General features: G+C 50.0%; 1 protein-coding gene and 1 pseudogene across 2 annotated transcripts; one reads left to right on the forward strand and one right to left on the reverse strand.

The window, feature by feature from the left end:
* The first annotated feature begins 11,947 nt into the window (after positions 1-11,947).
* Positions 11,948-12,296, forward strand: LOC140425878 (large ribosomal subunit protein eL37 pseudogene; annotated as a pseudogene).
* Positions 12,297-13,516: 1,220 nt separating this feature from the next.
* LOC140425597 (transmembrane protein 158) lies at positions 13,517-89,136 on the reverse strand. Of its 2 annotated transcripts, none has more exons than XM_072510078.1 (2): positions 88,284-89,136; positions 13,517-14,038 (listed from the first exon to the last, which is right to left on the reverse strand). In XM_072510078.1, exon 1 carries the CDS (start codon positions 89,057-89,059, stop codon positions 88,286-88,288), a length of 774 nt encoding a protein of 257 aa, XP_072366179.1. In that variant the 5' UTR covers positions 89,060-89,136; the 3' UTR covers positions 13,517-14,038; positions 88,284-88,285. The 2 variants fall into 2 exon arrangements, with proteins under 2 accessions (XP_072366179.1, XP_072366180.1); XM_072510079.1 differs by lacking the exon at positions 13,517-14,038 and adding an exon at positions 35,528-37,623.
* Positions 89,137-144,179: the final 55,043 nt, after the last annotated feature.

Below are 144,179 nucleotides of genomic sequence, written 5' to 3' on the forward strand. Positions count from 1 at the left end.
AAAAAAAAAAAAAATAATTTTTAAAGTGGGCAACTGGGGTGGGGTGGTGGAGGTGGGTGGGAGAACATTTCCTCTCCTCTTGACCCACAGGGAGTGCTGGAAAAGGCTTTTGTGGGGGCAGGGACTCCTGCATCCCATTCCCTGCCTGGTTCCCCAACTCCTGCAAAAGCCACACAGTAGCAGTGAATTTTAAATCAGGCTCCCAATTACAAGGCAGGGGAACTAATTTGCAAGGCTGCGGTAGGGGGTGGGAAGCCGGGGTGCATGTCTAAGTGGACTCCTGTGCTATGAGAATGTATGAATAATGTGTGTCACAATATTCTGCCTAGTCAACATCTGCCTAAATTGAAATCCAATCTTTCTGTTGCGACGTAATTAAAAAGCTTTGTTTCATATAGTTCTTTTCAAATTCTTGTGCCTTGAGATGCTCCACATCCTGGGAGGGGAAGCAAGGCCCTGTCCAAAGGGGAGCACCTCTGCCTGTGCAGTACTCTCTCAGTGCTTCACTGAAGAGTCACCTTGACTTACACGTTCAGCTCTTGTAATCGGTCCTTCTGTCTCAGAATTGAAACCACTGTCACTGAGTCAATGTAACAGGTAAACAGGGCACCACCTTGGGAGCAAATTGATCAAATTTAACATTCAAGGCACAAATTGTTCCCATTCAGACGAGCGAATAGTGGTTCCTTTCTTTTGACTCTTGTATTTGATGACAGCACAGTAACCGTGTTGTGTTTGGTGCTGGTGAAGAGTGACGAGCAACCTCCCAGTGTTAGAATGAGTCGAAGGAACACATTGTAAGCAGGGCTCTGTGCGTGATGGGCTGTGCCTGGGATACACAACGTGACGAGCATCAACTACTGGTGAAGGACCATCAACTCTGAGAAAGTTGACGTGCTACCGTGCTACCAGGGCAGCAGGGTAGCACACGTGGCTAGCACTGTGGCTTCACAGCGCCAGGGTCCCAGGTTCGATTCCCCGCTGGGTCACTGTCTGTGCGGAGTCTACACGTTCTCCCCGTGTCTGCGTGGGTTTCCTCCGGGTGCTCCGGTTTACTCCCACAGTCCAAAGATGTGCAGGTTAGGTGGATTGGCCATGATAAATTGCCCTTCGTGTCCAAAAAGGTTAGGAGGGGTTATTGGGTTACGGGGATAGAGTGGAAGTGAGGGTTTAAGTGGGTCGGTGCAGACTCGATGGGCCAAATGGCCTCCTTCTGCACTGTATGTTCTATGTATCTATGTACGTATAAAATGCTGTTTGGTCTGCCTGAAACTTGTTGGTCTTCCAGTGCAAAGAGCTGAGGGGCTTGTTGTCAGAGGTTAGAGTGATCTGGTGATTGGTGATAAAGGGAAATGGATGAGGTAACATTAAAAAGGAATAAATGCACAAAGTGTACTCCCGGATAGACTTCTTTGTCCTGGGAAGGGCGCTGATCCCGAAGTTGGTAGGAACGGAGTATTCGGCTATAGCCATTTCAGATCATGCCCCACATTGGGTAGATCTGGAAGTAGGAGAGGAAAAGGGACAGGCCCCACTCTGGAGATTAGATATGGGACTGTTGGCGGACGAGGGGGTATGTGTAAGGGTGAGGGGATGTATTGAAAGGTACCTAGAGATTAATGATGACGGAGAGGTCCAGGTGGGAGTGGTCTGGGAGGCGCTGAAGGCGGTGGTTAGAGGGGAGCTGATCTCCATAAGGGCCCATAAGGGGAAACAAGAGGGTAAAGAAAGGGAGAGATTGCTGAGGGAGATTTTGAGGGTGGATAGGCAATATGCGGAGGCTCCAGATGAAGGGCTATACAGGGAAAGACGGAGATTGCACACGGACTTTGACTTGTTGACCACGGGTAAGGCGGAGGCACAATGGAGGAAGGCACAGGGAGTGCAGTATGAATATGGAGAGAAGGCGAGCCGGCTGCTGGCCCAACAACTTAGGAAGAGGGGGGCGGCGAGAGAGATCGGAGGGGTTAGAGACCAGGAGGGAAAGATGGAACGGGGAGCAGAGAGGGTGAACGGGGTGTTTAAGGTATTTTACGAGAGGCTATATAAGGCTCAACCCCCGGAAGGGAAAGAGGGAATGATGCGTTTCCTAGACCAGCTGGAGTTCCCGAAGGTTGAGGAAAAGGAGATGACAGGACTGGGAGCGCAGATTGAGGTGGAGGAGGTGGTAAAAGGAATTGGGAACATGCAGGGAGGGAAGGCCCCGGGACCAGATGGGTTCCCGGTGGAGTTCTATAGGAAATACGTGGACCTGCTGGCCCCACTTCTGACGAGAACCTTTAATGAGGCTAGGGAAAGGGGGACACTACCCCCGACGATGTCGGAGGCGACGATATCGCTGATCCTGAAAAGAGACAAAGACCCGTGCAGTGCGGGTCATACAGGCCTATCTCCCTCTTGAACGTAGATGCCAAGCTTTTGGCCAAGGTGATGGCGACGAGGATAGAGGACTGTGTCCCTGGGGTGGTGCATGATGATCAAACGGGGTTTGTTAAAGGGAGGCAATTGAATGCTAATATACGGAGGCTGCTGGGGGTGATGATGATGCCCCCACCGGAGGGGGAGGCGGAGATACTGGTGGCGATGGATGCAGAGAAAGCATTTGATAGAGTGGAGTGGGACTACCTGTGGGAAGTACTGAGGAGATTTGGATTTGGAGATGGGTTCATTAGATGGGTTCAGCTCCTGTACAGGGCCCCGGTGGCAAGTGTGATTACAAATAGGCAACGATCTGACCACTTCCGACTATATAGGGGTACAAGACAGGGATGTCCCCTGTCCCCGTTACTGTTTGCGTTGGCAATTGAGCCACTGGCCATAGCGCTGAGGGGCTCTAGGAAGTGGAGGGGGGTACATAGAGGAGGAGAAGAGCATCGGGTGTCATTGTACGCGGATGATTTGTTGTTGTATGTCGCGGACCCAGTGGAGGGGATGCCTGAGATCATGCAGACACTCAGGGAGCTTGGAGAATTTTCAGGATATAAATTGAATATGGGGAAGAGTGAACTGTTTGTGATGCACCCCGGGGAACAGGGCAGGGGAATAGACGAGGTTTCTTTTTGTGTTCCAGTGCCTCCCTGTACTGATTACAAAGGCCTTTTTTAAGAAGGTGGACAAGAGTATTATGAGCTTTGTGTGGGCTGGAAAGACCCCAAGAGTAAAGAGGGGGTTCCTGCAGCGCAGTAGGGACAGAGGGGGACTGGCACTGCTGAGCCTAAGTGATTATTATTGGGCCGCCAACGTGTCAATGATATGTAAGTGGATGAGGGAAGGGGAAGGAGCGGCGTGGAAAAGACTGGAGATGGCGTCCTGTAGGGGAACTAGTCTAAAAGCACTGGCGACGGCGCCGTTACCATTCTCCCCGAAAAAATACACCACAAACCCAGTGGTGGTGGCAACTCTGAAAATTTGGGGGCAGTGGAGACGACATAAGGGAGTGACGGGTGCCTCAGTGTGGTCCCCGATAAGGAACAACCATAGGTTCGTCCCGGGAAGGATAGATGGGGGATTTAAATCTTGGCAGCGAGCAGGAATTGCAAAATTGAAGGACTTGTTCTTAGACGGGACGTTCGCGAGTCTGGGAGCACTGACAGAAAAATATGGGCTGCCACCTGGGAATGCATTTCGCTATATGCAAGTGAGGGCATTTGTGAGGCAACAGGTGAGGGAATTTCCGGCGCAAGAGATCCAGGACAGAGTGATTTCGGGGGCATGGGTAGGTGATGGTAGGGTGTCAGATATATATAGGGAAATGAGAGACGAGGGGGAGGCGATGGTAGAGGAGCTGAAGGGAAAATGGGAGGAGGAGCTGGGGGAAGAGATTGAGGAGGGGCTGTGGGCAGATGCCCTAAGTAGGGTAAACTCTTCGTCCTCGTGTGCCAGGCTCAGCCTGATACAATTCAAGGTTCTACACAGGGCGCATATGACTGGAGCAAGGCTGAGTAGATTTTTTGGAGTGGAGGATAGGTGCGGGAGATGCGCGGGAAGCTCGGCGAACCACACCCACATGTTTTGGTCATGTCCGGTATTGCATGGGTTCTGGGTGGGTGTGGCAAAAGTGATTTCAAAGGTGGTGGGGGTCCGGGTCGAACCAGGCTAGGGGTTGGCTATATTTGGGGTTGCAGATGAGCCAGGAGTGCAGGAGGCGAGAGAGGCCGATGTTTTGGCCTTTGCGTCCCTAGTAGCCCGGCGAAGGATTCTACTTATGTGGAAAGAAGCTAAGCCCCCGGGCGTGGAGGCCTGGATCAATGACATGGCAGGGTTCATAAAATTGGAGCAGATAAAGTACGCACTAAGAGGTTCGGCTCAAGGGTTCACCAGGCGGTGGCAACCGTTCCTCGACTATCTCGCAGAGCGATAAGGGAAAATAGGAAAGGTAGCAGCAGCAACCCAGGGGGGAGGGGGGGTGGGGGTGGGGGGGGGGGGGGGGGCTCATTTGGGTCCTCAGGGGTTTTATGTGTGTGTTTATATATTAGTTATTTATATTAGATTTTACGAAGTTACTATCTTAGTTATTATTTCTATTGTTTCTTATTTTGTTGTTGGTAGTTGCCGTTAGTTAGCATATTATTATTTTTTTTTTAAACGATCAATGGATATATTATTACAAAGTTGTAAAATGGGAAAATTTTGTTTGATCGAAAAACTTTAATAAAATATAATTAGTTTAAAAAAAAGGAATAAATGTACTTTCCTGGACTTTGGACATCCGTTTAAGATACAAAAAATTCAAATTCAATATAATTAGTCTTCCAAAATATATCTCTTGTCTTTGAATGGCACATCTGAATGGATATGGGGATAGTGCAGGAAGATGGGGTTGAGGTAGAAGTTCAACCATCATCTAGTTAAATGGTGGAGCAGGCTTGAGGGGCCAAATGGCCTACTTCAGTTCCTATGTTCCAGCATTGATAGATGACTGTCAGCCATGGGTTATGAAGATGTGGATACGTTAGCATTGTGATTATGTTGCTGGGATAGTAATCCAGAAGCCTGGACTAATGATCAGAAAGTTTCAATTAAAAATCTGGAATTTGTAATGCCCACCATGAAACTGCCGGCTTGTCATTAAAAATCCTTCCGGTTCACTCGAGTCCGAGAAATCTGCCACCTTTTCCCGGTCTGGCCCAGATGTGAATCCAGATGCACTGCACTGTGGTTGATTGTTAACTTCCCTCGAAATGGCCATGCCAGCTTCTCAGTTGTCATTCACTCCCTCCACCACCGAGGCACAGTGGCAGCAGTGTGTACCATCTAGAGGCTGCACCATGGCAACTCGCCAAGGCTCCTTCTCCAGCACCCTCTAAACCTGTGACTTCCACTTCCTAGAAGGGCAGAAGGTGGGTGGAAATGCCACCACTCGCAAATTCCTCTCCAAGCTGCCAACCATCCTGACTTGGAGCTATATCTTGCTCCTTCACTGTTGCTGGGTCAAAACCCTTCCAAACAGTGCTGTAGGTGCACTTGGAGCACATGGACTACAGCGGCACAATCAGGCGGCTCACCACCACCTTCTCAAGGGCAATTAGGGATGGGTAATGATGCACGATCAATGACCACTAAAGCGAGGTTCTAGTCTAGGCTTTAATAAGCAAGATGTTTCCCCCAGCAGCTCAGGTACAGAATGAAGGCTGCTGGGGCGGAACAGGCTCTTATACCCCGCCTAGCAGGGCGGAGCTACCATACATCCTAACCAATAGAAAGCATACAGTTTCCACCAATGGTGCTCCAGCCTATCAGGTACCGTAATACCTATAATACCACATTCACCCCCTGTTAAAAAAGAGTCCGGCGGGGGTGGTGGCCTGATACTACAAACATGGCAACGTGATAGAATTAGTTATGGAGGTGCCGTAATACCTCCGTACAGTGTTTTGTAACTATTTACAATTCTGATAGCTACGTACATTTGATGATTTACATTTAGAGTTTACAGTTTACAATTTAAAATGGAGCAATCCGTTTACGTTTACAGTCTACAATTTAAAATGAAGCAATCAGTCGATCGGGGGCCCAGGTCGTCTTCTGTGATCATCGGAGCTTCGACGGTGACTCCGGTGGAGGCGCGGGCGTCTGTGACTCCGGGAGCGTGGCCTCGGTCTCTGTGGCAGCTTCGACACCCCTAGACTGCGCTGGTGGGGAAAACGGTTGACCTGGGAAGGGAGCGCCTGCGGGGAGCGTCGGTGGGTGGGGGGGCCTAGACTGGGCCGGCGGAAGGACTGATCCTTCTGTAAGGTGCCCCGGTGGAGGGGAGGGTGGGACTGGTGGCTGGGGTGTGCGTGGGGTTCCGGTGGGCGGCAGGTCTCGTACGGAGATCGTATCTTGTCGGCCGTCGGGGTACGCCACGTAGACGTACTGGGGGTTAGCATGGAGCAGATGGACCCTCTCGAACAACGGGTCCGACTTGTGTGCCCGCACGTGTTTTCGGAGCAGGATGGGTCCGGGTGCTGCCAGCCAGGTCGGGAGCGAGGTCCCAGAGGAGGACTTCCTGGGGAAGACAAGGAGACGTTCATGAGGTGTCTGGTTGGTGGTCGTACAAAGCAGTGACCGGATGGACTGGAGGGCATCTGGGAGGACTTCCTGCCAGCGGGAGACTGGGAGGCTCCTGGACCATAGGGCCAGTAGGACGGTCTTCCAGACCGTTCAGTTCTCCCTCTCTACCTGTCCGTTACCCCGGGGGTTGTAACTGGTCGTCCTGCTCGAGGCGATGCCCTTGCTGAGCAGGAATTGACGCAGTTCGTCGCTCATAAAGACGGACCCCCTATCATTGTGTATGTAAGCGGGGAACCCGAACAGTGCAAAGATGCTATGGAGAGCCTTGATGATGGTGGTTGCGGTCATGTCGGGGCAGGGGATGGCGAATGGGAACCGGGAGTACTCATCAATCACGTTCAGGAAGTACGTGTTGCGGTCGGTGGAGGGGAGGGGGTCTTTGAAGTCCATGCTGAGACGTTCAAAGGGACGGGAAGCCTTTATCAGGTGCGCTTTCTCTGGTCGGTAGAAGTGCGGTTTGCACTCCGCGCAGATTTGGCAATCCCTGGTGGCAGTTCTGATCTCCTCGATGGAGTACGGCAGGTTGCGGGTCTTGACAAAATGGAAAAAGCGAGTGACTCCTGGGTGGCAGAAGTCCTCATGGAGGGCCCGGAGGCGGTCCTCTTGTGCGGTGGCACATGTGCCGTGGTACAGGGTGTCAGGAGGCTCATTTATCTTCCCAGGATGATACAAGATCTCGTAGTTGTAGGCGGAGAGTTCGATCCTCCACCGCAAGATCTTGTCGTTTTTATCTTGCCCCGCTGTGCATTATCAAACATGAAAGCAACCGACCGTTGGTCCGTGAGGAGAGTGAATCTCCTGCCGTCCAGGTAATGCCTCCAATGTCGCACAGCTTCTACTATGGCCTGGGCCTCCTTTTCGACTGAGGAGTGGTGGATTTCGGAAGCATGGAGGGTACGAGAGAAGAAGGCCACCAGTCTGCCCGCTTGGTTGAGGGTGGCCGCCAGAGCTACGTCAGACGCATCGCTCTCGACCTGGAATGGGAGGGACTCATCGATGGCATGCATTGTGGCCTTTGCAATGTCTGCTTTGATGCGGCTGAAGGCCTGGCGGGCCTCTATCGACAGGGGAAAAGCTGTGGATTGTATCAGGGGACGGGCCTTGTCCGCATAGTTGGGGACCCACTGGGCGTAGTAGCTGAAAAACCCGAGGCAACGCTTCAGGGCCTTGGAGCAGTGAGGGAGGGGGAACCCCATAAGGGGACGCATGCGTTCAGGGTCGGGGCCTATAACTCCATTTCGCACTACGTAGCCGAGGATGGCTAGGTGGTCGGTGCTAAACATGCATTTATCCTTGTTATACGTAAGGTTAAGGACTTTTGCTGTCTGGTGGAATTTTCGGAGGTTGGTGTCGTGGTCCTGCTGGTCGTGGCCGCAGATGGTGACATTATCGAGATACGGGAATGTTACCCGTAAACCGTACCGGTCAACCATTCGGTCCATCTTGCGCTGGAAGACCGAGACCCCGTTGGTGACACCGAAGGGAACCCTTAAGAAGTGGTAGAGCCGCCCATCTGCCTCGAAGGCAGTGTATTTGTGGTCACTAGTGCGGATGGGGAGCTGGTGGTAGGCGGACTTGAGATCCACCGTGGAGAAGACCTTATAATGCGTGGTCCTGTTTACCAGGTCAGACATGCGGGGGTGAGGGTACGCGTCCAGCTGCGTAAACCTGTTGATGGTCTGACTGTAGTCGATGACCATCCTATGCTTCTCCCCGGTCTTTACCACCACTACTTGAGCTCTCCAGGGGCTGTTACTGGCTTCAATGACCCCTTCCCTCAGTAGCCTTTGGCCCTCTGACCTAATAAAGATCCGGCCCTGGGAACTGTACCGTCTGCTCCTGGTGGCGACGGGTTTGCAATCCGGGGTGAGGTTCGCAAACAGGGAAGGCGGGTCGACCTTGAGGGTCGCGAGAGCCGCCGAATTTGAAGGTTAGACTTTGGAGGTTACACTGTAAGTCTAAACCCAGGAGTGTAGTCGCGCAGAGGTGGGGAAGGACGTAGAGACGGAAATTTCTGAACTCCCTTCCATGGACTGTGAGGTTTTCTACACAAAACCCCTTTATCTCCACTGAATGTGAACCAGAGGCCAGGGAGATTTTTTGATTAATGGGGTGGATGAGGAGAGAACAGCGCCTTACTGTGTCAGGGTGTATGAAGCTCTCCGTGCTCCCAGAGTCGATTAGGCAGGACGTCTCGTGCCCGTTGATGAATACGGTCGTTGTAGCAGTTGAGAGTGTTCGAGGCCGGGCCTGATCCAGGGTCACCGAGGCTAATCGCAGCAGTTGAGAGTTCTCTTCGGGCAGTGCGTGGTCAGCCGAGCTGGGGTCCTGGGGGTTCATCCAAGATGGCGTCTCCCATTGGTCGCACATTGGGCATAGAATGGCGGCGCCCATCCCTCCAACGTGGCGTCCGTGGAACAAGATGGCGGCGACCGCTGGCCGCACGGGGACCGTGGAGATGTTTGTGGTTGCAGTCTGCATCCGCCGCCGGAGACCGCGGCAACCACACGGGCCTGACATACCCCCATGAAATGGCCCTTTTTGCCGCATCCCTTGCAGGTGGACGCACGGGCCGGGTAGCGCTGGCGGGGGTGCTTGGCCTGCCCGCAAAAGTAGCAGTGGGGCCCCCCGGGGTTGCCAGGCCGCCTTGCAGCGCAGGCCTGTGAGGGGATGGGGGAAGTCTCGGTGTCGGCCGCGGAGAGGTTCCACGCTGCCCAGGGGGCTGCCGCGCGGTCGGGAATGTAAGCGCGGGCGTTTCGGGAGGCCACGTCCAGGGAGCGCGCAAGGGCCCGTGCCTCCCTGAGACCCAGAGTGTCGTTTTCTAACAGTCGCTGGTGGATTTGTGAGGATAGCATACCTGCCACGAAAGCGTCCCGGACTAAGAGTTCAGTGTGTTCGCTCACCGAAACCTGCGGGCAGCTGCAGCTTCTCCCCAACACCAGGCGTGCGCGGTAGAATTCCTCCAGTGATTCCCCAGGGGTTTTTCGCCTTGTTGCAAGCAGGTGCCGGGCGTAGACCTGGTTTACCCGGCAAATATAGTGTCCTTTTAGCAGCTCTATTGCTGCATCAAAGTCTTCCGCTTCCTCGATGAGGGTGTAAATCTCCGGGCTCACCTTTGAGTGCAGGACTTGCAGTTTCTGCTCTCCCGTGGGTGTGTTTTCGGCCGTCCCGAGATATCCTTTAAAACACGCCAGCCAGTGCTTGAAGATTGACGCTGAGTTCGCCGTGTGGGGGCTGAGTTCGCCGCGTGGGGGCTGAGTTGCAGACACTCCGGCTTGATTCGGAGCTCCATCCTTTCTTCTTAAAAACTAGCTTATTAAATTGATGCGCGATCAATGACCACTAAAGCGAGATTGTAGTCTTACTGAAGGCTTTAATAAGCTAGATGTCTCCCCCAGCAGCTCAGGTACAGAATGAAGGCTGCTGGGGCTCTTATACCCCGCCTAGCAGGGCGGAGCTACCTATAATACCACAGGTAACAAATGTTAGCCTTGCCGGTGAACCCACGCATCCCATGAATGGATAACTAATGATACCGAGAGACATCAGCTGCACCACCACCAGGCCGCTTCAGTCAGAAGTGTTTATGGATTTCTCAATGTAACTGGACATCATGTGAAAATCAGTGTAAATCCCCAAGAATTTAATCTTCCAGCTTGAGTGGGCAGGGCTGTGTTCATGAGCTTTAAAGAGTTTCAAAGAACAAAGAAAATTACAGCCAGGAACAGGCCCTTCGGCCCTCCAGGCCTGCACCGACCATGCTGCCCATCTGAACTAAAGCTCCCTACCCTTCCGGGGACCATATCCCATCCTACTCATGTATTTGTCAAGGTGCCCCTTAAAAGTCACTATCGGCCCGGCTTCCACCACCTCCCCGACAGCAAGTTCCAGGCTCCCACCACCCTCTGTGTAAAAAGCCTGCCTCGTACATCTCCTTTAAACCCTGCCCCTCGTGCCTTAAACCTATGCCCCCTAGTAATTGACTCTTCCGCCCTGGATAAAAGCTTCTGACTATCCACTTTGTCCATGCCCGTCTATCAGGTCAGCCCTCAACCTCCGTCGTTCCAGTGAGAACAAACCAAGTTTCTCCAATCTCTCCTCATAGCTAATGCCCTCCATACCTGACAAGCAGAGTTCCTCAATGCAGGAATATATCGGGGTGCCATTTTCCAATCTCCCGACCCCCCCCCCCCTCGTCGTTGCGACCTCCTGATGCCCCCCCCCCTCCCAACACCCCAACTCCCCTGTTGGGAGGTTCTCGAGCCCCCCTGCACCCCACGACATACCTGCAGGGCACCCCTGGGTCCAATCCCCAGCTTGCACCCGGGCGGCACTGCCAGGGTGCCTTGGTTGTCCTGCCAGTGTGTCAGGCTGGCATCAGCGATGCCGAGGTGCCAACCTGGCCAGAGGCTGACCACCCGGGGACATCCGATTCCCTCAGAGAGCCCCCCCCCCCGCAAGTGCCAGTACCCCTGGTCCCCGTTTGTGGGGATCAGTACTAAGCAGTGCTCAGCTGAGGTGTCCTCGGTGAGGCTGATAGATGCTGGGTGGCCATTCTATATGGCGTCAGCACGGCTAAGTGCGTTTTTGAACTCAGTTAACCATGCGAGAGAGGGTGTGGGATCCAGATCACGATGTTGCAATGACATGTATATAGTCAGGTTAGTGAATTATTACATCTCTGTGTGATTCAAACACTAGAAGGCACCACCACTTCTCTGTATTTAAGTCAGACCCTGAGGGAATTCTGGGAGTAGCATAAGGAGAAAGCATGGTGATAGCATTTAGGTTAGATTAGACAGAGTTAACATGAGGTTAGATCATAGTGTAGTTAGTGACTGTTTAGATTATTGAGTACTGCTAGACAGATCAATATTACTTAATTATTAACTGTAGCTCAGTGTGCGAACTTAATTCAATCAATAGTTTTATAATAAATTAGTTTTGTTTCAATCTTTTGATTGGTGGATTCTTTGTCAACAACACGTCGGATCATTCTGGAAGAAAAGACAAAGCACACAACATATTACCACAACAGTTAATATAACAGATGTCTCACGAGATCTGGATAGACTCCTGCAGGAGGCCTCTCCAGGGATCTACCAGCCGTGTCCCGTCCCGATCCCGGCGGGCCGTGGCCGGAAAATCATACCCATAATTCTATACAGTCGCATTGCAGCGAAAGAAATTCTGCAGATTCCAAGGACGTTTCCCCTTGTCCTTGGGGAGGTTGCAGTTCCTTTCTTCAGCCCTTGAAGGAAGCCAGCACATGACAGTAACTTGAATTGCAGGTGCTTCCGACTCCTACTCATCATTGATGGTAAATAGCCACATCAGACTTGCCTCTGGTACAGATTTTGAAGTATTCCTTTTTAGGGTTGCTGCTTTTCACACTATGTCAGATGATTTTGCAGCAAAGACAAATGGCTTTTCTGCTGAAGTATACAAAGTGAAAATAATGAAGGGAACATCGTCATTTGGCAAGAGGAGAAACAAGACCCGCACTCTTTGCCAGCGATCTGGGGCTAAAGCATTTCCCCTGCAGAAATCAACCTGTGGTAAATGTGCCTACCCTGCCAAGAGGAAGAGGAGGTATAACTGGAATGCTAAGGGCCAAAAGAAGGAACACAACAGGCCGTATGAGGCACCTGAAGGTGGCACATCGCCGATTCTGGAATGGATTCCATGAAGGGACCACCCCGACGCCCAGATGTTCCGCAATGGCTTCCTCCAGCACTGCGTAAACTACCAGTGCACCTGCGCAACAAATGTACCTCTCCTGTCTCGGAGAAAATCTGCGGTGACAGACCCCTGGTGGCCGCAGTGCAGTACTGAGGGAGTGCCGCCCTGTTGGCGGTGCAGTCTTTTGGATGAGATGCTAAATCGAGAACCCGGCTGCCCTCTCTGGTGGACGTTAACGATCCCGGGGTGAATTCTCCGCCGACGGGATTCTCCATTCTGCAGGCAACGCATCCCCGTCCCCGGGTCTCCCATCAGAGTGCGGTGGCCACAATGGGAAACCATTGGGTTTTCCCCAGTGTCCCAGTCAATATTTATCCCTCAATCAACATCACTTAAACCAGGTTCTCTGATCATTATAACATTAGTTTTGTTTCAATCTTTTGATTGGTGGATTCTTTGTCAACGGGAGCTTCCTGTGCACAAAATGGCTGCCAGATTTCCTACATTACAGCAGTGACTGCACCTCAAAGCATTTGATTGGCTGAAAAGGGCTTTGAGATGTTCTGTGGTCATGAAAGGTGCTACATAAATGCAAATCTTTGCTTTTTAAAACACGTGGTGGGACTGTCTTGTGGTGGCCCCGAAAGCAATGGCTCCCAAAGTCTTTTTGTCTGTCGGCCACTTAGGTGTGGGGGCAAAAGACTCCGCAGACCACCTAGTGGTCTGTTCTGCTGTCACGTAAAGGAAACTGCCAATATTTCTCTGCTTTTCTGCTTTTAAAGGTAATAAATTTAGGTGAATTGTAAAACAAATTAAATATCGTAAGTAAATTATTCATTCCTGACAGAAACAAAAGTACAGATATTTTCACATGAATACTCCGAGAGATGTTTATTTGAAACATTCTTTTACTTGTTATAAAATTGTCACAATAATCCTCTTCTGGAAGGCAGATATTTACATTGTGCCGGTCATGTCACGGGGCGAGTAATCCAGAGGCTAATGCTGTGGGGTTAAGGGTTCAAATCCCACCAAAGCAGCTGGTAAGAATGAAGAAATCTGGAAGATAAAGCTAATCTCGGTAATGGTGACCCTGACAACTCTCTTACAAACACGAGGGGGTTTAATTTGAACAGCCCTGATTTCGCCTCTCGCCACCCGTCTGTAAGGATCTTGATTTTGACTTCCCCCTTAATAGGTGGTGGCGTATCTCCCAACCTCTCATTTCTGGTGCCATCCAGCCAATGACCATCCCCCCCCCCCCCCTCCCCCACTCGCCCCCTGTCCCCACAAACTCCCAACAGGATTAACTCAGAGGGTTAGTTTATTTGCACACACTGAAAACACCGAGCGGGGATGGATGGGGGGGGGGGGAGCGGTTGCCATGTAGCCCCTTGTTCATTCATACAACAGCAGAGGGTTACAGGAAAGAGGGAGTTTACAGGGCAAAGATCACAGAGAAAACAGTGATTGCTTCATGTCAGTCCAGAGTCCAGACAGAATCCAAGTCCAATGCTATATTCCTTCACAGAGGTCGACAGAAGCTTCACTTTTCCGGCAGAGTTGACGACCGCGATGAGATAGGCGGGCGGAGATGAATCAGCCTTGTTGGCGCTGGTCCAGGAGTTCAGCGGCTCCAAAGTGTGTGTGTCTCCCTGTGACTGGGTCCCTGAGGTTGTTCATGTTCCAACCATGTTCCAACGTTCCTTCGTACTGGCTGACGATTCGGCGCCAGTGGACCAGGCGCAGCTTATGAAATGTCGGTGGCCTTTGTAGAGTTCCCTTTGAATTTGGCCTCTGCTGCCTACAGAGACAAAGGGGAGTCAGTTCATGCAAAACTGCCACATTAGCTCCCATTGTTTCAGGGTCACGGACAGACATAGATTCAGCCATTTTAAAAAGGGTCTTTATCCAGCTTTTAAAGTTATATAATATAACAATATTTAGCGTACGTATAATTATAAAAAAACATAGAATGTGAGGTCTCAGCACCATGATAAATGATTGATTATTGTAAAAACCCAATTGATTCACTCATGTCCCTTCAGGGAAGGAAATCTGCCGTCCTTACCCGGCCTGGCCTACATGTGACTCCAGACCCACAGCAATGTGGTTGACTCTTAACTGTCCTCTGAAATGGCCCCGCAAACCACTCCGTCCAAGGGCAATTAGGAATGGGTAACAAATTATAGCTTTGCTAGCGATGCCCACAACCCATGAAAGAATATTTAGGAATCTATATTCAGCGGACAAAATCAGCCGCATTTGTATCATCTGGTGGAATGTCTTCTCCCCCCGTGTATCTCTCAAATCATTCCAATGGCAGGTGAAAATCCAGAGAATCAATAATGAACCCTTTGTCCTCAACAGTGGACCGGGCGGCTTAATGAGTGGATGGTAATTGTGCCTCTGATGAGCTCATGGAGGACCCTAGACTTCATCTCTTTGAGAAATCCTGACCTTCATCTAAAAATCCAATTATCTAATGCAAACTGCTTTAGCAAAGCAGAAATCAGCAGCATGATACAGTGCAAATGTCAAATTCTACTCTGAAATGGAGCCCTCCCTCTATCAATAGTGAGAGATGAATTTCAATGCTGGACTGTCAAGGAACTCGAAAACTTGTTGTCTTCTGTTGTTCATTGGCAATTGCTACGACGTACTGCACCGACAGTGCTTCCCAAACCTTTGCCCGGTGCGATGCCATTTTAGTGCCTCGGTCCTTTTGTGACCCCGAGCATGACAGTTCTTTTTTTTCTCTTCCTTTTTAAATAAATTTAGAGTACCCAATTATTTCTCTTTTCCAATGAAGGGGCAGTTTAGCGTGGCCAATCCACCTAACCTGCACATCTTTGGGTTGCGGGGGCGAAACCCACGCAGACACGGGGAGAATGTGCAAACTCCACATGGACAGTGACCCAGGGCCGGGATTTGAACCCGGGTCCTCAGCGCCTTCCCCCCCTCCCCCTTCCTTCATTGTTATTGCCTTTTGAGGAGAGGTTGGACAGGCAAGACTTGTATCTGATGGAGTTTAGTAAAGTAAGAGGAAACTTGAAAACATTTAAGACCCTGAGGGGGGCGGGGGGAGGGGCAGCACGGTGGCACAGCGGTTAGCACTGCTGCCTCACAGTGCCAGGGACCTGAATTGAATTCCGGCCTTTGGTGACTGTGTGGAGTTTGCACGTTCTCCCCACGTCTGCGTGGGTTGCCTCCGGGTTGTCCGGTTTCCTCCCACGATGTGCAGGTTAAGTGGATTGGCCACGCAAAATTGCCCCTTGTTTAAAAAAACAAAAAATCCTGAGGGGTATTGACAGAGTGGACATGGAGCGGCTCTTTCCTCTTGTGGGACAATCGAGAACTAGGGACCACTGTTTAAAAATAAGGGGTCACCCATTTAAGACAGAGCGGAGGAGAATGTTTTTCTCTGCGGGTACAGAGTCTCTGTAACTCTCCCCCCAAAAGGTGGTGGATGCAGAGTCTTTGATATTTTTAAGGCAAAGTTAGATAGATTCCTGATCGATAACAGGCTGACATTCTATTAAGGATAGGTGGGAATGTGGAGATCTGGTTAAAGTAAGATCAGTCATGATCTTATCTTATTGCTGTTCCTGGGCCCACTTTACCTTGTGCTACTTCCCTTCCTGCTTCCAAAGGCCTCTGAAAGCCCATGTCCTTGTGCTGTCAATCTCCCGCCACCATGACCCCCCCCCCCCAATCCCAATACTCCTCAAAACTTCCAACACACACCAATGACAGACACTAAGAGTGGGAGAGATTCTTGTTCAGCCATGTGATGGAAAGAACATTGGAGCCTCTAACATCACTATCCATAGCTCCAAACGACAACATGCGTGTTAAAGAGTATGTTGCCACAGCAACTCGGGCTGCCTGAGTGGTACTGTGACACAACCACCACCACATTAAGTACCTAAAGATGGTGGACATGATGTGGAGATGTCAGCGCTGGACTGGGGTGGGGCACAGTAGGAAGTCTTACAACACCAGATTAAAGTCCAACAGGTTTATTTGGAATCACTAGCTTTTGGTAGCCTCTAACCAACAGTCCCATGAGGCAGCAGGGACAGGACATTATCTGCGTTCTATTTTCAATCAAGAGCGATAGATTTCACACAGCCCCTCACAGAAGTATCACTTTTCCATCTCCAGGTGCACCTTCTCAGTTAACTTCAATCAATTGTCTTCCTTCAGTAGCTCTATTTCCCTAAGCAGTTGCTCCAGCTGATGATTGACATCTGTCTATAGATTTTAACAGAAAGAATATTCAAACCTGTGAGAATCAGCGGCTGTCGTCTCCATGCAAAAGTACCTCATCTCATTTCTGGCACATGACAGTCTGCACTGCAATTTTGAGGTTTATAAATAAAGATTGAGGGGGGGGGGGAAGCAAAACATCTTCCTGTTTTGTCCAACCTTTCAGTCCTCTTGATATTCAGCTTTGGCAAAAAACAAAGCAGTTATATTTTGCACATGTCAACTTTATAACGAGTCAGGGCAGCACGGTGGCGCAGTGGGTTAGCCCTGCTGCCTCACGGCGCCGAGGTCCCGGGTTCGATCCCGGCTCTGGGTCACTGTCCGCGTGGAGTTTGCACATTCGCCCCGTGTCTGCGTGGGTTTCGCCCCCACAGCCCAAAGATGTGCAGGGTAGGTGGATTGGCCACGCTAAATTGCCCCTTAATTGGAAAAAAAGAATTGGCTACTCTAAATTTATTTTAAAAAACTTTATAACGAGTCACAAAAAGTGCATTTGCTTCTAGCTGTGCATCATGTTTCACCGCAATGACCCAATTTGAGAGGGGTCGAGCATGGGATGAGATTCTACCCGATGCCAACTCCCACACAAATCACGGGAACAAAGTTTTGAAAACATTTTTAAAAACAAATTTACCCAATTATTTTCTTCTCCAATTAAGGGGCAATTTGCTGCAGAGGTCCCAGGCTCTGACCTTGGGTTTGATGGAGTGGACAATTCCGTTTTGCTATTCTGATCTGTCAGAGGATGTTGTGGCTCCTGTTGTTTCCAGTGCCGATCTCCTTTCCTACTACAACCTTGGCTGGATTTCCCGTTCCTGAGTCTAAGTGCTGATGCCAACGGAGGATCCGTGGAGTTTCACGTTGGAAAACTCGGCACCACACCCGCACCGATTCCGCTACTGGTGAGGGGCTAGCACCGGCTCCGTGTGGAACACCCGCAGAACACACAAAGAAACGGTGGGGGACACGCGCAGGGCTGACAAGCTGCAGCCACTCGTAGACACACACATTGACTGTGTCCGAAAAGGTGGCCCTGGTTGTGCTGGACCGCGTCCCCATCCACCCCAACCCCACAGCCCACGTCTTGGCCACCCTCCAATACTCCCACAGCCCTGGCAGAAGCCCCCCCCAGCCAGTGGCACTAATGTCGGCAAAGGATGGTGGTGCTGGACACTGTCCGTACGGTCTGTCTCTCTCTCCGCAGCCACCACGTCAGGTTCACGACTGTTGAGAGCACAGGTGGACCGCGCCGTCGGGAACCCTGCCCATCGGAGGCGGAGCATCACAGGTGGGCCCGGTAATGAGATGCGAACGTGGTTGCAACTGCGGGAGCTGTGCATCATAATGACGCCGTTTTGGAGGGGGTGGTGGTGCATCGCGATTCGGCGTCAAACCGCCGCCTGTCTCGATTTCGGCGTCGGGAGTTATTCTCCGCCCGTTTGCCGTTTCCGATTTTTGGCATCGGCGACAGAGAATCCCGCCCACTGTGTCTAATTTCACCCGCTCCAATGAATTCCTGCTGCCATCTTTAGCTGGTAGCACTGATCCCCCATCGCTCTCCTAGCCCACCTTGTGTTTGCGATTAGAATTACCACCATTTGATGACCTCGCAAAAAGGAAATGTGATCCAGCCCTATTAATTAGCTAAACTGGTGCATTGCTTTCTGATTGGTAATTCACATAACCTTGTTAAACCCGCACTGAAAATAGGAAATGTTAGCTGGATAAGACTCAGATATGTGCCCTTAACCTCAGAACTGACCTTGGTGGAATTACTGACAATCTGTCGAGAGTTGGTTTGCTATGAACAGCGCTGATAATGGGTTATTGTGTTGGGTTTTATTGTGCAAGAAAATATGTTGAGTTAATTTTATGGAGTAAATGTTCCCAGCGCGAGGTTTTGTACAATGGATGTGCATCTCTTCAAATTGTGTACAGCAATAGTTTCTCAGTCTGGCTAGGGAATTGTGTGGGAATGCATGGCTAAACGTCTCTGTTTAGATTCCCAATGTAAGCTTGCGGCCTGCATTGGGAACTCTAAATTCCAGGACAAACCCATTGTATAAATGAGTCATTTTGCATTCGCTCATTGCAAAATCTCACGTTGTGCATGTCCCAACTGAACGAGCAAGAGTCTATCATCAGCAAGTCATAAACCATTCTTTGGAAAGAACACATCATTGCTTCCTCACCTTTGGAACCAACCCTGGATTAGCAAAGGTCGAGATTGACAGCACCTCCCGAGCTCCAGACACAACCACTCCTTTGACAGGTACACAGAAAGTATTCAATTCCACAAACACCCACTCATGTCAAATTATCCCAGCTGTATACGTAATTCCTTTATTCATGCTGAACTGTGCACGTACTATATGAAACAGATGGAACGCGTTTAAAGTTTCTGAGGAGGCTGTGGAAGTTTTGCTACCATTTTGGCCACTTAAGGCCTGGCTTTTGCCTTCATGTGGTGTCCAATGATGTGAGTAACCCTTGATCCACCTGCTCTGCGTGGTCTCCAAGGCGCCTGGTTTAGGGTTAGTGCTTCTCGGGCCCTCCTCGCTGGGGTTTAAGTGATGTTTCCTCGGAGGGCTAGCCTTGCTGGAGTGGCAACTGGCCGTGGGTGGGAGCGGGTAAATTCACAGGGTCAGCACAGGTGGCAGCTGCAAGGTCCCAGAGTGGGGTCCCCTGAAACGCCAGGCTGCATGGGCAGTGGGTGGACTCTGACACGAGGGCAAGTGGACCCTGTCACAAAGGGGACAAAGATTGCAGTCACACTGATCTCCCACCCTCAGGCTGCGAAGTGCAGGGTCACCAGCTTCCGGTACTTGGGGGCACTGGTGGCGGGAGAGTGGGGGCGATTACACAGCTTGGTGGGGAGGATCATTGCTGCCCTACAGAGGTGGCACAGCCTCCCGCTAATGCTCGCGGGTCGAGTTCCGTCGGTTCGAATGAATATACTGCCTAGATTCCCATTCCAGTTCCAGTGCTTCTCAGTATTTCTGTCCAAATCATCTTTTCAAGAGGTAGGCCGGCTTATTGCAGGATTTATCTGAGTGGGCAAGATACAAATGTACAGCATGTAAAGAGTTAATGTCATGTTAATCTTAGCCACCAGAGGGAGCTATGGGACAGTACTATAAATTGCACTGGCTCTGAAGCTAAGGGGAGGAGATTAGACTGGAACTGACAAAGATAAGGTTCATAGTGTATTGCGGAGTTAGTTAAGATATAATAGTTATAGTTAGTAGAAGGAGATAGTGATAGTGTAGTTTAATTCTTACATATATGTTTGCTATTCAGGATAAGTGTCGAACTCAAATTTAGTAGTGTTAATAAAATTAGTTTAGTTCTTCATAAGAGCTTTGTGCATCTTTGTGATCACTACACCTTCATCCTGGAAACCCCTCACAAAGATCAGCAAGGTCCCGAGGATTCGAAGGGGGTGCTTCAGAGGGAGGAACAGGCGAGGAGGTCTCACGCTGCCAAATCTATGTTACTATTGGGCGGCTAACACGGAGAAGGTGTTGGGATGGTACGGGCACCTGGGGGCCCTCTGGGTAAGGATGGGATTGGAGTCAGTTAGGGAGACGAGCTTGGGAGCGTTGTTAATGGCGACACTCCCGGTGTCGCCGATGAAATATTCAACAAATCCTGTGGTGGTGGCCATGCTAACAACATGGAGGCAGCTCTGCCAACATTTTGAATTGGGGGCAGCTTCGCAGCTGGCTCCTATCCGTGTTAATCACTTATTCAAGCCGGCAAGGCTGTATAACACATTTAGTGCTTGGACGGAGAGAGGGTTGGAGAAGGTGGCAGATCTATTTTTGGCGGGGCGGTTCGCGAGCTTGGAGGAGTTAAAGGAGAAACATGGGCTTTTGGCCACAGGCTGATTTCGATACCTTCAGTTGAGGAGCTGGGTTAAGCAGTTTTTTTCATGACTTTTCTGATGGTTCAGCCACCCACCTTGTTGGAACGGATTTTATCCTGTGCAGGATTGGTGCACAGGAGCGTGTAGCGGGGGAGGAGTTGAAGGGACGGAGGCAAAATGGATGGAGGAGTTGGGGCCGATACTAGAAGAAGGGGTGTGGCGTGAGGTGTCGAGGGGGGTGAATGCGATAACATCTTGCCTGTGGCTGAGCCTTATTCAGCTAAAGGCAGTTTTTCAAACTCGCCTCACTAAAGCGAGGAAGAGCCGCTTATTTGAAGGGACATAAAATAGGCGTTGTTCAAGAGAGCCCGCACATCACACGCACATGTTCCGGTCTGGTCGTGCCCCAGGCAGGTGGAGATTTGGGGGTCCTTTTTTGGCACCATGCCGGCGATCCTGAAGTGGAGGTGAAGCCCTGCCCCCTGGTGGCGATTTTTGGGGTCTCCAAAGTGCCGGAACTGCGGATGGGAGCAGTGGCTGGCGCCCTGACCTTTGCTTCATTAGTGGCCCAGAGGCGTATCTTATTGGGCTGGACGATGGCGGCAACGTTAACGGTTTTGGTGCGGCTCGGTGGTTGATGGGGTTTGTGCGCCTTGAGAAGATCAAATACACCTTGAGAGTGTAAATTGAGGGGTCTTATCGAAGATGGCGTCCGTTCATGGTGCATTTCAAAGTATTGGTCACTGCTAAAGTTTAAGAGGGGAGAGGGACTTAGGTTGCTCGGTTGGGGCGGGAGGAGGGGGCAGGAGGTGAGAGCCTTTGTAGCAAGTATTTACTGATGGAATCTTGTTGCAGAATGTTTGTCATGGTTCACGTCTTTGATATTCTTTTGTATGTAATGTTAAAAATTTAATTAAAATCATTTCCAAAAGAAAATGTTGAGTGCAATTTGGAGGCTTGAAATAAATCAGGTGAGCCTCACCTGCCACAGGAGGAAGCCCCTTTCCTAATAGCATGCCTGACCCTTCCTTGACGAGTTGATTATGCCCATTGAGTCAGTAGTGTACGACATGGTTCTGCCACTAGTGAACCTTAAAAGTCAGTCGCTGTGGCGCAATTGGCCAGCGTGTTCGGCTGTTAACTGAAAGGTTGGTGGTTCGAGTCCATCCAGGGCAGATCTTTTAAAGTTCCCTTTAAGGGACTGCCCCTTTAATTTGCCCCTCAGTTTATTTGATTTAGTTTACTTGGTTATTTATGTTGATCAAAATAGTTGGAAGCTGAGCCCCCAAGCATTGAACTCCATGGTTTACACTCGCCTCTCGACGAGGCCGTCTGCCCGTGCAGGGGTACAGGATGTCGCGCAAGTGCTAGGGAAGCCCACTGTTACCCCCCTACCACCCTCCCCCCCCCCCCCACCCACCGATTGCTGAGATGAAGTAATTCCGGGGTGAGCGACTCAGGGGCAGGTCACCATGAGGGCAGCGTGACACTCGCGCAAACACATTTTTTTTTTCGAAATGGCTGAAGGAACGGCCATTTTGTTTCTTGCCGGCAGCAGCGGTGGGATTCTCGCCAGTTTTGTCGCCGAGACCAACACTGGGAAAATATATTGGAAAATGCCGCCCATTCTACGCGGTCTTTTGTTTCTCATTCTGTGGAGCTCCTGCAGGCTGGTTTTCCCGTTCATACACTCCTGTTGTCAGTGACCACTCTGTGCGGTTGGTGTGGCACAGCGGCTGCTTGAGTGGGAGTCAGAGCCCTGCAGGGAGCCTGTTTGGAGGCAAGGCAAAGTGGCCACAAGTAGCCTCACCGTGACCCCGGCCTTCTTAACTTTAGCAGCCTGACAATGTCCGACAGAAGCTCGAAGCCGAGAGGAAGGCAGTGTCTGGTTTCCGTCTCACTAATTGGTGATGTAGCCAAGCGTAAGTAACTTGTCTCAAACAGTTCTGCGTTCCACCGCAGTGAAAACAGAAAAAGCCAGGAATGCCCGTCGGGCTTGGCCACGCCTGTGGAGAGAGGAACGGAGTTAAGGTCGCAGGATGACCTCATGTCACATCACACCGGCCTCCTGGTCCAATTAAGGGTGACGGGTTGCAGCCTGATACGGCTGGCCCAGTCTGAAACCTCAGCAGTGCCACAGGAAGAGGTTGGCGTTGCTGAGGACGGTAAGAGACCTCAGAGTCACCTCACAATGGTGGTACCCTTGCAGGTTTGTGAAAATTAGAGGGCGCGATTTAATGGCCTCATCATGCTTGAACTGGTGATGCGACAAGGCTCTCACGAGATTCACGAAATTCGAAACAAAGAACAAAGAAAAGTACAGCACAGGAACAGGCCCTTCGGCCCTCCACACCTGCGCCGAACATGCTGCCCGACTAAACTACAATCTTCTACACTTCCGGGGTCCGTGTCCCTCTATTTCCATCCTATTCATGTATTTGTCAAGATGCCCCTTAAACGCCACTATCGTCCCTGCTTCCACCACCCACTCCGGCAGCGAGTTCCAGGCAACCATCACCCTCTGTGTAAAAAACCTATCTCGTACATCTCCTCTAAACCTTGCCCCTCGCACCTCAAACCTATGCCCCCTAGTAATTGACCCCTCTACCCTGGGAAAAAGTCTCTGACTATCCACTCTGACTATGCCCCTCAAAATTTTGTAGACCTCTATCAAGTCACCCCTCCTTTGTTTTAAATTTAGAGTACTCAGTTAATTTTTTCCAATTAAGGGGCAATTTAGCGTGGCCAATCCACCTATCTTTATCTTCAGGTTATTACCCAATTCTGCATTCCAGACCCTAACCACTCGCTGCCGGTTTGTCCTCCTGCTTCTTTCGCCAGTCACCTCTAATCAGTTCTTGATCTCGTTGCCAACGGGAACACTTTCTCCCCGTCTACTCTGTCCAGGTGATTTTGAACAGCTCCATCAAATCTCCTCTGAATCTTCACTTCTCCAAAGAAACAGTCCCAGCTTCTCCAATCTGCCCATGTGGCTGAGGTTCCTCATTCCTGGAACCACTCTCGTGAATCTGTTCTTCAGCCTTTCTTAAGTCTTCACATTCTTCCTAAAGTGTTTTTTTTTTAATTTGTTCATGGGACGAAGGCCTCGCAGGCTCGACCAGCATTTATTACCCATCCCTAATTGCCCTTGAGGGGGCAATTAAGAGTCAGCCACATTGCTGTGAATCTGAAGTCACATGTAGGCCAGACCAGGTAAGGACGGCGGATTTCCTTCCCTAAAGGACATCAGTGAACCAGATGGGTTTTTACGACAATCGAAATGGTTTCATGGTCACCAATAGACTTTTAATTCCAGATTTTTGTTGAATTCAAATTTCACCATCTGCAGTGACAAGATTTGAACCTGGGTCCCCAGAGCATTACTCTGGGTCTCTGGTTTACTAGCCCAGTGACAATACCACTACGCCACCGCCTCCCCGTGGAGTCCCGAATTAGACCCAATACTCTAGTTGAGGTTGAATCAGTGTTTTATATCAGTTTACCATCATTCCGTCCTTGAAATGAAATGAAATGAAAATCGCTTATTGTCACAAGTAGGCTTCAAATGAAGTTACTGTGAAAAGCCCCTAGTCGCCACATTCCGGCGCCTGTTCGGGGAGGCTGTTACGGGAATCGAACCGTGCTGCTGGCCTGCCTTGGTCTGCTTTCAAAGCCAGCGATTTAGCCCAGTGTGCTAAACCAGCCCCTTTTGAGCTCTTGTTTATAAAGTCCGGTTTCCATTTGATTTGTTAATTGTTTTTACAATGTGTTCAGCACTGGGGCAGCTCTTTTCTCAAACAGAACCTACTACAAGTGTAGGGCCCTTACTTTAATGTTTTAAAAAATAGAATTTACCCAATAAGGAACAATGCCCGCACCCACTCACAGCAACCAGCATTTATATAGCAACTTTGACACAGTAAAACTTCCCAAAGTGCTTTGCAGTGGCGCCATCCAACACAGTATCTCATGGAGCCATATTAAGGAGATATAAGGTGAGGTGACCAAAAGCTTGGGCAAAGAGTTAGATTTTAAGGAGCACCTTAAAGAAGGAGAGTGAGGTGGAAAGACAGCAGTTGAGGAGGGGAGGGGAGGTGGGATTTTCAGAGCTCTGGGTCCAGGCAGCTGACGGCATGGTCACCAAGGGTGGAGCAATGAAAATCGTCATGTGTAGAGGCCGGAATCGCAGGAGCGCAGATACCTCGGAGGGTTGAGGGACTGGAGGTGATTACAGAGATGGGAAGGGGAGGGGCCGAGGCCTTGGAGGGATTTGAGATCCAGGATGAAAAGTTTAAAATCAGGGTTGCCTCAACTGGAGGCAATGTAGGTCATCGAGCACGAGGGTGGGGGGGTGGGGGATGGGCAAACAGAAGTCGTCCCGAGTTAAGGTTGGGCAGCTGAGTTTTGGATGACCAGTTTAAGGAGGGTGGCAGATGAATGGCCAGACAGGAGTGTGTTGGAAAAAACAAGTCTGGATGCAACAAAGGTGTGGATGAGGCTTTCAACAGGTAGGGAGGAGAAGAGCGAGGTTAAGGAGGGGGAAATGGCTTTGCCAAGTTGTCCGGCCTCTGCAGCCTCTGCTTTCACAGCCAAAATGGCTGAGCAATGCAAGCGAGACTATTGGCAAAGGTTTGCAGTGATTTACGTGATAGTAGGTGAGCAGCCCTTTAAAGAACGCTCAGACTGGCCGTTCCTCGCCATGTACCATTTGCAATTTTTGATTCACGATGTAGCAGCAGCAATACTGGCTGCACGGTGGCACAGTGGTTAGCACTGCTGCCTCACAGCGATGGGGACCCCGGTTCGATTTCGGCCTTGGGTGACTGTCTGTGTGGAGTTTGCACGTTCTCCCAGTGTCTGCCTGGGTTTCCTCCGGGTGTTCCGGCTTCCTCCCACAGTCCAAAGATGTGCAGGTTAGATAGACCGGCCATGCTAAATTGCCCCTTAGTGTCCAGGGATATGCAGGTTAGGTAGGTTACAGGGTTACGAGGATGGGGTGGGAAGAGCGGTGGAGTGGACCTGGGTAGAGAGCTCTTTTGGAGGGTTAATGCAGAGGCTGAATGGCCACCTTCTACACTCTAGGGATTTTCTGGATTCTATGAAAAATGGTCTAATTGCACCACTTTCAAAGATATCTCTTTGTTCTGTAGCCATCTGGGATGGCCACTACCCGATTACAAAATGGACACTTTGCAAAGATTGCAGGGAAAATGGACAATACTGAGAAAGCAAGCAGGTGCAGGGTTTGTCTGTTGATTGGAGCCGCAGCTCCCAGACAAGACCGAAACTGCAAAGCCCTTACCACACTAATGGGCCATGTCCGGGGACAAAAGAGTAACATTTAAATAAACGATATCAAGGCAGACACCCCGGCGCCAGAGGAGACCAGAACAAAGCAGGCCAACGGCCACCTAGGACACGCCCAGCCATCAGGGCACCCACCCCTTTATTGGTGGAAATCGATAGGAACGATTGAGAAACGGCCCAATTAATTGGGGCCAAGTTCAAAGCCCGCCCAAAAGCGCGCAAAGCCCCTTTTGGGTATAAGAAGAATCCCCCAAGAAAGAATCGCTCTCTTGCGGCCCCAGCTCTCACCGAGGAGAGACCTGCCCAACAGCAACATCAGAACAAGTAAGTCCAAGGTCAACGCACGCTACCAGACAGACGCTCCCAGCTGTTATTCCGTACCAATCCGACCCCAGCAGCCTCAGAACCGGACAACGGCCATTGTTCCTCTGACTGAGTGGGCGCCCGAAGCTAAGTATAGGCTTTAGCAGTAGTGATAGTTTAGTCTGTAGAGTTTTGTGCATGTGTATATTTGACTGTGTGTATAAATAAATGAGCATTGAGTTTGAACTTACTAACTGGTGTATCGAGTCTTTGATCAGTATTCGGGTTTGAACCTTGTGGCGGTATCGAGAGATACCTGGCGACTCTAGAGCAAAACGTAATTAGAATTAAGGAAGGCGACCATATAGGCCGCCATCTTCAGAGCCAAATTAAGAGAAACACAATTAGCAGCAGTTCCTTGCATATTTCCAATGGGATGAGGGCTGACTAATTCAAGGTGTCCTAAAAAACTGCAACAGATTGAGATGCCTCTGGCTGAAAGATGACCATTTCCTCCCCCTCTCTCCCCCCTCAATATTTTCTTCTGCCCCTGTACAATCAAACTCACACTAAGAGAAATGGGGTGGAAGGGTACTGGCCTTGAAATGTGTTCCCAACTTGTTGGGAACTTGTGCTGGTAAAATGTACCTTTATAATCTAAAATGCCTCCAGGTGTTTAAGCTGTCTGGTTTTGGAAATTAGAATTGATTGCAAGAGGTTTTGTCCTAGACAATAACAGCTTGATCCGACATGGACATTAGGGATTGCTGCCGCAACACTTCACATTTCAGGCAAGGTTCAATTGTACACCGATCACGCAGGGAGAGCCAATTTAAGTTGTAGACAATGGGTTATTGTGGGATTTGGTTAATGAGCGAGCCAGCATATTGGCGGGCGATCGTTCCAGATTTGTTTCTGCTGTCGCGGGATCTAGAACACAGGATCACAGTGCCAGGGTAAGGGGGCGACCATTCAGGGCTGAGATGAGGAGAAATTTCTTCCCTCCGCGGGCTGTGAATCTTCAGAATCCTCCGCCCCAAAGGGTTGTGAATGCTCCACCATTGAATACGTTTCAGACTCTGACAGATTCTTGGTCTCGCAGAGAATTGAGGGATATGGGGAGCAGGCAGGAAAATGGAGTTGAAGTCGAAGATCCAGCCACGATCATGCTGAATGGTGGAACAGGCTCAATGGGCTGAGTGGTCCAACCCCCCTCATATTTCTTATGTACGTGTAGGCCCCTCCCGATGTCATTTCCTGGTGCAAAGTCCTGTTCCAGAGCAGAATGACATTTTTTTCTCTCTCAGTAAGTAAAGTGCAATGCTTGCAATGGATATTCGTTGGGGGCATTTTGAAGGCAAAACATATTTATTAATGGTTGTTTTGCAATACAGACCTTGATTATCGCTGAAAAAAGAAACATGCTGTTGAAGCTTTTCTACTTGCACGCATCAGGACAAAACCGTGAGAAGACCAAACCTCAAAGGGAAGAGCAGTTTACACTTCATGAGAAAAGGTGTTGATTGGTTGGCAAGTGGACTCTGATTGGTTGAGATGTTGCCATGGAGGATGCACCAGGAAAGAGTTATCCCCAAGCCCAGGCATGTAGACTTTCATTTAACTGTTAAGAATAATTGTTGTCTAGTGTTGTTTCCCTTTGAAATGTGGCATTCTTGTGGTTCTGTCTTGATGAGTACAAGACAAAAATCTTTGACAGTATATCACTTTTCTCAGTAATAAGATGTTGGAGTTCAGTGCGAATTCTTTTGAGGTAGGATATTGCATTCAGAAGTGACAGGAGTACACAAAGGACCTATTTGAGGGTATCATTTTTCAGGCCGTAGCATTAGCCTTTATTGCAAGAGAAGATGGACTGTAAAAGTAGGGAAGTCTTGTTACAACTGCACAGGCCTTAGCTGAGACCACATCTGGAGTTCTGTGTAACGTTTTGGTCCCCTTGTTTAGGAGGGATGTTTCATGCGTTGGAGGCAATGTTATATTCAATTGTTCGGCGTTTGATTGCAGGTGTCTGTTGACCGCACATTGTGTGCTGGTGGTCAGGCCCTTGGCGTAGTTACAGAGAGACATAAAGCAAACAGAAAGTATGCGAAGGCAGACATTTAAAATTTAAAAAAAATAAATTTAGAGTACCCAATTCATTTTTTCCAATTAATGGGCAATTTAGCGTGTCCAATCCACCTACCCTGCACATCTTTGGGTTGTGGGGGCGAAACCCACGCAAACACGGGGAGAATGTGCAAACTCCACACGGACAGTGACCCAGAGCCGGGATCGAACCTGGGACCTCGGCGCCGTGAGGCAGCAGGGCTAACCCATTGCGCCACCGTGCTGGAAGGCAGACATTTTAACAAAGAATTGACGTTTGCACATTGAAACTGTGGTCATCTCTGCCTATCTCAGAGGCACAAATAGGCAGTAGGCAGTTCAATAGGCAGTTCAGAGAAGGTTCACTCGATTGATTCCTGGGATGAAGAGGTTTGTCTTATGAGGAAATGTTGAGCAGGTACTCATTGGATTGTAAATAAATGTGAGGTAGTTTATTGAGACAGATGAGATTCTGGGGAAACCTGACAGCATAGATGCCGAGAGGATGTTTTCTCAATTGGAGGAAATCTAGACCTCGGGGCCACAACTTCAAAACAAGGGGTCTTCCATTTATGAGGTGATGGGAGGAATTTCTCTCTCTGAAGGTCATTGATCTATGACATTCTCTAACCCAGAAAGCGGTAGAGGCTCATGGGTCATTGAATATTCAAGGCTGAATTGGACAGATTTTTGATCAACAAGGGAGTCAAACGTTGCGGGGGGGACTGGGGGGGGGGACGACAGGCAGGAAAGTGGCCACATCAGGTCAGCCATGATGCGATTGAATAGCGGAGCTGGTGCGAGGGGCCAGTCGGCCTACGTCTGCTCCTGTTTCTTAAGTTCTTGTGTTAGAGTGCCTCCGATGCCTGACCCGAAATTGGGATGAACCGTTTTTCAGACATGAGGGGCAGCCACCTAAACTTGACATTTGGTCACTGTGGTGTTCTTCGTGTTGCTCATTTCAGGATGGTTGGCGTAGTGTTCACAAAGACCACAAGATAGCTTGACTTTAAACAAAGCTGTAAATGTATTAACACTACTAATTTAGATTGGACGCTTACTTCTAAATAATACACAGTTGATTTTTAACATATAAACTGCACTCATCTACAACTGATCTTAATACTGGCATAAACTATGATCTGCTCTCACTCACACTATCTATACTTCTGACTGTCTCTAGCTAACGCCTGGACTACTCTCACCCACAAGGCTTAGCATCAATGCCTTATATACCTGTATCTGTAGCTCACTCTAGTAGCTACTCTAGACATTTCATTAACCCTTGCAGTTCTTACAGTTATGATAATACCACAGTCACCTCTGTAGGCTAATGAGGGCTGGCATTCTCTTTAGCAAGGAGTTCCAATTAATTAAATTAAAAAGGGCGCTCCTCCATTAGTATGCAACGTGCAAGTGATCACTACAAAGTGGCTAGGTGGGTAAATTATAAGTTCTCTGATTGCTCATCACTGATCTCATCCTCAGCCAATCCACCTTTGTTTGAAGAAGAACAAGGTCCAAGGTCTGGTTGCTGGGAGACTGTAGTTGCTCACTGTTAGACATGCCCTCACTGGGGCCTCACGAGCTGCCCAGGTAATGCCGTCAACATGTATACAAGCCTCAAGAAGCGATGTTAGGGGAATTTTCCTACTCCCAGTGCAGTGCCCACGGGCAGTATTCATTTTGAGAATACGAGCATGCATTTCTCATGGAGATTATGGGCGCCATTTAATGAAAAAAAGTATCCTGTTTTGGACACGAATAACGGGGTGTTTCTCAATGCCTGCTCAATGCAGTGCCAAGATCGACCTCACTATCAGAGGGGGCTTTGTTTTTGTTCTGGGTCTCGACGAGGAACACCTCGCCGAGGCCGCACTTACCTCACTTCCTGTACTGCCGCGCTCAGCTTCCTGCTTTTTAAATACTGTGGCTATAAAAGCAGGTTCGGGGCTGGGAATCCTGCGATGAGTAACTCATCTCCTGACTCCTCAAAGCCTGTCCAGCATCTACAAGGCACAAGTCAGGAGTGTGATGGAATACTCTCCACTTGCCTGGATGAGTGCAAATGGTGCACTAACGAGGAAAGGAAACTTCCGGATCCAAATTGTTTCTCGTTGCCCTGGTTACGGCAACTGGCAATGTTTAGGGAAGCAGGATCTAAGCGGCAGTCCATAAAGAGACTGAAAATGTCCAATTGGGAGGAGCTTGACCAAAGGACAACGGGACCAATTTGGGCCTCTGCTGTCCGGCCTAGATGCGATTCCACCCCATCTCCCCCGCCCCCCCCCCCCCATTCCCCCCCCCCCCCCCCCCCCACACCCGCCCACACCTAGCAAGCTACTCAGTTTACAGGAAATTCATCATCTCTAGAAACCTCTTCAATTCTCTTCCTGAAGGAGGTCCTAACCCATAGCGCCACAACGTCCACCATTGGTAGGGTATGAAGGCCAGTCCCGAATCTACCCCAGGCACAATGGGGATTGAATCATGTACAGTTGGCACCGACCTGACCCACACTGGTTATCTAGCCCATGATAATGACATTGGATGAAAAACTTTTGATTTGATTTTGTTCAAAGTGCTATATAAATATAAGGTATTGGCATCCCATTTGGAGGGATTTGAAAAGGAGGATATCCAATCTGATTCAACCACAGTGGCTTTGATTAGAGCTGTTTATGTGGCTATGTTACAACATCCAATTGTTTCAAAGTGATGAGAGCCTCAGTCAACAATCCTATAATTAGGGGACTACGTTGAGTGAGGTCAGTCAGAGTTTAATTGCATTTCAGGCTGCTAGCCTGTCTGGCTGATTCTTTTTTTCCTCAATGCGTTTCTTAAGTTCTTTCTTAAGTTATAGACTTCGGGAATCTTGAGGACAAAATCCCGAGGACGCCATCGTTCTGCAGAGGGGAGACAGCAAGACTTATACCCACCATGATGTCCTGGCGCTAACCCAAGTGTAAGTGGCGAGACTAGATATTTAGCAAGACCCACAAGTTACAGAAATACATAGAAATTATTACATGGAAACAGACCGTTTGACTTACCCTCCTCATAGTCCTACCTGTTCCCATATCCTTTCATTGCTCTTCTCCTGCGACTGTCTATTTAAGCTATTCTCAAATGTTAACAGCATTGCTGATTTAATCATGACAGCAACACCGACTTACATTCACATAGCGCCTGTAATGTACCAAAATGTCCCTAGGCTCTTCACTGCAGCGGCATCAAACAAAACTGCGACGCTTTATTCTTTCATGGGATGTGGGCTTCGCTGGCAAGGCTGGAATCTGTTGCCCATCCCCGACTGACCTTGGGAAGGTGGTGGTGAGTGATGGATCTGTATTTTGTTGTTTTTTTTTTTTTGTAGTATGAATTTAGAGCACCCAATTCATTTTTTCCAATTAAGGGGCAATTTAGTGTGGGAAATCCACCTACCCTGCACACCTTTGCGTTGTGGGGACTGCAGTGATCTCTATATGTACATGTACACAAGGGGTTAATGTGTAATCAGTAGCACCACATGATCACTAGAGGGCCGGACCAACAGGGGTATAAAAGGCAACCACATTGGGTCTCTCTCTCTCTTGGGCGCACTGTGACCAGAGCAATAGCAGACTAGTTCAGATGGCCAGTGGAGTTACGTATAGTTACTGTAGTTAGATCTTGTTAACCTTATCACTAGCATAAAAGTGAAAAGAACTCATGCAATTATTGTTGTAGTTACTCAATAACCCTTTTGTTACAACTGGACGAGTTTGAATCTTCTGCATCGAGATTCAGAAGACCTCATCACTAACCAAGGTTTGAGTAGCACATGTTACCTACCACACAGGTAACAAAACAGGGACAAAACCCGCGCAAACATGGGGAGAATGTGCAGACTCTACACGGACAGTGACCCAGAGCCTGGAAACTTGGCGCCGTGAGGCATCAGGGCTAACCACTGCGCCACCATGCTTCCCTTTGTTAATATATTTATGTGTCGCCGCACTATATTAGTCTTACAGAACTTGAGACTGAGCTTCTTGAGTGAAGTCAAGTATAGCTTTATTTATGTCAGTTTCAAAGTCTACTAATCAAGTCAAATTTTATGCGAATACAGAATCTAGAGAGTTGTTTGTCTAATGCAGATACAGATGGTTGAGTTGACTTCAAAATACAATTCAGTTCATGGTAATCTCTTCCGATCAAAATGCACAATACAAAAATGAAACAAAAGGAAATAGCTGTTTGCAAAGCAAAGTAGGAATAGGTTTCAAAGGTTAGGTTAAAGATGAATTCAGAGAGAGAGAGATGAGAGATGATTTTGGAGAGAGCAAAAAAGGTCCTTTCCCTTTCTCATAAGGAAATCATAATCTTTTTAGGTTCTGTCCCCTTTCTGACTGTGATTGGGGTAAAATAATTATAATTCATCTAATTGACCAAAATGTCTGTCAATCAAGTTTTAAGAGATAATATGGCATGGGAAAACTTCTCCATGTTTCTATAATATGGCGTGATCGAACCACCTGTTTCCCACCATGTTTTCTAAAACTGGGATGTTTGCCCAGTAATGATAACAATGAGTCTATTCTGAACGTGGATAGTCAGTTTGAATACTGACTTCCTTATCAGATCTTTTCCCATGCTCTCAGCATTCTCTGCTGTCATGATGGCTAATATATGATTTTTAATAGTATAATGTCACTAAATCATTTCTTCTCTAAAAGTAGGTTTCTATCAATGCGCCCCCTTGACAAACTCGCAAGGCCATTTCAGAGGGCAGTTTAGAGCCAACCACACAGTTTGGGGTCTGGAGTCACATATAGGCCAGACCTTTCCTTTGCTAAAGGGTATCAGTGAACCAGATGGGTGGTGTGGTTCGCCCCCCAACTGATGATAAGTTTCATGCTCAACATTGCTGAAACTCACTTTCTATCCCAGACTAGAACATACAATGCTGAAGGAGACATTCGGCCCATCGAGTCTGCACCGACCCACTTAAACTCTCACTTCCACCCAATCCCCGTAACCCAATAACCCCTCCTAACAAAGGGCAATTTAGCATGTCCAATCCACCTAACCTGCACATCTTTGGACTGTGGGAGGAAACCGGAGCCCCCGGAGGAAACCCACGCAGACACGGGGAGAACGTGCAGACTCTGCACAGACAGTGACCCAAGCCGGGTATCGAACCTGGGATCCTGACGCTGGGAAGCCACAGTGCTAACCACTGTGCTACTGTGCCTGCCAATTAATTGAGTTTGTGTTCCACCAGCTGCAGTGGTGGTGGGATTTGAATCTGTGTCTCCAGAGCCTGGGCCTTTGGATTCCTAGTCAAGCGACATTAAGACTACACCGCCAACTCCCCATATTAGGGGGATTGTAGGTCAGTGAGCATTGGGTGGGCTGGTTAGAATGTGGACACCAGCTCACTACTTGCATTTCACAAACTCATAAACATAAAATTAAATGCTCCTGCTCTCTGTCTTATATTTAATCCTGGATCCACATCCCATCAATCTAGGCCTTCAAGCAGCTTATCGTCCGAACAGCTCGTCCAATCATCCCGTTGTGATATTTTAAATAATGACTGATCTAAAATATACATATTACTCTTGAATCCAGGATGATCAAATAACCAATAGTCTTCTTGTTGAAAGATTAACTATTTAATGAGTAATAAACTAATACAGTGAGTCCTTTTACTCCGTACTAAACTAACAATAAAGAATTAAAGTACAATACAGATAACTATCTAACCATACACTATTATAACAAACTAGCTCTAACTTCTCTCACTCTAGCTATTCTATATCTTGCTTCTTCACTGTCCTGAATCACATCATCATCATCTGACTTAGAAAAGGCTGGAAACCAGTTCTTATAGTATCTGACTGTGAGCCATCTAGTGTTGAAATGACTGTACTACATTTACATACATTGATCATGTATATTGATATCTGAATATCACCATACCCGTAATCTTCTCTATCCCACTGAAAACAATCCCACTGTTCCCAGGCTTTTATGTAACATAAATTGAACACAATTTCTGTTTAACTCCACAGATGCTGCCTGTCTTGTTGAGTATTTCTGATCTGAATGTTCTGCTAATGGAAATACAGAGCATGGGGGATAGGCTGTTTGAGACTAGCGACTAAATTGGTGCATTCTTTTGCAACAGCTGGCTGAGCATTGAGTGCCAGCTCTTTGAGTGCCAAGATTCCTTAGCAGCGCAAAAAGAGGTTTAACAACCTAACTAGAGCAGTCAGGGTAAGCTTTCCTTCCTCCCTTGTGTATTTTAGAATAGCTGTAATTCTGGTGTATCTGAATCTGACCTTCCACACTTTTGCACCCCTCCATAATGATAACATTTCAGACTCCTGATGCTAATTTTCTTTACATTCAAACAAAATGTCACTCTTTCTTGGAAGAAATAAGAGACAGAAAGCTCTTAGATATTTCTGATTAGGATAAATGTGACTCCAGCATACTGTGATAGTGAACTGCGATGTCAAAGGCAGTAATGATGTGTGCACACATCATGTTTTAAGGGAGTAAATCATTGTTTTTGTTTAATAGCTCCTGGGAAAAATATTCGCATGCTTCAAGCATAGATCGAACATGCACCGATCAGGATTTAGTGTCTATTAATATCTGCAGTACGAAGTCTTACAACACCAGGTTAAAGTCCAACAGGTTTGTTTCGATGTCACTAGCTTTCGGAGCGCTGCTCCTTCCTCAGGTGAATTCACCTGAGGAAGGAGCAGTGCTCCGAAAGCTAGTGACATTGAAACAAACCTGTTGGACTTTAACCTGGTGTTGTAAGACTTCTTACTGTGCTCACCCCAGTCCGACGCCGGCATCTCCACATCATTATTAATATCTATGCAGAGGAAATAATGGGGAGTATTCAAGTGAAGAAAGAAAGCTTTGCATTTATAGATCCAGGACGTGTCAAAGCTCTTTGAAGCTAACAACAACTTTTGTATTGCAATTGTTTTTGTATTGTAGGAAACACGGGAATCAATATTTGCACAGCAACCTCCCATCTGTTTTAGTGGTGTTGCTTGAGGGATAAGTATTGGGGAGAATTTGCTCGCTCTTCCACAAGACTGTGCCATGGGATCTTTTATGTCCATCCGAGAGAGCAGACTGCACGTTGGTTTCATATTGTTGTCTCTTTATTTTTCTCTTTCAAAAAAATAAATTTAGAGTACCCAATTCATTCTACCTACCCTGCACATCTTTGGGTTGTGGGGGCGAAACCCACGCAGACACGGGGAGAATGTGCAAACTCCACCCGGACAGTGACCCGGGGCCGGGATCGAACCTGGGACCTCGGCGCCGTGAGGCAGCAGGGCTAACCCATTGCGCCACCGTGCTGCCCATTGTTGTCTCTTTAAACTAACAGTACAGAGGAACTAGACCGTCGGAGCATGTGGCTTTGATGCACGGTTAACAGAGCTTTATTGAATAGATCTTCACTGTACAAGGTTTGGCACCAGATTCCCCAAAATCCCGCAAAGTAGCCGATGATGTCACACATGTCACATGACTCGGTTCTTAAAGAGACACTGTACACCACTACACTAACCCACATATATAACACCCCCCCCCCCCTTCTAACGTCCACCACAACTAAAAACTAGTATTTTTTTAAAAGTCATTTACATCCATATACAAGTGCAGGCAACAAATTAGTACATTGTAATAACACAGTCAATAAAATAATCAGGTGGGTGTCTATTTCTTGCTCGTTGCCTGCGCACTTCCAGGACTTTGTCATTCTCGAATTAAATGTATTTTCACGATCTCTAGTAGATGTTTCTACTCTGGAAGGCGTGACAGTCTCTTTTTCCGAGGGAAGACCAGTACTAGCGGGTACTTGTAGATGGAATCTCCTCTTCTGTAGATGAACGGGAAGTTACAGTGAGATGGAACGGAGACCGTTCTCTTGAATTAGCTCTGGCATTGGCACACTAACGTGTGTTGACAATAATTGATGCACGTGGCATCTCCACACAGGTTCATCTGCCGTTTGGACTGTGTCGAATATTGGATCGATCTGAGCTAATACTGTTGACGGGACCCACTTCCCACCAGTGGTGTAGCTGCACGCAAACACTTGTTCTCTTTGATGAAAATCAGACTGATTCCAGGCATGGCGGGACTGTCATATGAGGAGAGATTGACTAGGTTGGGATTGTTCTCGCTGGAGTTCAGAAGAATGAGGGGAGAATCACATAGAGACTTATAAAATTCTAACAGGACTAGACAGGGTAGATGCAGGGAAGATGTTCCCAATGATGGGTGTGTCCAGAACCAGGGGTCACAGTCTGAGGATTCAGGGTAAACCATTTGGACAGAGATAAGGAGACATTTCTTCACACAAAGAGTGGTGAGCCTGTGGAATTCATTACACAGGAAGTAGTTGATGCTAAAACTTTAAATATATTCAAGAGGCAGCTGGATATAGCACTTGGGGAGAATGGGATCAAACGTTATGGGGAGAAAGAAGGATTAGGCTATTGAGTTGGATGATCAGCCATGATCGTGATGAATGGCGGAGCCGGCTCGAAGGGCCAAAAGGCCTCCTCCTGCTCCGATCTTCTATGTATCTATGAAACAAGCTGTTCCTGAGTTACTTTCTCTTCTCAGGATCTGTGACTGTTGATTTTGCTCTACTATGTCAAGTGTCTCCTCCAGCGAGAGTAAATCAAAGGTGGTCCTCAGCTTCCTTTTCATCAATAGCAAAGCTGGTGAGCTTTGTGTAGTTGCAGGTGTTGTGTTCCGGTATGTTGCTAAAAAAGACTGTTGGCATGACGCTGAAAAGTCTTTGAAGACTTCAGTGCGTGTTTCAAGGACTGGACAAACCTTTCGGCTAAACCACGAATGGGTGGTAAGGTGCTGACTTAATATGTTGAACTCCACACATTTGAAGTAGTCTTCGAACGCTTGGGCTGTAAACTGTGGTTCATTGTCACACACGATCTGCTCTGATTTTCCAAATCTTCCCAAGATCTTGTCGAGTTTCTCAATGGTTTGTTCTGCAGTGGTTGACCACCTCAGGCCACTTTGAGTGTGCGCCTCCAACAACCATGAACATGTGCCCCTCGACTGGAACAGCAAAACCAACGTGCAGACGGTGCAGTGGCATTTTAGGCGGATGCAATGGGGACAATGGTGGTGTGTTCCTCACCATGGCACATGACTGGCACAGTCCTGCTTTTTCTTCTAGTTGGGCATCAATTCCTGGCCACCAAAAGTAGCTTTGTGCTCGTTCCTTCCTCTGCATTATACCTGGGTGTCCTTCGTGTAACTGCTCCAAAACATTTTTGTCGTAAATTTGGAGGAATAATTACTCTCATTCACCCACAACCCACGTCGGCCCTGTGCTAATTTGAGTCGCCTGGAAATGTATGGTTTCAATTCAGGATGTTTCCCTGCTCTCCTCCTCTTCAACACCATTTCCAGTACCTTCCCCATCAGAAGGTCGTGTCTGGTATGTCTCGAGCTGCAGCCACTGGAACATTCTCAATCTGTGGACAATAAATAATATTATTATGACTCTGTGGTATTTGGCCAGCTGGTAAAGGTAAATGTGATAATGTAGCCGCGTGAAACTCAGATTGATGGCATTTGACCTCATAGGAATGTGCCGATAGGATTAATGACTATCGTTGGAGTCTACTTGCAGTCAACGAAGGGATACCTTTGTGTGGCCCAAAGCTAGCTGTTCAGGGCCTGTAATCCATCAGCAATGTGAAGTGACGACTTCTGTTGGGGGGGCCATGGAGTGAGAGGGCACGCACACAGGGCAGCTCCGGCCCGATGGTGTTGGCTTTGGCACTTTTTACCCGCTATCTGGGTAGTTTCGGCAGAAAAGTGGAACGGAGAAAGGTTGTCCACTGGATAGGCATGTGACTGACTATCGGCCCCAGCAGAAGACAGTTAAAGACCTGGCTAAGGAGTTGGAGGAGACCTGTGGCGCAGCACCAACTGTGAGAATAACGGAGGGGAAGGGCCCTCGGTGATGGGAAAGCCTCAGATGGAGCAACGGATGATCTTCTTAGAGGAGGAACCTCGACAACAGAGGAGGGAGATGCAGAGTGACTGGTCGAAGGCAATTGAGGGGCAGTGGCACCTCTTCGCGGATCATTGGATCTGGTGGAAAAGTGCCTCGAAGCGCAGAGGATGACGCTCCGGTAGGTGGAGAAGGTGGTGTCTTACCAGAGCGATTGGATTGTGTCTTTGGAGGTGGAGGTGGGGATCCTGGGGGTTCTGTGTAAGTTGCTGTGGTCGATGGTGGAGGTATCAGGAGAACAGGTCCAGGCGACAGAACTTGCGGATTGTGGGTCTGCCGGAGGGAACGAGTGCCATAAAGTACGTCTCGAGGATGTTGGCCAGGTCGGTGGAGGAGAAGGTGCTGGATAAGGCCCCAGAGGCCGACTGGGATCATAGGCAGAAGCCAAGAGCAGGGGAGGCACATCGGGCGGCGATTGTGTGAATGCACAAGTTTCTGGACAAGGAAAGATCCTGAGGTGGGCCAGGGCGAAGTGAATCTGTGAATGGAGGGTCTGGGTTTATCAGGACAATGGCACGGAGCTGGCGAAGAGGCGTGCGGGTTTCAACAAGGTCAGGACGGTGTTGTACAGACGACAGATTTGGTTCGGAGCGTTGTACCCGACCAGACTCTGGATAACTCATGATGAGCAGGAGTATTATTTTGAGACGCCAGAGGAGGCGAATGACTTTATCGAGGACCATAAGTTGGGGGAGAGCTGAGGGGTGGTGTGGGATGGAGGAGCTGAGTCCGTAGAAACTGGGAGATATGGTTGTTTTAGGTTGCTGATAGTGGGGGGGGGGGGGGTTGTTGGAAGCTGTAAGTTTGTAAGCGGAGCGATTGCTTCCCCCTCCCACCTTTTGCTTTTTTGTAGAGGAGGTTATTTTTGTGAACTTTGGTGGTTTTTTTCATGTCGGGGGTGTGTTTGTTGCGGCCCCTTGGGTGGGGTTGGGAGCCGGCCGGATGCGCAGGCCAAGGCGGGGCTGGTGGGTGCGGGGAGGGGGGGGGGGGAAGGTGCAGGAGGACCTTTGGGTGGGAGATGCCACGTTAGCAAGCAATGCTAGTGAACGGACGTGTGGTGGGGGAGGAGGCCGCGAGGGAGGGCCAGGCGAGTGGAGGTGGGTTTGGGAAGAGTGGGGGAGGGGTTAGCACGGCGGCACAGTGGTTAGCACTGTTGCTTCACAGCTGCAGGGTCCCAGGTTCGATTCCTGTCTTGGGTCACTGTCTGTGTGGAGTCTGCACCTTCTCCCCGTGCCTGCGTGAGTTTCCTCCGGGTGCTCCGGTTTCCTCCCACAAGTCCCGAAATTCGTGCTTGTTAGGTGAATTGAACATTCTGATATTCTCCCTCTGTGTACCTGAACAGGCACCGGAGTGTGGCGACTAGGGGATTTTCACAGTAACTTCATCACAGTGTTAATGTAAGCCTACTCGTGACAATAAAAAGATTGTTATTATTATTATGTGACGTGGAAGTTTTGGTGGATGAGCGTGGTCATGGGCGGAGTGGGGGGCCATCTTGGATTGGCCCGGTTTCGAGTAAGATTGGGCAAGGCAGAATCGAAGGGGGACGATTGCGGGCGATAGAGGGGGGTGTATGCGTAGGCCTCTGGTAAGAGTTGCGATGTGGAACATCCGCAGGTTAAACAGACCAGTCAAGAGGTCCCGGGTTTTCACACACCTGAGGGGTTTGAGAGCAGAGGTGATTTTCTTGCAGAAGACACAACTCCGGGTGAAAGATCAGGTTAGGCTGAGGAAGGGATGGGTGGCGCAAGTGTTTCATTCGGGACGTGACTCGAAGTCGAGGGGGTGGCCCTTTTGTTGAGCATGAAAACGGGGTTTGTGGGGGCCAGGGAGGTGTGGGACCTGGGGGAGGTTTGTGATAGTGAGTGGGGTGTTAAAGGGGATGCCTGTAGTGTTAGTCAATGTGTATGCACCTAATTAGGACAATTTGAGGTTTGTGAAGAAGCTACTGGGGCCAATTCCAGATGTAGACACACGCAAGTTGACCATGGGAGGGGATTTTAATTGTGTAATGGAGCCTAAGGTGGACAGGTCAAGCCCCAAGTTGATGGGAAGGTCGAAGATGATAAAGGAGCTGGGTGGGTTTATGGGGAGGATGGGGATTGTGGACCCATGAGGAGGGCGTATTCCTTCTTTTCGCATGTGTATAAGGTGTATTCTAGAATTTACTTTTTTGTGGTCAGGCAGGCGGTGCTGATGGGGGCGGTCAGGGCAGAGTACGCAGGAAATGTGAATTTGGGCCACGCGCCGTACTACCTGGATGTCAGGCTGAGTTCGGGACAGGTGCACAGGCCGGGATGGAGGTTGGATTCGGGACCTCTGGTGGACAAAACGTTTTGTGAGAAGGTGAGGCTGGCGATTAGGAATTATGTGGAACTGAATCAGAACAGGGAGGTGTCAGTGGCCACCTTTTAGGAGGCTTAAGATGGTGGTCTGAGGTGAGATCATTTTGTTTAAGGAGTGGCAGAGGCTGTTACTCGGGACAGTGGAGGTGGATAGAGGATACTCAGCGGCCCCCACAAAGGTGGAGAGGAAGAGGTTGCAGGGGCAGTTTGATATGCCGACGACGGGTAAGGTGGTGGGGAGGCTATGGAGGGCGAGGCGGGTGCAGTATGAGTCAGGGGAGAAAGCGAGTTGTATGTTGGCCGATCAGTTGCGGCGTCAGGCAGCGTCTGTGAGATGTGTGGGCGGGGGTCGGTGAATCCACTTCACATGTTCTCGGGCTGCGAGAAGTTGGAGAGTTTGTGGGAGGGGGTGTTTGGGACGTTGTCCAGGACAGTGGGGGGGCTGAGGTCAGGCCGGACCCTATGGTGGCGGTCTTTGGGGTCTCGGAGGAGCCGGGGCTGCCGGAGGGGAAGGGGGCCGTGTCGTGGATCCTGTTGAACTGGAGCTTGGACACACCGCTGGGGGTGGCGGGCTGGCTGGGGGGCCTGTACGACTTTCTCCGGCTGGAGAAGCTTAAGTTTGCTCTGAGGGGTTTGGAGAGAAGCTCGAAGTGCGGTGGAGGCCGTTCGTGACCTTATTTGAGGAGCTGTTCGTCGTTGGGGGGGGGGGGGGGCGGGAGCAGGGGGGAGGGATTAAAAAGGGAAAAACTATGCAAACTGTTGACTGTGTTTTGATGGACTATGTATTGTCCATAATTTATTTGTTTGGAATAAAGTCAGCTGAATTCTCCGTCAGCCGGATCCTCCTCTCTATCGGCAGTGCACCCACGCCCACACATTTCTCGACGGCGTGGGGTGGCCCGCAATGGGGAACCCCATTGGCCGGCTGCAGGAACGGAGGATCCCGCTGCCTGCCGGGGGCGCCGTCCCGGAAAACGGTGCTGGGGGGGACAGAGAATCCCGCTCAGTGTCTTTTTAAAAAAACAAGCAAAGTGAAGTGACGACCGGACAGGTATTGGTGAAATTTCCGGACACCCAATATAACTTCTCCGACCGAGCCTCGGTAGACTCTGCACTTGTTAACGTACGAGATGCAAAAGCTATTGGTCTGTCTTCCCCTGAAGGTGTATCTGTGACACCACCGCTCCATCACCGTATGGTGAAGCATCACAGGTAAGTTGTAATGGTAACTTTGGGTTGAAATGTACCAACACTTCTGACTGTTTCAGCGCTTTTAGCAGATTGGTATGCTTTTCGTATTCTGGTGTCCTTTGCCAGGCCTGTTTTGTGCACAATGTTTATCATGGTTTCAATACTGTCATCAGATTCTGGATGAATTTTCCAGAGTAATTGATTTACCCTTGGAATGACTAAGTTGAGTGACATTATTGGTCTTGGAGCCTCTGTAATAGCTTCATTTCTTTGAGCTGCTTCCTGTAGACTGTTACTGTCAATAACATGTCCAAGATATTGTATAGAAATCATATTTATCTTTCCTAACATGAAGCCCAAGCATTTAAAGTCATTTCAGTGTAGCTTCTAAGTGTCGCAAATGTTCTTGCTCAGTGCCGGCGATAAGTGTATCATCTAGGTAACACTGTATCCCATATAGGGTACACTGAGTGCTGAAATAAAGCTGGTGCTAACATTATTCCTAAAGGCAACCTCTTGTAGCGAATAGACCTTTGTGAGTGCTGATGGTGAGCAGGTGTTGAGATTCAGCTGCCACATTAATTTGCAGGTAAGCCTGCGATAGACCGATCTTGCTGAACTTCTGTCCTCCTGCTAGGCCTGTGAACAATTCTTCAATCAATGGTAGTGGGTATTGATCCACTCATAGGCCGGGTTGATTGTTGTCTTAAAATCTCTGCAGATACGAATTGCACCATCCTGCTTCATGACGGGTACAATAGGGGTTGCCCAATCACTAGTTGTGATGGTTTCTAATACTCCTGTTTCCACAAGTCTCAGTAGTTTGGATTCAACCTTCAGACGTATTGCATAGGGTACAGCTCTAGCCTGGACACATCGGCTGACTATTTTCCTTCATCTTCTTGGATAATTGAACACCTTTCATGGACCTCAACATGTCTTCGAAAACACTGTTGTATTTTTCCATTATGGTCCATAAGTCTGACTTTGAATCAACTAATCTGTTGAAAGCACTCCAATTCAATTTAATTCTTTCTCGCCAAGAGCAGCCAAGGAGAGCTGGTAAACCTCCTCGCACCACATGGAGTGGTAACTGTGGTTTTGTTCTTTTAGCTCAATGTTGATTGTGCTGTAACCTCTCAGTGGTACTATCTCTTCAGTGTAGATCCTCAAGATCACATCTTCTGGTTTTAATGACAGGTGGTTAAGTTTCTGTTCATAACAGTCTCAGGAATTATGGTGACAGCAGGAATTATATGTGATGAATTCAAGTAGGCTGCACATTCAAATTTGATACTATCCAAAAATGATTTGACTCACCATGGACTGACAGTACGTTCAACTTTAATTCTTCATCAGAACAAATTGTTCTAGTTTCAATGTGGTTGATATTCTTTTCTACCACATTATGTATTTTCTTAGTTTGTTTTGTTTCTTCCTTTGAGTAAGTTCTCTGTCTTCCTTTTTCAGTGTTCTTCTCTGGAGAAGTTATTTTACTCCAGCAATTCTTCTGTGTGGCCGGTTCTGCCACACTATTTACATTGGCTGCCCTTGCTCCGGCAATCAGCCTGTGAATGGCCTGTGTCTGCACAGCGATGACACTCCTGTTGCTGGGTAGACGTCTTCTGGGCGGCAACCAGTTTATGGATCCTTGTGCTTGCTCCGAGCTGAGAAGCCTCCTTAACCGTGAGCTCTATTGAAACAGCAATATCTAATGCAGTCTTCAGACTTAAAGATATTGTTCCGTTAATAACTTTCTTCGAATGGCTTCATTTTTCAAACCACATGCTAACCAATCTCTAATCGTGTTGCCTAACAAATTGCCAAATTCACAAAACTCTGCAATCGCTTGAGGGTTGCGATGAACTGCGCAACATTTCCCCCTTCTAACTGATTCCTTCGCTGAAATTGAAACCTCCTCCGCGATAATCAACGGCTTTGGTGAATAATAATCTTCTAATATTTTCACCAGTTATTGATATGTCTTATCTCCGGGGATGTGCGGCTGAACTAAGCTTCTTATCAAATTACAAATTTTGCTTCTGATTGCACTTAGGAATACAGGGGCCTTAATCTCTTCCGATATTTTGTTGGCTAAAATGTAATAATGGAACCTCTCTGAATATGATTTCCAGTTCTCTGAGTCTTCATCAAAGGAGCCCATAGTGCCAAAATTTCCAGCCATTTTTCACAATGTCGGAATGCTCTCCCCTTCGCTTAATTCAGGTGTCTGATTCATTCAAGATGCATTACCAGCTTAGAACAGGTTTAACTTGCATCAACTCTCGCTTCCATGCAGGCTATGATAATCTTTGTTCTCTGTCCCGCTCTACCTCCATGTCTTAAGTAAGAAGTCTAACAACACCAGGTTAAAGTCCAACAGATTTTGTTTTGAATCACTAGCTTTTGGAGCACTGCTCCTTCCTAAGGTGAATGGATTGGAAACAAACCTGTTGGGACTTTAACCTGGTGTTGTAAGACTTCTTACTGTGCCCACCCCAGTCCAACGCTGGCATCTCCACTCCACGTCTTAATGTACTGCATGTGGCAAACCCCATAGCCTGACTCCTTGAATCGCTGGTTTAGAGTCGATGGGCCCTTCCTTTGAACCTTTGCCCCAAAGCTTTACCGATTCCGATTCCAGCTATATCTGGCCTTCTGTTAATCAGTTGACCGATTAATCTGTTGAAGCTGTTCCACTCCAATGATTATTAAAAATAAAACTTTTTTTTTTCTTTCTCTTCATTCTTTCCTTGTCGCCTGTCTTCTTTTTGTAAACGGTTGTTTGTAAACGGTTGTATGTTTAGATTAACAGTACAAAAGAAATAGATTGACGTAGCTCGTGGGTTTGATGCACAATTAACAGAGGTTTATTGAATAGGTCTTCAATGTACAAGGTTTGGCACCAGACTCCCCAAAAGCCAGTGATGTAGATGATGATGTCACACGTGTCATGTGATACTGTCCTTAAAGAGACATTGCACACAACTACAATAACCCACATGTGCAACAAATATCTCAACCAAAGACTGGCCTCTCCAACAGTTGCAGCACTTTATCAGTACTACGCTGGAGCATCAGCCTAGATTTTGTGCACAGATCTCTGGAGGACTCAACCTTCATGACGCAAAGACAACAAAGCAACAAAGTCCTGGGTGACATTAAGTGACTGGACAAGAAAGTGACCGATGGATGTGGTGAAATGTGAGGTATCCACTTTGGTAGGAAGGATAGAAATACTGAATATCTTTTAAATGCTGTGAAAGTATAAAATGTTGAGTGTGGTTGCACGGGAAGCACAAGAAGTCAACATGCATGTACAGCAAACAGCACAAAAAATGGTATGTTAACTTCTATTGAAAGGGCTTGGAGTACAAGAGTAAAGATATATATCTTTTTGAAATTATATTGGACATTGGTGAAACCATGCCGTAGAGTACTGCATCCAATTTTGGTTTCATACTTAGGGAAGGACATCGTAATCTTAGAGGAGGTACAATGTAGGCTCCCTAGACGGACTCCTTTAGGATGAGTGGGTTCGCCAATGAAGAGAGATTGAGTAGATTAGGCCTATTGGGGCAGCACGGTTGCACAGTGGGTAGCACTGTTGCTTCACAGCTCCAGGGTTCCAGGTTCTATTCCTGGCTTGGGTGACTGTGCGGAATCTGCACGTTCTCCCCGTGTCTGCGTGGGTTTCCTCCGGGTGCTCCGGTTTCCTCCCACAAGTCCCAAAAGACGTGCTGTTAGGTAATTTGGACATTCTGAATTCTCCCTCTGTACCCGAACAGGCGCTGGATTGTGGCGACTAGGGGCTTTTCACAGTAACGTCATCGCAGTGTTAAAGTAAGACTAATTGTGATTAGTCAATAAAGATTATTATTATTATGTTCTCTGGAGTTTAGAAGAACGTGAGGTGATCTCATTGAAACATTTAAGATTCTGAGAGTTTAGCTGGGTAGATGCTAGGGTGTTTCCCTGGTTGCAGAAGAGAGCCTATAGAATGGAGCCAGACATTAAGGAGTGAGATGATGAAAAATGTCTTCACTTAGAGGGTTGTGAATCCTTGGAATTCCCTATCCCAGAGAGCTGTGGATGGTCAGTGATTGAGTAGATTCAAGGTCAAGATTGTAAAAATGTTTGGACTTGAAGGAATGAGATAGGGCAGGAAATGAATCATAGAATTTACAGTGCAGAAGGAGACCATTCAGCCCATTGAGTCTGGACTGGCCCTTGGAAAGAGCACCCGACTTAAGCCCACACCTCCACCGTATCCCCATAACCCAGTAACCCCACCTAACCTTTTTGAACACTAAGGGCAATTTTGCATGGCCAATCCACCTAACCTACACATCTTTAGACTGTGGGAGGAAACCGGAGCAATGGATCTCCCGTAGCATTGTTCATGTTAGCTAATGTGATATGCATTTTCATAAGTAGAGAAGTGTATAACTAGTAATTAGTGCACAATGTGCATTATGTTGGCACTAAATGCAGCCACGTACTCTTAGATCAAAAAGGAAAATAATTATGTAATTAAAGCCCATGGCCAATCAGAGTGTAATTGCTTGATGGATGAGCAATGCAATGTGAGGCCAATCAGAGCTTAATGGGGCTGGTTTAGCATATGGGGCTGGTTTAGCACAGTGGGCTAAGCAGCTGGCTTGTAATGCAGAAGAAGACCAGCAGCGCGGGTTCAATTCCCGTACCGGCCTCCCCGAACAGGCCGGAATGTGACGACTTGGGGCTTTTCACAGTAACTTAATTGAAGCCTACTTGTGACAATAAGCGGGTTGTTATATTATTAATTGCTTGGTGGAAGAGCTATGCAATGTGAAGCCAATCAGAGCTTAATTGCTTGATGGACGAGCAATGCAATGTGAGGCTAATCAGAGTTTAATTGCTTGATGGACGAGCAATGCAATGTGAGGCCAGTCAGAGTTTAATAGCTTGGCGGAAGAGCTATGCAAGGTGGGCTCAATCCGAGTTGAATTGGAAGAGCTATGCAAACTTAGGTTAAGTTTAATCGTTTAGTGGGAACACGGTGCTCGGTAGGGTCAATCTGAGTTTAATTGCTTGCACGAGCCTGAACGGAGGATGCAAATCTTGCCTTTTTGTTTAAACCACGTTTTGGTTATTTTTAATACTTTCATCAAAGAGATATGCCTGGTCCTCAGAAGTGTGATCTACGGTTTTGTCTGCATTACAGCAATTTTGGTTTTCTATACCCCTTCCCAATTTCCTTCACCCTTTCGTTGACAGCCGTGCCTTTAGCTTCTAATGCCCTAATATCAGGAATTCCTTTCCAGAATTCCTCTGGTCCATCTTTCTCTCCTCCTTGAAGACGTTCCTTAAAGTCTAGCTCTTTGACAAAGTTTTGGTCTTTGCATCCCACGTGATGCAGTGTTAAATTTTGCCTCACTGTGCTCCTATGCAGAACAATGTGCTTTACCGCATTAAGGGCCCACTATAAATGCAAGCTGCTGTTGTTTAATTGGCAGCATACAATTTGGCGGCCGTGGATAAGAAAGTTTGGATGAGCACTTGCTTTCAGTGCCTGGCTGAGGCAGAGGGAGACAGACCAGGAATGTCAGTCCATCCATGCATTTCTTTTTTTACCCTTCCTGAAAAGCCCCTGTGACAGCTTGCTTGTGTTGTGTTATGTCTGGGAAAACACTGGCTGCTACTCGATCCAGCTTTGACCAAAAGATACTCCAGACGTTGAAGTAAGTTCAATGTGATTTATTGAACCATTAGCACAGTTCTCTATGAGTTCGACTCTCCTGCTAATCTTGCTATAGTAACTCAGTCTAACTAACCAGTCTGCTCTAAGCCACGTGGTGGGTGTGATGCTTCTGATCTGCCCCTGTCCTACTCTCGAAGTATCGCCTGTGGAAAGAGACAGAGCAAGTGTGCCCTGTCCTTATATATGGGTTGTGTAATGCCCCCTTGTGGATGTGTCACCTTTGGGTGACTTGACTGCCCATTGATCGTGTCCTATTCTATGTGTTCATTAGCTGCATGTCTGCATGTCATGACGCCTCTGGTGCTCCCTCTAGTGTTTACTTAGTCGTAGGGTATTTACATTAACCCCTTGTGTATTTACAGTGATGCACATCACCACAGCTGGCACATGGAAAGGGAGCTGCCATGATCACATTTTGGAAGGAACAGCTTCCTTGCATGAAGAGATTGAGTACCTGTGTCTGGAAGATTCAAGAACTCTCGACAGACATCAAAAGAGACGACAACTTTGTTAATGGACAAAAGTTTGTTTTCTATTCATGTGAGCCGATTATCAGGCAATCCTGTCACAGGACAGATTATTTATAACTGAACCTGTTGTAATTATATATATACCAGATCATAATTTCATGAACATTGAAGGACTGGAGAAAATGCAGCTTTATAGATGACGAGGCCCTCACTGATAATTGATTTTCTGTGATTTCCCTGTGAAGAGGCAGGTGATTAGCAGTTTTTAAAAAGGACCCTTTGCAAACAGTTATGTAACTGCGGGCGGAACATGTTTTTTCATGTCGATATGACGCATCAATGCCTGCCAAGCGTATTTTCACAGTGCCATAACGGCAACTGGTATTTAGATAGTACCTTTAATGTAACCCAAGGTGCATCACGGCGGCATTATAATGCAGAATTAGACGCTGGGCCAGAGAAGGTACGATGAGGTGAGATTGCCGAAAGATTGGTCAAAGAGGCAGGAGTGTCCTAAAGGAGATAAGGGAGGTGGGGAGGGAATTCGAGAGCTTGGCGCTCAGGCAACTGAAGGCACAGTCACCAATGGTGAAGCAATTAAAATTTGGTATATGTGGGGTGGCAAGGTGGCGCAGTGGTGAGCACTGCAGCCTCACGGCGCCGAGGACCCGGGTTCGATCCCGGCCCCAGGCCACTGTCCGTGTGGAGTTTGCACATTCTCCCCGTGTCTGCGTGGGTCACACCCTCAAAACCCAAAAAGGTGTGCAGGGTAGGTGAATTGGCCATGCTAAATTGCCCCTTAACTGAAAAAAAAGAATTGGATACTCTTAAAAAAAAATTTTTTTTAAAGAAAAAATATAAAATAAAATCTGGTAGATGCAAGAGGCCAGAATCAGAGCATCACAGAAATCTCGGAGGGTTGTGGCATTGGGGATTACGGAAATGGCGGTGGCGGTGCGGTGGGGTAGCCAGTTAAGTGCCTGAGAGGCACTTGATTTTGTTGGGCCTCCCCACACAGGAGTGACACAGGTCCCTCATTCATCAGGTATGCAAGACCCCCCATTGCCCATATTAAATCCACTCCATGATGTGGGTTAGGATACGGGCAACAGAGTTATGGATGACAAAGTTTATAGCGGGCATAACGTTGGAACCCAGCTGGGAGTGAATTGCAACAGTTAAGTTTAGAGGTAGCCAGGACATGAATGAGGGTGCCAGTCGATGGGCTGATGTTGGGATGGAGTCAGGCAATGCTACGGAGATGGAAATAGGCCATCTTATTGATGACACGGATATGTGGTCAGGAATTCAGGTTCTAATGCAGGTTCTATTCCCGATACAGGTTTTGTCAGAACAGTGTTATATCCCATAATCAACGATATTTAAATATTTATTTAAGGATATTTAATGTCCTTCCTGGTAAATATCTGCTGTCATTCTCCACCAGCTAGAGATGGAGTCAGCGAATCAGGCATTCGTTCTTGAGACACCAAAAAAGATGTACCCCGAGATCACTGAAATAAGATACTTAAGCAATTTATATTTCTAAGTTTAGCTGACGGTGCCGTTTGCTTTCTCCCACACTGGAAATTTCGCCTTATGGTTACCAAATGGTGTGTGAGTGAGGATGTTTCCATGACAACGGAACCCCGCATCGGCAAGAGCAGACTTGTGAAACGGCTTTTAATGTCTCTCTCTAGTTGGGCTTAAGATTCAATTAATTTTACAGGAAAGATTCCCGAAAATGGTTCCCGGGATGAGGAACTTCCATTGCGGAGACAGATTAGAGAAGTTGGAGACTGTTTCCCTAGGAAAAGAGAAAGGGGGGGGGGGGGGGCAGGGGGCAGAGTGGTCAAAATCATGAGGGGTCAGGACAAACGTGGATGAGGAAAACCGTTCCCATTGTTGGAAGGATGGGGAATGAGAGGGCACAGGTGTAAGGTAATTGGCAGGAGAAGCAATGGAGACACGAGGGAAAGCTGTTTCACGCAGTGAGTTTTTTGGGTAGGAATGCATTGCCTCGGAGTGTGTCGCAGGTTCAATCGAAGCGTTCAAGAGGGAACTGGATTGTTATCTGATGAGGAAGAATATGAAATGAAATGAAAATGGCTTATTGTCACAAGTAGGCTTCAAATGAAGTTACTGTGTAAAGCCCCTAGTCGCCACGTTCCGGCGCCTGTTCGGGGAGGCTGGTACAGGAATCGAACCATGCTGCTGGCCTGCCTTGGTCTGCTTTCAAAGCCAGCGATTTAGCCCTGTGCTATGTAGGGTTACAGGGAGAAGGCGGTGGCAAGGGGTAAATCTGTCCTTCGAGCAGTCGGTACAATCATGGCGTCCCGTGTGGACTCCTTCTGTGCTGCAACCACTGTGTGACACTAATTTTGCGAATTTGTGACTTAATTGACGTCTCCTTGTCTGATCTCCAACCAATTTGAGAGGGGAAGGATTCAGCAGAACCAGAAAATTCTCTTTTAGTGTGAGATGGGAAGCAAATGAGTTTAATAATGCACATTTAGTTGTCCTTGGGGAACAGTAGCTGAACGGATATGTTTGTGCAGTGCAGGTTTATACTTAGAACAGGCACCAAGAGGAATATAGACCCACATCAATTTTGCTGGATGATTTTTTTCAGTTAGTACCATGCCCCTTTAAGTCTTCCACTTCTATTTGTATTTTGTTTTTGCAATCTGTTTTCACGATAATTGAACTTCGAGAATACTTAAAACCCAAGAGCTCATTTATAATAGCTCCAAAACAATAAGAAAGAACACATGTAAAATGCCACTGCATTCCAGAGCCAGTGGTTAATTAGGCCACAGTTTTAAATATTGATTTTTGAGATTAAACCGTATGCGAGCTTTACTTTATTATTTCAGCATGTTTTTCCTGGCTTCTCGATTGGCGATTACAAGGATCCCGGATTACTCTCTGGATGACTGTACTTCTGAGTGTGAGGCTGGGCCTTACAAGCCAAGAAATTACAAGCCGGGCAGCACGGTAGCACAGTGGTTAGCACAATTGCTTCGCAGCTCCAGGGTCCCAGGTTCGATTCCCGGCTTGGTCACTGTCTGTGCGGAGTCTGCACTTTCTCCCCATGTGCGCGTGGGTTTCCTCTGGATGCTCCGGTTTCCTCCCACAGTCCAAAGATGTGCAGGTTAGGTGGATTGGCCATGCTGAATTGCCCTTAGTGTCCAAAATTTCCCTTAGTGTTGGGTGCGGTTACTGGGTTATGGGGATAGGGTGGAGGTGTGTGCTTGGGTAGGGTGCTCTTTCAAAGAGCCGGTGCAGGCTCGATGGGCCGAATGGCCTCCTTCTGCACTGTAAATTCTATGAAATGCTCCCATTTTGAAAAACGGGATTCAGTTCGTTTCCAGATGTCAGCAAGATGGATTGATTAATGGATAAACATTGTCCGGGGCACTGGGGATAACTCCTCTTCTCTTCTTTGAAATAGTGTTACGCCAATGTCAGATGGCAGACAAGGTCTCTGTTTAACATTTCATCTGAAAGGCAGCACCTCAGACAGTACAGGGCTCCTTCGGTGCCGCACTGAAATGTCAGTCGCGATTTCCGTGCTGATGTCGCTGGAGTGGCACTTGAACCCACAACCTTCTGACTCAGAGGCAACACTGAATCACAGCTGGCATGCAATTATCCTGATTAGCCCTGCTTTCCGGTTTAAAACTGGGCACTACATTGGCCAATTTGAGGTGTTGTGGCGTGGTGGGTAGCGTCCCTGTCTCTGAGCCAGCAGTTCTGGTTTCAAGTTCCACTCTGGTCCCGATGGCCAAAGAAGGTGCTGTAATATCCTTGTCGGATGGCCTGATTTATATTACAAGAACACTTGTGGCTCAAGCTATAAATGATTTCTTAACATTAACTGTGGGATGGGATTGAACCTGGCACCTCGACGCCGTGAGGCAGCAGTGCTAACCACTGTGCCGCCCACAGTTTGCAATTTTTTAAGTGCTGGAGGATTTTTGATGTCCCCCCAAAATTCTTCTTCTCTGTTATTACTCCAACAAACATAACATAACAATAATCTTTATTGTCACAAGTAGGCTTACATTAACACTGCAATGAAGTTACTAGTCCCCAGTCGCCACATTCCAGCGCCTGTTCGGGCACACTGAGGGAGAATTCAAAATGTCCAATTACCTAACATCACGTCTTTCGGAACTTGTGGGAGGATACTGGAGCACCCGGAGGAAATCCACGCAGACATGGGGAGAAGGTGCAGACTCCGCACAGACAGTAACCCAAGCCGGGAATCGAAGCTGGGACCCTGGCACTTTGAAGAAACAGTGCCACTGTGCTACCGTGTTTAATACCATCCAACCCTGGTTCCATGTAATGTTCTTGTCAGATGGCCTGATTTATATTACAAGAACTCTTGTAGCCAAAGCTATAAATGATTTATTAACATTAACTGTGGGTCAACTATATACAAACCAACAGATGAATAACAGTATGATCATGCACAAGCATCCTCTCTCCCAGCTCTCCAGTCAGTCTGAGGTCACCTGACACTAACATTCACTTATATACTAATGAGACTCCTAGAGGTCAGTCGGTGAATTACAACACGACCATGATCGTAGATCATAGAATTTACAGTGCAAAAGGAGGCCATTCAGCCCGTCGGGTCTGCACCAGCCCTTGGTATCACCACAGGTGCATTCATTTTCTTAAATAAATCTTTTTATTGGCACTTTCAAAATTATGTGCATTGCCGTTCGTTTTCATTTACTGTACAATACAGAAACATTTGTCCTTTTCTCCCCTTAAATTTTTCTATATACAGTCTGTCACCTCCGATTCGGTGTATAGTCCTCCCCGCCCCACCATCTAGCCCACCCCCCTTTTGTGCCCTCCCTGGTCGGCCTGGGGGGGGAGGTTCCCCTTCTCCTCCCCTTCCCCCCCCTTTCTTTTCTCCCCCTGTCAGCTTTGGCCGTGTCTCTCCTGTGGATGGGGACTGGGTTGCCCCCACGTTGCGTCTTTTGTGCCTCTCCAGTCCTTCCTCCTCTTTCTCCCCCCCTCACCCTTCCCCCCTTCCTGCGGTTCCTCCTTGTCTTTCTTTTTCCTCTCTCTCTCCTTTTTGCTAACTTTCCAGTTTCCCTATCTACTCATTGTTGCTGGCCTCGGAACAGGTTCGGGGACATGCCGACAAACTGCCCTCATGCTGGCATCTTACTTCCCCCTCATTGTTGTTTGTGCCTTTTTAAGTTTGGGGGAGTTTTAGGTGGCTTTTCCGGCCCAAAACTCAAAAACATTCGCTGTTTTGGGTCCAATTGGGAGGAGAGCCACAGTTAGTCCACAGGTGCGTTCATAACACGGCCAAACAGGTTGTGTGTCAACCTGCAAATCCTTCCACACTCACACAGGCAGGCGGTAAGACTGGGAGAGTTTCCTGGTCAGCCATGGGATGGGAAGAATGTTGGAGCCTCTGCCATCACTATCCATAGCTCCAGATTACGACATGCTTATAAAAGAACATCCTGCCACAACAACTGGGACTCCCAATGGTAGACAGCAGAGGGCCCTTTCAGAGGGTCGGTGCAGACTCGATGGGCAGAATGGCCTCCATCGGCTGTGTGGGAGTTCTTTTATCACGCCCGTTACGTTGGCGAGCAGCACAGATTGAACATTGGATTGTCAGCCATCACAGAATCCATTGAACTGGAGTGAAGCAAAGCCCCCTCCATCCGGAGGGACCGCCTAAGGAGAGGAATCCTCTGACTCACTCCATACGCAATAGAGCTCCGAAATGTCAACTCCAGCACCATGGGAATTCCCCTCCCCCCTTTGCGGGATACTGGGACATTGTCCTGTCACCTTGTATGCCTTGAACAAATTTATTGAATTTTTGACTCGCGTAAGGATTAATTTCCTCTCCAATGCCCTCCTGAATTAAATGTTTTATTTGTGAGGAAAAACAATTTCTTCTTCGGCTCCAGCTTTACTGCATTTTGGCTTTAATTGCCATCAGCAATTGCAGCAATGCAATTAGCACCTTGTTGGATCTATTTCAGATTCACAAGTATATTTGCCACTTAGGTGACAACCCCTTGAAGCTTCAATATGTGTCAGCAGCTCTTCCATTAACTCTTCCCTCGCTATGTGCAAAGGGCTCACCCATTTTAATCTAAAGTAAGCAGCACATATCTTTTCTATATTTATTTCAATCTACCAGCCAATGTTTTGCTGGCATTGAACAGGCGCACCTCGGCATTGTTTCATTGGGGCGGCACGATAGCACAGTGGTTAGCACTGTTGCTTCACAGCTCCAGGGTCCCAGGCTCGATTCCCAGCTTGGATCACTGTCTGAGCGGAGACTGCACATTCTCCCCGTGTGTGCGTGGGTTTCCTCCGGGTGCTCCGGTTTCCTCCCACAGTCCAAAGATGTGCGGGTTAGGTGGATTGGCCGTGATAAATTGCCCTTGGGTTAGGTGGTGTTACTGATTCACGGGTATAGGGTGGATGTGCGGGCTTAAGTGGGGTGCTCTTTCCAGGAGCCGGTGCAGACTCGATGGGCCAAATGATCTCCTTCTGCACTGTAAATTCTATGATTCTATGATATTTGTGTCTTTCTCAGCCGGGAATTAAAATGTTTTCCCAAGACCAAGCAGAAATGCAGTTGGAATGGGTCAAAACCTCGTATTAAAACAAAACTAGACATCAGACGTGTAGACTTCAAATGCGATTGAACATAGAAATTAGGAGCAGGAGTAGGCTATTCGGCCCTTCAAGCCTGCTCTGCCATTATGTCAGACTATCCTCTCTGTAGCTGACAGAAGCAACTGCCCATCCATAATTAACCACAAATTAATTAGCCCGCAAATGTCCACAGAGGGTGGGAAAGGTGTGTAACTCTCTCCCACCAACAGCAATTGACGTTAGATCAGTTGTTAGTTTTAATTCTGAGAAAGATATGCTTCTGGTAAGCAAAGGGTATTTAGGGGTCTGGGCCAAAGGCAGGTAAATGTGGAGTTACGTCACAATTCAGCCATGATCTCATTGAATGGCGGAGCAGGCTCGAGGGGCTGAATGGCCCGCTCCTGTTCCTATGTTCATTGGCATCTCTCAGTTTTCGAGAGAGACAAGTTGCTTGAAAGGCACCTGACTGCATCAAACACAGCCATGATGTAGAGATGCCGGCGTTGGACTGGGATGGGCCTGACAACATCAGGTTAAAGTCCAACTGGTTCGTTTCCAATCACTAGATTCCGGAGCGCAGCTCCTTCCTCAGGTGAATGAAGAGGTGGGTCCCAGAAACACCTATATAGACAAAGACGATACTTTGAATGCGAGTCTTTGCAGGTAATTAAGTCTTTACAGGTCCAGACGGAGTGACTGGAGAGAGGGACAATCACAGGTTAAAGAGGTGTGAATTGTCTCAAGCCAGGACAGTTGGTAGGATTTCGCAAACACAGTCAGCCAGGAATCTCTCCTGCTCTTCCCACCTGCCCTTGGCAGGGGAAGGATTACCTCTCCTGCTCTTCCCACCTGCCCTTGGCAGGGGAAGGATTACCTCTCCTGCTCTTCCCACCTGCCCTTGGCAGGGGAAGGATTACCTCTCCTGCTCTTCCCACCTGCCCTCGGTGTGTGGGAAGGATTACAAGCTTGGTACTGGGTTCTGGGTTTCGGGTCTATGTCATCAAACACTTCTTGTTTCCCCAGTCAGCCGACGCTCCTGGCTCCCAAGCTCATGGTCTATAGACCTCAGTGCTGCCTGCACTGCTGCAGACATGGATACATCCCTGGAGAAAAGACTTGGTGAAAAAGTGAGTGCTTTCCAGTTAATCCCCCGGGGAGGGGAGTTAATCTGGGGGTGCGACCTTATCGTATGGCTGGGGGTTCAAGTAGCCTGGGTTTGGGCCCATCTCCGTAACCTGAACTATTCGGCCCTCCAAGCCCGTGCCGACCATACTGCCCGACTAAACTACAATCTTCTACACTTCCTGGGTCCGTATCCTTCTATTCCCATCCTATTCATATATTTGTCAAGATGCCCCTTAAATGGGACGATAGGGACAGTTAAGGGGCATCTTGACAAATATATGAATAGGATGGGAATAGAAGGATACGGACCCAGGAAGTGTAGAAGATTGTAGTTTAGTCGGGCAGTATGGTCGGCGCGGGCTTGGAGGGCCGAAGGGCCTGTTCCTGTGCTGTACATTTCTTTGTTCTTTGTTCTTTATACGAGCTTGGCAGACAGGGTTCAGTCAGTCAAGATGAACATTTTGCCAAGATTTCTGTTCTTGTTCCAGCGTTGGCTGGCTTTTCTTCCTAAATCCATTTTTTGGGAGCGTCGGAAAGTTGATGGTGTCCTTTATATGGGCGGGCAAGACCGCGAGGATTCTGAGGCCCGTCCTTCGAAGGAGAAGACAGTCAGAGGGCCTGGCATTGCCGAACCTGATATTTTATAACTGGGCAGCCAACACGGAGAATGTGTTGGGTTGATGTAGCGATCTGGGAGCTACGTGGACACAGATAGAATCGAGGTCATGTTGAGGGTCTGGCCTCGCTCCCGTTCTCACCAGTGAAATTTCCGGCAGATCCGGTGATTGGCTCCACTTTGAAGATATGAAGACAATTCCGACAGCATTTTAAATTGGGGCCCATAGCGAAGCCGGCTCCCATTTGTGCGAATCATCTGTTCGAGCCTGCGAGATTGGATGTCCCTTTCGGGGGGAGGGGGTGGAAGGGGAAGGAATTGGAGAGAAATGGTGGTCTGTTGCTGGAGGGGCGGTTTGCCAGTTTAGAGGAACTGTCACAGAAGATTGGGCTCTCGCAACCTGACTTATTCAGATATTTACAAGTTCACAACTGTGAGAAACAGATTTTCGCGACATTCCCCGTGTTGCCCCCAACCTCTCTGATGGAGAGGGTTCTTTCACTCACAGGATCGGAGGAAGCGAGCACCAACAGTATTTATGGACGGATTATATCGGGGGACTCGGGGTCGGTGGAGGGTGTTAAGGGCAGGTGGGGGGAGGAATTAGGGCCCCTTTTAGATGATGACGGTGCGGAGCAAGACCTTGCGAGGGTCAACACCACATTCTCGTGCGCGAGGCTCGGTTTATTCGAACTCAAAGTAGTTTATAGGGTGCACCTGACTAGGTCCAAAATGAGTCGATGCTTTGCCGGGGTGGGAGATAAGTGGGAGCGCTGTGCAGGGGGCCCAGCAAACCATGTGCACATCTTCTGGTCTTGCCCCTACCTTGTGGGTTTCTGGGTCTCCTTCTTTAGCACCATGTCGGCGATTCTGAAAATTGACCTGGAGCCCTGTCCTTTAGTGGCCATATTTGGGGTGTCGGACTCGCTGGAACACCGGCATCGGGTGAAGCTTACGGGGGTGCAGTGTTAATGAGGTCAGTCCATAAGAGGGTCGTTTAGGAGTCTGGTAACAGCAGGAAAAAACTGTTTTTGAATCTGTTAGTGCGTGTTCTCAGACTTTTGTATCTCCTGCCCGATGGAAGAAGTTGGAAGAGTGAGTGAGCTGGGTGGGAGGGGTCTTTGATTATACTGCCCGCTTTCCCCAGGCAGCGGGAGGTGTAGATGGAGTCGATGGATGGGAGGCAGGTTTGTGTGAAGGACTGGGCTGTGTTCATGATTCTCTGAAGTTTCTTGCGGTCCTGGGCCGAGCAGTTGCCATACCAGGCTGTGATGCAGCCCGATAGGATGCTTTCTATGATGCATCTGTAAAAGTTGGTAAGAGTTAATGTGGACATGCCAAATTTCCTTGGTGAGGATGATGCTGAGCGACTTCGGAGGGCCATTGACACATTGGCCAAATGGGCAGACACCTGGGAGATGAACATCAATGCGGAGAAATGTGCGGTAATGCATTTTTGGAGAAGAAACTTGGGGAGAGAAGACAGGCTGATAGGCACAACTTTGAGGGGAGTACAGGAGCAGAGGGACGTCTGGGTTCAAGTGCATAATTCTCTGAAGATGGCTAGGCAAGTTGAATGATAATCGTTATTGTCACAAGTAGTCTTACATTAACACAGCAATGAAGTTACTGTGAAACGCCCCCAGTCGCCACATTTCAGTGACTCTTTGGGTACACAGAGGGAGAATTCAGAATGTCCAAATTACTTAACAGCACCTCTTTTGGAATTTGTGGGAGGAAACCGGAGCGCCCGGAGGAAACTCACGCAGTCATCGGGAGATTGTGCAGACGCCGCACAGACAGTGATCCAAGCCAGGAATCGAAACTGGGACCCTGGAACTGTGAAGCAACAGTGCTCACCACTGTGCTACCGTGCCCCCTGTCATAATATACACACAAGTATATGATGGTGCACAGACAGACAGTGAGTGACACAAAGGATGACCAATGAACATACAGAACACAGCAGCCAATCACCAGACAGGACACGGCCACTATATAACCAGGGGGCACTAGTTTTCCCGCTCTCTGGGGATGCAGCCTCTGAGACAGTCAGAGCCTGTGAGCAACAACTAGAACATCCACCATGTGGTAGTAAGATAGTCTGGTCAGGTTAGCCTGAGGTCTCCAGTCAAGTCAGCATAGTGTCAACCCACAGTTAAAGTATGTTTAATAGTTAAGAGTTTAATAAAATCGAGTTGCATTTCTGCAAGTGTTGGAAGCCTATCTCTGCTACCGTAAACACAGTCCTCGCAGACCCAGCTTACCCAACACATCATGGTACCAGTGAGTTATGTTTGAGTTTGACGGACCCATCTTGAGATAGTCTGCCTTTGACCAGCGATCAGCCATCTGGTAACATGGACAGCGTCCGCCCTCCCCCGCAGCTCCGCATCGCCGGCAACCTCGATGCGAACTGGAAGATTTTTAAGCAGAAGTTTCAGCTGCATCTTGAAACCATCGACCTCGAGGCTACATCGGATAGCAGAAAGATTGCCCTCTTCCTCTCTACAGCCGGGGACCACGCTATCCACATTTCTAACTCCCTCACCTTTGCTGAAGGTGAGGACAAGACAAAGTTCAAAACAGTCCTGCTGAAGTTCGACAGCCAATGTAACATCGAAGTCAACTAGAGCTTTGAACGCTATGTGTTCCAGCAGAGGCTTCAGGGTAAGGATGAACCTTTTCAGTCCTTCTTAACCCATCTCCGTATCCTCGTGCAATCCTGCAACTACGGCTCCACTTCCGACTCCATGATCCGCGACCAGATTGTTTTTGAGGTCCTTTCCAATCCCCTTCGTCAGCAACTCCTCAAAATTAAGCAGCTCACCCTCACCCTCGCCATCAACACCTGCGTCCTACATGAGCACGCTAATGCCCGGTACTCCCATATCAAGGCGGCAGAGACGGCGCGGCAAGGCCCCCACGATGCGGAGCGGGTGCAGGCCGTAAAACAGCTCCAGGGCCTCAGTCTGGATGAGGGCAGCCATTTTGCGCACTTTTCCCGGGCTCCTGTGCATGCGCACAACGACCGAGGGGACGACGAGTCCGAGGATCGAACTGCGCATGTGCGCACATCTTTCGACCGCACCACGCATTCGCGATGGCGCACGGAACGTCCTGACGTCAGCGTCATGGCATGCAGCAACTTTGGCTCCGCCCACTTAAAGTGGCAATGTCCCGCGAAATCTCGACGCTGTCTCCAGTATGGCAAGCTTGGCCACTACGCAGCCCTGTGCAGATCTGCTCAACTGCCCAATACACAGCGATCCCAGCCACAGCGCAGGAACGTCCGGTCAGTGCAGCAACCCGCTGCAGACTCCGACATGGTTCCAGATCCCGACACCGAGGATCTCACATCCCCATTCCGGGTGGGCATCATCACCAAGCATACGATGCTTTCCAAAAAAGAAGGCTAACCCACTCCCAGTGCTGAGCATTGATCCGGACGACGAGTGGTGTGCCACCCTTACGGTCAACGAGGCTCGCATACGCTTCAGGCTGGACACCGGCGCTTCAGCGAACCTCATTACGAAGTCTGACCTGGATACCATCCACGTCAAGCCGAGCATTCTTCCACCGGCCTGCCAGCTCATCGACTACAATGGCAATGCCATTGCTGCCAGTGGCTCATGCCAGCTTGTGGTTTCTCATCGTTCCTCAAGAGCCACCCTGCGTTTCGAAATAGTAGCGTCCAACAAAGCTTCCTTGCTCGGTGCTCAGGCTGCAAAATCCTGAATCTTGTGCAGCGGGTTCACTCCATGTCGCCCGCTGAGGCATCAGCCTCGCCAGATGGCAACTTTCAAACCCAATTAGATGACATCGTAGCACGATACCACAGCGTCTTTGAGGGTATGGGCACACTCCCCTACACATACAAGATACTTCTGAAACCGAATGCCACACCCGTGGTTCATGCACCGCGTCGGGTGCCGGCACCCCTTAAGGACCGCCTCAAGCAGCAGCTGCAAGACCTCCAGGACCAGGGCGTCATTTCTAAGGTCACGGAACCCACGGACTGGGTTAGCTCCATGGTTTGTGTCAAAAAAACGTCAGGGGAACTTCGCATTTGCATCGACCCCAAAGATTTGAATTGTAACATCATGGGGGAACACTACCCCATCCCTAAGCGAGAAGAGCTCACTAGCGAAATGGCTCACGCCAAGTTATTTACGAAGCTGGATGCCTCCAAGGGGTTTTGGCAGATACAGCTAGACGCATCCAGTCGAAAGCTCTGCACTTTTAACACCCCCATTTGGTCGTTACTGTTACAACCGGATGCCCTTTGGTATCATCTCCGCCTCGGAGGTGTTCCACCGAATAATGGAGCAAATGATGGAGGGCATCGAGGGGGTGCGAGTGTACGTCGATGACATCATTGTCTGGTCCACTACTCCTCAGGAACACATCGATCGCCTCAAGCGAGTGTTCCATATGATCCACGAGCATGGCCTCCGACTCAACAGAGCCAAGTGCTCGTTCGGTCAAGCAGAAATAAAGTTCCTCGGCGACCATATTTCGCAGTTCGGTGTGCAGCCAGACGCAGATAAGGTGTTGCCGATCAATGCTATGAAGACACCGGAGGACAAGAAGGTGGTCCTCCGCTTCCTAGGGATGGTCAACTTCCTTGGGAAGTTTATCCCCAACCTCACATCTCACACCACAGCTCTCCGCAATCTTGTAAAAAAAACCACCAGCTTCAAGTGGCTCCCCGCTCATGAGCGAGAGTGGCGTGAGCTCAGGGTGAAACTCACCAAGGCCCCGGTCCTGGCGTTTTTCGACCCTGCCAAAGAGACGAAGATCTCCACCGACACGAGCCAGGCTGGCATTGGGGCAGTACTCCTCCAGCGCGACGAATCCTCCTCCTGGGCCCCAGTCGCATATGCATCTAGAGCCATGACCCCTACTGAGCAGCAATATGCTCAAATCGAGAAAGAGTGCCTGGGCCTCCTCACGGGGATTGACAAATTCCATGATTACGTGTATGGACTCCCCAAGTTTACGGTCAAAACGGACCACAGGCCACTGGTTCACATCATAGGGAAGGACCTCAAAGATATGACGCCACGTCTACAGTGTATCCTCCTCAAACTCCGACGCTAAGATTTCGGCCTGGTCTACACCCCGGGCAAGGAGCTCATTGTGGCCGATGCACTCTCTCCTCCATCACCACGCCGTGCGAGCAGTCGGACTTTGTCTGCCAGATCGACGCCCATGTTGAGTTCTGCGCATCCAACTTGCCGGCCACTGACGAAAGGGTCGTGCAGATTCATCAAGAGACGGCCAGGGATCCTTTACTCCAGCGGGTCATGCGCCATCTCACAGATGGTTGGCAGAAGGGCCAGTGCCCACAGTTCTATAATATAAAAGACAACCTGGCAGTGGTCGATGGCATACTAATGAAACTGGACAGGATAGTAATACCACAGAGTATGCGAGAGCTCGTCGTCGGCCAACTCCACGAGGGACACCCGGGGGTGGAAAAGTGTCGCCGGCGAGCCCGAGAGGCAGTATATTGGCCTGGCATCAATGACGACACTGTCCTAAATTGCCCAACATGCCAACGGTTCCAGCCGGCTCAGCCGAAAGAGACTTTGCAGCCGCATGAACTGGTGTCGTCCCCATGGACCAAGGTTGGCATTGATCTCTTCCACGCAAAAGATCCTCCTCGTGGACTATTTTTCAAATTACCCCGAGGTGGTCAGGCTGCATGACCTCACATCAGCAACAGTCATCAGGGCATGCAAAGAGACCGTTGCCCATCATGGCATTCCACTTACGGTCATGACAGATAATGGCCCATGCTTCTTCAGTCAGGAGTGGACGGATTTTGCCCGACGGTACAATTTCGTGCACGTCACTTCAAGCCCCCACTACCCCCAGTCAAATGGGAAAGCAGAAAAGGGGGTACACATTGGAAACAACTGTTGTGTAAAGCTGCTGATTCGGGTTCAGATTTTCACCTGGCACTGCCAGCCTACAGGGCGACTCCTTTGTCTGCTGGCCTGTCCCCAGCACAGCTGCTAATGAACCGCACACTACGGACAACGGTGCCAGCTATCCACGTCCCGGACCTTGACAATTTTCTGGTCCTGCAAAGAATGCAACAGTCTCGGAATCAATGCAAGTCGGCGTACGACGCCCACGCCACAGATCTCCCTGCTCTGGTCCCTGCTGACCGAGTTCAGCTACCTGACGGTGGCTGGTCTGCCACAGCTGTGGTGGTCAAGCAAGTGGCCCCCAGATCGTTCCTCGTTCACATGCATGATGGCTCCTTTCTTCGCCGTAATAGGCGGGCACTGCGGCTACTTCCACGCCCGCCACCTGAACGTGATGTCCCGCCTCGCCTGCTGATTCCTCAGGACACACACTTCCAAGAGGTCACTGATCTGTCGTTTCTTTTGCCACCGTCTACGTTGGACGCAGCTCCGCCCATTCCAGTGCAGGCGGCCCCTGACCCATCCTTGAGGCGGTCAACCAGAACTGGTCGCCGCCACAGAGACTGAACTTATAGACTGAATGTTGCATTGCCTTGTGCTTCGTTTACACATCTGTACATATTGTTTCTTCCCAATTTGTTGTACGCACTCTATCTGCACTAGACACCTTCCCATGTAAATACGTTCACGTATTTTGTATATAGGTCAGCTCCTAATCATGTAAATACGCTCACATACTTTGTACATAGTCAGGCTCATACACACACACACTATTTATTGACACAAACACACATTTTTTGAAAGGGGGGAGATGTCATAATACCAGGCTGGCAAAATCGGATGAGTCTTGGATATGGTCATGTCCCCATCTGGGGGGGTGGGGAAAGTGCCTGAAATAGACATGGGGGAGGTGGGCACGTTAGCACAGTGGTTAGCACAGTTGGTTCACAGCTCCAGGGTCCCAGGTTCGATTCCCGGATTGGGTCACTCTCTGTGCGGAGTTTGCACTTTCTCCTCGTGTCTGCGTGGGTTTCACCCGGGTGCTCCGGTTTCCTCCCACAGTCCAAAGATTTGCAGGTTAGTGGATTGGCCATGCTAAATTGTCCTTGGTGTCCAAAAAGGTTGGGTTGGGTGGGGTTACTGGGATACAGGGATGGGGTGGGGGTGTGGGCTTAGGTAAGGTGCTCTATCCAAGCGCCGGTGCAGACTCGATGGGCCGAATGGCCTCCTTTTGCACTGTAAATTCTATGATTCTATGCAACAAGTATATGATGGTGCACAGACAGACAGTGAGTGACACAAAGGATGACCAATGAACATACAGAACACAGCAGTCAATCACCAGACAGGACCCGGCCACTATATAACCAGGGGGCACTAGTTTTCCCGCTCTCTGGGGATGCAGCCTCTGAGACAGTCAGAGCCCGTGAGCAGCAACTAGAACATCCACCATGTGGTAGTAAGATAGTCTGGTCAAGTTAGCCTCAGGTCTCCAGTCAACTCAGCACAGTGTCAACCCACAGTTCAAGCATGTTTAATAGTTAAGAGTTTAATAAAATAGAGTTGCATTTCCTCAAGTGTTGGAAGCCTGTCTCTCTCTCTGCTACAGTAAACACAGTCCTCGCAGACCCAGCTTACCCAACACATCACCACCCAAGTTCAACCAGTTGTTAAGAAGGCTTATAGGATCCTTGGGTTTATAAATGGAGGCATAGATTATAAAAGCAAGGAAGTACAAATCATTCGTCAGACCACTTTTGGAGTATTGTGTTCAGTTCTAGGCACCTTATTTAAGGAAGGACGTTAAAGCCTAGGAGAGAATGCAGAGGGGATTTGCTAGAATGATACCAGGAATGAGGAATTTTAGATACAAGTGAAGGTTAGAGAAATTGGGCTTGTTCTCTTTGGAGCAGAGAAGATTAAGAGGTGACGTTATTGAGATGTTCAAAATTCAGAACAATTTTGACAGGGTAAAGGAGGATATGTTGTTTCCACTAGTTAGTACGTCAGTGACTAGGGGTCACAATTTCAAGATGCTCAGCAAGAGAGCTGGGAGTGAGATGAGGAGAAATCTCTTTACTCAGAGAGTTGTCGGGGTTTGGAGTGTGCTGCCTGGGAGAGTGGTGGAGGTGGATTCTACAGGAGGTTTCTAAACAGAGCTGGATACATATTGGAAAGTGATGAACTTAGAGGGATACGGAAATAGGGCTGGGGAATGGGACTAGCTAGGTTGCTCTTTTGGATCCAATGCAGTCAGGATGGGCCGAATGGACTCGTTCTCTGCTGTAAAGTTCGATGATTCTAATAACAGTTTAGACATCAACATTTGATTTAACACTGTAATTCAGATAGCAAAGAGATAACAATTTAACTGAAGTGTGCTGGAAAATGACAATCTAATTTAGCCATTGAAATGAGATGTATGTGTGTGCATGTGGAGGTATATCCTGAGATTCTGCAGCCATCCTAAACTCAATATGGTCTAACTGTTATATCATTGATAGGAAAGTTTAATTGATTGGACAGCAGAGAACGAGGCCATTCGGCCCATCCTGACTGCATTGGATCCAAAAGAGCAACCTAGCTAGTCCCATTCCCCAGCCCTATCTCCATAGCCTCGAAGTTCATCACTTTCCAATATGTATCCGGCCCTGTTTAGAAACCTCCTGTAGAATCCACCTCCACCACTCTCCCAGGCAGCACACTCCAAACCCCAACAACTCTCTGAGTAAAGAGATTTCTCCTCATCACACTCCTGCCCCGGCATCAACACTAAGGGCTGGATTCTCCCATTTTGGGGCTATGTACAGAGGATCCGTGGCGTTTTATGTGGGAAAAATCGGCGAGGCCCCAGCACCGATCCTCCGACCGGTGAGGGGCTAGCAGCCGCACCACGTAAAACACACGGCGGTTCGATATAAACGCCTGGAGAATTGCCAGTCCATGGCCGCAACGGTCGCGCCGTACAACATGCTGTCGGCCGCGCGTGGACCCCACCTGCCAGATAGTGCCGCGCTGGACTCCCCCTCGCCATGCCCGGGCCACCCCCACCAGTCACCCCCCCCCCGGCCAGCAGCACGGCTCCCGCCCGACTGTTGGCGGCGCTGGTTACAGTCCACAGCCGCCACTCCGGGTTCCCGACCGCTGAGACCACACGTCCCCCACGCGGTCGGCAACTCGGCCCATCGGGGACGCAGCATCGGGAAGGGTCTTCAGACTATAACGTTCTGAGTGTCTTCTTCCAGCCTTTTCAGCCTCCGTTGCCCCCGGGACCGGGCGTTAAAACTCTGAAATTCCTATTCCCGAGCGGGAGCCCTCCAGTGTGCGGCTGCCTCCCGCCCGCCGTCACCGGAAGTCATCTGTGGACTTTAATGACAGAAAAACCAGGGCCGCACCTGGGCCAATTCCGCTAGCACCAGTGCCGCGTGGAACACACTCGATTCCAATGAGAAACGGTGCGGGATTCGCCGGGTCCGTGATTGACACTCGGGAGGCTGACAAGCTGCAGCTGCACAGACACATTACACTCCCCACGCACACTCACCCCAGCCAACAAGGTGGCACTGTTTGTGCTGGAGCGCGCCCATATAGCTGAGGGGTCGGCAAGGGCCAGAGGGCACACAGGGGGGTGGTCTGGGGGGACACCTATATGACCCCTGGCACCTGATTCCGAGTGGGCTGGTAGTGGTGTGCGTAGCCGCATGGCTGCCTTGCCGGCTGCGGCAATGGTGCATCCACCCCGACCCCACAGCCCACCCCCTGGCCACCCCCAGGTACGCTCCCCGGCCCTGACAGAAGCCCTGTGGCTAGCGGCACAACTGTCAGCAAACTATGGCGATGTTGGACACTTTCCGTCCCCCCTCTCTCTCCCTCAGCAGCCGCCACATGGGTGTCACGATTTTTAAAAGCACTAGTGAACCTCGCCATCGGGAACTCGGCCCATTGGAGGCAGAGAACCGCGGAGGCCCCGGAGAATACCATCTTAGGCCCGCTAATGATATGCAAACGGTGACGACTGTACGTGTGGAGTGAAATGCAATGACGTCGTTTTCAAGATGACGGAGAATCGCAATTTGGCGTCAAATCGGCGTCTGCCGCATTTTTGCCGTCGGATGCTATACTCCGCCAAATCCCATTTCCTGATTTCGGCGTTGGCCAACGGAGCATCCTGCCCTTAGTCTCAGGAATGGAGAATCCATTCCACAGAACAGCCCCAAACCGTTTCATTTCTTTGCGAAGTCGTTGGGCCCAGTGTGCTCCAGGCGTGTATCATTGACTGTAATGTGTGTATGTGTCAATAATGCCATGTGATTAAAGTGTTTCTATTTCACTGCCAGACACAGATTTATCCTAAATTGTTATGGTAGAAAGTGTGTCCCCCACGAGTTATCACCAGTTGAAGGAAAACCTAAAACAGCTTCAGTCCTCTCTCTCAGGTAACAAGCATCTGCCGTATCCATAGCAACTTATGCCATAATAATTGCCTTTGAGTTTCTGTGGCCTCCAAACCACAAAACAAAATCTACACTGGCTGCAGCGTGCTTATCTATAGCACACCGTGCAACCTTTCCTCAGCGTTAAAGACATGACATAATTGTAGATTATTCTAAAATGAGGCCCAGCCTGTTTGCTGTAGGAATTCTCCACAAATGTAAGTTCATTGATTGACCAGTCCCACAAAAACAGATTAACTAATCGTTAATCAATACCCTGTTTGGGGGAGATTGGGACCGATTTTTGCTCTGAGCCGCCGCTCGGAGGGATTTAAGAGGCCTGCTGTCTCCGCCTAACAGAAAAAAAATGTTTGTTTCCATTTCCTTGGGCCTATTTGGTTCCAATGTCTGTGGACCTGATCGCAGAATGCATGCCCGCACTCCTTTTTAAAAAAATATGTTTTATTGAAATGTTTTTCCCCAAACAACAATTTTTCCCCTCTTACAAAGCAAACGCAACAATAACAATACAGAAATTTTTAACAATACACAAGTAACAAAACCCCTTTATCTTTGACCTAAACTAAACTAACCCCCCCCCCCCCTTCCCCCTGGGTTGCTGCTGCTGGTCATCTGTCTTCCCTCTAACGTTCCCCTAGGTAGTCGAGAAATGGCTGCCACCGCCTGGTGAACCCTTGAGCCGATCCTCTCAGGGCAAACTTTATCTGCTCCAGTTTAATAAACCCCGCCATATCATTTACCCAGGCCTCCAGTCCGGGGGGTTTCGCCTCCTTCCACATGAGTAGGATCCTGCGCCGGACTACTAGGGACGCAAAGGCCACAACGTCGGCCTCTTTCGCCTCCTGCACCCCCGGCTCTTCCGCAACTCCAAATAGAGCTAACCCCCAGCCTGGTTTGACCCGGGCCTTCACCACCCGCGAAATCACTCCCGTCACTCCCTTCCAATACCCTTCCAGTGCCGGGCATGCCCAAAACATATGTGCGTGGTTTGCCGGGCTCCCGCCACACCTCCCACATTTGTCCTCCACTCCAAAGAACCTGCTCAATCTTGCTCCCGTTATGTGTGCTCTATGTAGCACCTTAAATTGAATCAGGCTAAGCCTGGCGCATGAGGAAGAGGAATTTACCCTGCTTAGGGCATCAGCCCACATACCCTCCTCTATCTCCTCCCCTAGTTCTTCTTCCCACTTTCCTTTTAGTTCGCCCACCGACTCCTCCCCCTCTTCCCTCATCTCTCGGTAAATCTCTGACACCTTGCCCTCTCCGACCCACACCCCTGAAAGCACCCTGTCCTGTATCCCCTGTGTCGGGAGCAACGGAAATTCCCTCACCTGTTGTCTAGTAAACGCCCTCACCTGCATATATCTCAAGAAATTTCCCCGGGGCAACTTATACTTTTCCTCCAATGCTCCCAAGCTCGCAAAAGTCCCATCTATAAATAAATCTCCCACCCTCCTAATTCCCAACTGGTACCAGCTCTGAAATCCTCCATCCATTCTTCCTGGGGCGAACCTATGGTTGTTCCTGATTGGGGACCCCACCAGGGCTCCCCGCACCCCTCTCTGTCGCCTCCACTGTCCCCAGATATTCAATGTTGCCGCCACCACTGGGTTCGTGGTAAACTTTTTAGGTGAGATCGGTAGCAGCGCCGTCACCAGCGCCTCTAAACTCGTCCCTTTACAGGACTTTCTCTCCAGTCTTTTCCACGCCGCTCCCTCACCCTCCATCATCCATTTACGTATCATTGCCACATTGGCGGCCCAATAGTAATCGCCCATGTTCGGTAGTGCCAATCCTCCTCTGTCCCTACTACGCTGAAGGAACCCCCTCCTTACTCTCGGAACTTTCCCTGCCCACACGAAGCTCGTGATGCTCCTGTCTATTTTATTAAAAAAGGTCTTGGTGATTAGTATAGGGAGACATTGAAATACAAATAAGAACCTCGGGTGGACCATCATCTTAATTGCTTGCACCCTGCCCGCCAGCGATAGAGGCTGCATGTCCCACCTCTTGAAGTCCTCCTCCATTTGTTCTACCAACCGTGTCAGATTAAGTCTGTGCAAGGTTCCCCAGCTCCTAGCGATCTGAATCCCCAGGTATCGGAAGTTTCTTTCCACTTTCCTTAGAGGCAAGCCTTCTATCTCTCTACTCTGGTCCCCTGGATGTATCACAAATAATTCACTCTTCCCCATGTTTAGCCTATACCCCGAGAAATCCCCGAACCCCCTCAAAATTCGCATAACCTCTATTATCCCCCCCGCTGGGTCCGACACGTATAACAATAGGTCATCCGCGTATAACGAGACTCGGTGTTCTTCTCCCCCTCTAATCACCCCTCTCCATTTCCTGGAGTCTCTCAACGCCATGGCCAGAGGTTCAATTGCCAACGCGAACAACAATGGAGACAGCAGGCATCCCTGTCTTGTTCCCCTATATAGTCGAAAATACTCCGATCTATGTCGACCTGTAACTACGCTTGCCGTTGGAGCCCCATAAAGAAGTCTAACCCAGCTAATAAACCCGTTCCCAAACCCAAACCTCCTTAACACTTCCCATAAATACTCCCACTCCACCCTATCAAATGCCTTCTCTGCGTCCATTGCCGCCACTATCTCTGCCTCCCCCTCCACTGGGGGCATCATTATCACCCCTAATAGTCGTCGCACGTTAACATTCAGTTGTCTCCCTTTTACGAACCCTGTCTGGTCTTCGTGCACCACCCCCGGGACACAGTCCTCTATCCTCGATGCCAGTACCTTTGCCAACAATTTGGCGTCCACGTTCAATAATGAAATGGGCCTATAGGACCCGCACTGCAACGGATCTTTATCCCTCTTCAAAATTAACGATATCGTCGCCTCCGACATCGTCGGGGGTAGAGTCCCCCCTTTCCTGGCCTCATTGAACGTCCTCACCATCAACGGGGCCAACAAGTCCACATATTTTCTGTAATACTCCACCGGGAACCCGTCTGGTCCTGGGGCCTTCCCTGCTTGCATGCTTCCCAGTCCCTTAATAACCTCGTCCACGCCAATCGGTGCCCCCAGGCCTACCACCCCCCGCTCCTCCACTTTCGGGAACCTCAATTGGTCCAGGAACTGCCGCATCCCCTCCTCTCCCTCTGGGGGTTGAGACCTGTACAGTTCCTCATAGAAGGTCTTGAACACCTCATTTATCTTTCCTGCCCTTCGCACCGTGTCTCCCTTTTCGTCTCTAATTCCTCCTATCTCCCTCGCTGCTGCCCTCTTTCGCAATTGATGAGCCAACAGGCGACTAGCCTTTTCCCCATATTCATACCTCCTCCCCTGTGCCTTCCTCCACAGTACCTCCGCCTTTCTGGTGGTCAGAAGGTCAAATTCCGTCTGGAGTCGTCTCCTCTCCCTGTACAATTCCTCCTCCGGGGTCTCTGCGAATTCCCTATCCACCCTTAAAATCCCCCCCAGTAATCTTTCCCTTTCCTTGGCCTCTGTTTTCCTTTTGTGGGCCCCAATGGAGATCAGCTCTCCTCTGACCACCGCTTTTAGTGCTTCCCATACCACTCCCACAGGGACCTCGCCGTCGTCATTGACCTCCAGGTATCTCTCAATACACCCCCGCACTCTTGCACACACTCCCTCATCCGCCATCAGTCCCACATCTAATCGCCAGAGTGTTCTCTGCTCCCTTTCCTCTCCTAATTCCAGGTCCACCCAATGTGGGGCATGATCCGAAACCGCTATGGCTGAGTACTCAGCTTCTTCCACCCTAGAGATTAACGACCTTCCCAAAACAAAAAAATCTATCCGGGAGTACACTTTATGGACATGGGAGGAGAAGGAAAACTCCCTAGCCCTAGGTCTAAGAAATCGCCATGGATCCACTCCCCCCATTTGGTCCATAAACCCCTTAAGTACCTTGGCCGCTGCCGGCCTTCTTCCGGTCCTGAGCTGGATCTATCTAGCCCCGGGTCCAGCACCGTATTAAAGTCCCCTCCTAAAATCAAGTTTCCTACCTCCAGGTCCGGTATACGCCCCAGCATCCGTCTCATAAATCCCGCATCGTCCCAGTTTGGGGCATACACATTAACCAACACGACCTCCATTCCCTCCAGCCTGCCACTCACCATTACATATCTACCTCCGCTATCTGCTACGATGTTCTTTGCTCCAAATGCTACCCGTTTCCCCACCAAAATGGCCACCCCTCTATTCTTTGCGTCCAGTCCTGAGTGGAACACCTGTCCCACCCATCCTTTCCTTAACCTAACTTGGTCCGCCACCTTTAGGTGCGTCTCTTGGAGCATAACCACGTCTGCCCTTAGTCCTTTCAAATGCGCGAGCACTCAGGCCCTCTTTATCGGTCCGTTCAGGCCTCTCACGTTCCACGTGATCAGCCTCACTAGGGGGCTACCTGCCCCCCTCCCGTGTCGACTAGCCATTACCTTCTCTAGGCCAGTCCCCTATCCCGCCTCCGCGCTCCCGCTCGCTCCCCCAGCGTCGCACACCATCCCCGCCCACCCACTCTTTAGCCATTTCCTTTTGGATTTCCGCAGCAGCAACCCAGTTGTCCCCCCCCCCTCCCTCCCCGCTAGATCTCTTTCTAGCATGATTGCTCCCCCCATATTACTTCCGTAAGTCAGCTGACTTCAACTGACCCCGGCTACTCCTGCTCACTCCTCGACCCCCCCGTGTGGGGAACTTCCATCCGCCTTGCGCCTGTCTTCCCGCCTTATTCTTTCTGGCGCGGGAACATCCCTTTACCTGACCTGCCTCTTATGGCGCAGCTCCCTTTCCCCTCCCCCTCCCCTTCCCCATTCTCCAACTATGTCCCGTCTTTCCCCCCTCACCGGCGCCCACATTTCCCCAATGTCTCCCCCCTTCCCAATTTACTTCTCAATTAACTTCAACCATAACATTAACAATAACATTTCCTGCAGCATCAGTCCCTCAGTTCCGATCCAATTTCTCTTCTTTGATGAAGGTCCATGCTTCCTCCGCCGTCTCGAAATAATGGTGTCTCTCCTGATACGTGACCCATAGTCTTGCCGGCTGCAGCATCCCGAACTTCACCTTCCTTTTATGCAACACCTCTTTGGCTCGGTTGAAGCTCGCCCTCCTTCTCGCCACCTCCGCACTCCAATCCTGGTATACCCGTACCACTGCATTCTCCCATCTGCTACTCTGCACCTTTTTAGCCCATCTCAGGACCTCTTCTCTATCCTTAAGGTGGTAAAATCGCACGATTATCGCCCTGGGTGGTTCTCCCGCTTTTGGTCTTCTCGCCGGAATCCGATTTGCCCACTCCACCTCCAAGGGGCCCGTAGGGGCCTCAGCACCCATCAGTGAGCTCAGCATCGTACTTGCGTACGCTCCACAGTCCACTCCTTCCACACCCTCAGGGAGACCCAGTATCCGAAGGTTCTTCCTTCGCGCTCCATTTTCTAGGGCTTCGATCCTTTCAGTACACTTTTTATGAAGTGCCTCGTGCGTCTGTGTCTTAACCGCCAGGCCCAGGATCTCGTCCTCAATATCTGTCACCTTCTGCTCCACCACGCGGAGCTCTGTCTCCTGGGTCTTTAATGTCTCCTTGAGCCCCTCAATTGCCTGTAGCAACGGGGTCAGCACCTCCCTCTTCAGCAGCTCCACGCACCGTCTCACAATATCATCCTGCTCAGGCCCCCATGTCGCCTGCGCTTTCTCCGCCGCCATCTTGTACTTCTCTCTTTCTGACCCTTTGGTCGACGATTCCTCGCGCTGCAGCCGCCGCCGCCGGTTTTTTCCTCCTTCGTTTGGGGGGGACTCCCTTCTCACACACCCCACACCGGGTTGCGTCGTCGAAAAATTCCCCGTTGGGGCTCTTAAAAGAGCCCGAAGGTCCGTCGGAACTGGAGCCGCCGAAGCGTGCGGCTAGCTAGGCATCACCGCAACCGGAAGTCCCTTCTGTGGCCTTGATGAAGTCTTTTCACAGTTGTTCCCTCTGCTGCTAGAATTCACCTTTGATACAGGCTCTCAGGTCAGCTTGCAGCTTTAAGCTTGCCCTTCCCCCGCCTGCATGCTGGAAGAGGCCCTGTTTATCCTGCAGTTGCAGCCAAATCTTTTACTGTTTCTGCCGTGTCTGGCAACCCAGAGACATACCCTTCCTGGGGGACACTGTCGGGGGAACATTGCAGCCTTCTTCCCACACCGGGAAATGTCAAACAAATGCCGTGGGGGCCCTGTAAAAGAGCCCAAAAGTCCGTTCCAAGCAGGAGCTGCCGAATATGCGACCTAGCTCTGCATAGCCGCACCCGGAGGTCCGCATGCCCGCACTCCTGATCTGTCCCACAATAGGAATTCGGACGGATGCATGTATTAGGATTCCTGTGTGCAAATTAAAAGCAGACTACTGATTGACACAGGGCCGTTCAACTCCACAGCGGTAGCACCCCTTTCAAAATGAAGGCGTGAACAGGTACAAGACTCCATTTTGACTGTCTTATCACTCTGTGATACATGTCAAAATCGGCCTCATTGGGAAAAAAGCGGCTGTCTGTTTTATTTACCTGACTGTTAGGTAAACACGGGTAGTTTTAAAGAATTTATAGTTGTACTGGTAAAGATCAGAAATAAACTGGTAAAGATCAGAAATAAGGTATAGTTTTAAGTGGGTTCAATGTCGTGTTTCTGTGTAAGGAAGGGTAATACCTGTAGTTAGTTTCATGCTGGACAAATGTGTTTGTATGTTTGGGGTTTTGGTTTCAGTTCTAACTGTGCTTCTACTGTGCTTAGAGAGGGTTACGGTGTGAAAAGTAAACAAGTTGGTAGAAGCAAAAAGACGTTGCTTCGCCCAGTTGCGAAGCAACGTCTTTTTGCTTCTACCAACTTGTTTACTTTTCACACCGTAACCCTTTTCAGGTAGAAAGGCTTTCTGAATTTAGTTTTGGCTGAAATTGTTTGCATTTGGAGATAGGACACGGGGGGGGGGGAGAGGAAGATCTCACAGCTCGGCAAGAATAAAAATTGGACGGTACATAGGGGGATTACAAAAGGCAGACTTCTCAAAGAACCGGATCAAGTGCAGATAACCAGGGAATTGGGACAGAAAGAATGTCTTAGGAAGACTGAAGTTAAGAGAACAGAGACCACGAAGTTGAACAAGATACTGTCCAGGGGAGGTCACAGGAAAAGCAGATAAAGTGATCTTAATTGAAAAGACGTCTGCACTAACCAGATTTAAAGTGGAAAAGCAGACCTCGGAGGTAAATCAAACATTTGGTGCCATCTTTTTTAAAAATAAATTTAGAGTACCCAATTCATTTTTTCCAATTAAGGGGCAATTTAGCGTGGCCAATCCACCTACCCTGCACATCATATGGTTGTGGGGGCCAAACCCATGCAAACACGGGGAGAATGTGCAAACTCCACACAGACAGTGACCCAGAGCCGGGATCGAACCTGGGACCAGGGCGCCGTAAGGCAACAGGGCTAACCCACTGCTCCACCGTGCTGCCCTATTTGGTGCCATCTTAATACAGTCTGGGAATCGATAGTTGAAACAGTTGTGAACAATTAATGCAACAGTCAAGACAAATAAATCCAGGATGCTGGATTCCTTGATAAAAGTGGAGTGGAAGCTTTGTTTGAAAGAATAATTTGGAAAACATGGGGTGGCTATTTCAATACAAACAACTGAGAGAAAAATTTGGAAGTGTGTCTTTTTGAAAGCGGAATTTGAAATCACTCGTGTAGAAACTGGCAAGCAGTGGGACAAGGTGACTCACTGTATAAGGATCATCTGGGGTGATTCTGCGGAGAAATCCATAGACACTCAATCAGGTTTAGAGTGGAGTGGGTGTCTTATCACAGTCAGTTTGTGTGTTTAAAGGGACTGTGTATTGCTGAGACAATTCTAGCCTAAGATGTACTTTGTAAATCATGGTAACCTTAAAATCTGTGTATATTTGTGAAGCTAAGGGTGGAGTAAAGGTGCCTTGTATCATAATTAACCTTTTTAAGGTTAATAAATGTGTTTTTTGTGTTAAAATTGATGATCCTGTGATTCTGTGCCTCCACTTTTCTAAAAAAAAAAGTTAAAGTTACGGGACGGGATTCTCCATCCCGGGACGCCCGGAACGCGTTCCCTGACGGGATGGAGAATTGGGCGTCAGGGGAAATTTGGGGTCGGCGCCCAACGCGATGCTCCAACCCCCTGCTGGTGAAGTGAAGGAGGTCCACGATGCACACCAGCGAGGCTTGTAAATAAATGCAGATGGGTCTTAATGACTCATTCGCATCTCTTTAGCGGGCACCGCGCCCAAGCTCCAGCCCCCCGCAATTCTCCGGTCCCTGTGGCTAGGAATCATGTGGGCGTGGATCACTTGTGGTTTTTACCAAGGGGGAAACGGTTGGCCCCGGGCCCACCACGCTGGGAGATACCATCCGAGGGCCACCCCACCACCACCAACAATGCACTGCCTACCCACACTTCTTCTACCAAACCCCCCCCCCCCAGCCCACCCCCCCACCCGTCTCACAGGCCACAGGGACCTCTTTAATAGGCCACTGAACCTTGAAGGGATATGAATGGACCACAGTTACTAATGGTTTGTAAAGTCTGTCAATCACAGAACACTCCTCCAAAGCTATGAATGGCCTGCAGCTAATGGAGCTGTGGGAACCAGACACAGGTCTCAGCCGTTGTTTATCGAGGAGTGGTCACATGGAGCTGCAAAGTAAGTGTTACAGTTGTAATTCCTCTCACTGCCCGCCTGGACTGTTCTCTAGCTTTCAGACAGGGGTCTCTTTTCTGGGAGGGGGTCTGTGTGTGTGGGAGGTGCTTGTGGTTCCTTTAGGCTGGGGGTCCTGCTATTACACGGGTCCCTGGGGGACCCCCTATTACAGGGGTCCCTGGGGGGAGTCCCTCTATTACAGGGGTCCCTGGGGAGAGTTCCCCTATTACAGGGGTCCCTAGGCAGCATCCCCTATTACAGGGGTCCCTGGGGGGAGTCCCTCTTTTACAGGCGTCCCTGGGCGGCATCCCCCTATTCAGGGGTCCCTGGGGGAGTCCTTCTATTTCAGGGGTCCCCGGGGGGGGAATCCCCCTATTACAGGAGTCCCTGGGGAGAGTCCCCCTATTACAGAGGTCTTGGGGGAGAGTTCCCCTATTACAGGGGTCCCTGAGAAGAGTTCCCCTATTATAGGGGTCCTTAGGGGAGTCCCTCTAATACGGGGTCACTGGGGGGCATCCTGCTATTCAGGGGTCCCTGGGGGGAGTCCCCCTATTACAGACGTCCCTGGGGGGGGAGGGGGGTGGGGGGGGATCTCCCTCGTACTTGGGGGTGGTGGGGGGGCACCCAGATAATCCGGTGGTAGGGGGGGCTGCTATGCAGTGGACGGGGGCATCGGGGCTGATTTGTGGTGTGAGGGGGCTGAGGTGTCCGGACCTCATCATCAGCTGCCCGCTCAAAATGGCAGCCCGATAGCGGGATTCCCTGGGAATCCCTGTATTCCATGCCATGTATAAATTTGCATGACGTGGAACACTGAATTGCATCCCGCTTTACAAACGTAAGGGGATCGTAAAACTGGTGCGATTCAGCTGTTCGCAGAGTTCCCGCCGGCAGCGACCAGGGGTGAACGGCGCCGGCGGGACTCTGTTGTATCCGCGCGGCCGCTCGGCCCATCCGGGCTGGAGAATCGGCGGCCCGTCCGATTCCAGCGGCCCTTGGCCGGCACCGTGCAAAACGCGCCGGAGCAAATGGCGCCGATTCTCCGCACCTCGGAGAATCGCGCGCTGGCGTCAGGGCGCGTGGCGCGGTTGCAGCGATTCTCCGGCCCGGCACGGGGCTCGGAGAATCGCCCCCATAATCTACACTCATCTACTACTAATCTCTACACTACAACATTAACTATGATCTGCTTTCACTTACACTATCTTTCCTTCAGTCTGTTCTCTAGCCTGCTCCTCAACCCCTCACCCGTAAGGTTCAGCATTACTGTCTTATATATTTGGACATCTAGCTCCCTCTAGTGGTTGAGTTATACATTTCATTAACCCTTGCAGTTCTTACATTTATAATAATACCACAATTGGGTCTACACCGATCCTCCAAAAGAGCATCCTATCTCGGCCCAATCCTCCACCCTATCCCTGTAACCCCACGTTATTGGACACCAAGGGGCACTTTACTATGGCCAATCCACCTAACCTACCGAACTTTGGACAGTGGGAGGAAACTGGAGCACCCGGAGGAAACCCACGCAGACACGGGGAGAACGTGCAGACTCCGCACAGACAGTGACCCAAGGCCGGAATTCAACCTGGGGCTCTGCCGCTGTGAGGCAACAGTGCTAATCAGCGCGCTGCGTTAGGCGGCTAGCGTGTGGATCAGATTAATGTTAACAGCGCAGGCTTCATCCCCCTTTCCAGCTAAGATAAATTCAGCGACAGTCTACCTGGTGGTTTAAAAAAAAAAAGTCCTGGCATTTTGCCAGCTTGGTTACCAAGGATGTGCTTTCAGCCCGAGAACTGGGGAAGATATTCTATTCTATCCAAACCTCTCGTCATGTTTTGATTGCTTCCAGGAAAATAGATTGATTCCAGAGATGAGGGGGTTTATCTTATGAAGAGAGTTTGAGCAGCTGAGAAGAATGAGATGAGATCTAAATCAGGTATACAAGATGATAAAAGATATTAACAAAGTAGACGTGGAGTGGATGCTTCCTCTTGTGGGGCACAATCTAGAACGAGAGGTCATTGTCTCAGGATAAGGGGTGGCAGATTTAAAACAGAAGAGGAGAAATTACTTCCCTCAAAGGGTCATGAATCTGTGGAATTCCCGACCCCAGAGTGCGGTGGATGCTGGGACATTGAGTAAATTTGGGGAGATGGACAGATGTTTGATTAGTAATGGGTTGAAGGGTTATGGAGAACGGGCAGGAAAGTGGATTTGAGGTCGAGATGAGATTAGTCATGATCATATTGGATGGCGGAGCGGACTCGAGGGGCTGAATGGCCGACTCCCGCTCCTGGTTCTTATGTTTGTTTTATTTTATAAATTTAGAGTACCCAATTCATTTTTTCCAATTAAGGGGCAATTTAGCGTGGCCAATCCACCTAGCCTGCACATCTTTGGGTTGTGGGGGCGAAACCCACGCAGACACGGAGAGAATGTGCAAACTCCACACGGATAGCGACCCGGGTCTGGAATCGAACCAGGGTCCTCAGCGCAGTGAGGCAGCAGTGCTAACCACTGCGCCACCGTGCCGCCCTCACACGCCAGGACTTGACAACCAAGGAAGGCGTGCTCATAGTGCAGCCAATGAGGTTAGTATCAACCTGTAAATCCTTCCAAAACACGTCAATGGGAGGTGGTGAGAGCGGGTCAGCCATGTGATGGCAAGAAAATTGGAGCCTCTGCCATCAGTCTCCATCGCTCCAGGCTGCAACATGCATGTTAATGTGTATGTTGCCACAGCAACCTGAAGGTTCATGGTAATCAGAATAATCTTTATTAGTGTCACAAGTAGGCTTACATTAACCCTTGCAGTTCTTACATTTATAATAATACCACAATTGGGTCTACACCAATCCTCCAAAAGAGCATCCTATCTCGGCCCAATCCTCCACCCTATCCCTGTAACCCCACGTTATTGGACACCAAGGGGCACTTTACTATGGCCAATCCACCTAACCTACCGAACTTTGGACAGTGGGAGGAAACTGGAGCACCCGGAGGAAACCCACGCAGACACGGGGAGAACAATGCAATGAAGTTACTGTGAAAATCCCCTAGTCGCCACACTCCGGCGCCTGTTCAGGTACACAGAGGGAAAATGCAGAATGTCCAATTTACCTAACAAGCACGTCTTTCGGGACTTGTGGGAGGAAACCGGAGCACCCGGAGGAAACGCACGCAGACACGGGGGAACATGCAGACTCCGCACGGATAGTGACCCAAGCCGGGAATCGAACCCGGGTCCCTGGCGCTATGAAGCAACATTCTCTCTCTCCAGGTACCATGCCCTGGTTGACCGTGGATTTACATGTGTTGGTCTATGGTTATGCTGGGCAAGGTACTGCAGTGGTTTGCTATTGCCTTCCACAGGTTGTGGCTGACCAGCCTCTCCCCCTCATACCGCCTGCCGGTTGGTAGATAACCTGTTTAAGCCCACGCTATGAACGCACATTCCATGACCACCAAGCCCCAGAGTAGGCCTCAAACTCTGAGCTTCAAACTGCGGGGTAAAGATGCTGCCCACTGTTCTACTGACCTCCTATTCCTGTTACTCTAAAAGATTGAAGTTCCAATGTTATTCCAGATATGTCGTTTGTTCAACTTCAAGCTACCAGTGTGGAATCTCAACCATTGGCATGTATTGAAAATATGGGTGTGTGATGATTTAAATTCTGACCATGACAGAATTTCCCCAGATTGCTAACATTTCTTACTGACGCATGTCCCCAAATCAGAAAAGGACCCATCCTGGATATACCTTTACAATTCTGGTGTTGCAATATTGGTGAAGACAATAACGGTGTCAGTATTCATAGAATCCCTACAGTCCAGGAGGCCATTCAGCCATCGGGTTTGCACCGACTCTCTGAAGGAGAACCCTACCTCGGTCCACTCCCTGTCCTGTCCCTATAGCCCCACCTAACCTTCACATCTATTAAAGAGCAATTTTAGCATGGCCAATCCACCTAATCTGCAAACCTTTGTGCCCTAAGGGACAATTTAGCATGGTCAATCCATCTAACATTTCTGGACAGTGGGAAGAAACCGGAGCACCCGGAGGATACCCACATGGACATGGGGAGAATGCGCAAACTCCACACAGTCACCCAGGGCTGGAATTGAACCCCGGTCCCTGGCACTGTGCAGCAGCAGTGCTAACCACTGTGCCACTGTGTCATCACCAGTAATTATTTCTTTAAATAAATTTAAGTACCCATTAATTTTTTTCTCAATTAAGGGGCAATTTAGCGTGGCCAATCCACCGACCCTGCACATGTTTGGGTTGTGGGGGTGAAACCCACGCAGACACGGGGAGAATGTGCAAACCCCACACGGACAGTGACCCGGGGCCGGGATCGAACCCGGGTCCTCGGTGGCGTAAGGCAGCCGTGCTAACCACTGCGTCACCGTGCCGCCATCACCATGTATAACCATTTTTAATCTCCAAATATTTGGAATTTATTTCCTAACCTCTGTGTAACTTTGCAGAATGTCTTATACTGCACATATATTGTTGTCAGCCTTGCTGCATTAACTGACTCCACTTCTACCGTATTTACAAACAAAGCTGCAGCTTTTACATGACTATTGTTATATTTTCTCAGTCTTTCACACCACGAGGACGTGCAAATCTTAGTGTAAAATTTGCTGCTCTCTGCTTCGCCAATTCCTAATTCTAGCGTGGCGATCGGGGGGTCCATGTAATTATATGCTCAAAATTCCCACCATGTGCTCCTGGTTCACAAAACTCCAAGTCTGCTGCGCGTATTCAGAACGTTCACCCTGAGGCGGAGTTCAAAGCAGAGACCTTGAAGGAGAGTGCCAGGCCCAGGGTTGGCAGTCAGCAGTGAAGCAAAGGCACTCAGAACTGATTTTTTGGGAAAACTGCCCACAAAGGTATGTCGGTCACTGTGGTGTGGGTCGGCCTAATCCCATTGGCTGTTTAAATCTGGCGTCATGTCAAGGAGAGCTCTGTGCAGCAGCATTGACGTCAGCAAGCAGTTCAGCAGCCAATCAGACTGCAGTATTCATTTTAGCATTATGGAGAAATTTGACATTCCACATATATGAAATTAGCTTTTCAGGGCCAGGGAGGGTGATCAGCAATATTTGGAAGGTTAATAGTCCATTATAAACTAATATTCAGCCAAGTTTGTTTTATTCTTTCGTAGAATAGGGGTGCTGGCTCGGCCAGCCTTTATTGTCCATCCCTAATTGCCCTCGGGAAGGTGGTGCAGAGCTCCCTCTTGAATCACAGCAGTCCATGTGATGTAGGTACGCCTACATGTGATGGTAGAAACTAAGCTCGAGGATTTTGAATGAGTGACAGAGGAGGAACAGCATAGCACAGTGGCTATGCTTGGCAGCACCTTGCCAAGCATAACCATAGACCAACATACGTAAATCCACGGTCAACCAGGGCATGGTACCTGACGAGAGAGAATGTTGCTTCACAGTACAGCACGGCAGCACAAGTGGATAGCTTTGTGGCTTCACAACGCCAGGGTCCCAGGTTCGATTCCCCGCTGGGTCACTGTCTGTGCGGAGTCTGCACATTCTCCCCGTGTCTGCGGTGGGTTTCCTCCGGGTGTTCCGGTTTCCTCACACAGTCCAAAGACGTGTAGGTTAGGTGGATTGGCCATGATAAATTGCCCTTAGTGACCAAAAAAGGTTAAGAGGGGTTATTGGGTTACGGGGATAGAGTGGAAGTGAGGGCTTAAGTGGGTCGGTGCAGACTTGATGGGCTGAATGGCCTCCTTCTGCACTGTATGTTCTATGTTGTTCTAAGCGCCAGGATCCCAGGTTCGATTCCTGCTTGGGTCACAGTCTGTGCAGAGTCTGCACGTTCTCCCCGTGTCTGCGTGGGTTTCCTCCGGGTGCTCCGGTTTCCTCCCACAAGTCCCGAAAGACGTGTTAGGTGAATTGGACATTCTGAATTCTCCCTCTGTGTACCCGAACATGCGCTGGAATGTGGCGACGAAGGGATTTTCACAGTAACTTAATTGCAGTGTTAAAGTAAGCCTACTTGTGACAATGATAAATATTATTATTATATATTTCCAAGTCAGGATGGTGTGTAGCTTGGAGGTGGTTTTGCAGATGGTGGCGTTCCAATGCTCCTGCGGTCTTTGTCCTTCGAGATGGGAAAGATCACGGGGAAGGTGCTCTCGGAGGAACATTGGTGAGTGTCTGTAGTGCATCTTGTAGATGGAACACACGGCTGCCACTGTGCATTGGTGGTGGAGAGAGTAAAAGTTTCAGGTGGTGGATGGGATGCCAATCAAATGGGATGCTTTGTCCCGAATAGTGCTGAGCTTCTTGAGTGCTGTTGGAGCTGCACTCATCCAGGCAAGTGGAGAGTATTCCATCACACTCCTGACTTGCGCTTTTTCGATACTTTGACAAGGCTTTGGGGAGTCAGGAGGTGAGTTACAATGGCTGGACCATTCAGTTTCTGGTCAGTGGTAACCCCCCCAAGATATAATTTCTTCAAGGGTGCTAAAAGCAAGTCCAACAGCACGAGAATGGAAGTTTTAATCTATTCAATTGATTTCCACTGATTGCCATTCATGAGGGACCTGAACAGCGCACCCTACGGTGAAACAACAGTAACTTCTGGTTTTCCACATTATTCTGCACCTGTGGACTCCCAAGTCAACGATCTTTGAAACAATTAACTCTGCTTCTCTGAGTGGGCAATGGAGCTCCGACAGTTGCGTCCCGTTCCCGGGGAAGAGGCAAAAAAACCGCGCAAACCGGCCGGACTGCTCCCCTCCCCCCACCCCAACCGCGCACGGCAGGAGAAAAAAACGCGGGGACCGAGCGAGGACCGAGCCAGCGGCAGGGATCGACCCCCCCACCCACCCACCCCCTCCCCGCACGGCAGGAGAGGCAGGAGAACGTGGGGGACCGAGCAAAGACCGAGCCAGCGGCGGGGATCAATGCCCCCCCCTCCCACCCGCCAACCCCCGGCGGCGACCACGAGGCAGGCGGCGGAACAAAGGAGGACACTCGGCCCAGCCTGTAGCTTCTCTCTCTCTCGACCCTCCTGACCCGTCGTGTGGGTGAGTGAGCGGGGGGGGGGTAGAAAAAGAACTTCCCCAAAAACTTTTTGCAGAGGAAACTTGTAATGAGAAATAAAGAAGAAAAAAAAATTTTCCCGGAGAAAAAGGAAAGTGTTAAAGGAGAGAAGGGAAGGGGAAAAGAAAAGTGGAGAAAAGAAAAGGGAAAGGGGGGGAGAAAAAAGAAGGGGGGGAAAAAAATGCCAGAAGGTAGCCAAAGCAGGGGGGGAAAGGGCACCAGAAGCAGAAGGGGCCATGGGCGAGCCCACTCAGAAGAGACAACCGGCGCACGAAGCGGCAGAACGGAAAGTTCGTCGCAACAAAAAAACTGGGCAGACAGGAGCTTTTTCCCCGGGGCCAGGGGGGAACTGGGAGGCAGCCTTTGCCGAGGCGCTGAGGGAACATCAGCAGGAAAACAAGGCAGAGGCTAGGGCAGACATAGAGGCTGCAGTGCAGGCAGCAATGGCCAAGGCCCTGGCGCAGGCGCAGCTCACCCTGGGCAGAGCAGAAGAGAGACTGGATGCCCAAGAGACGACCATTAAGGAGCTGGAAAAAGCCACGACTGACGAGAGCGTCCGGATCACGGCCCTGGAGAAGGGGGTGGCGAGACTGGGCACAACACAGGGGAGCCTGAAGGGCAGAGTGGACGATCAGGAAAACCGCTCGAGAAGGCAAAACGTAAGGATAGTGGGCCTTCCACGGAAGGAGGGACAAACAAGGCGAGAAAAGGAATAGCAATAGGGCTACAAAGTGCCACAACCAAGGGCTCGGAACTAGGAATCGCTGCAAGCACCCACCCAGTACCGTCTCTGGGCGAAGGGAGACCCCAGAGTGCAGGGGGCTACCCACGTGGTGGACACACAGTGGGCGGCCGTGTCGGGTGCCCCCTGGACAAAGGGAAACCCCGTAGCGCAGGGGCCCGACCGCATGGAGAGAGCAGTGACAGCGGCCACCCTGGACGGCCCCCTAACAAACGGAAACCCCGGAGGGAAGGGGCGCGTCCACCAGGTAAGTATGGTTAATCCCGCAGGAGCGGGGGGGACATAAGCCCCCCACCAGGATAGTCACCTGGAATGTAAGGGGACTCAATGGCCCAGTGAAAAGATCCAGAGTCCTCACCCACCTAAGAAATATGAAGGCCGACATAGTCTTCCTCCAAGAAACACACCTGAGAGAGCAGGACCGATTACGGGTAAGAAAGGACTGGGTGGGACCTACCATTCCTGCAATGGAACGAGGGCCAGGGGATGGCAATACTGATCAGCAAGAGGACGATGTTTAGGGCGACAAAGACGGTTACGGACCCAGGGGGACGGTATGCCATGGCCAGCGGGGGCCTGGATGGGGCACCGGTAGTGCTAGTTAACGTGTACGTGCCCAACTGGGACGACACGAGCTTCATCGTAAAGACCATGGCAGAAATCCCCGACACAGCGATGCACCGTCTAATCATGGGGGGGGGGGACGACTTCAACTGTGTACAGGACCCAACGACTGACAGATCAAACCCCAAGACATGGAAAGCTTCAAGCATGGCAAGGGAACTCAGTCACTTTATGGAACAGATGGGAGCGGTGGACCCCTGGAGGTTCGCCCACCCAGGGGGGAAGGAGTTCTCCTTCTTCTCCCCAGTGCACAACGTATACGCCAGAATTGACTTCTTTGTGGTGGGGAAAACGATGCTTCCAGGGATAGACAAAGTGGGATACTCCGCAATTGTGATATCCGACCACGCTCCACAGTACATGGATGTGAGGCTGGAGACGGGCAGGGCCCAAAGCCCCACATGGAGGTTGGACATTGCCCTACTAGCTGACAAGGCCTTCAACGAAAAGATATCACAGACCATAGCAGAGTACACAGAGAACAACCAGAACGGGAAGGTCTCACCCTCCACGTTCTAGGAAGCGCTAAAGGCCATAGTAAGCGGGGAAATTATCGATTTCAAAGCTTGAAGAGATAGGGCGGACAGGAACCTATACATGGAACAGCAGAGTCGCAACAGTGGACGAATTGACAGAGAAATTCCAGCTAGCCAGGGGGAACAAGCTAAGGTACCTGCAATTCAAAACTTCCTACGAAAGGAGACAAGGACGTATCTACAACCGCCACGACAGACAGTACTGGAAGAGTTACTGGATGCAAGCATCCTAGATAAAGGGAACTGTAGCGACATGTATGACCGACTGATAGAAAGGGCCGACTTCGAGGCAATGTCCAAAGTGGTGGGGGTGAGGGTGGAGCCGTGCCCGAAAGTGGCGGTCTTCGGGGTTTCAGACCAGCCAGATCTATTCCTGGGGAGGGGGGCGGACGCCCTTGCCTCCCTGATCGCCCGCCATAGACTCCTGTTCGGCTGGCGGTCAGCAGCACCACCCAAAGCTGCGGACTGGCTGTCCGACCTCTCGGAATCTCTCCAAATGGAGAAAATCAAATTCGCCATCCGAGAGTCAGACGGCGGCTTCCACAGAACGTGGGAGCCAGTCACCCAATTGTTCCGGGACCTGTTTGTGGCCAACAAAGAAGCAGAAGAATAGCCAGGTAGCCAAGAATCAGGGGAAAGTATCTGAGGCGGGGGAGGGAGGGATAGACCAGGGGGGGGGGGGTTAGCGGGGGGGGGGGGGGGTGGAAGAGGGGGATAGCAGCTAAACCTAAGAGAAAATAAAGGCGAACCACAGGAAAAGGGGAGGGGAGGGGGTGGAAGACGGAGGAGACAGGGAACAATAGAGGGGAACCAGGGAGGTGGTGGGGGGGGGGGGGGGGGGAATGGCAGCCGGAAGGAGGGCACAGGAGACAATAACAAACTTGGCACCTACAGGAGCAGAGAACAAGGAAAATCCGGGCAAAAGACGGGAGGAACGGCTGAAGTGGAGGTGAGCGCGAGACGACAACGGCAGCAAGATCCGTCCGGGAGAAGCAAGTGACCAACACCAGATCCATTCGCGTACTACCCTCTGTAATTGTTCTGTATTTGTTTCCCAGGCACCCAAATGTATACGTACCCCCCCAGTTCCCCCTCCCCCCCCCCCCACAAACAGATGCCTATTTATGTGCTAGAACAATACTGCCAATTGTAGAGTTGCTGTTGTTGAGCTAACACATAATACCCTACCAGTTATTTTATTCTAACTTTTTTTGTTTGTTTTATTTTTTGTACGTGTTCCCTTCTCTTCTATATGTATTCTATTTTGTCTACATAACGGTAAATATACTTTATTCAAAAACCCGATAAAAAACATTTATTTAAAAAAAACTGCTTTTCTCTCCATGGTTGCTTGCAGACCTGCTGAATATTTTCAAAATTTTCTGTTTTAATTCCAATTTCCAGCATCTACCCAATATTTGGCTTCAGCAGAATGCAAAAACAGGCTCTCACTGTTAGTATCTTACTGGGAATTTTAATTACGTGGAGGCCCTTTCAAATAAAAGAGGATTCTATCAGTTAAAGCAGATTTCCACCCAGCGCTAGCCATCCATTACACAGCTGGTCAGCTGGTCAGAGACCCCTAATGTTAAATGTAGGAGCGTGTGGCATGCGCATCAATGCTGTTGACCAACCCCTCCCCACTGGACAAGCAGAGAGCAGGAGAGGACGCCAACCACAATCATACTCCTTACTTGAGAGTGGCTTCCAAACAACTGCAGCCCTGTGGTTACCATCCCTTTTCTGTATAACTGAACAATGAATTTTAGGAGACGACATAATTGCAACAAGGATCAAAGCTGAGCCTCACCTCTTACCTCCTTTCAACATCCAGGGGCTGGTTTAGCACAGTGGGTTAAACAGCTGGTTGGTAATGCAGAACAAAGCAGCAGCGCGGGTTCAATTCCCGTACCGGCCTCCCCGAACCGGCGTCGGAATGTGGCGACTAGGGGCTTTTCACAGTAACTTCATTGAAGCCTACTTGTGACAATAAGTGATTATTATTATTATTTTCCAACAAGGATAGGAACTCCGGTTTAATCCAACACCCCCGCCATCTCCTGCCCACCACCACCCCACGTCACCCCACCTACACTCATTCCTTGCATAAGTCAGGGATGCAAAGGCCAACTTGTAGAATGATGGAGCACAGAGAGAAGTCATTCATCCCCCCTCGTAACTATTGCCAGCATTTTATGGGGAGGTGGTGGCATAGTGGTATTGTCGCTGGACGTGTAATCCAGAGACCCAGGACAACGATCTGTGGACCTGGGTTCGAACCCCACTACCGTAGGTGATGGAATTTAAACTCAATAAAATATCTGAAATTAAAAGGTGATTTTTAATTAAAATGGTGACCCATGAAATCATTGCCAATTGTCGGATGTCCTTTAGGGAAGGAAATCTGCCGTCCTTACCTGGTCTGGCCTACTTGTGACTCCAGACCCGCAGCAATGTGGTTGGCTCTTAAATGCCCCTCATGGGCAATTGGATGGCACAGCCTGCAACTTCAACATCCCATGAACGAATCAACAAAAAACTTTGACGGAGCTGTCCACCTAGTCCTACTCCCCTGCTCTTGCCCCATATCCCCACAACTGTTTGGCCTTTCAGGTATTCACCTAATTTGTTGTAGAAAGTTACCGTTGAATCTCTTTCCACTGCCCTTGCAAGCAGCGCGTCCCAGATCATAACCAATAGCTGAGGAAAAGAGGAAATAAAAAATCTCCTCATCTTGCCTCTGGGTCTTTTAACAGTCTGTTTTTACCTTCACGGCTGCCTTGCTGAAATCTGCTACCTCATTCCCGTACAGGGCCCGGGGCTGCACTCTGGACGTGTGTAGGGCTCCAGCACCTGATTTATCGACTGAAGCAGCAGGGAGGCCTCCAGGAATCGTTAAAACTGGGGAGATTCATCAACCTCCACAAATTGACGAAAGAGGGAAAAAGAATGCTGTTGTGACGGCACGCACACCACTCATTTCAGGGAGCAAATAACCAGGAAATGAGAGAGAGGGCAATAATCCACACAGTGCTGTGTTTAATACTTTATAAAAAAACGCAGGTTATCATACATTTAAATGTAATTTATACAAATAGCTCTGCCCAAATTTGCTCGATTTACAACTTTTAATGGAATCCTTTGGAGGATTAAATTGGGAGGGTGACAATTAACAAGCCCATTTGTTCAAATTGAAAGACATAAATGATTTTTGTTTAAAAACTTAATTTTGTTTTCGAATCACAAACTAATTGATAACTGTTGGAATAAAATGCACAGTTTACTGAAACCCATCCACTGTGACACCAGTATCTTAATCTGGTTTTACTGGAATGAAACCTGCTTGGGCATGATCTGATCAAAATAGTAATCGTGCTGTGCTGGCGCTCACCTTGAGGTGGGATGGGTGGTGGATGAAATGATAAATCGGCAAGGAGGGCAGGCAAGCATTCTATTTGTGGATAGCAAAGGAAACACAATAGCTGGAAGGAGGGGGGGAATCATCATTATCATCCTGCTGTGATCCACAGCAACGAGAGCAAAGGAATAGAGCCCAATATGATTTAGTTAATTGCCTATAATCTGCAGAATATAAACATGTTCTCCGCACAGTTAGGTCTCCCCAATGCCCCCAGCCCCTCAGTCAATTCTAACCACCACTCCAAGCAGCACTAGGTAAGACTGCTACCTGTATATGAGCAAAGGTGGTGGTACAGGCAATCTTCCAACATGATGTCTTAGCAATTCACTTTGCCCAAAGTTGTCCTTTTGAGTCCAGTGTCACGGGGGTCGTGCGGTTGTGAACATGACCTAGGTTTTTGGAACTGGGGGGAAGGTTCATTGTTAGGTGACCCCCCAACACACACACACAGACCCCCACCCCTCCACTTTCCAATACCTTCAGCCTCTCCTCTGCTCCATGCCATTGGGTAGGAAGCCCGCTATGATGGGCACGGGCCAGATGAGAGCTGCCACACTCCAGATGATGATGACAATGGTCATGAAGCAGGCCACCAGGGTGGACTCGATGGGCTTGCGGGTGAGCCTCCAGCCCTTGTCCCACCTCAGCTCCTCCAGGCTGAAGTCCAGGCAGCAGAAGTTGACCCGCTGCCCCTGGCCAGGGGGGGTCCTCCTCTTCCTCCTCCTGGGGCCGGCTCGCCGGCGCTGGGGGGTGGGCGAGCCCCCGCAGCCCACGCACAGCTTGAACTCCTGCTGCGCCCCGCCGACCCCCACATGCTCGATGGTGACCGGGGGGAAGACCCGGGTGAAGGCGGCCGAGAAGAAGGACCTGGCGTTGCTGTTGGTGGTGAAGAGCAGCACGTCGCAGGTGAAGCCCAGGGAGCGCTCCCAGCGGGCCAGCAGCGAGGTGGCCACCAGCCTCAGCACCGTGATGTTGCAGCGGCTGGAGGGGCTCGCTAGCTGCCCGCCTCCAGCCCCTCCAGCCCGGGCTCCACCCGCCCGGGAGCCGGCCTCCAGCTCCAGCGGGGCGCCCAGCGAGAAGTTCAGAGAAGTGCTGTTGGGCTGGAAGTAGAAGTCCTCCCCACTCCAGGCAGAAAGAGGAGGGAGGCTGGTGCTGGCCAGCAGGAGCACAGTCAGGAGTTGGCTGGTTAGCATGGCACCCTCCCTGGGCACTGCATGGTGAGAGGAGTGAGCAGTTAACAAATACACTGGCATGCAGGAGATGTCTCTCTCTCTGTATGTGTGTGCAAGGCTGCACAGCAACTCCAGCGGCAGCAATAACGACACCAACCTTCTCTTTTAGTCATTTAACCCTGCATCAACACACACACAGCTCCTCTTAAAGCAGGACATCCCTGTGGGAGGGTTTTTAAAAAATACATGCATTTGTGTTTAAATTCTCCAGATTGTCACGTTGCAAAACCATTTCCTCTCCCCTTGGCAAAATTAAATGTATTTCTTTGGATTGGTGAATGTGTAACCAGAGGGTTTGACCTGGGCCACTCTTAGAAACAGTCTTGGTGCAGTTAATGTATTTTTAAAACAGGGCGCATCTCTCCCTGCAGCCCGACCGCCCTCCTTCGTCATCATTGCCATCTTCTGCAATGGTCACAGACCCTTTGTCTCACCGTTGTTGGAAACTACAGATTTTTTTTTAAAATGTATTTTATCACAAACATGTATCAAAACAGGTTACAGCGAATAAACCCCCCGGGAAACATGCTTCCCAACAATCAACTACACAGTCTGTACAGATTTCCCCCCTTTTTTGAAACTCCAGATTTATATCGCGATCCAGGGGGCAAAGGGAATTGTTTTGGGGAGGAGATGGTTAATTAGAAACCGTCTTGATGCTGGTGACTTGTTTGTCTCTCACCTCACCCACCCAATCCAGTTTGTGCCTGCCCGCTTTTAAAAGAGGAATCACAGATATTAGATGCCTCGCAATCAGCTCAAATGGATAAGTTGGACATGGTTTAAGGTTGCTGTAAAGAAAGACTTGCATTCATATAGCGCCCTTCACTCCCACTGGACGTCTCAAAATGCTTTACAGCCAGTGAAGTACTTTTTGAAGTGTAGGGATGTAGGAAATGTCAGAACCAATTTGCGCAAAGCAAGCCCCCACCAATAGCCATGTGAAAATGACCAGATAATCTGTTTTTATGATGTTGATTGAGGGATGACTACTGGCCAGGGCACCAGGGGCAACTCTTGTTCAAGATAGTGCCACGGGAACTTGTTCAACATCTCATTCGAGAGACGGCACTCCTGACTATGCAGCAACCCCAAGATACTGCAAGGACGTGTCAGCCTAGATTTGTGCACTCAAGCTGTGAATTGGGTGGAATAAATGTACCATCCCAACACGGTAGCACGGGCAGCACGGTAGCAAATGAGGCAGTCGAAGCAGAGGTATAGGTTTGTCTTGATTGAATAGCAGATCAGCACGGTAGCATTGTAGATAACACAATTGCTTCACAGCTCCAGGGACCCAGGTTTGATTCCCGGCTTGGGTCACTGTCTGTGCGGAGCCTGCACATCCTCCCCATGTGTGCGTGGGTTTCCTCCGGGTGCTCCGGTTTCCTCCCACAGTCCAAAGGTGTGCAGGTTAGGTGGATTGGCCATGATAAATTGCCCTTAGTGTCCAAAATTGCCCTTAATGTTGGGTGTGGTTACTGGGTTATGGGGATAAGGTGGAGGTATGGACCTTGGGTAGGGTGCTCTTTCCAAAAGCCGGTGCAGACTCGATGGGCCGAATGGCCTCCTTCTGCACTGTAAATTCTATGAAACATTCCACCTGAGCTGGTGTGTTACAGTTTCCTCAGGGTATCTGCGTTGCTGTGGCGATAGGCAGTTTTTCCATGCATGTTGTGGTGTGGATGGCAATGGTAGAGGCTCCAACACATAGCTGACCAGGAATCTCTCCCATTCTTGCCATTGGCTTGTGTTGGAAGGATTTGGATGGAAACCCGGGGAGACATGAGGAGAACGTGCAGACTCCACACAGACAGTGAGCCAAGCCGGGAATTGAAACCCTGTCCCTGGCAATGTGAAGCAACAGTGTTAACCACTGTGCTACCATGTCGCTCGATAATTAAAAAATTGATTTGCCAATGGCAACAATTGACTTTATGGTTGTGATGTGCCATCAATGACGACAGACGAGAGTCGGAAGAGTAACTGTGGCTTTATTCAGCTAAAAGATACCTGCTGGCAGAAGGTCCCAGAATGAGGCAGGGCTGGAGGTTAGCTACCTTTATACTTGAGCCCAAGGGGCGGAGCCAGCAGGGACAAACCCAGACATGTAACAAACAGTAAGTACAATAAGTGAGAACAGTATGTACAATATAATACAGTGGTTCACCACAGGTTGCTGCTACTTGCTAGAAGTGCATCTAATTCTCTTAATATTTCTTCTGTGTATAGACTGAGGGCAGGTATTGCCGATCACTCCGCTGCGTGTTTTTCGGCGGCGGAGGTGGCCTGCGAGCGAAATCTACCGGCCCCGCCGTTGACTGCACACCTCGTCGCCGGGAAACCCGTGCACCGTTGTGGGACCGGAATTTCCCTCTGGCGTGAACAGCCGGTAGACCCGCCCTGAATAATTTTGGCGACAGTACACACCCTTGTCATACTCCTCGCTTCACCTGAAACATGTCTTCTATCTTTACTGTCAATGTCACATTTTGTCTATTCGCTTTTGTTGATAAAGACAATCAAACGCTTTTTCGAAGTTCATGAAGCACATGTAAACGTTCTCGTTTATTTATAGATATTTATCAGGGATTGCTCTTCGGTTAAATATTCCCTTTCATGTCCCTACTCCAGGTCTAAATCCAGCTGCGTTTCACCAATTATTGCTTCAACTGTGTTATTATTTTTTTCTGCCTTGATTTTCACGATTGCTTTAATGAGATGATTGATTAAGATGATAGTTAAAGCTTTTCAATGTTCTTGGGGCTTGTTCATTGTCAGTGTGCCAACTGTTAAGTTCTAGGACATTGGTGCTGGTACACGGCAGCACAGTAGTTAGCACAGTTGCTTCACAGCTCTAGGGTCCTAGGTTTGATTCCCGGATTGGCTCACTGTCTGTGCGGAGTCTGCATGCTCTCCCCGTGTCTGCGTGGGTTTCCTCCGGGTGCTCCGGTTTCCTCCCACAGTCCAAAGATGTGCAGGTTAGGTGGATTGGCCTTGCTAAATTGCCCTTAGTGTCCAAAAAAAGGTTAAGTGGGGTTACGGGAATAGGGTGGAGGCGTGGGCTTGAGTAGGGTGCTCTTTCCAAGAGCCGGTGCAGACTCGATGGGCCGAATGGCCTCCTTCTGCATTGTAAATTATATGATATATGATTTAACGCTGATTGGTTGCTTTTTGATAAACATGGGTGACACGATGTACATTTTCCAAACCAGGCCTTAACATGTTCATTCTTTGTGACCAAGTGCTTTGAAACTCCTCCCTCCCTCATCATCATGGTCAGTCCCTTGAAATGACGAAGTATAGCCATTAGCGTGGATTATTTGTGTGTCCTCAGGGGTAGAGAGGGCGAGAGTAGCCCTCAGGGGTCTCTTTGCTCTCCTCTGTCAGCCACCTCTCCACAGCAGAGTGTGTGCGGTCAGTATCCGACTGCGTTACGTCTTGTTGGGTGAAGTGCAGCCCACATGGCACAGTTTGCAGAACGTTACTGCCACGCACCAATGTTAATTCATTCCCTGCTCAGTGTGGTTTTCAGAGCCTATTTAAAATGGTCTTTCTGTCCTCCCTGAGATTGGGCGCAATCCTCAAGTTGCAGAAAGAAGACCTGCTCCAGAAGCTGATTATCTGTCATGCGATGCAGCGTCCAGTCTAACGGAGCTGATTTCGCACAGGTCATGATTGTGATGTTGGGTGGACAGTCTGGCTTTACAGAGGCAACGGAGGAGTTGAGAGCACACGTGGGTGTGGTTATGGAAACAGACCTCAGGTCTGAGGACGGTGCCACCAAGGGGCAGCACAGACATGAGGTTGAAAGGGCGCCAATCTTGCATCTGATTTGTTATGTTGTAGGTGTAACATAAGCGGCTACCTTGTGGTGCACTTGACAAAGGAAGGTTCAGACGTGGAGATAACTTCAACATGTTTATTAAACTATTTACACTTCTATTACTCGGGTTCGACACTACTGCTAATCCTACTATAGCTACCCAGACTGACTAACCAGTTGCTGCAATCCACGTGGTGGGAGTAATATTGAATCAACCCTGTGCCTCTACTCATTGACTGTCTCCACTGGAAAGAGGCAGATCATGTGTGTGGTGTCCTTTATATATGGGTTGGTGTAATGCCCTCCTGTGGTCGTGTCACCTCTGTGTGTATCGTGAATGTCCATTGGTCGTGTCCTATCTGACTGATCTATTGGTTGAGTGTGTGTGTGCGATATCTCTGGTGATCCCTCTAGTGTCTAGCTAGCCTACATGTATTTACATTGATGCACATCACCACAGCATCCTTGGTGCAATCCCATGCTGACAGTGCTGGAGTGGGAAGTGGAGTAGAATCTGGTGTTTTTGTCTCCTCAGAAGGCTGAAAATACCTTCCGGCGCTAATTGAAGATGAGAAGGGGGTTGCCCCAATGTCTTGGCCAACATTCCTCCCACAATAATCGACACTGGTGAAGAAGGTGAGAGGGTCATCCATTTGGTGTGGCACAAGTTGCTGCCACCTAAGCTATAATCATGACGACACTTCAAAGTACCTGTAATTAATTAGTTACAAAATGTGTGAGAGCATAAAAGAACAAAGCTTTGTGGGTCTCGTGGGAGATTTCGACACCAGAACATCAGGAGCAGGAGTCAGCCATTCAGCCCCTCAAGCCTGCTCGGTTGGCTTGGGCAGCACGGTAGCATAGTGGTTAGCACAATTGCTTCACAGCTCCAAGGTCCCAGGTTCGATTCCCGGCTTGGGCCACTGTCTGTGCGGAGTCTGCACGTTCTCCCTGTGTCTGCGTGAGTTTCCTCCGGGTGCTCCGGTTTCCTCCCACAGTCCAAAGATGTGCAGGTTAGGTGGATTGGCCATGCTAAATTGCCCTTAGTGTCCAAAATTGCCCTTACTGTTGTGTGGGGTTACTGGGTTATGGGGATAGGGTGGAGGTGTGGGCTTGGGTAGGGCGCTCTTTCCAAGAGCCGGTGCAGACTCGATGGGCCAAATGGCCTCCTTCTGCACTGTAAATTCTTTGATACTCCCATTCGGTAAGATCATGGCTGATCTACCTGAATTCCACTCTCCCCCACTATTCCATTATCCCTGACAATCTGTGACTGTCCCAATGAATGTGTACAAATCCTGCAATGCTATCACTCTTTTCCCCAGGACAGTTGACTCCGTCTTCGAGATCAATGGTATCCCCGTGAGCCAACATCAACTTCATAGCAGGGCCAGCGAAGGATTATTTGGCATCTGAGCAGAACGCTCAGCCATGTGCCCTCCCCCACCCCCGGACAATTAACAACCAAAACTGAACATTGAGCATGAATACCAATGCAATTTTGTAATTACAGATTTATTTTACATAAAACAGGAGAACATTACAACACTGATTGGGCATTCTCATCATTCCACACTTTTTGCAGGATATGTCCCTGGAGAAATTCACATCATGTTTAATGTGGCTCAGATAATGTACTACTTTGTGTTCGTGCAACAGTCACGAGTTGACCTTCTGAGCAATTTACACAGTCGGTAACCATTACAATAGAGCGGGCTCCATTAAGTTGTGTTCTTTGGTATTACTTACTGGTGCACAGTTCTGGAATAGTTGTGTAGGCCACAAATTTGTAAGACTGTTGCATGAACAGAATTGGCAATTTTTGGAAAGGCCGCAATATAATAAATGGAAATCGAGATGTATTTCAGTATATGTGGACATATATCATTAGATCTGGACATTTTGTTCCTATTGCTGAAACCTGTGTTTGCTTCTGTTGTTTCATGAATAGTTCGTTCAGTTTTTGCCACCTGCCCCCAAATTTTGCCCCTCTCGGTGCCCACCTAGTTTGCCCGCCTTGCACCGACCCAGCACCATTGGCAACCTCTGACATTGAGGCTGAATCCACCTTGGGGATGGATGGGTGGGAAGTGGGATGCTGTTGTTGGTTATGGGGTCGCCGCTGGCTTATGAGACTCTCCCACAGTGAGGACATGGGTTGTCAGCCAAGAGGGTTGGTGGCAGATTGTTGACTCGAGTAGATGCCCTCTCTTTCCAACGCCATTCCCTCTCAGTGGCCGCTCTTGATGATTGGAAGGCCTTTGCACCTTTTCTGTATGAACGGCTGCTATCTTTAGTACAACTCCCTCGATCGCGCCTCTCAAGATGAACATAACTTTTTCAAGGTACAGGAACACCATGAATTCCCCATCCACACTGAGGCACAGGGTGGAGAAGCTGACCTCCACCCCAACAGAACCCTCCTTCATAGAATTAGATTCATCATAGAATTTACAGTGCAGAAGGAAGCCATTCGGCCCATCTAGCCTGTACCGACCCTTACAAAGAGCACCCTACTCAAGTCCACATCTCTACCCTATCCCTGTAACCCAGTAACCCCCACTTAACCTTTTTTTTGGACACTAAGGGCAATTTAGCACGGCCAATCCATCTAACCTGCACATCATTGGACTGTGGGAGGAAACCGGAGCACCCGGAGGAAACCCACGCAGACACGGGGCGAACGTGCAAACTCCGCACAGACAGTGACCCAAGCCGGGAATCGAACCTGGGACCCTGGCGCTGTGAAGCAATTGTGCTAACCACTATGCTACCGTGCTGTGAACAATCAGCGAGGTGAAGGCTAAAACATCCGCCCCCGCCCCTCCCCCTCTGCAGCTCCAGCAGATCCGACGCCCCAAATATGGAACCAAGGGGATTGCATTTGCAAGGTCGTCGACGTGGTGCTGATGAAAGAGTCCCAAAACCTCCGCAACTCAGGTCAAGACCAAAACATGTAAACATGGTTGGCCAGGCCCCTCCCACACCGCTCACACCTGTCCTCCACCCCACAGAAAACCGGCTCATCCTCAGCCTGGTTAGATGTGCCCTGTGCACCACCTTTATTTGTATTAACCCTGGTCTCGCACACAAAGTTGTGGCGTTCACCTGACACAACACTTCACACCCCATCCTGTCCCCCAGAGACATTCCCACGTGGGCCTTATCTCCCTTCAGTGATACCATATCCTCCTCCAGAATCCTCCCATAGATCCCCGAGGTACCCCACCCCCTACTCCATACCCGCCAAGTGAAACGGCAACCACTCCAAGTAAGGAGACCGAGAAACACTCCAAATTCAGTTTGTATCCAGAGAAAACCCCAAATCGTGTCAGCTGCCCCATAATATCCCCCACTGTGTGGACCGGGTCCGAGATATACAAAAGACGGTCATCAGCATTTAGGGAAACCTTATGCTCCACCCTCTCCTCACTATCCCCCTCCATTCATCCGGCTGCCGCAACACAATGGCCAGAGGCTCTATCGCCAGCGCAAACAGGAGGAGGTACATAGGACGCCCCTGCCTTGTTTTCCCTATGCAACTGAACGTATCCAAAATTCAAATAATTTGTGCGCCCACTCGCCTTGGACTCCCTATACAGCAACTTGACCCATGACAAAAACTTGGACCCTATCCCTAAGCATTCCAACACCACAAACAAGTAATTCCACTCCAGCCTATCAAAAGCCTTCTCTGCATCCAGCGCCGCAATAACATCCTGCTACCCCCCCCCCCCACCTTAATGGGAGAACACCACATTCAACAGGCGCCGAACATTCGAGGATAGCTGCCTACTCTTAACAAACCTTGTCTGGTTCTCATCAACAATCTGTGGAAGACACTCCTCCCCAATTTGAGCTCCAGCACCTTAGCAACTATCTTGGCATCCACATTTTTTAGAGATATCGGTTGGTGATACCCACACTCTATTGGGTCCTTATCTTTCTTTAATAGAAGCAAAATGGATGCCTGCCTCATCGTCTCCAGGAGCACCCCCCTTGCTACTGCTTCAAACATGTATTCCACCAGGAACCCATCTGGCCCTGGCGCCTTGCCTGTCTGCATTTTCCCTGTAGCCGCCCAAATCTCCCCAATCCCAATGGTTCCTCCAGCCCCATCATGTCCTCCTCCTCCATTAGGGGGCACTCCAATCCCCACAAAAACTACACCATATCCGACTCATCCCCCAGTGGTTCAGACCTGTGCAGCTTCTTATAAAACTCCTCAAATGTCCTATTCATCTTCTCCGGTGCGGTCACCAGCCCCCTCTCCCATAGTGCACCTGAACAATCTCCCAGGAGGCCACCTGCCGCCTAAGATCGCCAGCCAATAAGCGACTGACCTTCTCCCTACACTCATATATTGCTCCTTTTACCTGCCTCACTAGTGTACCACTTTACCTGTGGACAACAGATCAAAGTGTGCCTGCAGTTCCTTCCTGCTGGCCAAAAGCTCTGGGCTGGGATCTTCCAAGTACTTGCCATCAACCTCCAGAATTTAATTTCCCAGCCATTGGTGCTCCTCCCTTGCCTCCTCGTCAATCACCCATATCATCTTCACGCACAACGCCAAGTCTGCCAGCAACCCTACATCCAAACGCCACGCCGGCTGCCGCGCAGCCCCTTCTCCAAGACCACATCCCCCAGGTGCGGGGCATGGTCAGAGATGACAATCGTCACGCATTCCACCTTCCTCACCCCCGCCAAAAAGGACCTCCCCATAATAAATAAATTGATCCATGAGTACATTATGTACCAGAGAATATTCTCTACCCCCTGGATTCAGGAACCTCCATGAGTCTGCTCCCCCCATCTCCTACATAAACGCCGCCAACAGCTTCGCACTCCCGAAGGGGTCAAAGACCTTGGCTGAGAGTGAACTTGGTGCTCATTCACCTGTGGTTTCAGTCGGAGCGCCGGTGAGTCCTATCTAGTTCGGGGGGGGTGTGCATTCTTTTCCTCCCCCAACAGCTTCGCAAGCATCTTCGAAAAATACCACTTCGGCCTGGGTCCTCCACCCCCTCAGGCAGCCCCACAATCGTGAGGTTCTGCCGTCGCGACATGTTCTCCAGATCCTCAACCTTGGCCCTCAGTTCTGTCCTCCATCTTCAGTAGCTCTGTCTCTAGCAAGGCGAGCTGGTCAGTGTGTCGCGACATTGCTCTCTCCACCCCCTTCAACACCTCATCATGCTCCCGCATCGTCCCCGACAACCTTCCGAGAGCCTCCATTATTGGGGCCAGTGAGTCCTCCGCCGATTTCTTGAGGGTATCCATCATCTCCCTCCCTTGCCGCTCAAAATGTTTGGCAAACGGCTGTTCAAGTTCCACCGCCATCACCTCTGCCACAGTAACGGGCGCAGCCCCACCCGGCGAGCTCACTCCCACCATCGTTCCTCCAACAGAACTCCGCACCTTGGTAAACCCGGCCTACGGACAAGCGCTCGCTCCTTTTCTCCCAACATTCCTTCTTTGGGGCTCTTTTCGGACAAGTTTACATTCCGGCTCCTCCTAAAAACTGGGTGGAAAGGGACAAAAACTGAGGACTCTGGCACCCAACGTGCGACCTCCACCTACGTGTCGCCACCAGAAGTCCACCCTGTTTGGGTGGTGTTGAGTCGGGCATTCTGATGACATGTCCCATCCATCTCAGCGGTTGGGAGATTATCAGGCCTGCTATACTTGGCTGATTTGTGTCATCAAACACTCGTGTTCATTCTTTCGTCCTCTCACTTGACTCACAAGATCCTTCTAAGGCAGCATTGATGATGTTGTCCTCGGGTCTTGATATGGTGTCGCTGTGAGTATGCTGTGTGCACTATCCCTCATGCAGAAAGGTTTGTCAGGTAAACGCATATAGGTCAGATTTTAAATAGAGACTAATTGCTGTTGCAATTGCGAACTGTTTTGCAGGGTTCCTGTTTTAACACAGGAGCGAGGATCCCAGGAGAATCTGTAACCAAGTTTCTGACGAGGCTACGAGAACTACCCAAATATTTTCAATATGGAGCTTCCTTTTCCGAAATGCTGCGTGACCATGTGGACTGCGGCATAAATAACATGGCTACTCAGAGGAAGTTCTGAGCCGAAATCTCCCCAGACCTTCAGCAGGCTGTGCAAATTTCGTTTTCTCGTGAAAGCGCTGAGAGAGGAGTGCAGGAGATCCAGGGGATGGAGGTAACCACCCTAGGATGTGCCTCCTCCAGTGAGAGCCCCCCCCCCCAAGATTGAAAGCCCCTCCTGGACTGAGTGCCTCAGGAACCAGGTCCGTTGTTCAAAGACCGAAGCGTCCCAGTAGGGTACCTCCCCGGAGTCTCGAGAGGGAGATCTCAGGCGTTGGGCATGTGGACACAGGCGCCGTAGGGAGTGCAAGACACAAGACAGCCAGCAATCCTGGACCCCGTCCAAGGCAGATGCCAACCAAGCGCTGACACTTTCCACCTGGACCAGCTTGGACCCTTCGACAGGATAAAGCTGGGGGGTACAGCAGTTAGATCTGCAGGACAACGAGGTACGATTAGCGACACACACCGGCGAACCATTGGCCATTGCTGGAACCAAATTCAGTTTCAAATTCCTACGGGTGCGCATCTCCAAAAATCTGTCCTGGTCCATCCACTTCGACGCTACCACCAAGAAAGCACAACAGCGCCTATACTTCCTCAGGAAACTAAGGAAATTCGGCATGTCCACATTAACTCTTACCAACTTTTACAGATGCACCATAGAAAGCATCCTATCTGGCTGCATCACAGCCTGATATGGCAACTGCTCGGCCCAAGACCGGAAGAAACTTCAGAGAGTCGTGAACACCGCCCAGCCAATCACATGATACCCGCCTCCCATCCATTGACTCCATCTACACCTCCCCCTGCCTGGGGAAAGCGGGCAGCATAATCAAAGACCCCTCCCACCCTGCTTACTTACTTTTCTAACTTCTTCCATCGGGCAAGAGATACAAAAGTCCCTGAAAAAGCACAAACAGACTCAAAATAGCTTCTTCCCCGCTGTTACCAGACTCCTAAACGACCCTCTTATGGACTGACCTCATTAACACTACACCCTGTATGCTTCATCCGATGCCGGAGCTTATGTAGTTACATTGTATATGTTGTGTTGCCCTATTATGTATTTTCTTTTCTTCCCTTTTCTTCCCATGTACTTAATGATCTGTTGAGCTGCTCGCAGAAAAATACTTTTCACTGTACCTCGGTACACGTGACAATAAACAAAATCCAATCCAATCCAACCACAATAACCCCTGTAGTTTGAGGGCAGCAGTCGGTGCGATCTCTGTTGATCATAGTCAAGGGACACCACCCCAGTCTGCTAGGCCACGATTGGCTAAAGCGTCTACCCCTGGACTGGCAGCAAATTTCCCAAATGGGATCCAGGGGGCCTGTACAAAGTACTAGGAAAATACCCTGAGGATTTCCAACTTGGACTGGGGAAAATAAAAGGGGCCAGGACAAGAAATTGGATGCTTAACCAAGGGCTCGCATGGTCCCTTAAGTCTTTTTAGCAAAAGTTGAAGCTGAACTCAGCCGACTCAAAGGCCTTGGGATCATTAGACACCCGGGGCGAAATTCTCCCCCAACGGCGCGATGTCCGCCGACTGGCGCCAAAAACAGCGCCAATCAGACGGGCATCGCGCGGCCCAAAGGTGCGGAATGCTCCGCATCTTTGGGGGCCGAGACCCAACATTGAGGGGCTAGACCGACGCCGGAGGGATTTCCGCCCCGCCAGCTGGCGGAAATGGCGTTTGTTGCCCCGCCAGCTGGCGCGGAAATGCGGCGCATGCACGGGAGCGTCAGCGGCCGCCGACATTTTCCCGCGTATGCGCAGTGGGGAGAGTCTCTTCCGCCTCCGCCATGGTGGATGCGGAAGGGAAAGAGTGCCCCCACGGCACAGGCCCGCCCGCGGATCGGTGGGCCCCAATCGCGGGCCAGGCCACCGTGGGGGCACCCCCCGGGGTCAGATCGCCCCGCGCCCCCCACAGGACCCCCGAGCCCGCCCACGCTGCCTGGTCCCGCCGGTAAATACCAGCTTTGATTTACGCCGGCGGGACAGGCAATTTCTGGGCGGGACTTTGGCCCATCCGGGTCGGAGAATTGAGCGGGGGGTCCCGCCAACCGGCGCGGCCCGATTCCCGCCCCCGTCCAATCTCCGGAGGAGACTTCGGCGGGGGCGGGGACGGGATTCACGGCGGCCAACGGCCATTCTCCGACCCGGCGGGGGGTCGGAGATGACGCCCCCGTTTTGCCAATTGGGCAACGCCGGTGGCCTCAGTGCTCAAACCAAATAAGACGGTCAGATTGTGTGGTGAATATAACTCTACGGTCCACAGGGCCTCCCCTCTGAAATGTTACCCGATGCCACGCATCGAGGACCTATACGCAAAACTGGCCGGTGGAAACAGAATCATAGAATTTACAGTGCAGGAGAAGGCCATTCGGCCCATCGAGTCTGCACCGGCCCCTGGAAAGAGAACCCCACCCAAGCCCACAGCTCCACCCCATCCCTGCAAACCAGCAACCCCACCCAAACTTTTTCGACACCAAGGGCAATTTAGCGTGGCCAATCCACCTAACTTGCACATCTTTGGACTGTGGGAGGAAACCGGAGCAGCCGGAGGAAACCCACGCAGACAAGGGGAGAACGTGCAGACTCCGCACAGACAGTGACCAAAGCCGGGAATCGAACCTGGGACCCTGGAGCTGTGAAGCAACAGTGCTAACCACTGTGCTACGAAACTCAATATGAGCTATGCATATTTGCAGTTAGAATTGGACCCTGCCTCCCGTAAATATGTCACTATAAACACCCATAGAGGCCTGTACGAAGACACCAGACTGCCCTTTGGAGTGTCGTCAGCCTGTGCCATATTCCAGAGGGTGATGGAAAATATACTGAGAGGATTGTTGTGAGTGGCAGTGTATCTGGACGACGTATTGGTCACAGGGGAAACTGTGCCGGAGCATTTCGCGGACTAATTTCGAGGAGGTTCTTCACCGTTTCTCAGATACCAGGGGCAGCAAGGGGGTTGCCCCATTCGCTGAAAACCAGCCAGACTATTTGTACCAGGAGACGCAGTCTATTTTAGAGACTTTGCAGACGGTGCCCAGTGCATCTCCAGGACCATCGTCCACCAGACGGGGCCGGTATCTTATTGAGTTCAGGCACAGGGCTGCGTCATTAAAAAAAACACGTTGATCACATAAGGTCCAGAAGAGCAGTCTTATGAAAAATTCCTCGGGAGAGGAAAATTGCAGTCAACCCAGATCCAATGCCAGTAGAGGCTGGAGCAACACCCCAAATGGGTCAAGACGCCGAAATGAGAGAGATCAGAGATACGGATTCTGAAATGGAATCCCAAGCGTCAGGTGGTCGCAGTGCCTCAGACAATGCACCCACCCCGCCATTCCGAACAGAAGCGGCGTTCACCATGCAGATTCACACCGCCCGATCCAGCCCCCCCAATGCAGCAAGCACAGCTAAGGGCGAAGAGATCTGTATAAAGTCAGCCAGCTTTGGAACCGACAGAGAAGACCGGCTGAGATCATATTGCAAATACAATTGCTTTGCAATAAACAAAGTTTTCTTTTGATCAACTCAATCCAGCTTCGTTTCTGACCGACTAAAGTATTGAAGATATCTAGTGAGAGATGGTCATTGCTGCACATACTTCCTTGACTCTCAAACCTAATAAACTCAAATCAGGCAACATTATATTACTTTGCAATAATAGCTCATGTGAGGGATTCCCCATACTCATTCAGACACCAACAGCTAAAACATAAAGCTTTCACAGTTCTGATTGAAATAACACTCCGGTTCCAATGGCCTCCCTGGACAATTCATTTAGGATTTTGCTTTTCAATAATGGGGGCGTCCAGCCAAAGAGGAAATGGCCAGGGCGAGAGTGGAAAATCCTGGACGGACTTCAACCAAAACCCCGTGTCTGCGTGGGTTTCCTCCCGCTGCTCCGGGTTCCTCCTACAGTCCAAAGATGTGAGGGTTAGGTGGATTGGCTGCGCTAAATTGCCCTTGGTGTCGAAAAAGGTTGGGTGGGGTTGCTGGTTTGGGTAGCTCAGGCAACCTGCTGGATTTTAATCCCTCCCGCACAATGTTCCCACCTAACCTGGTGGGACTGGCGTTGTGGAGGAACAGTGCTTAAACTCACTCAAAACCCATTTGGTTACCGAGTTAAAATCGGGCCCAGTTCGTCAGAGCAGAGATTTGAATGTGTGGCTTTGTCAAGGTTAAATCGTACTCTCCAGTTATCATTCTCACAATATGATGTTGCAATGGATGAAGCTGACTATGGAAACTATGGAAACACCTTATCATAACATATGCTGTTACCATGGAGATAGTAGCAACACAATGCCAAGCGAAGATTGCGATGTAATGGGGGTTTGCTGGCGAACCTTTGTAAGGATTGTATTTTTGAACTTTTCAAAGGTGTGATAATACTCATCACACGGCATCTGCTGCTGATAAACCGCAGTGAGGAGTGCTCTGGTAAAAAGCAGTGAAGCATTCTTTGACTTTTGCATGGTAGACATTCCTGCTTTGAAAGAAACCTCTTGATGTGTTGGGTGCTCTGCTACACAGACGAACCAACACGGTTGCGAATGGTACAACTCAGTTTTATTAGTAACATATATTTACAGTGGTAAACTGGTTACTGAGGTTCGATCATAACCCTTGAATCTGTGGGCCTATTCCTAACACTATCTTGGAGTGGCACTCAGCACATGGTGGATGTCTGAGTGGCTTGCTGTGAGCTCTGTACCCTGAGCTGTCTCCTGCTGGAATGCACGGGAAGTGTCGTGTTCCCTGTTTTGTAGTGTGTATGCTCTTGCCTGTGATTGGCTGTGGTGTGTGTGTGTTGATTGGTCCGTTGATCTGTCCATCAGTATGTATGTATGTTTGTGCTATGATGTTTACCTGAATATCATGACACCTCTCCCAGGTTTTAAGGTAGACTTTGTGATTGGCACAAGCATGATGTGAGCAGCAAGCACTTGGTTAGTGAAGATATCACAAGGAATAGTTTATTATGTACACCACTCTGGGCAAGTGTGCAGTCAATTCCGCCTGTAAATTGTCCCAGTCGTGGAATTGTAGATTGCGGAACACCTCCGTTCAGTCCATAGACATGTCCCTGAGCTTCGGGTCACCTGTCATCTTAGTTCTCCATCCTGTGACCTCTCTGTTCTTCGTCGCCCACAGTTTTCCAATCAAACTCAACGCAAGCTTGAGGAAGGGTGCCTCATCTTCCGATCAGGCACTTTACAGCCTCAGGGCTCAATATTGAATTCAACAATGTCAGACTGTAACCTCAGCCTCCATTCTGTTTCCATTTGAGAGGGCAGTTGAGAGTCAATCGCATTGCTCTGGCTGTGGAATCACATGTAGGCCAGACCCGGTAAGGATGGCCGATTTCCTACTTTGAGGGTTTTTATGACAATCTGGTAGTTTAATGATTACCATCCATGAAACTAGCATTTTATTTCAGATATTTTAGTTGCATTTAAACCCTCCCCCCCTTCCCGCCCCACACTTGATCCAGCTACCTCACCATGCAGGATGTCCTGGGATATGTGACCATCTTCCATCCTGCGGATGCGCCTGATGCACGATCAATGACCACTAAAGCGAGGTTGTAGTCCAACTGAAGGCTTTAATAAGCTAGATGTTTCCCCCAGCAGCTCAGGTACAGAATGAGGGCTGCTGGGACGGCACGGGTTCTTCTTCCCCACCTATCAGGGCGGAGCTATTATACACTCTAGCCAATAGCAAGCATACAGGTTCTACCAATGGTGCTTTAGCCTCTCAGGTACCGTAATACCTATAATACCACATTCACCCCTGTTAAAAAAAAGTCCGGCGGGGGTGGTGGCCAGCAACTACAAAACATAACAACGTGGTATAATTAGTTATGGAGGTGCCGTAATACCTCCGTACAGTGTTTAGTAACTATTTACAAGTCTGGTTGCTAAGTACATTTGGTGTTTTATATTTACAGATCACAGTTAAAATGAAGCAATCAGTCGATCGGGGGCCCTGGTCGTCCTTTGTGACCGTCGGAGCCTCGGTGGTGACTCCGGTGGAGGCTTGGGCGTCTGTGACTCCGGGAGCGTGGCTTCGATCTCCATGGCAGCTTCGGCACCCCTAGACGGCGCTGGTGGGGAAAATGGATGACCTGAGGAGGGAGTGCCTGCGGGGGTCGTCGGTGGATGGGGGGGCCTAGGCAGGGGCGGCGGAAGGACCGATCCTCCTGTAAGGTGCTGCGGTGGAGGGGAGGGTGGGACTGGCGGCTGGAATGTGCGTGGAGTTCCGGCGGGCGCCAGGTCCCGTAGGGAGACCGTATCTTGTCAGCCGATGGGTACGCCATGTAGGCGTACTGGGGGTTAGCATGGAGCAGATAGACCCTCTCGACCAACGGGTCCGACTTGTGCGCCCGCACGTGTTTTCGGAGCAGGATGGGTCCGGGTGCTGCCAGCCAGGTCGGGAGCGAGGTCCGTCGGGAGCGAGGTCCCAGAGGAGGACTTCCTAGGGAAGACAAGGAGTCGTTCGTGAGGTGTCTGATTGGTGGTTGTACAAAGCAGTGACCGGGTGGAGTGGAGGGCATCCGGGAGGACTTCTTGCCAGCGGGAGACTGGGAGGTTCCTGGACCGTAGGGCCAGTAGGACGGTCTTCCAGACTGTTCCGTTCTCCCTCTCTACCTGTCCGTTACCCCAGGGGTTGTAACTGGTCGTCCTGCTCGAGGCGATGCCCTTGCTGAGCAGGAATTGACGCAGTTCGTCGCTCATAAAGGAGGACCCCCTATCGCTGTGTATGTAAGCGGGGAACCCGAACAGTGCAAAGATGCAATGGAGAGCCTTGGTGATGGTGGAGGCGGTCATGTTGGGGCAGGGGATGGCGAATGGGAACCGGGAGTACTCGTCAATCACGTTCAGGAAGTATGTGTTGTAGTCGGTGGAGGGGAGGGGGCCTTTGAAGTCCATGCTGAGGCGTTCAAAGGGACGGGAAGCCTTTATCAGGTGCGCTCTCTCAGGCCGGTAGAAGTGCGGTTTGCACTCCGCGCAGATTTGGCAGTCCCTGGTGGCTGTCCTGACCTCCTCGATGGAGTAGGGCAGGTTGCGGGTCTTGACGAAATGGAAAAAGCGAGTGACCCCCGGGTGGCAGAGGTCCTCGTGGAGGGCTCGGAGGCGGTCCTCTTGTGCGGTGGCACATGTGCCGTGGGACAGGGCGTCAGGAGGCTCATTTAGCTTCCCGGGATGATACAAGATCTCGTAGTTGTAGGTGGAAAGTTCGATCTTCCACCGCAAGATCTTGTCGTTTTTTATCTTACCCCGCTGAACATTATTGAACATGAAAGCAACCGACCGTTGGTCAGTGAGGAGAGTGAATCTCCTGCCGGCCAGGTAATGCCTCCAATGTCGCACAGCTTCTACTATGGCCTGGGCCTCCTTCTCGACTGAGGAGTGGCGGATTTCGGAAGCATGGAGGGTACGGGAGAAGAAGGCCACGGGTCTGCCCACTTGGTTGAGGTTTGCCGCCAGAGCTACGTCGGACGCATCGCTCTCGACCTGGAAGGGGAGGGATCGTTGATGGCATGCATTGTGGCCGTTGCAATGTCTGCTTTCATAGAATTTACAGTGCAGAAGGAGGCCACCCGGCCCATCGAGTCTGCACCGGCTCTTGGAAACAGCACCCTACCCAAGGTCAACACCTCCACCCTATCCCCATAACCCAGTAATCCCACCCAACACTAAGGGCAATTTTGGACACTAAGGGCAATTTATCATGACCAATCCACCTAACCTGCACACCTTTGGACTGTGGGAGGAAACCGGCGCACCCGGAGGAAACCCACGCAGACACGGGGAGAACGTGCAGACTCCGCACAGACAGTGACCCAAGCCGGAATCGAACCTGGGACCCTGGAGCTGTGAAGCAATTGTGCTATCCACAATGCTACCATGCTGCTTTGATGCGGCTGAAGGCCTGGCGGGCCTCTATCGACAGGGGAAAAGCTGTGGATTGGATCAGGGGACAGGCCTTGTCCGCATAGTTGGGGACCCATTGGGTGTAGTAGATACCCTAGGCAGCGTTTTAGGGCCTTAGAGCGGTGAGGGAGGGGGAACTCCATAAGGGGGCGCATGCGTTCAGTGTAGGGGCCTATAACTCCATTTCGCACTACGTAGCCGAGAATGGCTAGACGGTCGGTGCTAAACACACATTTATCCTTATTGTATGTTAGGTTAAGGATTTTAGCGGTCTGGAGAAATTTTCGGAGGTTGGTGTCGTGGTCCTGCTGGTCGTGGTCGCAGATGGTGACGTTGTCGAGATACGGGAATGTTGCCCGTAAACCGTACCGGTCAACCATTCGGTCCATCTCGCGCTGGAAGACCGAGACCCCGTTAGTGACACCAAAGGGAACCCTTAAGAAGTGATAGAGCCGCCCGTCTGCCTCGAAGACAGTGTATTTGCGGTCACTAGTGCGGATGGGGAGCTGGTGGTAGGCGGACTTGAGATCCACCGTGGAGAAGACCTTATAATGCGTGATCCTGTTTACCAGGTCGGACATGCGGGGGTGAGGGTACGCGTCCAGCTGCGTAAACCTGTTGATGGTCTGACTGTAGTCGATGACCATCCTATGCTTCTCCCTGGTCTTTACCACCACTACTTGAGCTCTCCAGGGACTGTTACTGGCTTCAATGACCCCTTCCCTCAGTAGCCTTTGGACCTCTGACCTAATAAAGATCCGGTCCTGGGCACTGTAGCGTCTGCTCCTGGTGGCGACGGGTTTGCAATCCGGTGTGAGGTTCGCAAACAGGGAAGGCGGGTCGACCTTAAGGGTCGCGAGGCCACAGACAGTAAGGGGGGGTATAGGGCCGCCGAATTTGAAGGTCAGACTTTGAACTTACACTGGAAGTCTCAACCCAGGAGTGTAGCCACGCAGAGGTGGGGAAGGACGTAGAGACGGATATTTTTGAACTCCCTTCCCTGGACTGTGAGGTTTGCTAAACAAAACCCCTTTATCTCCACTGAGTGGGAACCGGAGGCCAGTGAGATTTTTATTTTTTTTCCCTCTTTTTTTTTAACGTTATTTAAATAATATATTAAACTAACAACAAATGAAAAAAAAGAGAGATAAAACAAAAAGCAAATATCAACAAAACTGGCAAAAAACAAAAACATGGGATAATCCTCCCCCCCCCCCCCCCCCCCCTCGGTTGCTGCTGCTGTCTTTTCTGTTTTTCCATTATCGTTCCGCAAGATAGTCAAGGAACGGTTACCACCGCCTGGTGAACCCCTGAGCCGATCCTCTTAACGCATATTTTATTCGCTCCAGTCTTATGAACCCTGCCATGTCGTTAATCCAGGCCTCCAAGCCCGGGGGCTTCGCTTCTTTCCACATGAGTAGAACCTTCGCCGGGCTACTAGGGACGCAAAGGCCAGAACGTCGGCCTCTTTCGTCTCCTGCACTCCCGGTTCTTCTGCAACCCCAAATATAGCTAACCCCCAGCTTGGTTTGACCCGGACCCCCACCTCCTTTGAGACCACTCTTGCCACACCCTCCCAGAACTCATGCAGTGCCGGACACAACCAGAACATGTGGGTGTGGTTCGCCGAGCTTCCTGAGCACCTCCCACACCTATCCTCCACCCCAAAAAACCTGCTCAGTCTTGCTCCCGTCATATGCGCCCTGTGTAGAACTTTAAATTGAATCAGGCTAAGCCTGGCACATGAGGACGAGGAATTTGCCCTGCTTAGGGCATCTGCCCACAGCCCCTCCTCAATCTCTTCCCCCAGCTCCTCTTCCCATTTTCCCTTTAGCTCCTCTACCATCGTCTCCCCCTCGTCTCTCATCTCCCTGTACATTTCCGACACTTTACCTTCTCCAACCCATGCCCCAGAAATCACTCTATCCTGGATCCCTTGCATCGGGAGCTGCGGAAATTCCCTCACCTGTTGCCTCGTAAATGCCCTCACTTGCATGCATCGGAAAGCATTCCCTGGTGGCAACTTATATTTTTCTTCCAATGCTCCCAAACTCGCAAACGTCCCATCCACAAACAGGTCCTTCAGCTTCCCAATTCCTGCTCGCTGCCAACACTGAAATCCCCCATCCATCCTCCCCGGGACGAACTTGTGGTTATTCCTTATCGGGGACCACACCGAGGCACCCGTCACTCCCCTGTGTCATCTCCACTGCCCCCAGATCTTCAAGGTCGCCACCACCACTGGGTTTGTGGTGTACCTTTTCGGGGAGAACGGTAGCGGCGCCGTCGCCAGCGCTTTCAGGCTTGTTCCCTTACAGGACGCCATCTCCAGCCTTTTCCACGCCGCCCCTTCCTCTTCCCTCATCCACTTACAAACCATCAACACATTTGCGGCCCAATAGTAGTCACTCAGACTCGGCAGTGCCAATCCCCCTCTGTCCCTACTACGCTGCAGGAACCCCCTCTTTACCCTCGGGGTCTTTCCCGCCCATACAAAGCTCGTAATGCTCCTATCTATTTTTTTTTAAAGGGCCTTAGTAATCAGGATGGGGAGGCACTGAAACACAAAAAGAAACCTCGGGAGGACCACCATCTTGACCGCCTGTACTCTGCCCGCCAATGACAGGGGCACCATATCCCACCTCCTAAAGTCCTCCTCCATCTGCTCTACCAGTCGCGTCAGGTTAAGTTTGTGTAGAGTTCCCCAGTTCCTGGCCACCTGAATCCCCAGGTATCGAAAATTTCCTGTCACTCTCCTCAGCGGCAGAGCATCTATCCCCCTGCCCTGTTCCCCGGGGTGCATCACAAAAAGTTCACTCTTTCCCATATTTAATTTATATCCCGAGAACTCTCCAAACTCCCTGAGTATCTGCATTACCTCTGACATCCCCTCTACTGGGTCCGCCACATATAGCAGTAAATCGTCTGCATACAGTGACACTCGATGTTCCTCTCCCCCTCTAAGCACCCCCCTCCACTTCTTAGAGTCCCTCAGCGCTATGGCCAATGGCTCAATTGCCAACGCGAACAGTAACGGGGACAGGGGGCACCCCTGTCTTGTACCCCTATGTAATTGGAAGTAACCCGATCTTTGCCTATTTGTAACAACGCTTGCCACCGGGGCTCCGTACAGGAGTCTAACCCATCGAATGAACCCCTCCCCGAACCCAAATCTCTTCAGCACCTCCCACAGATAGTCCCACTCCACTCTATCGAATGCCTTCTCTGCATCCATCGCCACCACTATCTCTGCCTCCCCCTCCGGTGGGGGCATCATCATCACCCCCAGCAACCTTCGTATATTGGCGTTCAATTGTCTCCCTTTAACAAACCCTGTCTGGTCATCATGTACCACCCCTGGGACGCACTCCTCTATCCTTGTCGCCATCACTTTGGCCAGCAGCTTGGCATCTACGTTTAGGAGGGAGATGGGCCTGTATGACCCGCACTGCAGCGGGTCTTTGTCTCGTTTCAGAATTGACGATATCGTCGCCTCCGACATTGTCGGGGGTAATGTCCCCCTTTCCTTAGCCTCATTGAAGGTTCTCGCCAGAAGCGGGGCCAGCAGGTCCATATACTTCCTGTAAAATTCCACCGGGAACCCATCTGGTCCCGGGGCCGTCCCTGCTTGCATATTCCCAATTCCTTTGATCACCTCCTCCAAGAGATGTTTTGATTAACAGGGTGGATGAGGAAGGAATAGCGCCTTACCGTGTCGGGGTGTATGAAGCTCTCCGTGCTCTCAGAGTCAATTAGAGCAGGAAGTCGGTGCTTAGTGAGATGTGAGGGTTGAGAGTGTGAGGAGTCGAGCTGATCCAGAGTCACCGAGGCCAATTGCAGTAGTTGGGAATTCTGTTAGGCAGTGTGTGGTCGGACAGCTGGGGGTCCTGGGGGGTTATCAAGATGGAGTATACGTTGGTGCATATAGCCGGGGGTGCACAAAATGGCGGCGCCCATCCCTCAAGCGTGGCGTCCGTGGAACAAGATGGCGGCGCCCGGGGTCCGCACTTGGCCCTGGGATATGGGGGTGGCGGCGACCGCTGGCCACACGGGGCCCATGGAGACGTTTGTGGTGGCGGTCCGGATTCGCCACTGGAGACCGCGGCCACCGCTCGGGCCTGTCATACCCCCACAAAATGGCCCTTTTTGCTGCATCCCCTGCAGGTGGATGCGCGGGCCGGGCAGCACTGGCAGGGGTGCTTGGCCTGCCCGCAAAAGTAGCAGCAGGGCCCCTCAAGGTTGTCAGGCTGCCTTGCAGCGCAGGCCTGCGGGGGAACGGGGGAAGTCTCTGGGTCGGCCGCTGCGGGGTTCCACGCTGCCCAGGGGGCTGCCGCGCGGTCGGGAACGTAGGCATGGGCGTTCCTGGAGGCCACGTCCAGGGAGCCTGCAAGGGCCCGTGCCTCCCTAAGACCAAGGGTGTCTTTCTCTAACAGGCGCTGGCGGATTTGTGATGAAAGCATACCTGCCACTAAAGCATCCCGGACTAAGAGTTCCGTGTGTTCGCTCGCCGAAACTTGCGGGCAGCCGCAGCTTCTGCACAGCACCAGGAGTGTGCGGTAGAATTCCTCCAACGATTCCCCAGGGGTTTGCCACCTTTTTGTAAGCAGATGCCGGGCATAGACCTGGTTTACCGGGCGAATATAGTGTCCTTTTAGCAGCTCGATTGCTGCATCGAAGTCTTCCGCTTCCTCGATGAGGGTGTAAATCTCCGGGCTCACCCTTGAGTGCAGGACGTGCAGTTTCTGCTCTCCCGTGGGTGCGTTTTCTGCCATCTCGAGGTACCCTTTAAAACACGCCAGCCAGTGCTTAAAGATCGCCGCTGAGTTCGCCGCATGGGGGCTGAGTTGCAGACACTCCGGCTTGATTCGGAGCTCCATCCTTTCTTCTTAAAAACTAGCTTATTAAATTGATGCGCGATCAATGACCACTAAAGCGAGGTTGTAGTCCAACTGAAGGCTTTAATAAGCTAAATGTTTCCCCCAGCAGCTCAGGTACAGAATGAGGGCTGCTGGGACGGCACGGGTTCTTATACCCCGCCTGTCAGGGCGGAGCTATTTTACACTCTAGCCAATAGCAAGCATACAGGTTCTACCAATGGCGCTTCAGCCTCTCAGGTACCGTAATACCTATAATACCACAGCGCCCAATCCACCAAAGCCACCCATGTTTAATTAGTGCCAAGACATTTGGGAGATTTGCCTTGAAACGACTGGAAAATCCTGGACGGAATTCAACCAAACATTTCTATGGGCGGGATTCCTTGGACATGCCCTAAAATTCCTGTCCGAGGCCAATGGCGATCTTGCGGCGAGCATGGCCAAAGAGTCCAGCTCTATGTCATTATGGGGGAGTTTGGTGGGGTGTTTCCGGGTGAGATCCACACCAGTATTCACCCACACTCAGGCCTTGGGGAATTTCTCTCCAGCTTGGCCCATGTCTAGAAGTTCTTTTATTCACCGGGGAGATGAACGTGCCGGCCAGACCGCCTCCTCAGAGATCCATTGTGAAAGGCTGCCCGATCTACCCCCACCCATGGACAATGTCATTCCCCCCCCCCGCGCACATGGGCATTGCCCCACTGCTCCCCAAGGGAAGACACCCCGTTATGAGGTTGCTTAGAGCCCCCCCATTCCAGGCCTCCTCACCCCCCCCTTTCGGGCCGCTGCCTTTCAGGACTCCAGCCTTCAACCCCCAACCTTAATGAGGCCCCTTCATACCCTCCCTTCACCCCACCACCCCCCCTCCAACCTTCAAATACCCTTCATCCCACCTTTCATAGGCATGGGCCCCCCAGGCCCTGACTTTTGGCAGTGCCACCCTGGTACCCTGGCACCCTGCCACTGACATCCAGGGACTCTGGCAATGTCCCTGCCAGCCTGGCACCTTGGCAGTGCGAGGCTGGGGCAGTGCCACGGTTCCTGTGTGGCAGAGGGAGAGCCAGGGTGCCACCAGGGTCGCAGGAGACCACCCAGGGGTCTACAATGGCTTGCCCCCCCCACCACCCCCCAGGTGCAATTACACCTGATCCACATTTGTGTAAAACGGTGCTCCGTCGAGGCCTCACTGGGGAGGCCGTTAGTTCCCGGGCATCCAGAGAATCCGGCTCATTTAAATACGCTGATCTGGATCTCACCCAGCGCGGGCGATATCGCGATCGCAACACCAAGCCGGGCGCGGCTAGGCCGGTAAACCGGGCCCCCTGTGGGCTCTTCTGCCCAAATTCCCTGGAGAGGAGCATTCGGGAAACCTTGGCTTTATCAAGGAACGTTTAGGGTACAAAAGTAAGCAAGTTACGTTGAACGGTTACAAAAGATGGGGTTAGGGAGGAGCGTCCTTTCGGGAGGATGCCTGAGAGAGGATGCAGGAGGGATATCTGAGATTGGGTGGGTGAGACACTGAACAAGAGACTGGAGAAGCTGGGCTGTTCTCCTCAGAACAGAAAGGTTAGAGGAGATTGGATAGAGGTGCTCAAAATCATGAAGGCTTTTGTCGAGCGAAAATTAAGGAGAAATTGTTTCCAGTGGCACAAAGCTTGAAGACTAAAGAGCACAGATTTAAATTGAATGGTAAAAGAATCCGTGAGAAGTCCACCCATGTCACATCCTGGATTAAAGAGTTGGAATGGGAAGCACACAGCAAAGGAGGGAGAAATGTAGACTGACCGTGTTCTGTAAACTATGGGATGGACTGGTGCAAACCATAGAATCCCTACAGTTCAGAAGGAGGCCATTTGGCCCATCGAGTCTGCACCGACCCGCCGAAAGGACACCCCACCCAGACCCATGCCTCTGCCCTATCTCTGTAACCCCACCTAACCGTTGGACACTAAGGGCCAATTTATCAAGGCCAATCCACCTAACCTGCACATCTTTGGACTGTGGGAGGAACCCCATGTAGACACGGGGAGCACATGCAAACTCCACTCAGACGGCGATCCAAGGCCGGAATTGAACCCAGGTCCCTGGCGCTGTCAGGCAGCAGTGCTTACCACTGTGTCACTGTGCCGCCCTGCCGGAAATGGCAGAAACAGGCACCCAGTGCCCTCTGGCAATGACAAAACAGACAGCAACCATCCACACAAACTACAAACACCGTTTGTCCTTCCCAAGGATAATCCCACAATGGTGGCATGGTAGCATGGTGGTTAGCACTGTTGCTTCACAGCTCCAGGGTCCCAGGTTCGATTCCGGCTTGGGTCACTGTCTGTACGGAGTCTGCACGTTCTCCCCCAGTCTGCGTGGGTTTCCTCCGGGTGCTCCGGTTTCCTCTCACAGTCCAAAGATGTGCAGGTTAGGTGGGGTTACGGAGATCGGGTAGGTGCTCTTTCAGAGGGTCGGTGCAGACTAGATGGGCGGAATGGTCTCCTTCTGCACTGCAGGAGTTCTACGATTCTGTATACACTTGGCAGTGCAACTAATACACCAGGTCTTGTCCCCACGACGCCCAGGCAAAGTCGATCCAAGCCCCAATACCCAGAGCCATACCTAAACCCCTGATAGGCTTATGTTTGTGTGATGTGTCCCCACAGGTTCTCGGTCAGTCACGCAGTATGCAAAGTATAGCTCCTTAAAGGGGCTATAAAGATTATTATATTATCTCTCCTTGGCATTCAATGGCATTGACATAATTGAATCCCCCACCCCAGGGGATTATCATTGATCAGAAACTGAATTGGATCAGCCATATAGATACTGTGGACACAAGAGCAGGTGATAGGCTGCAAATTCTGCAGTGAGTAACTCCCCTCCTGTCTCCCCAAAGCCTGTCCACCACCTACAGGGCACAATTCAGGAGTGTAATGGAAAGGCAGCACGGTAGCGCAGTGGGTTAGCCCTGTTGCCTCACGGCGCTGAGGTCCCAGGTTCGATCTCGGCTCTGGGTCACTGGCCGTGTGGAGTTTGCACATTCTCCCCGTGTTTGCGTGGGTTTCGCCCCCACAACCCAAAACATGTGCACGCTAGGTGGATTGGCCACGCTAAATTGCCCCTTGATTGGAAAAAATTAATTGGCTACCCTAAATTTAAAACAAAAAGGAGTGTGATGGAATACTCTCCACTTGCCTGGGTGAGTGCAGCTCCAACACTCCAGACGCTCGACACCATCCAGGACAAAGCAGCCACTTGATTGGCACCCCAACCACCACCTTCAACATTCACTCCCTGCACCACCGACGCACAGTACCAGCCGTGTGTACCATCTACAAGATGCACTGCAGGAACTTGGCAAGGCTCCTTCTACTGCACCGTCCAAACCCACAACCTCTACCATTTGGCATTGTCCAATTGGTAGAATTTCAGGGTTTGGAGGGTGCTGTTGAAAGGGCCGTGGCAAGATGCTACAGTGTAATAATAGATGGAACACACTGCTGTCACTGTGCGCCTGTGGTAGAGGGTGTCAATGCTTAATGTGGTGGACGAGGTGCCGGCCAAGTGTGCTTTGTGTCGAAACTGGAAACCATGCACCTTTTCTGCCCTTGGTAATTAATGGAACCACAACTAATTCCAATGATTCAAAAGATGTGCAGGTTAGGTGGATTGGCCACGCTAAATTGCCCCTTGGTGTCCAAAGATGTGCAAGTTAGGTGGTGTAATGGAGTTACAGGGATAGGGCGGGGGAGTGGGCCTCAGTAGGGTGCTCTTTCAGAGGGTCGGTGCAGACTTGATGGGCCGAATGGCCTCCTTCTGCACTGGAGAAATTCCATGGTTATTCAGATTTTAATGCGATGAGTATTTTCTGACTGGGGGACTCTGAAGGAACAGCAAAAATGCAGTGAAATCTGCATGCAGGTTCATTCAAATATGTGCAAATCCCCCTAAGAGTGCATAGTGTGTATCTGTCCAATTCAGATACTTCAACCAGCTCCTTAATTAAAGTTTACCCAGGTGTCTTTACTTATGAGGAGAATAAAGTACGGACACAGATATAATGCAACACACTTTATTAAATATACTTAACCCGTAAATTACCCACTATACATACAAGAAACATCCAGGATTCGACTATACTAGCCGTAAAGTTTGTTTGGTAAGCTGTAGATCCGATCCCTGAATCCCTCTGATCCCTCTTTGCGAAGGTGATTCTTGCTGGCTGTTTCTTGCTTGCTTGCTTCCTTCCTGGTCTGGTCTGCTCTCAGTTGCCTCCCGTCTGGAGTCTCCTCTTCGAGTCTTCGGTTCTTAGATGTCCGGAATGCCTATGTTTATCCCCCTGTTGCCACCCAACTCCTTTCTCCACCTGCCCTTGGCCTTCGGCCAATGCAGTCTCAGGAGACAGGGTCCCAGCACCCAGTGGTCTGGTTGGTGACCTGTTGACAGGGCAACTGAGCCCACCCTAGGAGGAGCGATCATTACTTGATGGGATATCAGTAACTGTGGACAATAGGCCAATGCATCTCAAGTAGGAGCGATAATTACTTAATGGGGTATCAGAAACTGTGGACAATAGGCTAATGCATCTCAAGTACCCCTTGATGGGGTATCAGGGGTTGCTCCAAACATGCGCTCCCCCCCCCCCCCCCCCCCCCGCCCTCGGCAGCCAGTCTGAGATCTGTATATTCGGATTCTGCAGGCCTCTTGCTGGAGCGGACTGTGGTTTTAAATTAAAGTGCCCAATTCTTTAATTTAGGATATCCAATTTAATCAACCTTAAAACTAGGCCCCGATTATATTATCATATTGGGATTTAAAACATGAAAGATCAGTCAACCTTTATAGATCAACTCACTTTACACATCAATACACGCCACCCATGAGGCCGTTTGCGGCTCGACTGTCCATTTGCTGATCTATTGGGAGCGTGGGGCGGAATCTACAGGCTGTTCCCACCATCGGGATATTCCGGTCGCAACGACAGCGCATGGGAAATCCCGGTGACAACGGGGGGCAGAAAGTCCCGCTGGTGGGGCCGCCTCCACCGTCAACAAACACACGGTGGGTTGGCCAATAAATCCCGCCCATGACGTCATTCTCAAGGACGTAATAACCAAGCACCGGAACCTTGTAAACGCTGAGAGAAAGCCATGACGTTAACCTCACACAGGGTGAGAATGGGAAGTCGGACGGAACTGGGGCAGGGGAATAAACTCTGAGAGAAGAAACCCTCTCGATGCGAGCTCTGCCTCTGTGGCGGGAGAAAAGATTTGACCTTTGTTGTTTGACTTTGTAATATGTCAGAAACTTGCTACATGTAACATTGTAACATGTCAGAAACTCGCTACATGCTTTCAGGCAATGGGGGCGGTGTTTGCTGACAGGGGCTGACTTCAGGAAACTGAAATGATTACGCTACTTGAACATCACTCAGGATAACCCTGGGGGCATTCCGCATGGTCTATTTATAATAACCTGGAAGTGGCGAAGCAGGATCCGCAGTCGGTGTTGCTGCGCTCTGTGATTAATCCTTAATCAGCAGGCATTCTTTTAGGTTAAATCGTGATGGTTGGAGTGGGGCTTAGTCTGCACAACTGGCAGAATTACTGGAGTGTTACCCAGTGTGTCGCCACTTTCTGCACTCTCAGGAAATGACTGCATGAGCAAGACAGGATAAAATCAAATTACTGACACGCTTATTGGGTGAGCCACAGAAACAATAATGAAGTAATATCCGACAAGGGGGAAGTGGGTCTTTTTCAATTTGTACTGGGGGATGAATGTGGACATCACTGGTTAGACCAGCATTCATTGCCCATCCCTAACTGCCCTTGAAGAGGTGGTAATGAGCAGTCTCCAACTGAGTGGGGTGCTAGCCCATTTCAGAGGGTAGTTAAGAGTCAGCCACAACGCTGTGGGTCTGCAGTCACATGTAGGCCAGACCGGGTAAGGACGGCAGATTTCCTTCCCCGCAGGATATTAATGACCCAGATGGGGTTGGCATGACATCCCTCTCGTTTCATGACCATTAACAATGACTGTCTGTGTGGAGATTGCATGTCCTTGGGGGGGGGGGGGGGGGGGGCGGTGGCATGGTGACACAGTGGTTGGCACTGCTGCCTCGCAGCTCCAGGGACCCGGGTTCAATTCCGGCCTCGGGTGACTGTCTGTGTGGAGTTTGCACTTTCTCCCCGTGTCTGCGTGGGTTTCCTCCGGGTGCTCCGGTTTCCTCCCACAGTCCAATGATACGCAGGTTAGGTGGAATTGCGGGGATAGGGCGGAGAATTCAACCTAGGTAGGGTGCTCTTTCGGAGGGCCAGTGCAGACTCGATGGGCCAAATGGCCTCCTTCTGCACTGTAGAGCTTTTACTTAAATTCTTTTTTTCTTTTTAAAAGAAATTTAGAGTACCCAATTCTTTTATTCCCAATTAAGGGGTAATTTAGCGTGGCCAATCCACCTACCCTGTCCATCTTTGGGTTGTGGGGGTGAGACCCACGCAGACACGGGGAGAATGGGCAAACTCCACACTGACAGTGACCTGGGGCTGGGATCGAACCTGGGACCTCGGCGCCATGAGGTGGCGGTGCTAACCCACTGCGCCACCATGCTGCCCAATTCTACGTAAATTCTATGTAAATTGTCACATTTCTGTTAGTAGGAGCTTGCTGTGCACATGCTAACTGCTGCATTACACCCCAGTGGCCGCACTGTGAGGGTACCTCGTTGGCTGTAAAATGCTTTGCGATGTCTAGTGACTGTGAAAAGTAACTCCGCCCCAATCGAGGGCTGTAATGTTCTATGTTCTATGTTCTAAGACCTTGCAATGTGCTAGTCTCAAAATCATCGCATCCTGATAACGGCTTGGATCTTCCGAGGATCAGCGATCATCATCGAGATTGCTTGAACCGTCTCTCGCCCCGGGGCCTGCCAAGGTTGGCTTTACTAGAAATGTGGAGCGTGGTGTTCCTCCGAGAGCTCCTTCAGAGCGCGGTGGAGTGAGGGGGTGGGGAGCTGTTTTGTGGTGGGTTTATGTCACTGGTAAGCTTAAAGGTGCAGCTTGAACGTTAGCAAAAGGGTGAATGGACAGAGTGGTTAGGTGGGTGAGGTAATGGGGTAAGTGAGTAGGGGGGGGGTGAGGTAAGTGGGTGAGTGGATAGGCTGCGGCGCAGAAGTGTCCGCTCAATACAACAAGGCATGCCAGATTCCGAGTCCGACAGACCCTGATGCTGAGTGCCTCAAGTCCCCATACCGGGTGGGCATCATAACTACACATGCGCTGCCTTCCACCACAACGGCGAAACCCCCCTCGATCCTCAGTGTGGATCCCGACGACGAGTGGTGTGCTGTCCTCACAGCTAACAAGGCTCGCATCCGATTTAAACTGGACACCGGCACATCAGTGAACTTCATCTCAAAATCCGACCTCGACACCATCCGCGCCAGACCAAGCATTCTTCCACCGGCCTGCCAGCTCCTTGACTACAATGGCAGTGCCATAGCTGCCAGTGGCTCCTGTCAACGAGGGGTATCCAATAAGGTGATCAAGGCAACACTGCGGTTTGAAATCGTCGGGCCTGACAGAGCGTCCCTGCTCGGTGCTCGAACCTGCAAGGTCCTGAACCTGGTTCAGCGAGTCCACACCATGTCATCGTCACCGGTGACTGCCTCGCCTGATGGAAACTTGCAAGCCGACATAGATGACATTATCACGCAGCACCACAGCGTATTCGATGGAATGGGCACGCTCCCATACCGATATAAAATCCTGCTCAAACCGAACGCATCCCTGTAATCCATGCACCACGTCGGGTGCCGGCACCCCTCAAGGATCGTCTGAAGAAGCAATTACAGGACCTCCAAGAGCAGGGCATCATATCGAGGGTCACGGAGCCAACAGACTGGGTCAGCTCCATGGTCTGCGTAAAGAAGCCATCAGGGGGGCATTTGCATTGACCCTAAGGATCTAAACCGCAACATCATGCGGGAGCACTACCCGATACCAAAACGTGAAGATTTGACCAGTGAGAAGGCTCATACCAAAATCTTTACTAAGCTGGACGCCTCCCGGGGTTTTTGGCAAATACAGCAGGATGCGACCAGTCACAAGCTGTGCACGTTCAACACCCCGTTCGGTCACCACTGCTACAACCGGATGCCTTTCGGTATCATATTTGCCTCCGAAGTATTTCACCCGATCATGGAGCAGATGATGGAGGGCATCGAGGGGGTGCGAGTATACGTTGACAACGTAATTATCTGGTCCACAACGCCCCAGGAACACATCGCTCGCCTCAAGAAGGTATTCCAGAGAATTCATGAACATGGTCTCCAGCTCAACAGGGCCAAGTGCTCATTTGGTCAATCGGATATTTAGTTCCTGGGTGACCACATCTCGCAGCAGGGCGTGCGGCCAGATGCCGACAAGGTCTTGGCGATCAACGCCAAGAAGACCCCGGAGGACAAGAAGGCGGTCCTCCGCTTCCTCGGGATGGTCAACTTCCTCGGGAAATTCATTCCCAATATGGCATCCCACACCATGGCCCTCCGCCATCTCGGCAAGAAGTCGACAGAATTCCAGTGGCTGCCCACGCATGAAGAGGAATGGCGTGAGCTGAAAGCAAAATTCACCACAGCTCCGGTTCTAGCGTTCTTTGACCCAGACAAGGAAATCAAGATATCGACTGATGCAAGCCAGGACGGCATTGGGGCCATGACGCCCACTGAGCAACGGCACGCTCAGATTCAGGAGTGTCTGGGCCTCCTGACAGGGATAGTCAGGTTTCACGACTACGTTTACGGCCTGCCAAAATTCACGGTAGAAACGGACCACAGGCCTCTAGTCCATATAATCCAGAAGGATTTAAATGACACGACACCTTAGTTACAGCGAATTCTTCTTAAGCTACGCCGCTACGACTTCGAACTTGTATACACGCCAGGCAAAGAGCTGATCGTTGCAGATGCCCTATTGACAAATCACAAATTTCTTTACCCGTCAGTCTGGCCTCAATAAAAGTCGAGATGGATTTGCAGGTACAGCATTAGTTATTTAGTTCAGTATAGTGTCGACCCACAGTTGAATATGTATATTAGTTCTATCATTGAATAAAACAGTGTTGGATCTTCTCCAGTGTTAGACGTCTGTTTCTAGCTTCCCTGCATCGAGTGCAGTCCACATCGAACCTACCTGCCTAACACATCAACCATTAGGTAGCAATCAGGAGCAGACGACCCGTTGCGTGCTGGGAGCTTGCGGATATTATTGTTAACGAGGGCCAGTCAACACAATTATCCGCAAGCTCCCTTGCCAATCATCCCACCCACTTCCTATCCAAGGACTGCCCAAATCAAAAGTACTCCCCGCTCCCCACTCTCCATATTAACCCCTGAGATCAAATGCTGCTTCAATATGGTTTCTCATTGGGTAAGATCATCCAATCCTGCCTGCAGCTGGCCTCGTCCTGCCCCGGCAGAAGTCAGTTTATTTTGGGCCGAGCCACCGAATCCCCCCCCCCGCTGGCGGGCCTGCAAAGTCCCCGCCAGTGGGCCTCCAGTTAATTTTACAGCTTTGCTGTAAATCTGGAACAGTGCAATACAAAGCCCGACAATTGCAGCATAATTAGCCAACCGTTGCTTAGTAACATTTAGAAAGGAATACAACACAATATATTTATTTTTTTTAAATTGGGAGAGGAAGCAAATTAATTCCAATAAATCCAAACCAGCAGAGGAAAGTACAGATTCCCTTAATATTGCTTGGGTGAAGAAGTCAACACCCCCGTGGGAGTAACAATACTTTACTAAATTATCACACAGTTTATCTGTACCAGTACCAGAGGAGCAGAGATTTCCTCTTCTTAAATATTGGGAATAGCGAAGCCATTGTTTCCATCCCCATTCCAAATTCCGTTCCCTGGCAACCAGCTCCATCCCTCTCCCTGGTAACCGGCTGAGATTAAGCCAGTACGGTTGCAGACTCAGTGTCATATTTGACCCTGAGGTGAGCTTCCGACCTCACAGGCGTGACATCATCGCTTGGACCTATGTGACCTATGCCCCCCTTGTTGTGTTGGGTGCTCTGGATCCGTGGAACACATGCAGGTCACCAACACTTGAAATAGTGCAACACTATTTTATTGAATCATTAACTGTTGTAACATACTCTGACTGTGGGTTAACACGATACTAGCTTTAACTAAAGACCTTTGCCTTGTCCTAACCAGTCGATGCGCTCAGCACATGGTAAATGTCTGTGCTGCAGGCTGTGAGCTCTGTCCTCCTAGCTAGCTGAAGCTCGAATGAGCGGGAACTCTGATGCCCCCTGTCTTTATAGTGCGTGTGCTCTCACTGGTGATTGGCTGTGGTGTTGTGTGTGTTGATTGGTCCCACTGTGTGTCCATCAGTGTGTGTCTGCACCATGATATACTGGTGTATATTTTGACACCCGTCTCAGCTCCTCTGCTGCTGAAGCCCTCGTTTCGTGCCCCCCTCCCCCTCCCCCCCCCCCTCCCCCCACCTCCCCCACCTAGACTGGGCTATTCCAACGCATTCCTGGTGGCTCTCCCATCTTGTAACCTCTTTAAACCTGAGTTCACCCAAAACTCTTCCACCCGTGTCCTAACCCGCAGCAAGTGCTCTCTCTCCCTGAACCGCTCTGTCTCTCGACCGCGCTCCCCTACTTTAACACGCTCCTTAAAACGTACCTCTTTGATCGAACCTTTGATCATCTAACCTAATGACTCCTTCTGTGGCTCAGTGCAATCATTTGATTTATAATATTCCTGTGAAACACTTTGGGATGTTTTATTGTACTAAATGTGCTGCATATGGATAAGTTGTAGTTGTCGGTGCCAGTGTGACATACAGGCGTGGGTGCGATACGTTGGGCAATAATGTCCAGGGAACACCTCACATTAATTGGGGACTCAATCCGGAACTGTCAGGAACTGGAGTCTTTCTATGAGCTATAAAGAGAGAATTAAGAACCTCATGCAGGGAGATTGATCATCCCAGTGCTGACAGGTAATTGCTGAACTCGGTTTCGCTTTCTGGAAGGTTCGATATTGTCCTCTCATTCTGACTCTGAACAAGTAAATGAGCCAGCCTTCATTCAGTCCAGTGGGAATTACAGCGAATTATCCCCAACAAAATTCAATTGTGCTGCCATGCCAACAGTTTGACAAATTAAGATTCTGTTTTTTCCCGAACGAGCTGATCCCTCCTCGGACTCGGATTCCACGTGCTTTCCAGCCTCTTGCTCAGGTAGCCATTTGTGTGCCACCGTGAACGTCAGCAGGGCAAGTGAACTGTACGGGGCACCGCGGCCTGAAATACACCCTCAGGTATTTCCAGCAGCGACTACTTGCTGGTGATCAGGAGTGGAAGCACAGCATGGGCTTGATGGGCCAAACGATCTCCTTCTGCTCCGTACTGACTCTATGGGCTCAATTTTACAGGGCGCTGTCCCCACCCCCCCCTCCACCCCCACCGACTAAAAGGCGGTCGATAGTATGCCCACCAAAAAGCCAACTGCTCCGCAGGCATGTTACACTCAGTGCGGAGTTCGGTGGCTCAGGGTAAGGCATCTGCCCCCATCTGGGGGGCATACCCGCCTTAAAGAGGTGTCAACCAATCCGATTGGCCGGCAGCTCTGTAGTTCCGGCAGCACCAGGTGCGAGCCGTGGCCACTGCCGGGACTACAGCTCGTTTACCGAAGGAGATGAGGTTAAGGAGGCCGGACCTCAGGGCAGGCTCTGGCTAAGGGTGGGCGATTGGTGGCTGTGCAGCCTGGTTTGAGAGGCTAGGGTTGGAGGGTTGGAGGGCTATGACCTTTGAGGGAGGGGAGGGGGGGGGGTCTCTGAAAGGAGATTCTTGGGGAGCAAAGCTCGTCAAAACCTCAAAGGATTAACTCTGAGGCATTCCGTAGAACCATAGAAAGGTTACGGTGCAGAAGAAAGCCATTCAGCCCATCATGCCCTCACTATCGGCACAGTGGCACAGGGGCTAGCACTGCTGTCTCACAGCGCCAGGGGCCTGGGTTCAATTCTGGCCTTGGGTGACTGTGTGGAATTTGCACACTCTCCCCGTGTCTGCGTGGGTTTCCTCCGGGTGCTCCGGTTTCCTCCCATAGTCAAAGATGTGCAGGTTAGGTGGATTGGCCATAGTAAATTGCCCTTTAGTGTTGGAAATGTTTTGTGAGGGCCACGAAGAATCCAGCACGAGTTTCAAGGATACAAAGAAATAACATTTATTTACAATAATATATATACACACAACAGCAGCAACCTCACTTGTTGCTTACTTCTTCCTGCTGGTTCCAAACTGGCCAGCTTTATTTATACAGGGAGTCTGCTAATGATTTCTCCGCCCCCCTCATTGGGGAAGCTCATACTCCCACAGGATTGTGGGATTGTCATTAGTCCCCAGCCAATGGTAAGCAGGCAGGTTATAACAAAAGGTTAGGTGGGGGTTATGGGAAGCACGGTGGCGTAGTGAGTAGCACTGCTGCCTCACGGCGCCAAGGTCCCAGGTTCGATGCCGGCTCTGGGTCACTGTCTGTGTGGAGTTTGCACATTCTCCCCGTGTATGCGTGGGTTTCGCCCCCACAACCCAAAGATGTGCAGGCTAGGAGGATTGGCCGCGGCTAAATTGCCCCTTAATTGGAAAAAATGAATTGGGTACTCTAAATTTATTTTTAGAAAGTTGGGGTTACAGGGATAGGGCGGAGGATTGGGCCTAGGTAGGGTGCTCTTTCAGAGAGTCGGTGTAGACTCGATGGGCCGAATGGCCTCCTGCATTGTAGGGATTCTCTGATTCGACGATTTGATCCGAGAAAAAAGAAACTAGACGCTCTTTTTAATCCCATTTTCCAGCACCCAGTCCATAGCCTCACAGGTTACAGCATCCCAGAAGCAGATCCAGGTACCTTTGAAATAAATTGAGCGTTTCAGCCTCAGCCCATTCCTGCTGCTTGTTGCCTGGCCACTCAGCAGTCAAACTCACTGATACATCACAAAACCAAATCAGATGTTATTGTCTTTCAATTATACAGCTGACAGCAGTGAGCACGAGTCATCACTTTGATTCAGGGCAATTATGTAAATGTTACTTTAAAATTCTCATAAAACACAGAAACCTCAATTTTAACCAGGACTGGGGTGTAAGGCCCGGGGTTCTAATCTTCCACCAGTCCAATTGGGCCCACAATCATGACTTTTGACCTCTTCCACTCACTGCCGGGGCTTCTCAGTTGCAGGTTAATCTTGGGTTCAAGCCCCGCTCCAGATATTTGAGCCCACAATCCATGCTGCCACTCCCAGTGCGGTACTGAGGGTGTGCTGCACTGTCAAGATGTGCCCTCTTTCAATAAACCAAAGCCCCGCCTTCACCCTCAGAGGGACCTAAAAGACCCCATTGCACTATTTCAAAGGTGTGCAAAGGAGTTTCCCTCGGTGCCCTGCTTAATATTTTTCCCTCAACCTACTGGTCATTATCTCAATGCTTCTTTGGTGGGAGCTTGCTGTGCAATAATTGACAGTCATGTTTCCTACAGTATAACAGTGACCACACTTCAACAGCACTTGATTGATTGTACAGTTCTTTGAGCCCGACTGAGATGGTGAAAGGGACTACATGGACCTCTGTTGCTTGGTGTGTCGTTTTACGCCAATACCAGGGAGAAGGAGAAACTCACAAGGGAACTAAAGGTTACATTTAGCCAATACAGCCCACCAGCTACACATAGACAGGATGTCCCTCCAAATTGAGGATGCGTTGTTTCTGCTCCGGTTCAATGGTTCAGAAATGGCTGATTAGTCCTATACATAAAAGCATAAGACATAGGAGCAGAATTAGGCCACTCGGCCCATCGAGTCTGCTCCGCCATTCAATCATGGCAGATATTTTTCTCATCCCCATTCTTCTGCCTTCTCCTCATAACCCCTGATCCCCTTATTAATCAAGAACCTATCTATCCCTGTTTTAAAGACACTCAGCGACTTGGCCTCCACAGCCTTCTGCGGCAAAGAGTTCCACAGATTCACCACCCTCTGGCTGAAGAAATTTCTCCTCATCTCTGTTTTAAAGGATCGTCCCTTTAGTCTGAGATGATGTCTTCTGGTTCTAGTTTCCTCTCCGCGTCCACTCTATCCAGGCCTCGCAGTATCCTGTAAGTTTCAATAAAATCCCCCCTCATCCTTCTAAACTCCAACGAGTACAGATTCAGAGTCCTCAACCATTCCTCATATGACAAGCTTTTCATTCCAGGGATCATTCTTGTGAACTTCCTCTGGAGCCTTTCCAAGGCCAGCACATCCTTCCTTAGATACGGGGCCCAAAACTGCTCACAATACTCCATATGGGGTCTGACCAGAGCCTTATACAGCCTCAGAAGTACATCCCTGGTCCTTGTTGACAAGATGCTCCAGTCCTTGTTGACAAGATGCTCCAGGGATGAGTGTAGGGCCAGGGAGATAGCGTCTGCTGTGGGTCAATTGTGGCGGTATGCAAATTGCATGATCTGCTGACTCTGCCACCTAAGGGTCAGATGGTGTTGAAGAGTCGGGTAGACGAGTTGTTTGGAGAGTTGTGTGTTCCCTCTGAAGCCTAGACTTCACCTCTGCACATTCCTTTTTTAAAAATATTTTTATTGGTACTTTCAATTTTTACACAGTTGCACTTTATGTTTAATATTTACAGTACGTGTGATTCTTATATACAACTTGTTATCTTTTGCCTTAGTGCGCTTTCCTCCCACCTTCCCTTCTCCCCCCCCCCCCAATGCCCCCCCACACCCCCCCCCCCCCTCCCATCTCCCCTTGGTATCCTCCATTTTTGTTCAGGGTGTACTGTCCCCTGGTTCTGATCCCCCCTCCCCTCTTCTTACTTTGTGCTTTCTGCTGTGTCTGCCTTGCAGGTTTAGGGAGGGGAGGGGGTCTTCTGCCAGCTCCCCCTCCCTCTGTGCTGTTCCCCTCAGTTCCTCCGAGTTCCCCTCTCTCTTCCTCCCTCCCCCCCCTCCCCAGAGTTGTGTATTCCTGTCTGTCTTCCCCCATCTCTCGCTTTTTCCTCTAGCCACTGTTGGCTTCGAACAGGTCCTGGAACAGGCTGACGAATTGTCCCCATGCTTTGAGGAAGCCTTCCTCCGACCTTCGGATGGTGGTTTTCCGCCCGGCCGGCCAGCCAGTCGGCAGTTGTGGGTGGTGCTGTTGATCGCAAGCCCTCTGCACATTCCTGACTAAGTCTCTTGATGGGTTCAATGTCTTCTCGAATGAGCTTTCTCCATTTTGGTCAGTCACAAGCCAGGGACGGCCATGAGTCGGTGGGGATGTTTGACCTCTACAGGGGTGCTTTGAGGACATCCTTAAGCGTTCCCGCTGTCCTCCTGGGAGTCTCCTGCCCGCGGCTGAGCTCTGAGGAGAGCAGTTGCTTCAGGAGTTTGGCGTCAGGCATACGAACATTTGCTGCACCTGCCTGTTCTTTGGCTGAAATGCACGAGGATGTCCTTCAAACAGCCTCCTCACCGCATGTTTGACCAGGAAGAGGAAGCAGTCAACACTCCCCATTTACAGCCCCATGCAGTTCAACATCAACTTTGGCTGAAGTAACACGTTATTATTCATGGAATATTCATGGGACTCAGGGCATCTGCTGCACAGTCAAGGAGCTGGATTATCGCAACTGAAAATAGTTGAAAAAGAGTAATCCAGGCGCTATTTCGCTCTTCAGCATACACCTAAAGAGAGCGATTCTCGGCCTTACAACTGAACAACAGCACAACGAGATTCGAGAATGCTTGATGTCAATTCTATGTTTGGAATATTTTCAATAGTCAGAAAGATTTGCTCTCCATGTCCCGTCTCTTTGATGTCAATGTGGTGATGTACTTGAGTGTCTGGAGAGGATTAAACGAGCCAACCTTTCTCACTTTACCAATGAAACAAAAGACTGCATTTTAACGGGGTAGGAACGCAAGGGTTTGGGGAGTGGGCAGTGTGCTGATGGGTAATGTGTGTGTGTGTGTGTGTGGGTGGGGGGGGGGGGGGGGGGGCGGTTAAAACCTGCGAAATTGACAAAGCCTTGGGAAGACTTCCAGGTTTTATTGCAGTTTGATGGGATGCCTTTGAGCAACCCTCCTGAAGAGTTACGGATTAACATATGGCACTTATTCAATTACAGCGATAGTGTCATCAATATCGATATCGGGCCCATGGCTTCCTGGAACCTAGCAGTGAGAGCAAGGTGACCATGAGGCAGGCATGGGAGCGATGGGGGTGACTGGAGCAATACCATGGAAAGACATCAATGAATACTCAGCACTCTCAGCTGCTTGCTAACCTGCCTGTTGGAAATGGTTTGCTCACGGTACTCATGCTGAGAGAGAGGTTACTTTGCACACTTTGGATCTTTTATCGACATTTTGGCGGTGGGCTGGGTGGGTTCGGGATGGGTCTCATCACGATAGCTGTCGTTTACGGCAACTTAGATTGGGGTTTCAGATGCGGAACAAAATACTTGGTGGCAGCAGCTGCTGGTCACGGCCCTTTCGTTCCACAACTCGCAGGGGACAAGTGCGCAAGGCTCAGCGGCAGAGAGGATAAGCTTCAATCAGAATGCCAAGAGGTGCAGAATGTCACGCCAGATGTTGGCAGATGTTTCCTGCTTACTGGACAAGACCTGGTGCCAACAGAATTTGGTGGACACACTGTGGCTGTCAAAGACTACGACGGGGGTTTGGGGGGGGGGGGGGGGGGGGGGGTGGAGCACCGAGGCACTGAATTGAGGTGTTTAAGATGATTGAAGGATTTCACAGGGTAGATAGAAATTAGATTATTTCCTTTGGTGGGAAACATAACCTTCAAATTGCAGCTCCACCATTCAGGACAGACGTCAAGAAGCATTTCTTCCCAAAAAGGGTTGTGGGAACCCGGAACTCTGACCCCCGCCCCCCCCCCCCCCCACCAAAAATCTGTGGGGGCTGCCAATTGAAGAGATCAAACTGAGATTGTTAGATTTTGATTTCTTAAGGGTTCTGGAGCCAAGGAAGGTGGCAAGAGATCAAATACTGATCACCCCTGATCGAATTGAATGGCGGAACAGGTTTGAGGGACCCACGTGCCTGTCCTTGTTCCTATAACAACTACTGTCTCCTTGTTAGGCCAAGCCTTTGAGATTGGCCAATTAGAATACGGGTTCACTGATTAGTGGCCTAATCAGGGAACCCCTTTCTGTGTATATAACAGGGAGTGTCAGCTCCTCTGCACTCTCGGTGTGGACAGCAGACCGAATGCTCATGGTTGTTTAGCTGTTGGGTTTGTAAATAAAAGGAATTCTGGTGATGGGACTTCTGCCTCGATGGACTTATTACAGTGGCGACGAGGAAAACGGAACAACCCGAAGAAACCTGTTCGTCAGCAGCTGCTGCATATGGAGGGTAAGCCACTGACAGGCAAAATGCCTTTATTCTGAAAGTTGGACTCTTTTGACCCTGCAGTGGAAGACTGGGCCCAATATGTAGAGCGGATGAAGTATTTCTTTAGAGCAAATGATATAATTCTGGATGAAAAGCAACGGGTCACTCGGCTGACCGCGTGTGGGCCAGCAGCCTTTGCCATTATGCGCAGTCTCACTTTTCCAGAGGCACCGGACACACAAACCTTCCAGGAATTGACGGACTTGGTAAAAGAGTACTATGACCCTGAGCCACTTCTGATCCTGCGAAGGTACCGGTTTTACAGGGCATTCTGAGACGCTGGGGAGTCAGTTACAAATGTTTTAACAAGATTAAGGTGATTAGCAGAGTTTTGCGAATTTGGCCTGGTGCTAAATGAGATGCTCCGAGACCGTTTGGTATGTGGAATAAATCATTTAGCAAGACAGAAATGTCTGTTAGCAGAGGCCGAGCTGGATTGCAAACAAGCATTGCAGCTGGCTTTGTCCTTAGAAAAAGCGGCAAGCGGAGCGCATGGGTTACAGGGTACTCCGATGGAGGTAGACGCCCATACCAGTGAAACTTAGTTAAGGGACTACTGCTGGGGGATAGGCACCCTCAGGAATGACGTGGATATTAAGAACCAGGCCCACTCGCAGAAGTCCTCCCAAGCGAGGGAAAATTAGGTCCAGACAGGCGGCAGCCCCTGCAGCCTTTCGCCTGGCAAAATGTTGTTGTTGCCAGAGATCGGAGCCAGAGAGGAGAAATAGAAACCCAAAACCATCATCTTGGAGAAGTCACGTAGGCCGGGGTACAGGAGAATGCATACCCTAGAAGCCCCACCTACTTCCGAAGGGGAACAACTATATTGTGTAACGATGGTGAACTCAAAACCCAATAAATTATCCATAAGGTTGAATGGACGTCCCACACTGATGGAAGGTGACACTGGAGCAGCCGTATCAGTGGTAGAACAGCACAGGAAAAGGCCCTTCGGCCCTCCAAGCCTGCGTCGACCATGCTGCCCGCCTAAACTAAAATCTTCTACACTTCCGGGGTCCGTATCCCTCTAGTCCCATCCTATTCATGTATTTGCCTATGATAGGGGAAACAGTATTCAATAAAATTCGCACTGGACTCCAACCCTTATTCCTAACCAGGACCTCGGCAAAACTGAGGACATACACAGTTTTGTCCCAATAAGCTTGGCCCCACACCTTTCACTACCATTAAAGGCAGCCTAACCAGTTGCTCTCCATAAGCCACAGCTACATACTTCATGTCGATTTTGCAGGCCTGTTTATGGGTTTGATGTTTTTTATAATAGTAGACGCCCATTCCAAATGGCTGGACGTCTACAAAATGAACTCTGCAAATTCAACTACCATTGGAAAAACTCCGCACCTCACTCGCACCTCGTTCGCAACTCATGGCATTCCGGAGGTGTTAGTTTCGGATAATGGATCGGTTTTCACCAGCCAGGACTTCACAAAATTTATGAAGTCGAATGGCATTTGGCACAAGGATGGCATCATACCACCCGGCATCGAATGGTTTGGCGGAGAGAGCCGTCCAGACCTGAACCGTCGGGTTGAAGGAACAGTCAGCAGGATCATTGGACACCAAACTGTCGCTCTGGCTATTTGACTACAGAACAACCACACACGCCACAACGGGAATAGCACTGGCGGAGCGACTCATGGGCAGACGACTCCGAACTCGGCTGAGTTTACTATTCCCAAATTTAGGTGGCAGAATAGAGCGACATCAAGAGGCCCAATGCAGGGGCCATGACAACACTCACCGAGAAAGGCAGTTCAACACGGGTGAAAATGTATGGATCAGAAATTATGCGAATGGCCCCACGTGGGTCGCAGGAACAGTCAAGGCCGGGACAGGACCTGTGTCGTATGAGATACGTGTGGGGGAAAACCAGTAGTAAAGAAACACCTGGACCAGGTGCGCGGGCCTCGGGTTTGTTTCCTGCCCTGGACCTGACTCAGACCAGCATACCAAGGACCGCGGAGAGTCCTCACCGAAAAAATATGCACGCCCCTCCGGCACCATTGTGAGGACATCGGACTCGGATATGGACACCATGGATAATGCTGCCGGAGGAAAGGGGCGAACCGCCCCTCGGGGAAAAAATGGGCGCCTAGCCGTTATACCCCCCCCCCCCCCCCCCCCCCCCCCACGTCGGAGGCCAAAGTGGAGGAGTCGGACCCAGCGCAAAAACTAAGCAGGAGACCCATGAGTCATGAGTCACAAGGACCATGGGGGCTCCTCGGACTTTGGGGGGGGGGGGGGGGAGGAAGGGGTGTAATGACTTAGGCCAGGCCTTTGAGATTGGCCAATTAGAATAAGAGTTCCCTGATTAGTGGCCCAATCAGGGAATCCGTTTCTGTATGTCTAACGGAGTGTCAGATCCTCTGCACTCCCGGTGTAGACAGCAGACCGAATGGTCGTTCAGCTGTTGGGTTTGTAAATAAAAGGAATTCTGGTGACGCGACTTCTGCCTCCGTGGATTTATTTCAGTGATGTCGCAGTAAGCCTGTCCCTGTCAATAAACAAAATGGCTCCTCTTTCCCCACCACTATGGATTGCGGGTTTTACTAAATGAATAAGCAATGACTTTGATGATTTCCTGAGGAAAAAAAAAATGGCCTAATTGTGTCAGTTCTGATGTTCTGCAGACCGGACTATCCTGCTTTGTGTGTATCTGTCTTCAATGCCCCCAAGCAATGTTTTTTATTGAATTCAATAAAGTTGTCTTTTTTAAACGTTTCCAATAAAGGGGCAATTTAGCAGGGTCAATCCACCTCCCCTACGCATCTTGAGCTGTGGGGGGTGAGACCCACGCAGACACTGGGGGAATGTGCAAACTCCACATGGACAGTGAGCCGGGATCGAACCCGGGTCCTCAGCACCGTGAGGCAGCAGTGGACTCGATGCGAATTGACTTTGTTTCAAACTCTTCACGATTCGATCACAAATTCCTTTCCACGAAGAGAACGATTATCAAAAGTCCTAAAAATGTAATGCAGCCCTGCTGCATGATGTGCCATTTACTGGCTCCGTGACTGTCATAATATACACCAGTATATCATGGTGCAGACATACACTGATGGACACATAGTGGGACCAATCAACACACACAACACCGCAGCCAATCACCAGTGAGAGCATACGCACTATAAAGACAGGGAGCATCAGAGTTCCCGCTCATTCGAGTTGCAGCTAGCTAGGAGGACAGAGCTCACAGCCTGCAACACAGACATTCACCATGTGCTGAGTGCATCGACTGGTTAGGACAAGGCAAAGGTCTTTAGTTAAAGCTAGTATCGTGTTAACCCACAGTCCGAGTATGTTAAACAGTTAATGATTCAATAAAATAGTGTTGCACTATTTCAAGCGTTGGTGACCTGTATGTGATCCAGAACACCCAACTCATCATGATACCAGGAGTGGTGGGATATTAGCACTTCTTAGACCTACCTGCAAGCGATCTGCCATCCGCCAGCATTCCATCATCCTGCCCGCTGGACAACATCAGCCCGCTGCCGCCGCTCCGCATCGCCGGCAACCTCGGGGCCAACTGGAAGATTTTCAAACAACGCTTCCAGCTCTTCCTTGAGGCCATGGACAGGGAGGGCGCCTCGGATACCAGAAAGATTGCTCTTCTCCTCTCCACGGCCGGGGACCATGCCATCCACACTTGCAACTCTCTCACCTTTGCGGATGATGAAGATAAAACAAAGTTCAAGACTGTTCTCCTCAAGTTTGACACCCACTGCAGCGTAGAGGTGAATGAACGTTTCGAGCGCTACGTGTTCCAACAGTGTTTGCAGGGTAAGGATGAACCTTTCCAATCCTTTCTCACGCACCTCCGCATCCTTGCGCAGTCTTGCAGCTACGGGCCCACCTCCGACTCCATGATACGCGACCAGATCGTTTTCGGTGTTCAGTCGGACCCCCTACTTCAGCAGCTCCTCAAAATAAAGCAACTCACCCTAGCGACCGCCATCGAGACCTGTGTCTTACATGAAAACGCCACGAGTCGGTATTCCCATATACAAGCGGCTGAAACGGAACGGGTCCAAGTGATTGGGGACGGCGACGTTGAGGAACGTAATGCGCAGGCGCGCACGACTGCACTGCGCATGCGCGGTGGTACAGCGAACGTGCTGATGTCACGACGTGCGGCAACTGTGGCTCCGCCCATTTAAAGTGGCAATGCGCCACAATCTCGACAATGCCTACGATGTGGCAGACTTGGCCACTATGCTGCCTTATGCTAAGCAGCTCAGCCTGCCAATTCATATTGCTTCAGCCGGCCTCGCAGGAATGTCCGGGCCATTCAACCCACGGTCACCGAGTCCGATGTGGACCTCCCACACAGCAGTGACACCGAGGACCCAAAGGTGCCTTTTCGAGTCGGTGTTGTGACAAAAAACAGGCTGTTCCCGAAGCAAAGACACCAGCCGCTGTCGGTATACATCATCGATCCAGACGATGAGTGGTGTGCCACCCCGACGGTCAACCGGTCCCAAATATGATTCCGCCTCCGCCAATCTCATGGCATGGTCTGCTTTCCAAAGCCTTCGTGTCAAACCAGCCATCCTTCCATCGGCCTGCCAGCTATTGGACTACAATGGCAACATCATTCCTGCTACCGGCTCGTGCTAACTTGAAGTGACGCACAAGTCACGTAAAGCCATCCTTCCTTTCGAGATCGTGGGCTCCTCGAAGGACTCCCTGTTTGGCGCACAGGCATGCATGCTGTTGAACCTTGTTCCAAGAGTTCACTCTCTCTCTCCTGATGACACGTCTGCCTTCCAGGACGCTGACTTGAGGGCGCAACTCGACGCCATCATCGACCAGCACCGTGACGTCTTCGAAGGCATGGGCACGCTCCCATATACTTACAAGATCCTACTCAAACAGAACGCCACGCCTGTGGTGCATGCACCTCGCAGAGTCTCAGCACCCCCCAAGGGCTGCCTCAAGCAGCAGCTGCAGGACCTCCAAGACCAAGGAGTGATCTCCAGAGTTACGGAACCAACCGACTGGGTCAGTTCCATGGTGTGCGTAAAAAAAACCTTCCGGCCAATTGAGAATTTGCGTTGATCCCAAGGATCTGAATCGCAATATCATGAGGGAGCATTATCCAATTCCCAAGCGCGAAGAGATCACATGCGAGATGGCTCGCGCCAAGCTCTTCACCAAACTTGACGCCTCGAAAGGATTCTGGCCAATCCAGCTCGACAAATCCAGCAGGAAACTGTGTACCTTTTAATACCCCCTTTGGCAGATATTGTTACAACAGGATTCCGTTTGGGATCATATCAGCTTCAGAAGTGTTCCACAGGATCATGGAACAAATGATGGAAGGCATTGAAGGTGTTTGCGTCTATGTCGACGACGTACTCATTTGGTCCACCACCTCGCAGGAGCATATCAGTCGCCTCCAGCGCGTGTTCAAACGCATACGTGAGCAGGGCCTACGTCTCAACAGGGCCAAATGCTCTTTTGGTCAGATGGAACTCAAGTTCCTAGGGGACCCCACCTCCCAGCTGGGTGTGCAGCCCGATGCGGACAAGGTGGCTGCTATCACAGCCATGAAAACGCCAGAGGACAAGAAGGTGGTCCTCCGATTTCTGGGCATGGTCAACTTCTTAGGGAAGTTCATCCCTAACCTCGCCTCTCATACCACGGCTCTAAGGAACCTGGTCAGGAAGACGACAGACTTCCAATGGCTTCCTGCCCACAAGCGCGAATGGAGGGAACTCAAAACCAAACTCACCACGGCCCCGGTCTTAGCTTTCTTTGATCCAGCAAAAGAGACCAAATTTCGACCGATGCCAGTCAATCCGGCATTTGGGCAGTGCTCCTGCAACGCGATGAGGCCTCATCATGGGCCCCCGTTGCATATGCGTCAAGCACCATGACCCCCACGGAACAGTGCTACGCGCAGATAGAAAAGGAGTGCCTGGGCCTTTTTGACCGGTGTCGTCAAGTTTCACGATTATGTGTACGGCCTTCCTCAATTCACCTTCGAGACCGACCATCGCCCGCTGGTCAATATAATACAGAAAGACTTGAACGACATGACGCCTCGCCTCCAGCGTATTCTGCTCAAGCTCCGGCGGTACGACTTCCAGCTGGTATATACCCAGGGCAAAGACCTCATCATTGCCGATGCTCTCTCCAGGGCAGTCGCTCTCTCCAGGGCAGTCAACACTCCGTGTGACCCAGCGGGATTTATCTGCTAGGTTGACGCCCATGTGGCCTTCGTGGCCTCCAATCTACCTGCCACGGATGAACGCCTCGTCCAAATTCGCCGCGAGACAGCGGCTGACCCTTTGCTACAGCGTGTCATGTGCCACCTAACAGATGGGTGGCTCAAGGGCCAATGTCCACAGTTCTACAACATCAGAGATGATCTGGCGGTAGTAGATGGCGTTCTCCTGAAACTGGACCGCATTTGTCATCCTGCACAGCATGCGCCAGCCGCCTTGCAACAGCTACACGAGGGCCATTTTGGCGTGGAAAATTGCCGCCGACGGGCCCGAGAGGCAGTGTACTGGCCCGGCATCAATGACGACATCGCCAACACAGTGCTCAACTGCCCCACCTGTCAGCGCTTCCAGCCGGCCCAAAAACGTGAGACCCTACAGCCCCATGAGTTGGTCACATCCCCTTGGTCCAAGGTGGGCATCAACCTGTTCCACGCGTTGGGCAGCGCTGGGCAGGGACTATGTCCTTATTGTAGAATACTTTTCAAACTACCCAGAGGTGGCACGTTTACACGACATCACATCGTCTGCAGTCATCCGTGCCTGTAAGGACACCTTTGCTCGACACGGCATCCCACTCACTGTGATGTCGGACAATGGCCCCTGCTTCGCAAGCCAGGAATGGTCCAACTTTGCCAGGAGGTACAACTTTGTACATGTGACATCCAGTCCCCTGTACCCCCAATCCAACGGCAAAGCGGAGAAGGGCGTCCACATAGTCAAACGGCTCCTCTGCAGGGCTGCTGATGCTGGATCCGATTTCTACCTCGCCCTGCTGGCCTATCGCTCGGCCCCACTGTCCACTGACCTGTCGCCAGCCCAGCTGCTCATGGGCGCACCCTGAGGACGACGGTGCCGTCCATTCATGTCCCAGACCTTGACCACGTTCCGGTCCTTCAACGAATACAACTGTCTCGTGCACAGCACAAGGTGGCTAATGGCGCCCGTGCAGCTGATCTCCCTGCTCTGGCTCCAGATGACAACGTCCGCATCCATCTTCCGGATGGTGGCTGGTCTGCAACCGCTGTGGTCATTCGGCAGGTGGCTCCCCGCTTGTTCTCTGGTTCGTCGACCGGATGGCTCCATTCTGCGCCGCAATCGACGTGCCCTTCGTCTCGTTCCGCGCTCGCTACGTGATCCTCCACCATTGCCACGCCCTCCTGTTGACCCTGACCTGGACTATGCAGAGATTCCGGTTACTTTGCATCCTCCTCACTCTGACGCAGTCCAGTCCGCTCCTCAGCCGGCAGCTCTCGACCCACCCTTGAGGCGGTCAACCAGAATTCGTCACCCACCTCAGAGACTTAATTTGTGAACTTTGTGGACTTATGGACTTTCTGATTTGTTCTGTTCTTCCGTTTAATCGTTTACGTGGTTTGTATATAGTGTTCATCTCGTTATTCTTGTGACACACTGTTTTTCTGCACCAGGCACCTTCCCACGTAAATAGCTTAGTTTTTATGTACATAGTCCTGTAAATATTTTGCGCACACCTAGTCAGGAACATTTACCATACACTATTTATTGCCACGCAGGTACATTTTTTTACAAAAGGGGGGGATGTCATAATATACACCAGTATATCATGGTGCAGACACACACTGATGGACTCACAGTGGGACCAATCAACATGCACAACACCACAGCCAATCACCAGTGAGAGCACACACATTATAAATGATGTGGAGATTCCGGCGTTGGACTGGGGTGAGCACAGTACGAAGTCTTACAACACCAGGTTAAAGTCCAACAGGTTTGTTTCGATGTCACTAGCTTTCAGAGCGCTGCTCCTTCCTCAGGTGAATGAAGAGGTCTGTTCCAGAAACACATATATAGACAAATTCAAAGATGCCAAACAATGCTAGGAATGCGAGCATTAGCAAGTGATTAAATCTTTACAGATCCAGAGATGGGGTAACCCCAGGTTAAAGAGGTGTGAATTGTCTCAAGCCAGGACAGTTGGTAGGATTTCGCAGGCCAGATGGTGGGGGATGAATGTAATGCGACATGAATCCCAGGTCCCGGTTGAGGCCGCACTCATGTGTGCGGAACTTGGCTATAAGTTTCTGCTCGGCAATTCTGCGTTGTCGCGGGTCCTGAAGGCCGCCTTGGAGAACGCTTACCCGGAGATCAGAGGCTGAATGCCCTTGACTGATGAAGTGTTCCCCGACTGGAAGGGAACATTCCTGCCTGGTGATTGTTGCGCGATGTCCGTTCATTCGTTGTCGCAGCGTCTGCATGGTCTCGCCAATGTACCACGCTTCGGGACATCCTTTCCTGCAGCGTATGAGGTAGACAACGTTGGCCGAGTCGCACGAGTATGTACCGTGTACCTGGTGGGTGGTGTTCTCACGTGTAATAGTGATATCCATGTCGATGATCTGGCATGTCTTGCAGAGATTGCCATGACAGGGTTGTGTGGTGTCGTGGTCACTGTTCTGAAGACTGGGTAGTTTGCTGCAAACAATGGTTCGTTTGAGGTTGCGCGGTTATTTGAAGGCAAGTAGTGGGGGTGTGGGGATGACCTTGGCAAGATGTTCATCGTCATCAATGACGTGTTGAAGGCTGTGAAGAAGATGACGTAGTTTCTCCGCTCCGGGGAAGTACTGGACGACGAAGGGTATTCTGTCGGTTGTGTCCCATGTTTGTCTTCTGAGGAGGTCGGTCCGGTTTTTCGCTGTGGCGCGTTGGAACTGTCGATCGATGAGTCGAGTGCCATATCCCGTTCGTACGAGGGCATCTTTCAACGTCTGTAGATGTCTGTTACGCTCCTCCTCGTCTGAGCAGATCTTGTGTATACGGAGCGCTTGTCCATAGGGGATGGCTTCTTTAATGTGTTTAGGGTGGAAGCTGGAGAAGTGGAGAATCATGAGGTTATCCGTGGGTTTGCGGTAAAGCGAAGTGCTGAGGTGACCGTCCTTGATGGAAACGAGTGTGTCCAAGAATGCAACTGATTTTGGAGAGTAGTCCATGGTGAGTCTGATGGTTGGATGGAACTTATTAATGTCATCGTGTAGTCGTTTCAGTGATTCTTCGCCGTGGGTCCAAAGGGAAAAAATGTCATCGATGTATCTGGTGTATAACATCGGTTGAAGGTCCTGTGCGGTGAGTAGGTCCTGTTCAAACTTGTGCGTGAAGATGTTGGCGTATTTGGGTGCGAATTTGGTCCCCATGGCTGTTCCGTGCGTCTGGATGAAGAACTTGTTGTCGAAGGTGAAGACGTTGTGATCCAGAATGAAGCGGATGAGTTGCAGAATTGTGTCTGGAGATTGGCAGTTGTCGGTGTTGAGTACTGAGGCTGTTGCAGCAATGCCGTCGTCATGGGGGATGCTGGTGTAGAGTGCCGAGACGTCCATTGTGACGAGGAATGTTCCTGGTTCAACTGGTCCATGGGTGCTGAGTTTCTGTAGGAAGTCCGTCGTGTCGCGACAGAAGCTGGGTGTACCTTGTACGATGGGTTTCAAGATGCCCTCGATGTAGCCAGAGAGGTTCTCACACAGGGTCCCATTGCCTGAAACGATAGGGCGGCCTGGTGTGTTGGCCTTATGTATTTTTGGGAGGCAGTAGAGATCTCCAATGCGGGGAGTACGTGGGATGAGAGCACGTAGGGTGCTCTGAAGATCTGGATCCAAGCTCTTGATCAGTCTGTTAAGTTGGCGGATGTGTTCCTTGGTCGGATCTGCGGGTAACTGTCTGTAGTGTTCTTGGTTGTTCAGTTGTCGGTATCGCAGAATCGCCGAGCGGAAACTTATAGCCAGGTTCCGCACACATGAGTGCGGCCTCAACCGGGACCTGGGATTCATGTCACATTACATTCATCCCCCACCATCTGGCCTGCAAAATCCTACCAACTGTCCTGGCTTGAGACAATTCACACCTCTTTAACCTGGGGTTACCCCATCTCTGGATCTGTAAAGATTTAATCACCTGCTAATGCTCGCATTCCTAGCATTGTTTGGCATCTTTGAATTTGTCTATATATGTGTTTCTGGAACATACCTCTTCATTCACCTGAGGAAGGAGCAGCGCTCCGAAAGCTAGTGACATCGAAACAAACCTGTTGGACTTTAACCTGGTGTTGTAAGACTTCGTGCTGTGCACACGTTATAAAGACAGGGGGCATCAGAGCTCCCGCTCATTCGAGTTGCAGCTAGCTAGGAGGACAGAGCTCACAGCCTGCAACACAAACATTCACCATGTGAAAATGAAAAAATGAAAATCGCTTATTGTCACAAGTAGGCTTCAAATGAAGTTACTGTGAAAAGCCCCTAGTAGCCACATTCCGGCGCCTGTTTGGGGAGGCTGGTACGGGAATTGAACCGTGCTGCTGGCCTGCCTTGGTCTGCTTTAAAAGCCAGCGATTTAGCCCAGTGTGCTAAACCAGCCCCTGAGCCCCAGTGTTGAGTGCATCAACTGGTTAGGACAAGGTAAAGGTCTTTAGTTAAAGCTAGTATCGTATTAACCCACAGTCTGAATGTTTAAACAGTTAATGATTCAATAAAAGTGTTGCACTATTTCAAGTGTTGGTGACCTGTATGTGATCCAGAACACCCAACACATCAGTGACAATTAAAGGTGTTTGAGGCCAAACTCGCTTGACTGTTCTACCAGACTGCCACCTAAATCCAGTGAGAGGCAGGCGGAGCTGCTCAGAGCAAGGCCCGGCCAGACCAGACCCAGTGAGACAGCTCCCGTCTGGGGATTCCCGCTGGGCATTTGCAGGGAGTGCAGCTGCTCCTTCCAAGGCCATTGACAAGGAGAGGCCAGGATCAAAGGCAGTGCCTCCTTGTGCCAGGAGTTCCATATGGCAGCGAGTGTGAACCTAATGCGCAGCATGCCTGGTCAGATGAAAAACACTAAAGGATCAAGGGATATGGGGGGGAAGGCGGGATCAGAGCATTGAATGTGATGATCAGCCATGATCACAATGAATGGCGGAGCAGGTTCGAAGGGCCGAATGGCCTCCTCCGGTTTCTATTTTCTATGTATGTTCCTATGTAACACGAGAAGAGATTCTGGACAATCCAAGATCAGGAAGTTGAGTATAACCAGTCATTTGGTAGTAGTACACAATTTGAATATTGTTGACAAGAGAGACATGTTGCTGAAGCCATTCATTTTTCACGGTTAATTCAAAATGCAAGGATCATACATAGGAATCCACTCTCTGCAAACAAAAGGAATATGTTCAAGCCCTGCACCTCTTTTAAATACCCGGGGGCTTGAGGAGCCTATAAATCCCAATTCCTTTCTCCATGGATAGGCCTCAGCCAATCAGAGTAGACTCGTCAACCAATCAGCCCCATTTTCTCCTGTGATATAAATTGTTGCGATTATCTGAAATTTGGCATTCTTGTCCTTTCCCTGGTGAGTGCAAGACAAAAAGCTTCGGCAGCGTGTTTCTCGTTTCAGCAATATTCACGAGACAGATTAAATTTGCGGACGGCATCGGTGACTAGGGATTTGATGGGATATTGAGAAACATCCTTCCGGATAGTTGTTGGATGCTGGAGTGTCTCTCGGCATCAGGCAATTACCTGAGATGTCCAAAGAAGACACAGCCCCTGCCCAGCTCCATATAAATAAAGTGCCTTCACAGTATAACTGCTGGACATGAACCTGGAACTAGGCCCTCAGGCTTCTGGCTACATTTGAGCTTCATTAGACACAGGAGCAGAATTAGACCATTTTGCCCATCGAGTCTGCTCCACCATTCAATCATGGCTGAACTCATCCTGGCCTTAACTCCACTCTCCTGCCTGTTCTCCATAACCCTTCAACCCATTACCGATTTTTAAAAAATCTATCTAACACAATTATTTACTCACTGTCCCAGCATCCACCACACTCTGGGTAGCGAATTCCACAGCTTCGCAACCCTTTGGGAGAAATAGTTTCTCCTCAACTCTGTTTTAAATTTGCTACCTCTTATCGAAGACTATAACCTCTCGTTCTAGAATTCCCCACACGAGGAAGCATCCGCTCCACGCCTACTTTATCCATACCTTTTATCATCTGTATACCTCAATTTGATCCCCCCTCATTCTTCGAAACTCTAGACAGTGTCGGCCTAAACTGTTCAATCTCTCTTCATATGACAAACCCCTCATCTCTGGAATCAACCTAGTGAACTTCCTCTAAACTGCCTCCTCAAATAAGGGGACCAAAATTGTGCACAATATTCTAGGTGCGGTCTCACTGATGCCTTGTACAGTTGCAACAACACTTCCTTACCTTTATACTCTATTCCTTTAGCTGTAAATGCCAACATTCCATTTGCTTTCTTTATTATCTGCTGTACCTGCATGCTCGTTTTCTGTGACTCATGAACAATGACCCCCAGATCCCTCTGCAACAGAGCACCCTGAAATCTCTCCCCATTTAGATAATAAGTTGCCTTTCCATTTTTTCGACCAAAATGCATGACCTCGCCCTTATCTACGTTAAACTCCATCTGCCACATTTTGACTCACTCTCCTATCCTATCTATATCCATTTGTAAGGTTCTTATTTCCTCACTGCAACTTACTGTCCCACCTATTTTTGTGTTGGCTGCAAATTTGGTTATAGAGCTTTCTATCCCTGTATCCAAGTTGTTTATATAGATTGTAAATAGTTGGGGCCCAAGGATCGAACCCTGTGGCACCTCACTAATTGCAACTTGGTTTTTTGAGAATCCCTAGTGTCAGTAGTTGACATATATTTTGAGCTACATCTTCCCTGATATGCTATGAATTAGACATAAATCCAGCAGTAAAGTTTCAAGTTGCTTGACTGAGAGTACTGAATTAATCCCTGAATGGCAGACAGGGGTGTTTGATCAATCTCCTAATGTTTGAAGCTTCCTCTATTGTTAAATCGTTCTTTGTGATGTTAATCTGACTTCTGAACCTGGGCAATTTGATGTGGGTTTTATTTTGACGATTAGTCAACATCACGTGTGCATGTTTACAATTCAATATTGATTCAATATGGTCATAAACACAATCAACTCTGCAGATGAAGTTCCAATTAACATGCCAAATGTATCAGAAACCTTTCTTGAAAGGGGCGGAAACAATTAGTTGCCATCAATACATCCTAAGGAGGAAATACCTGTGTATATGGATGGAATATGTGGTGTTTCCCAGAACTACAATGTTATAATATTGTTATTTTGGTTTTCTATTGCTCCGTGAGATATTGCAAGTTAAACTGGACAATTGGGAGGTTCCATAAGACTAACACCCTGTCCATTTCCAAAACGTAGCAAAACACATATTGTTCACTAGAGACCCATTTTGTGTCCCTTTTTGCGCAGGATAATGGCACTGATTATTAGATGTGAACCAGAGGATTATTCAGAAAAGAAATGATTGCATTTATATAGCACCCTTCACTATCTAAAAGAGCTTTCCAGCCAATGAAGTACTTTTGAAGTGTAAAATGGAAGTCGCCATGGTCCCCAGGGACCAGGAGCTGTTTTCCCCTTTTGAGAGAGGGCTGACTGGTAGTTATCTAACCTGAGGGTCGCCACACCTCAGGCGAGGGGCAAGGTTGAGAAGGCATGAAAAACGTCAGCAACCACGGGAATTGAACCCCCGCTGTTTTTAAAAAAATGTATTTTATTACCAACATGTATCAAAATAGATTACAACACATAAGCACCCCGGGAAACATACTTCCCAGCAATCAATGCCAGTCTGTACAAATCTTTTCCCCTTTTTCAGCCCCCCCGACGAACAACTCCTCAAACACGGTGAACCCGCACTGTTGGCGATGCACCGCGTCACGAAGCAACTGTCCAGCCAACTGAGCGAACCAACCTCGCAGCCCCCCCGCCCCCCCAGGTGGGGCTGGAACCCGGAGCTTCCGGCTCGGAGCCAGTGATGCTGCAAGGTGTGCCAGAAGGCGGCAGTATCAATTAATCAACTAATCAATTAATCAGATTAATTCTCGGATTGAGCTAAATGAAAAGAGAAATGACATAATAATAACCTTTATTGTCACAAGTAGGCTTACATTAACACTGCAATGAAGTTACTGTGAAAAGTCCCTAGTCACCACATCCCGTCGCCTGTTCGGGTACACTGAGGGAGAATTAATCTAATTCACCTAACATGAACGCCTTTCGGGACTTCAGGGAGGAAACCGGAGCACCCGGAGGAAACCCACGCAGACACGGGGAGAATGTGCAGACTCCACACAGACAGTGACCCAAGCCTGGAATCGAACCTGGGACCCTGGCGCAGTGGAGCAACCGTGCTAACTGACCACTGTGCTCCGTGCCATGGGCTGTTTTGTAAGGATGCTTTTTTTCCTTAACCTCCAGGCAGACTGTTGACAGTGAGCAACGTGGACCATTTTGCATCAAATGTAATATTCCCCCCTTTCAGCCTGAAGAAGGAGCAGCTCTGAGACGGGGCGGGGGAGGTATTGTTTGATGTTTGCTTTGCTGCTGAAGAAAATTCATTGAAAATCGTGACCGTTAGTCAGTAAGGAATCCCCATGTCAATAAAGAGATGACTGGAAGTGAACGTCTATGTTAAAATGGATGTGGGAGGGAGGCAAAAGTGTGGTAAATTATGGGAGGTTGTGCTCACTGCACAGGCCTGTGTATTTGATTTGCTGCACTCCAGATTTTCTGGCGCTTAACCTTAGTGACTGGAAGATCAGGCACACTACAATTCACATGGGGCTCCTTCTCTGCAAACAAAAGCAATATGTCCAA

This window comes from Scyliorhinus torazame, chromosome 6 (genome assembly GCF_047496885.1).
Source record: "Scyliorhinus torazame isolate Kashiwa2021f chromosome 6, sScyTor2.1, whole genome shotgun sequence".
Taxonomy (NCBI): domain Eukaryota; kingdom Metazoa; phylum Chordata; class Chondrichthyes; order Carcharhiniformes; family Scyliorhinidae; genus Scyliorhinus; species Scyliorhinus torazame.

What these genes read in the sequence shown, in the direction of transcription:
- LOC140425597 (XM_072510078.1), bottom strand. Translation starts at nt 89,059, where the DNA reads ATGCCAGTGTATTTGTTAACTGCTCACTCCTCTCACCATGCAGTGCCC.